The 144,179-nt window shown below is 38.7% G+C and overlaps 1 long non-coding RNA gene across 1 annotated transcript; it reads right to left on the bottom strand.

Moving 5' to 3' along the window:
* Positions 1-49,520: 49,520 nt before the first annotated feature.
* Positions 49,521-137,436, bottom strand: LOC105862740 (uncharacterized). Its single transcript, XR_012923687.1, has 4 exons — positions 137,285-137,436; positions 97,986-98,198; positions 52,024-52,284; positions 49,521-50,178 (listed from the first exon to the last, which is right to left on the bottom strand). It is a non-coding gene; the product is annotated as an uncharacterized LOC105862740 (long non-coding RNA).
* Between the last annotated feature and the right edge of the window lie 6,743 nt (positions 137,437-144,179).

The following is a 144,179-nucleotide window of genomic DNA, read 5'->3' as shown; positions in this document are numbered from 1 at the left end:
AGTAAACAATATTACTCAATACAAGGATATAAAATCAAAAGTGAAATTTACTCCCCAGACCTTCCATGCCCACTACTCAGGTATAATTGTAAAGATAAGTCGGTGTCCTTCCAGACTTTGGTCAATACACATATGTATATTCCAAACTCTCAATGGAAGCAGACTGCATGCTATTCTTTAATATGCATTTTCACTTACTCAGTATATTGTGGGCATCTTTCCACATCATTCTCATTTATTTTCATGGCTGCATTATATACCATGGCTGTTCCATAATTTATTTAACTATTCTCCTTTGATGAACATGAATATTTATGTTTCCTCCAGTTTTTTATAGTACAAATAATGCCATAATGAACATTCTTATACACATTTTCTTAATCATTTGTACAAACATTTTTGCAGAATATTTTTTAAAGGGTGGAATGCTGGTTCAAAATAGATGCATATTTTAAATTTTGATAGATTCTGCCTAATTTTCCTCCAAAAATGGTACCAATTTACACTCTCACCAGTAGAATATGAGAGTGTCCCTTTGCTGCTCTCTTACCAACACAAATGTCATCAATGTATTCTTTTATTCTTCACCATTAGATCTTGATCTTCAACTGCAATAAGAGTAACACCTTGAAATGTAAGAAGAATCCCATAACAAATATGAGAATATTAACCAAATGATTTTTTTAATGAAGTAGGAGAGATGCATTAGTTTCTCTTCCCCACTCCCCTAAGAATTTTGTACAAAATGTCAAGAACATTAATAAAAAATCAGTTCTGGATACTTAAGAATGCTATGGTAAAAATTAGATAAGTAATGTTAAAAGTAGGTCTAACTTTATAATACACATGTGCCATTACCTCTATAGATTGGTGGGTTCTAGACCTTATTGTAAGTCTAAAACCAAAAGGAACATAGTACTAGATGGCCTACCAAGGGCAATTAGGCAAGAGAAAGAAATAAAAGGATTCAAATTAGAAAGGAAAAAGTTAAATTATCTGTTTGCAGACAACATGATCTTATATACAGAAAACCCCTAAGACTCCACCCCAAAACTGTTAGAACTAATAAGCAAATTCAATAAAGTTGCAAAGGATACAAAAATCAATGTATAGTGTTTAGTGTTTCCATACATTAACAACAAACTATCTGTAAAAGAAATTAAGAAAACCATTCCATTTATAATATGATCAGAAAGAACAAAATGTAGGAATAACTTTAACCAAGGAGATAAATGACCTGTACACTAAAAACTATAAAGCATTGGTCAAAGAAATTGAATAAAGACATGAATAAATGGAAAGAATCTCTGTGTTCATGTATATGAAGAATTAATATTGTTAAAATGTCCATACTACCCAAAGTAATCTGTAGATTCAATGCAATCCTTATTAAATTCCAATGTCATTTTTCATAGGAATAGAAAAAAACAATCATAACATTTATATGGAACTGCAGAAGACCCCTAAGAGTCAAAACAATCCTGAGCAAGAAGAACAAAGCTGGAGGCATCACACTACCTGATTTCAAAATCTACTACAAAGCTATAGTAATCAAAACAGCATGGTATTGTCATAAAAGCAGACAGATAGACCAATGGAACAGAACACAGATCCCAGAAATAAATCTACAGGTTTATGGTCAATTGATTTTCAACAAGGCTGCCAAGAACACAATGGGGAAAAGACAGTCTCTTCAATAAATAATGTTGGGAAAACTGGATATACACATGCAGAAGAATAAAATTAGACCGTTATCTCACACCATATATAAAAATCAACTCTAAATGATTAAAGATTTAAAAATAAGACCCCAAAGCGTAAAACTACTAGAAAAAAAAATGGAAAAAGATCTCCATAACATTGATTAGGACAGTACTTTTTTACTATCACTCCAAAAGCACAAGCAACAAAAGCAAGACTTTGGTCAATACACAAATGTATATTCCAAACTCTCAATGGAAGCAGACTGCATGCTATTCTTTAATATGCATTTTCACTTCTCAGTATATTGTGGGCATCTTTCCACATCATTCTCATTTATTTTCATGGCTGCATTATATACCAATGCTAAAATGAGATTATATCAAGCTAAAAAGCTTTTGTACAATCCACAGAGTGAAGGGACAACCTACAGAATGAGAAAAAACATTTGCAAACCATACATCTGATAAAAGATGAGTATCTAAAATATATAAAGAACTCAACTACATAGCATGGAAGTAAATAACATGATTTTAAAATGAGCAAAGGACCTGAATGGACACTTCTCAAAAGAAGAAATAGAAATAGCCAATAGGTATGTTTAAAAACTGCTTAATATCACTAATCATCAGGGAAATGCAAATTAAAACCACAATGAAATATCACCCTCATCTGTTAGAATGACTATCATCAAAACGACAAAAGATAACAAACAAGTGTTGGCAAAAATGTGGAGAAAAGGGAACCCTTCAACACCATTGGTGGGAATGTAAATCAGTACGGCCATTACGGAATACAGTATGAAGGTTTCTCAAAATTTCTTGAGATCTATTGTAGAGTATTATAAATTGCTAAGAGAGTAATTTCAAATGCTCTCACTACAAAAAAATATTAAGTATTCAAGGTGATGTATATATTAACTAACTTGATATAATTATTCCACGTTGTATTCACAGATCACAGCATCACTTTGTATAAGTTGTATATACCATAAGTATATAAAACTATACATTGTCAATTTACAATAAAACATAAAAATTTAAAAAAGTAGAACTATCATATGATTCAGCAATCCTGATACTGGGTATATATACAAAGGAAATAAAATCAGTATGTTGAAGAGATATCTACATTCCCATGTTCAGTACAGCATTATTCACAATAGCCAAGATATGGAATCAACCCAAGCATTCATCAATGGATGAATGGAGAAAGAAAATGTGATATATAAACACAATGGAATACTATTCAACCATAAAAAGGAAGGAAATTCCATCATTTGCAACAACACAGAAGAACCTGAAGGACATTAAGTGAAACAAGTCAGGCACAAAAAGACAAATACTGCATGATCTCACTTATATGTGGGATCTAAAAAAATTAAACTCAAAGAAGCAGACAGTAGAATGGTAGTTAGCAAGGACATGAGTGGGAGGGTGGGTGGGTGATGTTGCTGAAAGGGTTCATTCAACATTTCAGCTAGACAGAAGGAATAAGTTCAAGAAATTTATTGTATGACAGAGTGACTACAGTTAATAATACTGTATTGTATACTTGAAAATTGCCAAGAGAATAAATTTTAAGTGTTCTCACCATGAAAAAATGATAAGCATGTGAGGTTAATGCATATGTTGATTGGCTGGATTTAGCCATTCCACATGTATACATATTTCAAAACATTGTTCTGTACACCATCCATATATACAATTTTTATTGTCTGTTAAAAGTAAGTAAAAATAAAGAAAATAAAGCCAAGGAGATTTATTTTAAGTTCTATTAATAATTCCTTCTCTTGAAAAATTGGGGGTTCCAGTAGAAAAAAAAATTGCATATAAGAGAATTCTTTCAAAAGTAGGTATTCTGCTTATGTAAAAACAATCAGTAACACCCAAATGAAGCAAATATTTATTGAAAGCATTTCAGAAGCACAAAGCACTGTGATAAGTGTTCCAAACTGGGAGCACCCTGTAGTTCACTAATTCTGAGAGCAACAATGAAGATCAGAAAGATAATCAAAAAGATATTATTTTGCCTCTAAGCAAGGATTATGCTAGTTACTCCAGTGCCTTTAGTTTGCAAATAAAATGACTAATTGTGAATACATTCTCTCTTGAAATCTTTGTAAAGTTTGTTCCCCACCCCCAACTCCTAACAACTGAGGAATCCTGGTATTTGGTGGATTGGGCAATTGGGAGGCAGAGGCTTATCTAATGCTGTAATTTGATAAGGTAGCCAGAAGCTACAGCACTAACATACCACTTTCTCTTAGTACCTGCTGAGCTTGTCTTTCTTAATCATCTCTTCCTACTAAAAGGTTTAAAGCCAATCTTCATGTCTTAAGAATACAAATGTCAGAACATCACCAATTTACTTGTCTTCTTTGATGCCCTGGCTAGAAATACCTGACTCCCATCAAATATTGGTCGTTAATTGTAAACACCTGAGTGGTACTATTTCCCATAAACAAAGGAGGCCAGATGCACTGGTGTTTAGAATCCAGAAGAAACACTAAACTAGAAACCACAGGACTCAATCATGGTATAAAAATCTTAGTGAAAGAGCCACCCTGGCAATTCTCTACTTTTGACTTCAAAGGCTCATCTTATCTTTTTTCTCAGAGAATGCAAAATTTTGCAGAGTATGACATGTTAAGGTTCTTTACCTCTGTGCTATCAACTGGCTTATATATGCTGGTGGCAACCCCTGGAGATTTTTTTTGGTGGAATGTGGATGTCTAAAGAGAAAGCCAAAAATAAACTACTCAAATCCTCCTCAGTGACTCTGATTATCTTAAATTTCACTTATAGTGCATTTTAGAGAGGGGCTAATCAGAAATCTTAAGTTTTCTATTTTATGTTTAACTTTACATAGATAAGTGCAAATAAAAATAAACTTAAAGCTCTAGTAATATTAGTTGCATTCTTGTTTCTCAAAATCTTTAAATATCTAAAAAGGGACTGTCCCATTTCATTTGAATCCCAAATACGTTGCTTCATCTTTTCCTCTTTATAAAAGAACAGAATAATATCTACTGTGATAGTACAATCCAAATTAAATTGAGACAGTCATGGCTTCACCATACGGAAAGAAATAAGGAAAGAAAAAGTAAGCGTGATAAACTTGGTTTTGGAATCCATATCTTTTTTAATGACAAAGACCTAGGAATGCTGTTGAAACAATAGCCTTAAAATACCAATGGGGGAAAAAAATCTCTCTGGCTACTCCACTGCCCCCACCCTTGGCCCCAGCCCCAGCCCACTCACACTCCCCACCTGCTCCCACCCCTATCTTCGACACACAGCCAGACTTCTTCCATGGGGAGATAAAGATACATGGTCCAATGGAGGACACTTCACCCTAAAGCCCCCACCCTGAAGAGGTGGGGGCAATGTGAGGCCCATTTAAAAAATGCTATTGGAATAGTTATGAAGGAAAATGAATTAAAACATGTTTCTTTGATCAATTACATTAGTAAGTTCCAGAAATGTGGAATCTCGTCCATGTGTTGGAATACTGTCCTATATACTGCTGAAGAATGTTCATTTCCTAGACAAGCTACCCTCTTGCTATGTGTTGTATATGACAATGCAGTGAAATTTAAAAATAGCTGAAGTTAAAGAAAATGTTAAGTAAAATAAAAAAATAGGATTATTGTCATTGGGAAAACACTATTTTATTAAGGAATTTTAATTATACAGCCTGATTCATCCTTAAGCGACTTCTTCATTGTGTGAACATCATAGAGTGTACTCAGACTTTGCTGCACCTTAGGTCAAGGTGGGGAACCTGCGGCCGTAAGGCCACATATGGCCTTGTAGGTCCTTAAGTGCAGCCTTTTGACTGAATCCAAATTTTACAGAACAAATCCTTTTATTAAAAGGGTTGTGGCAGAGAAAGATGAAGCCTTTCTTGACTTTTTTGGTGCTTAAAAAAGAATAATCTTGAAACCAGAAGACCACAGGTTCCTCACTCTTCATGTAACTATACTGAATAGTGTAGGCAACTGTAACACAATGGTAAGTACTTATGTATCTAATCATAGAAAAGGTACAGTAAATATACCATAATTTTATGGGACCACTGTCATATATGTGGTCCCTCATTGGCTGACATGTCATTATGTGGCACATGACCATATTTTCATATCACATATTCAAAAAATTGGTAGACTTTCCCCACTAACGAGTTATTTGAAAAAAATAAAATAATGATGTTGGGTGTTTTGTTTTTTCTAAGCAATATTTGAAGGCAGCAGAATTTGAATTTGATATGTTTTGGATTTTATATGTTGTGGAGGAATAAAAAAGTTTAGATTCAATATGAAACTGCATCCAAATGTTGAACATTTCCCAAATTTTAGGCAAGGAAATATAACAGTATCCAACTTTCTTATAAGATTCTTGGTATTTTCTGTTTAGGGTGTTGGTTTGGGAGGAAAGAGGGGAGGGAAGAGAATAGATTTATTGCATGGTGACTGAGTAGTAGTAGATTATTTTTTTATTTTTTTAAAATATTATGTTTATGCAACTTATTTGTCTATAGGAAGTGCTGAAGTGAGAGCTGTGGGGAGTGTACGGCTCATAGTAGGTCTGATTCATTTCTTTACCTACCTCATCACACCTTACCCAGAATCCCCAAAACTTAATCACCTGCATGACTGAGATTGCTGGGCTTAAAATAATCTCTTCTTTTGCTCTGTTGTCTCCAAAGAAGCCATTTAGAACAAATATTTGAAGGACTTTAGAACAGATTGTATTCTCCCAAACTTGCCGTCTCCCCAAAAATATAAATTAAAAAAAAAATGTACCAAAAGCAAAGGACAAATGGGATGTGGAGGAGAACAAATGAAACACTTGACATGGAGATTTTATGGAAAGATATTTGTGGTATTTTGCTTTTGAAATGTGTTCAGCACAGACTTTAAGGATTGGCAATTTGTTTAAAGAAATGGGTGAAATATTTAAAACCACCACTTTATTTAAACTATTGTGCCTCCTTCAGTAAACATTCAGTACATGATTGAACCCTGTATGAACTTGTGCTTTTGCTGGTTAAATAGAATCTAAGATTAAAATGAAAGGGGGCTGCTATTGAGAAAGGGACAAAAAACATGTGCATTTTTTTTTTTTGCCCACACACAAGCACTTACCCCCCAAAAATACCATGTGAGTGGGATCCTTTATCAAAATACCCTAAGTTTTTTTTTTGTTGTTGGTTTTTTTTTTTCCCCTTGGCCTCAAAGTGCTAAACTGAAAGCAAGCTGTTAACAGAAATGAGTAATTATTGAAGCTCTAACAGGCAGCTTTCATTGAAGTTGATTACAGCAGCCATATAATCACTTTTACGGATGCTGTAATCACAGTAGCAGGGAATGCTTCACTTGGTTCTTATTGTTTTCGCTCAGGGTGGAGGTAGGGGGCCTGCGAGAAGCCCGTTTTACCAGCTCGGTACAATTTCTGCTGCAAAAGAAATCTACACAGCCCTGAATGGAGTCGAGAATCATTTATTCTTTCTTTATTAGCATTTTTTCCTCCCTCACACAAGAGTCTGTTGGAGTCAGGAAATTGCTGTTATTCAATATGCAAGCCAGAGGTTGTAATGACCACTTGGAAGGGTATGACCAACAATTACAGCCCTTAATGAATTGGGGTAATCTAGTTGAGACTAAACACTAGTAGCAACTCTGGGCTGTCTCTGGTTAAATTAAAAGAACAGCAATGCAAAGGAAGTTAACAAGAATTAATTAGTTAGATCGAACTGAAAACCTACTCATTAGAGATGTTATAGGCAAAGTAAAAGCCTATCTTCAGTGCAATTAGGTAGACAAATGAATTGTACAACTGACTGACTCACACCTGCTAACAGCTAAGGGCTATAGCGCTATGTATGGGATCCACTTTTTCCAGTTCATGCATACTTGCATAGTTTAATGGATCTTACATTCTCGAATTAGCCTCCATTCCTTTGGATTTTTGCTTGGATGTTTGATCTAAATATGGGCAGTTTCACTGCAGCAGTATGTTAACAAGCGCTGGCTGAAGAGGGGCAAAAGATGTTTTGAACTCCCTAGAGAGGGGTTGTCTTATTTAAAAACAGCTCAGAGCAGGTTCTTCTGACCATTTCATCTAGGAAAGGAACTGCCCCTTAAAGGGTATCTATTTTCAGATAGGTCTGTTATCTAATTTTTCAATCTTAAATCATTAAAAGACAGTCCATGGTATCTGCACGTTAGAGGCAAATAAACGTTAAAAATAAAAAGTTAACTCTAGAAAGATTTATAAAGCAGTTGTCTTCTTTAATGGCATGGAGGGTTGGGAGCTGTGTGTGGCTGCAGGCAGGCGTGGGGGCAGAGACATCTGCTTTGCTTTTTTTGGGGGGGGGGTGTACAGTAGATAAGGAAAAGACAATCCCTAGAAATCTTGAGCCGAGACCTTTCTGGGCACTGTTATCATAATTATGCACTCTGATATTTTTTCCAGATGTTTCTCTGGTCTTTTTCTACCTATTAAACTTAGGCTTCCTTGCTTGCTTTCTTGCACAGAGTCCCTGAAAGCTTTCGCAGTCTAGCATGCTGGCTCCTGCACTCCAGTTTGGGATGGACGTGTAGTTAAAAGTGGGAGGAGTAGGCAAAGGAATTCTGGAAGTGGATGCATCTGCTGATATTTATGAGTGGGGTGACAGGCCAGGGGTAAGGCGCTTCTCCTGGAGTGGTGTTGTACAACAGGAATCAGGAGTCAGGAGTTTATTTTCCAGCACTGCCCCAGTGTCTCAGGATGAACTTGGAATAACCTCTCTGTGGCCCATATTTTTGCTTTTTTAATAGGGGTGATCACCAGGGTTTCCAAAATTTATGGGCTAGTCACAGGGGGAAAATTTCTACTAGTCCCCCTTTCACCACCTCTTAATCATTTCCCCACTACCAGTCAGAGTGCTCTTTGCAGTGGCACCAGGAAGTTGTTTTGGCACCAGCCTTCCTTTCAATTTTCTTCCTTGTCATTAGGGGCAGAGGACAGACCAGGCAAGCAGGGGTCCGGAACTGCTCCTCAACTCCACTCCCCTCAACGCTTTTGCCCTTCCAGGACGCCCCCTACTGGTGAGATGGGGGGAAAGGGGCTCTGGACAGGCTCTTAGAGGGCAAGGGTTCAGCAGGAACCAGAAGCACTTGGATGAGTGGGTTTCTGAAGCCCTGGCCTTATCTTCTACTCACCTTCTGAGAAGGGTGGGGCCAGCTAGATTCACTACTTTGAGTCTCCAGAAGGGTGGGGCCAGGCGTGCGTAAGCTGAAGCCTTCCACTCGCACTATGTCGCGTTAAGGGCAGCCACAAAGTCCGGTGCGCCTCCAGCGCCCTCTCCGGCAGCCATGAGCGCTAACCCTCCAGAGTGAAAGCCACGCAGAGAAAGAAAGCTTCTCTGACATTTTAGCCACTTCTGCTAATACACAATAAGCACGCAAGTAATTAGAGAACTAGTTTAGTTTATTTAACACAACTCCTCCTCGCACTGAGCCAAAGAAAGCCTTTATGATGCTGCCCAATTACAGGTCAGAAATGGATGACTAAGGCAACAATGTGAGGGGAAGGCTGCCGAGAGACAAAGAAAAGAAATGCCCTCTTCAACTAGGAGCAAAGAGAACAAACCATGAACATGCTTGGAGGGGCCAGAATACAAAGCAAGGTTGGACGTTTTCCCAGTCGTATTTGAGAGCCAGGCAGCAGGGCCGAGACAGTCGAGAGCACTTAGGGTTCTCACCCCACAGGCAACTTGGCGACCCGTGGGAGAATCCCCACAGGACAGGAGTGGCATTGTTAGGGCCTGACCAGTGGGCCTTTGTCCTATCATGCCTTTCCCTTTAGACAGCTGTTGGACTGCTGATGGCTTTGGCCTTTTCTATAGGGTTCATTCACTTCAACGTGTCTAGGTCTTAAACCTTCTTGTGAGCAACTCCCCATGTCCCCAGAGCGGTTCTAGCAAGGACGGCCACATGTCCATGCACCCGAGGTGGAAGGCATGTCTTGGCTCTGGTTTGCTGATTAGACTTGTATTAGGTTCCTAGGGTGCTGCAACAAATTACCACAAACTCGGTGACTTTTAAGAAAAAAAATTTATTCTCACAGTTCTGGAAGCTGGAAGTCCAAAATCATGCCTAGATTGAAGAACCAGTTCTGTAGGCTGCAAACCCAGGGGCGCTAGTGGAGACCCTTTCCTTGGCTCTCCACCTTCTATTGGCTCCTGGCATTCCACGGCTCATGGCAACATGTCTCCAATTTCTGCTTCTATCTTCCCATGGCCTTCTTACCTATGTGTCTCTGTGTCTCATATCTCTCCTTTCTCTTATAAGGGAATTAGGCAATGGATTTGGGGCTCACCTTACATTTTTTAAATCCAAGATGATCTTATCTTGAAATTATTACCTTAATTACATCAATATTTGGATCCCCATTGCAAATAAAGTCACATTCTGAGGTTCATAGTTGACATATCTCTTGGGGACCACAATTCAACCCACTACAGGACGATAATCAATAATGTTGGTTCTTCAATCCAAAATATCATTTCCCAAAGTGTGTTCTCTGGAGCACTAGACCCTTGAGATTCTTTGGGCAAAAAAATAAAACAATAAAATATGGTAAGATGTTCTGAAGTCAAGTAAGTTTGGAAAAGCTTACTCCCCTTTGGGGAGTCACAAATCACATTGGCTCATTAGAGGTTTGAGATGTCCTGCAGTTAAGAAGCTGTTTAACTTTGTCAAAGTCATTGTTTCCCCAAACTTAATTGACCAAAAAAGCTGCTGCTTCTTTTTATGAGTAACACATTATTAACAACCCGTGGAATGCACCGAGAAATGCAGGGCTCACAATAGTTCAATAAACAAACGTGGGCCTCAAACCTCAAGTCTCTGTCATCTAGTCTTTTCTGACATTTTTCTTAGTATCTAACACTAGTCCATGGCTAGCCCCTTCCACCTCTTTTGTCTACCAAGTTATAAGCAAGCCCAATGATAGCACAACTTCATATCACATGGATTCAGCCAGACCATGGGACAGGTCTCCTGAAGTTTTTATAAAATAAGTTTTATAAAAACATGATATTTTACAGTCTTCGCAGGGACTTTTAATTTTCCCCCATCCCAACATTATGAGAAAACTCATTTCACAATATTTCCTTTATTTCTTGGTCCAAAATGTCCTCCTTTTTGGTATTTAAGCTTTCTGATACCTGGCATCGTTTCACTTAAAACAGGATTAAGTGTCAAGAGAGTGACATTCTGATCCTAGTTCTACCAGTAAAGACCTATAAAAGCTTTACGAAAGTCACTAAACTTTATTGGAGTTGGAGCCTCAATTCTTTAATCTGAAAAATGGGTTTATTGTAGCCTAACCCTCTGATGGGATTATTTTGAAGATATTATTTGAAACTAGACTTGAAAATATTTTACAAGCTCTAGTGTTTGTTGTTATTAAATAGCATTTGGGAAGAAAGTTGGAAATATTAGTATTTTGTAAAAGAATTAAGACAGAATATGTTCAAATAACAGTGCTCATATGTAAATTATACTTGAGTTAATAGTGATCAACAATAGTGCTTTGAAAATAGCAAAATTCTTATACCTTGAGAGCACTATAAAGAAAGGAGGAAGGAGGGAGGGAAGAGGAGAGAGAAAAGGAAGGATGGTGTAAGGGAGAGAGGGAGGAATAAAGGAAGGGAGGGGAAAGGGCCCAGCAAGGGTCAGCTTCATGGGCATTCAACTCGTGCAGTCCAGCCTCACTGGGCTCCACACACAGATGGGCCCTACACTCGGCTTAATGCTCTGCTGTCACCATCTTGAAATTCTTAACAATTTTTGGATAAGGAGCCCCACATTTACACTGTGTACCAGGCCCCCTGAATTATATAGCCTGTCCTAGGCCCAACCATTCTTCCCTTATAACTCTGTGAGGAAGTTACTGAGAGACCCCCCTACCAGCTGAAGCTAGACAACATTCCAACTAAATTGAACCTGCAATTTCATTCTGCAAGTAAAGCTTACCATTAAGGAACTTCATTCCAGTTCAGCAAACACAAAAAAACCAATCTTTGGAACTGTTCCAAGTCCCGAGTCCCTTCATATTTTAAGTTTATGCACTTTGAAAAAGCCCAGGCCACAAAACCAGCTAGAACATTTTAAATTATGGGTGTGGCCCAAGCTATTAAATGAATCCTTTCAAAGTCTGAACTTTTGTGAAGTTACTTCTGTGCCGAAAGCTTTTTAATGATCAGAAAATGGGAATTTGCAGGGAAAATGTTGACATAAGCCCACTGCAGGGGCAGAGTTTCTCTGCTGTAAGCATAGTAGGCAGGCAATATGGTAATAAGGGCAGCCACCTGTAACTGACAAGAAGCAGAGTCTCTGAGCAGGTATGAAGGTCAGAGTTTGGGAGTTTGTGAAGCTGGGATGGATTATGTCATTGAATTTTGCTGAACATTCTTGCCAATTCTGTTGGCCAGTATTGCCTTGTATTTGTAATAATCAGGTATATACAGATTTTACTTATTTCATTATATTTATGTCATGGTTCAAAAGCAAAGAATATTATTGGGCTCTGTAACCTCTGCTTGCTCAGAGAAAGATTCAGTTTAAGAAAGGATACTGAGTGGATAGGCTTTGATGTTCAGAAATTGTCATTATCTTGGCGATAGAGCTTGTTGAGTCATTTTTAAGGACTGCTGAGTTCTCTTTCTTTCTCGCTCTTTCTCTTAAATGTTTTACTTTTATTTTTCTAAATAGCTTGGAAATTTGGAAACACTCTAATATTATTTAATGGTTTTGCTCTTTCAGATTCAGAAAGCAAGTACTGGGTACTTTCCCCCCATCTTCAGTTGTGCGTGAAGCTGGAATGGCATTGGCGCTTTCCTTTAACAGCAATGACAATGGCTTAATTTATGTGGCGCTGCATGTTGCCAAGCCATCTCCGTTTGTAACCCATCCACATCACCAATGATGGCACATCTCACAACAATACTTGTTAGCGGCTGGGACTGATTCAACAGATGGAGTCCAAAACAGTGTTTACACAAGTTCTATAAAAATAGTGGTTTTAAAAAACACATTGGCAATTTTATGGTAGATTGAAGAAGAAAAAAAGAAACTACTTATCATTTAGATTAGTTTTTCCCATAAGATTGTGAAAATGTTAAGGGAGATTAATCTCAGACCAAGAAAAAAAAAGGAAAAAAAAAAGAAATACCTGCTATGGATTAGAAAAAGTGGATATTCAAACGGAAGACAACCTTTCAGATAGATACAGAAAGAAGGTTGAATGTGAGACTTTGGTTTAACCAAACTACATAGCATTTGCAATAAAACCAACACTTCTCAGGCAACAATTGGTATCTATGCCATCCATCGGAGTTAAATAGGAATTATCAACCCCATTCAGATTTAAGAGACAAGTAAAGGACTATTTTATAACTTCGTTACTGTGAAGCCATGCTGTGACTCAGAAGCTAAGCAAGCCTACGCGTAACCACAAAACTCCTGGAATAATTTTAAAATTAAAAAAAGGAAAAAAAACTTAAGAAACCATCTAGTTCAGTACTTATTTGACAAAACTTTCTGCAATGCTGGATATAGTCTTTATCTGTTCTGTCTAATATGATTGCCATTAGCCACATGTGGTTGTTAGGCATTTGAAATGTGGCACATGCAATGATGGCATTAAATTTTTAATTTTATTTAATTTAAATTAATTTAAATTTAAATGGCCCCATGTGGCTAGAGGCTACTGTATTGGACAGCACAGATTCTAGTCTAACCATTATTTTACAAAAGAGGAAGTGGAGCCTAGAGAGGTTGGGGCCTTGTGCAAAGTCTCACGCTGACTTAAGGAAAAACAAATAGTATCACAACAAGGGTGGACTCCCAGTCAGGTGCTCTGTGTACACCAACAGTGGCACCCAGTTCCCGGTCCATAACTAAGTGCAAATTGGCTCAAAGTAAAAGTGAGAAAGATCTGGGCAATATCGTATGTTTCTCATAAAGCTTAAATCTGACAAATTTTAACCTTGTATAGATTGTTATTGATATAGTTTTCTGTGCTATTATATACAAATTCCAAATATAACTTTGAAACTATTGATTCGATAAGTTAAAAATTGACTACTCAATGTCAGTCTCCCAATTTTTTTTTTCTTTTTTAATTTTACTAGTCTGAGAAATTGAGTGCCACAATCTTGGAACCATGTATTAAACCCAAGGTAAGCGACTCACTAGAATCTGGTGTAGCTTCTTCTAATTATGTCATAATTTCTCAGAAATCAGCCACTTCTTATACCTGTTCCAAAACCTCCACAATGTATATGAAATTGCAAGCCACACATGGACCTTTAATAATTCTTCAGTGAATAGAATTAGATTTTTAAAATGATGTCCTCAGTCATAAAGCAAGCATGCAAGTTATCTGAGAATAGTAATATTTTAAATTATTGTCAGTCATTAACTCAAACTGGTTTTACCATAAGAAGTACTCTAAATATATAGCACTTTCTAATTTATAAACCCTTTTCCCACATTCTCTCATTAATCCTAACAATATTATGAGACGTAAAACAGAAGACTGCTGTAATTCCTGTGTTGCAGTCAGGAACTGGACTCAGAGAGGTTAAGCGACCTGCCCAAGGACTCACGTGTGGTAAAGATGGAAGCAGGGCCGCCACCGTGTTCTGATTCTGCAGCCCGTTATCTTTCTAGTGTATTTCGGAGAGACAAAGTGAGAGGATAACAGCTGGAGATAGGACAGCAGTGTAATTTCAATAACCTTTGGTAAATTTCAATTTCCCAAACACGTAAGTATTGAGTACTTTCAGCACCTCAAGTTCCAGGTACTGTAGGGAACACAAAGACAAAAGTTTTGGAACCCAACCCTGAAAAGAATTCAGCTGAAAAAGCAGGAACTGCGGGACGAGGACGCAGACTGAGCCAGGATGAGGGTGGGGAGGCACAGAGGAATGAGTGCGTGTGTCCAGGGCTTCAGGGGCTGTCCCAAGAGGAAGAGCCAAAGTGGTGGGGAGCAAAGTGGGCTTGATATGCCCAAGGAAGCGGGAAGGCACTGGATTCTTGGGATTGGGCAGCGACAGCAGAAGGGCCGGGGGCACTGATGGAGAGTGCACACGCACTGAAAACCCGCATCTCCTGTCGCCCAGGCACCCCCTTCTTCCCGTCATACAACTGCGCACACAAGCAATGGCAGGAGCCTATTTTGCCTCCGGTGGGTGGACCCATTGACTGGATTGTCTGAGCTGGTAGGGTCTTTTCCTGGTGCGTGGCCCGGCGCTGCTGCCTCGCTGGTCTGAGCAGGCTGCCTCGAGCTCTGCCTGCCTCCTCTGGATTGCACCTGCCACAGCGAGCCTGGCATCGCTCTTCCGCCCCAGGCTGAGCCGGCTCTTTGAAGTGCATTCCACAAGCTCTGTCACGGCTGGCTGGTGTCGGGCACAACTAGCCCAGTTGCCATATTCCCCAAAACAGCTGCCAAAGAGGAAGGAGTCTGAAAGGGTCATGATGACAAAGAAACAGGAAGGTCAGGGACACGGCCAATATTGAGAAGAAGGGAAATATGGAAGAGAAAGAGCAGGAGATAAAGGTGAGACCGAGAGGAAGGAAGCCAAGATGAGAAATAGAATGAATCATGGAGTAATCTGAGAGGTCTTGAGAAACCGTCTAGTTCTGGATGGAGTCCTGCCTCCAGGCTAAGAAGACAAAAAAACTCTTCAGAATCAATGAGGTCTTTTCCTTAAAATATTCGTAGATGGTGGGCACCAGCTCTCTCAGTAGCCAATTTCTATTATACGTTTTACCGAACCAATAGTGAAGTAGTGCTTCCTGGTATTAATCAAAAGTTCTCTGCTTTCGTGTTTTGTTTTCTCTGGCATAGTCACCTGGGGCAATTCAGGCCACTGATAGGAGATAAAACTGGCTCCCACCCTGAGATTATTGGGCTCTTCCCAGTAGACACACACAGCCTTTGCCATGATTCATATATTCTTTCCACAAACGCCTAATAATTGCCTATGATATTCAAGTGACTCCTACTCAAAATTAATGAACACTTTTGTCTTAGGTCAGTTGTCTATGATATGCTACAAACAGGATGATCTATAAGAGAACTGGTGTCACACAGGCAAATGACTAACAGGTACACACACTTTGTCTTCAATTAAATGTTGTTTCTAAAGACTTTATGTTCTAGATTCTTTGTGACTGTGCCCCTGAGTCTAGCCTGGCCCTGGCCCAAGGATGTCTTTCCCCAAGCTTCCTTGTGACTCTGCTACCTATTCCTTACTGACACCCAGCTTTCCTGAGAACTCTACAAGTCACCCAAGGAGAAGACGCATGCTACTTTTTCCCCTGCCTACTACTCTGCTGCCTCCCACCAAGTCCCATGTTCTGTCTCAATTGAACCCCACTGCTTTCCAAGGTGTCCTGACACCCCAGCAAGATGCCACTTCTGGACCCAGCTCTTACAGAACAAATTCCTTTCTCAGTTTCTATGGCTGTCTTCTGTCTCCCACAGAAACCCCAGGGTGTCTGTTTCCTTTTCTTTATGGTTTCATCTAGAATTTAAAGCGAGCCGGCTTTGTGATAGAACCAGAGGCGTCTCTTGCTTGTCCCTTGCCCAGGGCTCTTAGCAGCCAGATCTAGTCAGTTTGCAGTTGTTGATTCATTAATTCATTCATCCATTCACTTAAAAACATTTATTGACTATCTCCTTGTACTTTGGATTCCAGGAAAATATAAGAAGGAAGGGAATGAAAGAATCAGGAAATTGTGAGCCCTTGTGCTCTGGAAATTTATAGTCCAGGGGAGGATGAAGACAAATAAACAGATATTTGTAACACAATATAATAAGTACTATGATAAGAAAAAATAGCTTGCCAAACAAACATGAGGACCATCTAACCCACACTCAGACCCCACACAAGAAATACCACAGAGTGGCCTGTGGGGCTGAAATGTCACTGTTAATAGTCCTTTCATCATATAATACTTCTTTTTTAATAGTGCCAATTTTCTTCCTCTTGAGATGGGGCTGTCACGAAGCATATATGTGCCAGATGGTCACCACCCATTGATAAGTCACCACCTCCTTGATCTCCCAGTGCCTCTCCTACTCTGGCCATACTGCCCCTTCCTGAGGCATCACTGATCTTTCTCTCCATAGGCTGATGCCTGGCACAGTGGGGACTCCAGATCCTGTCCCATACTGGCTATTTGACAACACCTTTGTGCTATCATGGTCATTACTCTTCTTTGCATCTTTCTGCACCAGTGACAAAGATAATAATGAGAAAATACTGATGGAGAGATAGATGTAATATTTCCTTATTAATTTTAGGGTTATTTTAAATTGGGATCTTAAACTTTCTACAAAACACAAATTTCATATTGGACTCTAATATTTGAAGGATTGGCGATCTCTAAACAATATATAAAATCTGACTTGCTCTGTCTAATCCAAACATTCCCAGTCCAATTCACATTTGTAATTTTGGTTTCAGTAGCAGCCAGAAAGGGAATTAAGAGGAATTCTCATTAAGGCATTGTTGCCTTAACAAAAAAAAAAAGGTTGCCAGAAACCCTGTTTGTTGTCTTTCCACAGGATACTCTGGGAAGTTGGCTAGGTCTCCTGGCCCACCACCTTTTAACCCCAGAGTATACACTGAGAAAAATAATCAAGGCAAATTTGTGTTTGATTTAAAGGCCTTTTAGAGTTAGCATACCTGGACCTTAGAATCTGCCTGTATCTACAAGTATATTTGATTTGTCCCTCCCATGAGGTCAGGTTACCCCATGGGTCCTGCTGATTCTTATAACAGTGGTTCTCAAACTTTAGCATGGTCAGAATCTCCTGGAAGGTTTGTTAAAGTGAGAATTCCAGGGCTCACACCCAGAGTTCTTTATTCAGCAGGTTTGTAGTGGGGCCCAAGGAATCACGTTTCTAGTAAGTCCCTGGGGGATTGGTACTCTTGGTTCAGGTACCCCACTTTGAGAACCCTGCTTTACAAAAACCACAATACAACTCATTGCCAATTTGTAATCCACATCATTTTTATCATTGCTATATATTGAGCTCCTCTGGATTGTTTAGAATTTTACTGAACAAATCAAAGAGAAAAATATAATTTGGCAATGATGCAATTATTAAAAGGTCTCCAATTCTATACATCATTCCAACAGCTGTGTTTTGTATCCTCTTCCTTCCCAGAGGATTTGAAAAGTCCCATAAACATTCTTAAAAGTCTTACTGGTCCCCAAAGTTTGTATGGGAATCACCACCCCATGCTTCTCATGGTCACCCAGGCCTAAACTGTCACTTCCTCTATCTGCTCTCACAATAAAAGAGCACAGATATCAGCCTTTTAGCAAACTAACTCAGAACTTCTCAGTCAATACAGATTTTTGAACAGGAAGAAAACTAAGAGAAGCAAAGAGTAATATTTCTTTTGGGTGGATTGCCTAATTCTCCTCAAGCCCAGAATAATTTTTTTCAGCCTGGGATCTATGGAAATCTGCTTAATTGCATGATTTTATTGGGCAAGTCTTTAAAAGGACACTTTCCCTTACAAAGCCACTCTTTTGCCTTTCTTTTCTCATCTAATGAGTGATTGCTCTCTCAATAAAGTTTAAAATACTTAGCCAACTTTGTACTTTCACTGGCTTTAAGGGCCACAGGGACATATGAATTTTGCATATGCTTGTTTATTAATTACAGGGTAATTTTTATTTGAGTCACGATCTCTCTATCTGCCTACACAGCAACGAACATGTACAATCATTGTTATCACTGTTTGCATCAGAGAGCTATTAATCAATCATTAAAAGTTGCTTCATATCATGCACTGAAGATTATTAATGTCTTATTGTTGAAAAGCTTACCTAGGCTGATGTTTTCAAAGCCGAAACAGTTCATCACATTTGGCATATTTGGGGTTTTGTTTAATGCACAAGCCTACCTTGTCCAAATGAAAGTATCAAATGACAAAGATCACACTGGGAATATACTGATGGGGAGATAGACGCGCAGAGAATGTGTCTAGTTGAAAGCATCTAAATATGTTTTCACTGGTGAGAATCAGTAATGAAGACGTGTATTTAAAAGAACCTGAGATGGTTTCATTTTCAAATTTAGCATTTAGACCAAGATATTTCTATTTTAAAAAATCCCTATGAATATTTTTCATTTCCTATTTTGTTGTTTGTTAATAGTTTCAGAGCTTTTCAGTGTCTTGAATTGTTCCAGGTGGGAGATATTTCCAAGTTCTAACAATATGCATTATTCGACCTTCTAAGTAAGACTTCTTATTAAATTTTTTTTTCATCCCTCTGTCTGTTCCACAGTCTTTCTGTGCCTGAAAAATAAAATAAAACATCATTTTAAAAAGCGTGAGCCCCATCCACAGCCTCAGAGGAAGAGTTATCTAGTTGTTAGAGCAGGAGCCTGGCTCTCCAGAGCCTGGGTACCATTCTCTGTTCCACCACACACTCTGAATCCACCACTTACATTCTCAGTGCCCCAGTTTTCCCATTAGCAAAATGAGGACAATATTACTTCTTATAAGAATGATGACAGTGAATCTGTGTTGGTAAAGTGTTTTGAAGTTCTCAGATGAAAACAGAATGTGTAACCAGGTATTTGGCCAGATCCCCTTGAACCCAGTGGGAATTAAAAGATATGTCCACTCTCAGAAAATTACACAGGGTGAGGCCCTGGCCTTTATTATGACACTATCCTGCCAAAGGAAACAGCCCTTAAATCTTTGTGTTGTGATGCGTTCTTTTGGTTTTTCCCCATTAACAAAAAGGAAAATGTTTTTAAGGTCGATAGTCCATGATTGTATATTCTTTGGTCAAAAAAATGAAGCACACTAGTGTGTCATCTTCTGCCACTCTGTGGGAGAATTTCCAGGTCTTGTCCTAGGTAAGTTTGTTAACATGGGAACATAGGCTTTTTTAAAGAATTGGGCAGGATAAGGATGATCTGGAGGAATTCAGTTGGAAAAAAGAAACTTATCCATTTCCCTATTGAAAATATCAGAGCTACAAAAATATACTCAAGGGAGAAGAAATTGGAGAGCATGTAGGTTATTTTAAATATACACACACATATTTATACTCATGGAAGTAGAGGAAATAAGAAATTAGAGAAAAGGGAAGAAATCTTACTGTGAAAATCTGTTTCCTATGATGTTTTTGGATACAGAGAAGGGAAGGACCTTCAGGAAATATTTTAATGTTAAACAATATCCCATCTATTGTCTAGAGGCAATTTGACAGCTGGGAATTGAAAAGACCTAAGTTTAATTCCTCACTCACTGTCCTCACAGATGACAGCCAGTTTCACGACCCAGTTTATCCTGCAAACCTAAGATTGTGATGATTTAATGAGTCGATATTGGTAAAAGTGGTATCTTTGTTAACCTTTTTTCCACAAAAACAGGCAGTGTGGAACTTTGGAAGGAGAGCAAACCTTTAAAATCCTTCGTTTACAGAGGGAACAAAAAAGGCAAAAATTTTTATCAAACATTCACAAAAGGCCTATAAATTGAAAGGAAAAAATAATAGCTTTGTTATAGAATATAAGTAGCATTCTAACCATTCTATATTTTTCCAATTATAGATATTTTATTAAAAGGGGAAACAAACAAACTCAGTGAATCAAAGAATCTTATTTGGATGGAATCCTTGCAATCATTTAATTCAGTGTTTTAATTTTACCAATGAGAATAAAACAAAGCCTAGGGAATGACTTGTCCAAGGTCACTCAAGCAATCCGAAGCAGAGGGGGATAAGCAATTTACATTTTATGAATCTGGGCCCAGTGCTCTTTCTACCATACCACACCACCTCCTTAAGGAGCATTCCTTCTAAGAAAGTCAGAAAGCATAACAAGTAGGCTTAGCTCTGGAATTCTGGTGTGACCGCAAATAGAGAAATGTTCACCCTCAGGTTTTCTATTAAAGTTTTCTTTTTATTAAAGAGTTCCAGCTAAGTTATTTAATTGGCTATATTTAACACAGCTATCTTTAATGATGTCCCTGTTCTCCTGAGCACAAAGCTAGATGACATTTCCCATTCCCCGCCTTGCAGTTACAAGTGCCCACATGATTGATTCTAGCAAGTGCAATATGAACAGAAGTGACACATGCCAGCTCCCAGCCAGGCCTCTAAAAATCTTTCACTTGCTGTTTATTATATCCTTTCCACATTTACTAGCCTAATGCAAAGGAGCAAGATGACCTTAACAATCACAGGTTGAGGATGGTAGAGCCACAAGATGGAAGGCGTCTGGGTCCCTGAACTCCAACTTGAAGAAGAGCTGCCACACTCAACATGAACACTCAATTTAGACTTCATATAGGAGAGAAATAAGCTCCCTCTGTGATAAGCCACTGAGATAAGGGGCATATGCATTATGTCAGCCAATGGTACCTTCGCCAATGTCCAAATTCAAGCACAATGTATTTACCCAGTTTTGCAAATGTTGTGTGGCTTTCTTCCATCAGCAATGGACATGTGGCATTCTTCATAAAACCCTGATAAAAGCCATATAGATGTGACATCTTTTAAAAGAGCTCAGCACCACATGAAAATGATTCTCTTGTTGATGGCAATGAAATACATATTTAAATAGAAGACGGATAATTCAAATGAAAAGGAGTAAAAGTTTTAGGATGTGTAGATAGTTTTAACTCAGCTAGAGCTGCCGTATGGTTGCCTCATGCCTTGTATTTCTAATTACATTTAGAAGGAAATTTGGTCATCAAATTAGGCTTTAATCTGACAATTCAAAAATCACATAAATTAGTGGACTAAGCGAAGGCTCGTGTTATCTGGATGATTTGCAGTGATGTATGTTATAAATGAAAACATATCGTTTGCCAATGCCCATTTGAATAAAAAGCTCTATAGCTTCTACAATCAAAGATATTGCAAAGATAAGCCTAAATATAGAAATACAGAGACATATGTGTGACTTCAGACACAGGAGGGTGGATTTTTGTGACATGTGTGAATTGTCTGTTGGAAGATTTTTTGTTTTCTCTTTCTTACTTTTATCTTCTGCCTTCCCTGTGGCAGCTCTGCTGTTGGGATATGAACAGTAGCCATGTTTCTCACTCTTGAGGCAGGTTTTCTTTGGGTCCAAGGTGCATTCTTCGGTCCTAATAACTGGGAGGTGAATTCTTAACTTAAACCATAAAATTATATTATTATCCTACGAGGCTAAGGGCCTTTTATAACTACATGCATATAGTTATAACTTCTGACCTTAAGGAGATTTTACATATGTAAAACTCTCGACAGAGGAGTCTGAAATCATCCTCAAACTAATCTATGTTGTATTGACAAAGTGGAATAGCTATTTGGAAAGTACAGTGGCAAAATTTCAACTCTGTGGTTATTAAATCTAATTTGCCCTAAATCCCTGCTGATGGATTTATGTCCCCTGTCTCTTAGGAATCAAAAGCTTCTCCAGAGAATAAACTAAAAGAAGCTAAACAAACATCGCCAGACTGAATTGGACGGTGTATTGCCATTCTGTTTTTACTGACGCTCCTAGTAACAATGCAGCCTCTGAGAATAAAAAGTGAATCACTGAGTATTACCTCATGGAAGATTATAATAAATTCTCTGTGGTGTGCCCATAGTGCTTTGATGACAATAAGAATCTCATCATACAAATATACCATAGAGAATTAGAGTCTTCTTTGGTATTTAGTGGGACAGTTTATTTGAGGATATAAGGTGCGTTCATCTAAATAGAAAAGTTGACTCAGTAAAATGGATGAGAATCTCAAGGGTTGAATTTTCAGTACTTCTGTTCAGTATCTCCCAGGAAAGTATGGGAGTTTAGTTAGGAAAGCCCCGATGGCTCCTAACTTTGGTTTTCCTTTCCAGTGTTAAGTACCTGATTCTATTTCAGGGAAGAATGTGGCATAAAACAAATTCAAGCTTCTTCGGAATAGACAATTTCATTTTCTCACCCAGAGGTTTATATTCCAAAAGAAAGAGGACTTTTGAAGGTCCAAATGTCTTTGAGGCATACACCACCTGTAAACAATATGTTTTCTTCTAGAAGGGAGTTCCAAAGTTGTCCAAGGTGAGAATATCAGAATTAAGATGACCACAGAGTTAAATATTCCATAAAGAGTTGTTTGGCTATTTTAGAATTTTCTCCTCATTGTAAGTTTATTGGTTATCCAATTTGCATTTAATCCATTAAAAAAATTAAAAAGAGTAGCTGCAAAACCCTGGCTTTACATCCATGCATGTGTACTAGAACAGTTTTAAATGATTGCATGCACTGTGCTTTTTGCTGCTTAAAAAATTGAATTTGTCACAACAACATGCAGCACCACAATAGCACCTTTGGTTAAGGAGCTAGACTACTGGCCTTTCCACATGGACAGTTACATGTCACTGATGAAAATGCAGTCTTCTTTTTGTTCTAAATGTTTATTAGAGACACGATTTCAGATAGGAGGATCCTGAGTGTATATGTCAGAGATGACACTATGCTGAGGAAAAGTGAAAAATGCCTGTTTCACCTAAAAGAAAGTGATCTCCATTTTTTGTATCTGGGATTTATAATGTTAAGAATTGTGTGGCTAATTCAGCCTAATTTTAAAGAGATGACTGTAAAATCAATTGGTTTTTTTTTTCTCATTTGCTAGAAATCACCAAGTTTCTAAGTCAAATTTTCACAACCAAGTCCACTTTCAAAAATGTCCCTTAAGAGAAAAAAATATATAGAAAGTATGTACATATACTAGAAGCAAAAAAACTAGAAAATAAAACTTTAAGATTATATTAAAACCTACATACTTATGAATAAATTTAACAAAAAATATGCAGAGCTACTGTCTTGCAAATTACAGAATATTGATGATAGAAACTAAAAACGACTTAAATGAATGAAGAGATATAACACAGTCTTGAATTTTAAAATTCAATATTATTATCAATACTATCAATATTATTATATTGAATATTCATTTTATGAAGGTGTCAATTCTCCAAAACTGATCTTGAGATTCAGTGGAATCACAGTCAAATATGTTTTCAAAGGCAAGAAAAAGACGTTTTTCCAGAAATTGACAAGTTGATCCTAAAATGTATATAAAAATAGAACCTAGAAGAAACAAAACAATCTTGAAAAAGAAGATAAAGGATTCTACTTGTCTACTAATTTGAAGATTTTCTCTAAAGCTGCGATAATCAATGCAACAGAATGGAGAGCCCAGAAATAGACCCCCACATACCTGACCAACTGTTTTTTGACAAAGAGGCCAAGGCAATTCAATGGAAATGGGAAATTCTCTTCAAAAATTGGTGCTGGGTAATATTCCATTGTAAACAATACCAAATTTTGATTATACACTCATGAATTGACAAGCACTTGGGTTGTTTCCATGTCCTTGCCATAGTGAATTGTGCTGCCATAAACATTCCGGTGCAGATGTCTTTATAATAGAATGTCTTATGCTCTTTGGGGTAGATGCCTAACAGTATTATTGCTGGATCGAATGGTATTTCTATTTCTAGCTGTTTGAGGTATCTCCAAATTCTTTTCCACAAAGGTTGCACTAATTTGCAGTCCCACCAGCAGTGTAGGAGTGTTCCTGTCTCTCCGCATCCTCACCAGCATTTGTTGTTTTGGGATTTCTTGATACATGCCATTCTCACTGGGATTAGGTGGTATCTCGTTGTAGTTTTGATTTGCATTTCTCTAATAATTAGAGATGTTGAGCATTTTTTTATATGTTTGCAGACCATTATTCTGTTTTCTTTGAAGAAGTTTCTGTTCATTTCTGTTGCCCATTTCTTGAGGGGGTTGTTTGATTTATTCTTGTTAATTCTTTTGAGTTCTAGATAGATTCTTGTTATTAGACCTTTATCAGAAGTGTAGAGAGCAAATATTTTCTCCCATTCTGTGAGTTGTCCATTTGGTCTAATGATAGTTTCCTTGGCTGTGCAGAAACTTTTTAATTTGATCAGATTCCATTTGCGAGCTAGCATCACTTATACTATCCTGGATTAAGTTTAAGCCCATTATCCAAAGTGGGGCGACACAAGATCAGGAAAATGGGCTCCACATGTACTCGCCATCAAATTGGTACTGACTGATTAAAACTATGGTGCTCAAATGGTGGTAGTGTTCTGCAGGGATTCGGGAGGGGTAGACCCACATCTTAGGGAAGTGGTGAGCATTTTGGAGGGGAAGGGCATACCTCTAACCCTTCTTAAGGAGAGGCAAAGATATAAAATGTAACCAAAATGTCAAAAAAAAAAAAACCAAAACTTTTATCAGGTGGCAGGTAGGTGGGAGGGGGAAGAGTGGATGGGTGTATACATACATAATGAGTGTGATGTGCACCACCTAGAGGATGGACACGCTTGAAGCTCTGACTCATGGGGGGGGGGATGGCAAGGGCAATATATGTAACCTTAACAATATTTCTACCCCCATAATATGATGAAATAAAAAAAATTGGTGCTGGAACACCTGAATATCCATATGAAAATATAAAATGAACATTGGCCACTATCTCACACCATACACAAATAGCAATTTGTGATTGATCATGGACCTAAACATGAAAGCTAAAACTATAAATTTTCTAGAAGAAAATGTAGGAGAATATCTTCATGAACTTCATGCCCAGAAAATACTTTTTAGAGAGGTTAAAAAAGCACTAATCATAAAAGAAAAAATGATAAATTGGACTTCATCAAAAATAAAAACATCTGTTAACCAAAAGGCACTTTTAAGAAAATGATTCAGTAGTCTTTCTTCCCCACCGTGTGTGTGTGAGTGTGTGTGTGTGTGTGTTTGTGCGTATGTGCCTGGAAAAGGGCTTGTGCCCAGCATATATAAAGAATTCTTACAATTCAATAATAAGACAAATAATTCATTAAAAAAATGGAAAAAAGACTTGAACTGACACCATGAAAGTTCAGTGAGCATCTGAAAAGGTGTTCAACATCACTAGTCATCAAGGAAATACATATTAAACTTCAATGAGATGCCCGTTCACACCCACTACAATGACTACAATTTAAAAAAATTGATAATACTAAATGGTGACAAGAATATAGTCTAACTAAAATTCTCACATATTGCTGATAAGAGTGTAAAATGCTACAATCATTTTAGGAAAATGTTTGGAGTTCTTAGAAAGTTAAACATACACCTACCCAGCAATCCCATTCCTAGAGATTTACCAAAGAGAAATAAAAGCATATGTATGCAAAAGGACTTGCACATGAATGTTTATAGCTGCTTTACTCATAATAACCCAAAAATGTAAGCAACCCAAATGTCATCAAATAGGAGACTAGATAAACAAATTGTGGTATATTTATGCAATGTAAATATTACTTAGCAATTAGAAGAAACAAACTACTGATCCACACAATATGGATGCATCTCATAACCATTATGTTGAGTCACCAGCAAGACACAAATAAATGTATACTGTATAGTTCCATTTATATGAAGTTCAAGAACAGATGAAACTAATCTATGGTATTAGAAATCAGAACAGGGGCTGCTTATGGGGGTTGGGGATTGACTGGAAGAGGGCATGTGGGAAATTTCTGGAGTGTTGGAAATGTTCTATTTCTTGGCAAGGATGTTTGCTGTATGTGTGTACACATTTGTCAAAATTTATAGAATTGTACACTTAAGATCTGGGAATTCCAATGCATGTACATTTTAGCTTAAAAGAAATATTAAAAAAGAAAAGTAGCAAAGGAAAATTATGCTAAACAAGACCTAAGGTGCTACTGACTTTGTAAAATACCTCACTTCTGCCCTCTAAATGTTCTCCAGGCTCACTAAACATTTCTTTTTTCCTTCTCCTCCCCCAACCCCCAATTTCTCAAGTCTGCCTAGTGCACAAAGGGTGAACCTTTGAAACATTAAGTCTATGAAACATTAAGTAAGATTGCAGAGGAAAAGCCACAAAGGCTAAGAAAAGTAGAAATATTTTATTCTAACATTGGTCCAACCCTCATTGCAAATATTTAACATTTTTTAGAATTCGGTTAACTATATCTCTTATTGGGTGATGATGATTAACTACAATGATGGTAAGTCATTAATATTTGTATAGTGGTTTATAGTTGACAGAGTATTTCTAATACGTGGGAGTAGATATGTCTTGGTGCTCTGTTAAAATCCACACCCTCCGTTTGTTGATTTTCTTCTCTAGGAGTTTTAGCCTTGTTGGACTATTTTTATTTTTCAGCTAATGAATGAACCTTAAAGAATGATTTGATTATCTATATACTTGTACCTAAAAATCAGATGAATAACCTCCACTCAGCTTTTATAATCATGAAAATCAATTCTGCTTCATTCCTTGGGTTCTAACGCTTTAGAATCTAGTGAGTTAGAGTTATTACTGGATGGTTAGGTACTTTAGACTTCTTTTTGTTACTTATTTATTCATTAAACAATTATGTGCTCACCAAGTACTATGTACAGGGCATTGTCTAGATGTTGGAGTTTCATAGTAAATAAATCCAGAGTCCTTGCTCTCAAGGACAATCTTATAACAGAAATTCAAATAATACAGTACAAGGAGAACAGTGTGAATAAAGGCATTTCAAAGTGTTAGGAGAGTCCAAATGAAGTAGGTGTTAACTGTGAGGTTCCAACCTTGAATCTCTTTGGAATGAAGTAAGGCTTAAATAAACAAAGACAAGCAAACTGGAATAGGGTGTCATAGAAAGCAACAGAGGGGTTATATTCAAGTCATTATTGAATAAAAGCAGGATTTAGCCAAGAGTAGGAGTATGTAGGATGGAAAGGAGATTGGGGAGAGCAAATCATAGGCAGAAGAAAGAATATGAGCAAAGGCATGGTGGCATGAAGGACTGTGGCGGATCCCTTCTCCAAAAGCACTGGGCAAGCAGTGGCACAGTGCTCAGGGCAAGAGGGGGAAAAGGACTGGGGTCAAATCAGGACTGCCTTATTGCACCAGGCTAAAGAGCCCGGAAGTTATTCTGCGGCTAAGAGGAGCTGCTGCCTGTGTAGGCAGGACCCCGATGTGATCAGATGAACCCTTCAGAAAGACTACACGGGCCTTTAGTGTACAGCAGAGGTGCTCAGCCATGGTGTACACACACAGAGTGGGACTTGCATCGCAAGCAATTGCTTATTAACAGCAGTTAAATGGCCACAGTTTTAAGTGGCACATTATTTTTATATGTATTAGAATAAAGACTATCACTCATTCCTTTTCTTTCATTCATTCACTTTTACAACACACACGCTGAGATCTTCCATGTGCCTCTCCACGTCTGCTCCCATCCTCCTCCACCTTGCCCTGTCTCCTGTGAGGCTGTAGACCACAGTCATGTGCTCCTTTGCTGTCTAGCTTCCAACCGGGTTGGGCCAAATTAGAGACAAGATGACAGTGAGGGCAGGATACTTCCGTTCCACCTTCCCTGAAGGGTGGCTGTGTCTCTCTCCTGCAGGCCACGGCTCCCGTCAGATGCTCCTCTCATCAGCTTTTGCTCCAAGTTCCAGCATTTTTCTAGCATTCTCCATCATTCCCTCCCTTACCCCTTTAGCCAAGGGGTGGTAAGAGCTCCCCTGGCTGTTACCAGCCTGGAAGGCCACACGACCTAAATTCTTTTGCCTAAATTCTGTCCATACCTTTATTAGATCTTCTTTAATTGCCTAGTTTGTGTGCTTTCTGTTTCTGCGGGGTTGCCCACCGATACGCGTACATTTCTCTAGCACCTCCTGCAAGCCAGGAGCTCTTCTTGGGACTGAAACACTGCAGGGAAGATGACAAGGTCCCTCCATTCTCAAAGCTTAAAGTGGAGGCAACGACTAACAAAGAATAAACACATGCATTTAATATAATGCTTAGAGGTGTTATGGGTTGAAAAGAAAGGTAAATAGGATAAGTACTTGTGAACCACAGGAATTGGGTTTAGTAGTGGATTGGGGTTGTGCTTTTGAGAGGAAGGTTTCTCTGTGTAGAGACTTGCGGAAAGCTGATGTTGTTTTTCCCCACTCATGTTAGGCTCCTCAAAGCTCCTGATATGCTGTCTTGATTCAAGATGCAGCTAGTGCTTGGGGACTCAGGCATAACCCGTGACCTCCTTGTGCTTTAATTAGATTGTGTGAATGGGCATGTATTTCAGGGTAACTGATTAAATGGATATTGCAATAATCCAGGCAGAAGTGACCTGAACTAAAGAACCTTCAGTAGGCATAAAGAGGAAGCGACCAGATTTATTTAGAATGCAGAATAAATACAACTCAGTGATCTACCTTTGTTGAAGGTTCATTTCTGGCTAAGGATTATTGGATGGTGGCACTGGTTAACTAAAGTAGGAAGTGGATGTAAAAGTGGATTTGGTGGAGAAGATGATAAGTTTAGTCTGAGATATAACTGAATTTGAGTTGCCTGTTTGATATTCCAATGAATATATCCATTCGGCAGGTGAAACTATATACATGGAGCTAATGGGAGAAATCTAGGCTAGAAGTATACATATACATTCATCTTCAGCAAATATGGGAGGCACTCTTTGGGAGGGAAGAAGATGGTACAAGAAGTATGCTTAAATGAGAAATGGGCCAAAAATGAATTAACATTTAAGTGTACGAAGAAGAAGGGTGCACCAGTGAAAGATAGTGAGAAAGTATGATCTGAGATGTAGAAGGAGAAAGAGGAGAGGAAAGACTGTCTGAAAAGACAGAAGAAATTTCAAGAGGGTATAGTTCTGGGTGCTAAAGCTAGCTAGACCTCAGCTAAGATAAGGATTGGGCAATGCCTTTTGCACTGAATAACTGGGAGAGTTCTGATTGCATTAACCAGAGCAATTTCAACAGAAAAACAGGAATACAAGCTGGGTGAATTTTTAACCTAAGAAAGTAAGAATCTCAAAGGAGTTTGTGCCTATAATGGAAGGAGCTGTGGCTATGGAGTCAGAGGATCTGGGTTTGAGTTTCTGTCCCACCTCTCCTCTTTGTGTGTAGTTTAAGCAAGTCACTGAATCCCTCAGGGTCTAAATTCTTTCCCAGGTGAAAAATAGAAAAAAGACCTTTCCTCCACTCATCCCATGTAGTTGTTCTGAGAGTCAAAAAAATAGGTAGGTAAATACATTGTTAGCTATAAATTGTGTTGTATAAGGTGAGATATTGCTGAACTAATAATAGAGGTGCCTCATGTTATACAGTGAGTAATTTCCTGAAAAATTGCACAAATCAAGTAATGCTTAATTTTAAAATTGTGCTTAAGTACTCAAGTTTAAAATTAGTTTGCTAGTTAAAGAAAACTGTAGTGACTTTTTTGGAAAATGAAAACTTTTTTAACGTGAAGAATCATCCTGCAATTTTTTTCTTGCTTGCTTTCTTCTTTCCTGTCCTTTCATTTCTTCCTTCCTTTCTCTGTTTCTTTCTTTTTTCTTTCATTTTTTTTTGCCTATATGATTTTTTTAAACCATAAATTAGGACAGAACCTACCTTAGGAAATGTAATACAGAAATAGAGCAAAGACTTAGTGCCTTCTTAGAAGTTGTAATAAAGTGAGATGTGATGGGACAAAGAATATACAGACTGAGGCAGGCTTGGAAAAAAAGAGAAAACCTAAAACTAAACAGGGAAAAAAACTGCTCTTCAAATGGCCACGTCTACCAGTGCCACACATGCACAAAGTATCAGCCACCTTTGGAGCCCAAGGGCCATTCATCCTCTACGAAATGCCCATGGCCATCATAGAACACCTCAAACGTGAACAAGGAAAAGCATCAAGATTGAGGAAAGAATCTGAAAAATAAAGTCATATGACAGAAACATAAAAAAGTAGAGCTAAAGAAAGAGAAGGAGAGAGGATACCTAAGGAAAAAAAACAGAGCAAGACTGGAGAAGGAAGCAGTAAACGTTGGCAGTCAACTGAGATAGGAACTGGTACTCTACCATCTCCCAGGTTTTTGACCTTTAAAAGATTGTTCACCCATTCTGAGTCTATTTCCTCATCTATTAATACAGATAATCATATGTACTTCATGTTGTGAGAATTAAATGAGAAAATAAGTACCTAGGAAATTGTCTGGTATACCGTTAGTACTCACAAAGGAATAGATGTTATTTTTTTTGCTAGGGCCCTTTGTTTTCCCAATCTGCTTTTGCCCACTGAACAGACGGGCCAGAATAAAAGAAGTCTTATGGATGCAATCCTGCAAGCAGCATGCCTTGTACTGTGGCTCTAGGGACATTTGCCCAGCCACGAGGGTGGACTCATTCAAATATCCCTGTGTTCATTTTCTTCTAGTGGCTTTCTCTGCCTTTACTAGAAATTAGCAACTCTTTCCATTGCATCTGGTTTAGAGATTCTGAATACTGTGTGCACTAAAAGCTACATTCATAAACTGCTAAAAATTACCACATTATTTATTCAGAATCGTCAGCTTCCCTGCCTCTGATGACCCCATATTATCACACTCTGAAATTAGAAACCCTGCATTTGCAATTTGACTGTGTTGGATCTGGGTTTTCACAACATGTAGTTTGCACAGTAATAATACTTATAGATCTTTCATTTTTCTACAGAAATTAATTGCCTAAACCACAATGATTTATAGTCATACTGAACATGATTATTAATTTTCCTGATGATTATACCTGTGGGCGGCAACAAATCTACTTGTGATAGACCTGGCTTTGAATTGCTGCTAAAACTAAAATGTCCATAAGGTAATAACAACTAATTTTTACCTTAATCAACTTACACTTAAAAGAATTTAATATAGGGCACTTGTGCCTTGTGGGGAAACTTGTTTGAAATATAAGGTGCTGAGTTATTTATGAGAATAATTATATATTTGTTACTCTAGTTTGTACTGGGAAATCAGGATCTGAAATGAGTCTGAGATACATTAAAAAATATAATGAACTCAGTGGAGTTGTACATACTAAAGAACTTTTGCACTAAGGTAAATGTATAACAGAGCATAGCTACTCTGGTTATGAAAAAAAAAAAAGATTATTAAAGCTCACTAAACCATGCTGCTTTTTTTTCCCCTTCCCTTATCCTGCTAGTGCCTCAAAGTGTGATCATTATTAACAAGAAAGTTAAAGCATTGATACCTAAGAGAGCAGTCTTGTCTTTCCTTCCTTATTAGTCACCTTAAAATAATTTTCAAAAGGCCTTGCTCTGTTCTTATATTTTAATGAGTACAGGTCCCTATCAGTTGCACATGATGCAGGAAAGAACTTTGGTTTGGAGAAATTGAGCCCAGATCAGACTGTCTTGTGTTTTACAAGCACTCCCAGCTTCATTTCATGGTGCTGGGGCTGTTCGTTCATTCCTGCAGAAGATCTGTTTCTCCCTATCGAGATATAAGTTACAAAAAAGAGAAGGCTCTGATTATTGGTTGATATGCATACCTTATATAATTCTGTATGTTCATATCCCAGAAATATTTAAGGCTTTTTCCCTGATTAGTGGCATTATGCAGTTATGCAAATAATCTGTTATATCTAGGCACATTATGCCGTTATGTAAATGATCTATTTCATTTATATTTCCCACAGAGTAATGGGGTAAGAAAGAAATGCTCTCCTGCATTTCCCCTGGTTTTTAATGAGTTGTTCAGACATATTCAGCTGGTGATCAGTCTTTGCATTTCTGGGCTGGGTGTGAGTTAGCCTTTCTGTCCTATCGCCACTACCTGTCTCTGACTTTCCTGTTCAATTCAGTAAATATTTATTGAGTGCTTATCATGTGCAAGGTGTTTGTGTAGAGGGCGACCACCCAAAGGGCTCAGGTCTGGCTCAGGTAGACACTGGGAGGGATATTATTTCCCTTGTGCCTCCCCAACCACCTGGGCATATGATGAATGTCAGTTTAGCTACGTCCATTTCTTAGCCATGCAAGAAATGATTTTTAAAATTTAGATAATTTTTTTAAATAAAAAGGAAAATAATTTATAATGGCTAATAGATGTTCAATGATGTATACAGAGTGAGCCAAATAATTTAAATATAGATATGGCCATAGACAGCAGGCCATAATTAATAAACAAATCTAACTACAATATGGATCAGGGATGAACTATTAATAAAGTTTCTTTGCACTTGGAAGCCAAGTTAAATCTCTGCTCATTTGCCTGGTACCTCACTTCTGGTCTCTTGCAATATCACACATGCTAGTCTATAGTCCACAGAAGTTTAGACCAGATTGGTCATGTCCTTCTATCAAGACTGTTATACTATGATAATGTAGAGAATTCTTAGCCTCTGTGTCAGCAACTGCTCAACATTAATTTATTCAGTTAACAAATACTTACTGACCACCTACCCTACCACCAGCCCTCATGGAATCTGGTGAGAGAGAAACACCCGTCCAAGAAGACATGAGCAGACTGTTGTCAGGGCCAGGAAAGAGAGGCACTTGGGCTAGAATGTGTCCTTTCCAGGGAAGTCAGAGAAGGTTCAACTGTCCAGGTCCTGAGTCATTTTCAATCAAGTTTATCTCTAATAATATGTTTTGATTAGCTGCCATGTATATTTGTGCAAAAGCTGGTGCATGTTCCTTGGATAGACAATCTATAAAATCATGTTTTCTCCCCCCTGTGGTAGTTGTAGTGAATGGAATTCCAAAGGACCCATCTAGATGTGGATTAGAACAATACCTGGTCTGAGACCTCCACCAAAAATCTTTCTCTGATTAAACAAAAAAAAAAACAAAAAAATCTCCTAATTTTTTTATTCTTTAGCCATTTTGTGATAATATATATGCATTGAATTAGTGCTAAGTGCTCAGTCAGATAATGTTATTCAACTCCTCTTATATATGGAAGATCTTAAGGAAGAAAGTAAACAAAGAAAAAAATAGTTCATGAAACACTCACATGTCTACAGTTTCTCAATAGAATATATTGGTCATTTAACTGCTTCTGATTATAAATCAATTCAACAGCATTTATTACATGTGGAAATAGTATTATTGTTCCCAGTAATTCATTCCCTTTGCCTTTAAGAATATTCCATGTCCAATCTGCTGACATGTGCTGAACAGCACCTAACCTGGGAGAAGTAAACTCCGCCCACGCAATCTCAGTCCTGGTCATGTGACTTGCTTTAGCCAATGAAATGATGAGAGCAGATGTTAGGTATACCTGTTCTGAATAAAAGCTTTAAGGGCCTTTATGTGTATTTTTCTTCATCTCTCTATTGTTCTTTTTTCTCTGTCAGAAGAATGGCATGTCCCAGATGAGGGTTGTTACTTCCGATTTTGGATTCTGAAAGGAGAATTCATATGGAGCAAAGATTCACATGGAGCAAAGTCATGTGACTCAAAGTCACAGCCAGGTGAGAAACAAACTTTTATGATGAGAGCCTAATCTGGCGAAACTGACTGACATGCTGACTACAGAAGGATTGCACCAGATTCCAAGCTAAGAATATGATGAGGGACTTTGGCCCCTGCCCTCGAAGCATTCACGAGCTAGACCACTCACTAGTTCTTATACAGGGGTTTATAAACCTTGGGGTGTCAGAGGCCACAGTGAGTTTAGTAATTAAAGTAAACTTCATACACACACACACACACACACACACACACACACACACACACACACACACACACACTCACACACACACACGCACACACACGCTCTGTATGAAATAAAGACATATTTCCCAACTCCTTTTGCCCTAAAACAAAGTTTAAAAGGAGTTGGTACAATAGATCTACCAACCCAAATTTAGAAAAAAAAGACAAAAAATTTTCTATAATCCCCTTGATTTAGCAATCTCTGTGACCCTTACTACTTTAGTTCAATTCTAAAACTTAGTCATTAGGATTAATGACTTCTTGATCGTCCTCATCTCTACACTACAAGAAAACAATTTGCTCAATTCCTCTGTTAATGCTTTGAGTGATGCCTGATTTGGGACATTGGGTATTTTCCATGTCCTCTCTTTGGATCTGAGCTAACTGCACAGTTCTAACGCATGGCTGACTTCCATGTGGGCCTATGGTGTCTGAAGGCCAGTAGACCATCAGCAGTCTGAGCAGAAAACCTGCAGAGTCACACAGCACAGCATTCTGTAAGTAAATTTGGTGACTTTAAAATATTTGGTGGGTTCTATTAGCATTCTTAGACAATTATAGATTAAGATAAAATGGCATGTTTATGAGCTAAGAATTCCTGGAAGAAGAATAGTTCCATGGCCCAGTATTCATGTATTTCTAGAAGGTACTTATCAACCCAATTCTAAGCTTTGTTCCACTATTGTATAACAGATTTGTTGCTGATGATATTATTTTCATAAATTATTATCATCTTGTACTTTTCTTGTGTTCTCAGTCTTCCAAAGAAAAAACAATTTATACTTATAGCATTTCCAGGTTAACTTTTACATTTTAAGGGAAAGAAATAGAAAAGGAAGGAGTAGATATAAACTGATAGAAAGGGGAAAAAAACAAAAAAAGGAAAGAAAGGAGGAAGAGAGTCAGGGAGGAACAGAAAGAAAGAATAAGAAGCTAAAGAAGAGGTAGTGAGGAGGAAGCGTAATGAAGAGTGAATAAGATGAAGAGAAGAGATATCAGCTGAGGAAGAAGAAAGGGAAATAGAGAAAGGAAAGGATATGGGGGAGGGAAGAGTAGAGAAGTGGTGCTTTGAAGACATTCTGAAAAGGTACAGAAAAAACTACAAGTAATGGCAAAGAAAATATGGAAAATGGAGTCTTTGAAAATGAAAAATTAATAATTGTAAAGCTTATAAATGTGAGAACAAGAGGATATGTTTGCAGAGTTAGGGACCTAGAGGAATACAATGAGAAACGAGAAAAAAATGGAAGTGAAGGTAAAAAGAGAAAAGATTTAAAACAATCAACTGTTATCCACTAGAGGAAATGTTAGAGAATGAAAAGTTAGAAATAAAAAGCTAGAAAAGCATTGATTTTTTTGTTTACTATTATCATTACATTTTGTCTTTTTAACTTTTTATTGTGGGTGAATAGTACCAACAATACCAGTATTGCATACAGTACATCATTCTCTAGGTTATATTACATGTATAAATCTGGAACAGTATTGGATGAAAATGCACCCAAAAGGAAAAGCACACATAAAAGTCAAAGATAAACTATAACTTGACAATGTGCACAAACAATCATCTATTTCAAATTATATACCCTTAGCTTTCTAATGCCAACTTTAAATTATGTTTGCCTTTCTCGTGCATTTTCAGACCTAATATTTGTTTTACTATTTATTTGGAGGAGAATCATCTCTCATTGTGATTAAGTCAGTGAAGGTGGTGGAATCACACGAGCACACGCTTGCACAGATGGAGATGATCTGCTGCACACACAGACTCATTTCTTCAGATCTCTCCACATGGACTTTCTCCCACATCATCTGAAGGAGGCTCTTCCTGTTTGCACATTATTTCCTTTGGTAGGTGGTAGGTTTTTCACACTCTTGTCTCAGGAAATTAAGTTCTTTCCTTTGGGAATAAATCTTATTTTAGCAGAGAAAAGGATTGAGGCATCAGTATCCTTCATGCAAGAAAGAAAAATAAAATAAAAGATTTCCTTGCTGTATTTGTGCTTGGTATTTGCCTGGCCAGGCTGAAGTTTGCTGTCTTCAAAAGTAGGAAGTCTGTTGCAGAATAGGCTGCTTGCCAGATTTAGTCTAGGCCTCATGGGCCTGAGATTTACTGTTTTTAATCTTTTTTCTGATGGGCATTCTAAATACCTGTTTCATGCAATGTTTAATTTCAGCACAGCAGGTACTAGTGTATCCAAAAATGGGAATAAGCTGCCTGTTTCCTTGTATGATGAAATGCCTAAAACACAGCGAGGTTTTTACTGCATCTAGTCCTTTATCCCTTTAGCAGTCAGTGCCTATTCCTTCAAAAATGGTGCTTTTTATCCATTCCGCTGACCATTTATAAGATAATTTTCTATAGCCCATCTTCCACACCAAGAATGTGAAGCTCCACATCTGTATTCATTTGGACAGTTTTTGAACTGAGACGAACACACAGAAGAAAGATTTGGGGCTACTTCTCTTTAACAAAATGGCAGCCTGAGGACACCAAAGAAAAACAATCTGTCTACATTTTTCTGCACGGATATTGAGGTCATAAAGAGAAATTATCTTCAAAATCATCAGCAACACCATTAACGCAACCTTTCCTAATATTTACATAATCTAATGAAATGTTTGCTCCTGAGTGTTCAACGAAGAATTTACTTCAGTGGGATATAACTTATTAAGTTAATGCAACAATAGCCTAATATGCTCAATACGATTTTTAAAAGAGAAGGCAATTGTTTTTAATTGTTCCAGGAAGGCAGGCCAAAGGGATTGACCATGCAATTGTATGAAATTACCAAACACACACACTCACATGTGTGCACACACTCACATGCTTACACACCACAAAGGGGAAAAAAGAACCAGACATTTTCATATAGGAAAAAAGTAAGTCATCCATGCTTGAAAAGTAAGTCATTCAAGAGTGAGAAGTTCCCTCAAGTTAAAAGAAAAACTATGTCAGTTAGCAAGTATTTATTAAGTATGTGTACCTAACCCACCTAGCCCAGTGTGAAATGCTTTCCACATGAAATAGGTGGTTCTATACAAAGAAAGCTCTTCAACAACACTTCTCCAACTCTCACCCATTTCTAGATTCCCTTGAGTTTCCTCTTGCTTCTTCCCTCTTAGTCCACTTCAGTAATAAATAAATGCATAGGTAAATCTAAGATTAGAGGTGATCTTCAACTTACAATGATTCAAGTTAGGATTTTTCAACTTTATGATAATGCAAACATGATATGCCTTCAGTTTGCTCCTCGACTTATGTTGGGGTTAGAGCCAGATAAACCCATGGTAAATTGAAAATCACATCTTCAGCTTAAGATATTTTCAACTGACAATGGATTTATTGGGACAGAACCCCATCTGAGTCGAGAAGGATTTGTATATAAAAGAGTCTTTAAGAGAGAAAGCACAGAACTAAATAGGCTGACAAAACTCAGGAAGAGAAAAAATTATTAAGAACAAAGGGTTCAGATACAATGTGTTTGTTGTCCCTTCAATCTGTTCTCCAAATTGCAACTGGAAGGATCCCTCTACAAATCAAATCTGTTAATAATAGTGATAACAAATCAAACTTGATAATGATATTGATAATCATGTTAATTAGAGCTTATACTTATTGAGTGCTTAGCATGTGCCAGGCATCAGTAAATACTTTCTGTACTGGACTTTTTCTAATCGTATTCATCCCATATTGAAACGTCTTCGATGGCTTTCCATTGTTCTCAAACTTCAACAGACTGCATAAGACCTTGCTTAATCTAACTGCTCTTTTAACTTTCCAGTCTAATTTCCTATTGCCTTACATTCCACACACCAGCCATCAAGGGCATCCTTCAGTTCTAAAACGCTTTACTCTCTCTCTGTCTTAGGACTAGTCCTACTTAACTCCAATATTACTTCCTCTAGGGAGCTTTCCCTGCCCTTACATGTCCTGGGGTAAACTGTTCCCCCTGTGCCCAGAGCACCTGTGCTTGTGGCCATCAGTGCACCTACTCCCATGTATTATAACTTTCTGCCTACATATTCTCCATTAGACTACAAATTCCACATGGACAGAGACAGTGAATGCCAGGCTTACAGAGTGTTCCCAGTAAATATTTATAGAATTAATGAATGGATAAATTCCTATCTCTATGTATTGCTTAAAGGGAGAGGAAGCAGAAGCCTTCAACTCTCTTTGTCTATAATAGGAGCCTACCTTCCTTTAGATGGGATCACAGCATTCAATCTCTATGGTGTTCCAGTCAGGTGAAATCATCCCAGAGAATGATAGGGTGTTTTCTTTATAGTCTAGCACAGTGGTCTTTAAAATGGGCCGTATAGGATGATCTTTAGTTACACAGAAAAAATATCTGAATGTTCGCTTACGGTTATATAAAAAAAAAAAACCTTGCAAGTATTTACTACATAGATTGACACTCATGCCCACCCCTGGTGTGCATGTCAAACAGTATAGTGGTATAGTAACCATTGAATCTTATGCAGGAAGTGATAGCACACACAACATGGAATTACTACAAGTGACATGTATCAATACAATGAATTTATGGAGTGTGGTACATAACTTGTGTTAAAGTAACTTCACAAAGTAGACACCTTGTCTTAAAATTGCTGCAAAATCTACAGATTGAAATTAATACAGATTATAAAAGCTACACAGATCCATGTAATATAAGCACAGCTGGCTACTCTTCCTAGCATGGGCTCTTCAATAGTCACATCACTAATTAAATAAAGACAATATAATTTTACATGACAATGTCAACCGAATGTAATCAGAATTTTTTTAAAAGACCACTACATTCATCATCATCAATGATAAATTTTGCTTTGGGTGTTGTGCCTTGAGATGTTAACTGATGATAGTAACACATGTATATAATTTGTAAACAAATATGTATAGGTGGATGCTCAAAGAATTTTTTTATTAAGGGTGCTCAGTCAAGAAAACTCAAAGAACATTGATCCAGAAAGAGTGAGTACCTTCCTTCTTTCCTATCTGCCGGCTTTCTACCCTGTCTCCCATCCCCTAACACTCTCAAAGCCTGGAGCTTGCTACTCCTTTCAGTATTGCTTTATGGTTCATTCAGTTCTGTGATGCCTGTCCAGTTTGTATGTCTCTCTTATCCAGGCCAATCGTTTGCTGTTGCAGAAGTCAAGGCACTGTATCAATGGGAAGCTGTGCTTTTAAGTCAAAACTTTAAGATGTTGGAGAAATATCTCTATTGGACATTCCCTTAATATCTTTGTCAGTGGAAAAAATACACTAGCAACTTCTGAATACAATGAATTATAAGCTATGGTCCCTGCCCTTGAGGAACAGGTTAAAAAAGATAGTGTGCGAACTAGCATGAAGTTGTAAAAGATTGACATATGTCACAAGTGTCCAAATCTCCTTTCTTTTTCCTGATCTCAAGACCAGTAAGCAGGGTGCCTTCAATGATCTCATGTTTGGAGGTGAGTGTGGGCCCATAACAGAGCCTTATATTTTATACTGTGATGTTCATTAGTGCCATTGTGAAGGCTATCACCTCTTGTACAAAATGCATTATAAAATTTCACAAAGGCCATAACTATCCATAATTAATGCTTTATATTTTATTGGATCTGGATTGAAATTGCAGGATCTATCAACATACAAGGTTTTGATGATTTTACTGGAAATCTTCGAAACAGACAGTTGTCTTGAAAAATAGGACCATGCGTTCAGAAGTGTCTTCAAGGAGGTTTTTAAAACCCCCCTCCCCTAAAATTTGACATATTAATGACCTACTATTCAACCCAATATTCCTTGCTATGAAAATGTTTAAAGGAATTCACTCACCATTGTCCTCGTTAGTTGGAAATGAATGCTTATTGATCACAGGTATCGATCTACTACTTTAGATAAAAACAATACTTTTCAAAGTACACTCAAAAGAGTTTAAGGACTAAAGTAAAAATGTAACTTATGCTGGTTACTAGGTGATTGATCACAACTGATTTTGCTGCCATAGAACATAACTTACTGTGACACTGCTTATCTGGGCTCCAGAGCCGGCCCTCATTGAACTGTGCATTATGTATGAATGATTGATGTGGGTTGGAATATTTTGTTAGATTCACCTTTCAATTCATTTTACATAGCTGACTTACATAAAAGATGAGTCCTACTAAAAATTCTTCAGGAGGCATGTAACAATTATGAATTTTAGTGATCTCTGGTGATTTTGTTCACCTGATAAGGCTAGTTCTTGCTTTGTTTAGAATCATAGATCTGAAGTCAAGCCCAGCTCATTTGGGGAGTATTTTTCCAAATGAAATATCTTTTTTGTTCATGTCAGAAGTTAAAAAAAAACTGGTTAAAATCCTGTGAAGGTCAGGAAAAGAGAAAAGCAAGGTGTATATGAGTAGAGAGAAAATGCAAAAGATTTATCTCTTGAGAACTGTAACATTTGAACTTTATATCCTGACCCACCTTAATTTGACCTAATTTATTCATTTCATTGTAACTAACTAAAATATATATTTTTAACATTTGCAAGGTATTAGATTAAAGCCTATAGAAATGGCAGTGGACATACAGTGATCTAATGCCTTCTCCACCAAATCATGGCAGGTGAATTCATGATCTCTTTGTCCACATAAGAAGAGGGTTTGACGGTGTAAAATGACAGCTGTTTTCATCTACCTTTTCTTCCCAGTCAGTCTATTTCACACAACAGTCCATCATTAGAGATCATTACTGTATTACCATTGTTAACAAGGAAGAATAAAGCCTACGCCTTCATCTTTTTTAGATATAATAAGTCTTATGGAACAAGAGTACCCTAAAGGCCCTTCGCTTCTAAAAATGATTAAACTTCATTCAAATCACAGCCTGTAACCCACTTCTGGGCATAGTATCAAAGTCAGCTCCATAGGTGTGATCTAAGGCAGTATACTATTCCTGCCTCAGGTTTTGCACAAGAGTAGTTTGCATGCATTATCCTCAAAGAACAGATTGCCTTTTACCAAAATCCTATGCATTTTGGCACTTGGTGAGTGTCTTAGATGGCATTAACTGTAAAACATTTCTTTTTACATAATTATGGCTTTGTTTTGAGTGTGTGCTAAGATGGTTGTAAAAGTTTTAAATGTGAAGGGCTTCGGGAATAATCTTTGAGCAAAAATGAAAGCCTGTTGTTAACAATTAAAGTTAAAAATTTCCTGACAGTGTTTCAAAACTTAAAAAAAAAAAAAGCTCTACATGATTATTTTAATAATTGTTCCTCAAATCATACCATTATGGGAAATGTATAGAAAATACAAGTTGTGATGATTGCAAAACACCTGGAGAATTAGAGCTATTGTTTTCTGGGTGTATTTGTGCAGCAATAAGACAATCTTTGTCAATAACTGTTAAAAATAAATGCAAAGAGACCTAGTGTTCATTCTAATAATGAGAAATCCTTCCCAGTACTCAGAAAAGGTCTTTGCCTCAGGCATTTACTCAGATTCCTGAATCCACCATCCTTGCCATGAATGTGTTAATTGACATGCTTGTATAAATTTTAGTAAAGCCATAATATTTTTGCATGGCAACTATTAAAAATATTTTTTCTCTTAATTTCACCAGGGAGGCTGAGACTCTGAATTTTTCCCCCTTGCAGGAGGGAATAATTTAGATTTTCTTCCATCCCTGTCAGAAGTTGAACAGACGAACAAAACAGATTCTTCAGAGACAATTTTACACAGAGTTACATCCATCCAATTCAATTATAAATTAAATTGACTAACGAACCATAGCTCATTATGGGAATCAATTACTCAGAACTGTCTTTGGACCAAAAATGTGGAAAATAAAAAATAATGGTCATACTTCAATATACCAGATTGTCAACGTTTGAAAGCTCTGTTTTTCTCTAGCTTGGCATAGTCCAACGCCAAAAAGAAATGATAATCATTTGTTTTACTGCTCCTAGAGATGTTCTCGTTTTATGAAGACTAGTTAATTCTTGAGTTTTGATCTCTTTGGGACGAGTACCTCAGGCTTTTCTGAGATGACAGGCCAACCCTGGAGTCATGTAATCGCATGGGGATCTTTCAGATCAACTTATGCAAATGTGTTATTAAAAGGAGGCCCTTTTTAGCCTCTAGTGCCACCCAAGCAATAAGAGTCAAAAAATCTTGGGAGGTCATGTTAGAAGCATTTTATTAATAAAACGATTCTAGTAATGGGGCGGGGGATGGGGGTGCTGAGAGCCGCCACAACTCTCTGGAGTATTTTCTCTCCAATTGTTTGCTAAAAGTAAACCCACGGAGAAGCCAATGGCTGCCTTATTTACCAAGCAGTGGGGGCTAATAAAGGAACAGCATTAAAGCAATAACACTCTGAAAGTCTTTCTCCTTTTGAGGTCCACAGCTCAGAAATTTTCCATCTGTTACAATGAATGAAAAACTGTTCCATCTTGAACATGTATAAATAAAGGTGATACACTCAAACACATACACACACCAATACAGAGGTCATGTTGTTACACAGTGCGACAGTCTGTTGCCCACTTAATATATCATGGTAAGGTGGTCAGAGACCTGTGCTAAGACATTTTTCAGGGAACTGAACTCTAAAGATGCCTTAATTTTACTTTTCCTCTTATACTTCATATCCACTAGTACTTGGAGAATAACAAGAGTAAATATTTCAAACTCAAGTGTTCACCTAAAGCACTGAGATCTCTAAAAAAACTACTGCTGTGTATATTTTTCTCATCCAATGATGCTAAAAGTAAATTGTTTACTCAGGAAAAGCTGTACGATACATGAAAACAAGTTAATCCTCATAAATATATAATTCAGCATCATTTTGCTTAGAACTTCATATTTTAAAAATGTCCATTTCTTAAAATGGATTGAATCTGACTTTGTTTCACAAAAACATTATTTTTTAAAAACATCAGACATAAAAGAGAAGTGACTGGAAAATTGCAAATGTTTTTTGGCTGATAGTGGGGAAAGAGACAGTTCCTTCCTTATTTATTTACTTTTTTACCATTAGAACAAAGGAAAAGAATAATTTCATTTCCCATTATGTTCAAAAGAAAGAGAAAAAGGAAGAATGGACTTGTATTTAGAAATATAAGCATTTAATAAAAGGTCTCTTGAAAAAATAATTTCAATAAATGGAGCCATAGTTCAGGAACTCAGGTTCAGAGTTCAGAACTAAGAGTTCGAAGATTACATAATATATTTTGGATTGAATAATTTAAAAGAGGGGTTGATTGCTTTCTGCCATAAATAAACACACCTCAACTCATTGTTTTAATGGATTTCTCTTTTGTTAACAGCTCAAGACTTGAGTCAGGCCTGGATTCAAATCCTGATGCTGTTCCTTGCTCTCTGGAAGACAATGGGCAAGTCAATTTCTCTAAGCTTCAGTTTCCTGATCCTTAAAACTGAAATAATAATAGTACCTACTTCCTAATGTTGTTATAAGAATTAAATTGCATAATGCATGCGAAATACTTAGCACAATGCCTGGCACGCAAGAAGACTCGATGTGGGCTAGCTGTTATTCCTGCTAAGGCTGTCATTTTTATTTTGTAATTCCAGAATATGCAACAGCACAATTTCCAACCCAAAGGGAAAAGAATATTCTCTCTTTTCACTCTGTTCCCAGGCACTTTGTTAAAATGGTCCCATACCTTATTTCTCAAATTGCCAGCCAATGAGGGCCTTGTGTGGTGTTTAGGGCTGCACACAAATGTTGGAGTTGGTACCCAGGGCCTGCGGTTGGGTGCTCGAGCACTCCCATGGTGCGTACATGCAGCTGTCTTCTTGCAGTCCCCTCACCCTGCAAGTAGCTCCTCTACCACCCTGTTCTGGGCCACATCCCCAAACCAAACAGTGCTCTGGAGGCCACCCCTCAGGCACAGGACTGTCACAGAAGATCACTACTAACAAAGCGATAACCGCCCTGCAAGCTATAAACACTCTGCCTTGAGAAATCAGATACCCAATTATGATAATTTGTCAGAATCTTGAAGGTATTCTTCTTAAAGGTCTCACACACAAACTAATAGTGCATTGCATGAATATTTTGCTCTTGAGTCTACATTTGACAGAATATTAGTGCTATCAAAAGTAAATACTTTTCTCTTTACTCCTTCGTGTAGTGATAGGCAAAGAATCTAAGTTTGAGAGGCTGAAGTCAGACTTGCATTATACTGTAGTACTTCTTGGCAAAGCCTTCTGCTGTTTTAATTTTAACCAATTAGAAGAGCCAATCTTCTTTTATTTCAGAAATGTATTAAAAGATATCACATTCAAAGGCTGGACATGCCTGCAATTAATTACTGGTGTCCGGCTAAAGGTCTACCATTAGCTATTGCCATGACAACCTTTAGAAGGCCTTGGCCCACCTGTTGCAAGATAGAAACAGCATTAGGCAGTTGGTTCTTGCACTTGGCCTCCCTCTGGCCTATGGGGAATTCGTACTAATTAGAATTAGTTGTCCTTCTGTAGTCCAGCTCCTGACACAAATTGCATTCTGTAGCTTTTTGTTCCACTTGAGTTCACAGACAAAATAGCCCATGCCATGTTTGAAACGAAGCAAGGCAATATAAAAGGATTTTATGTAATTGGCTAATATACTTTAACATTTTAACTAATATCTTCAGTGTTGGTTTCTTGGAAGGGACTTGTTTGCTTTCTTCTCCTTTTACTCAACAGTTGTTTATGATCATACAGGATGTAATTTTAATATGGCTTGTTCAGATGTCATTAACCCATTGTCTGGCTCAACTGCATATAGAACAAAACAAGTGACCTTTAAAAATGATAGTTTGAAATGGCCCCATGGTGATGGTGAAGAGAAGTACAAACAACAGAGAAAACGAAAGGACACTTTCTCACGTCTCACTAAAGAAAAACTTTGTTAAAAACAGGAGACCATGGAGGAAGAGCCATAATGAAACAGAAAAGCCTGACAATGAAAGACATTATTCAGATGTTAGCATGGTGCATCTTTGCCAGGAAGAGTAGTCCGTAGATTCTGTGTGATCCAACAGCATTCAGCCACGGACCCACCAAGGCAGACTTGAGAAATACTCATCCACATTTCCTAGGGAGGACTAACTGTTAAGACAAACTGTCAGGATAATACTAGGAACGAAGGGAGGAGATACCATGGGTGCTTAACCTTCTGCTACATCTTACCGTGCAAAGGAGGACAAGATCTTAGGGTATGGAACAATGTTATCTGAGAAGTAAAGTCTACGTGGTCTTTATAATCTCACTGAGGAGTCATTACAGCTATTTCTAGAAATGGTAAAACTGGCAGACACGAAGCAGAATTGATGATCTCAAGAATTCCTATTATATTTTTCACAGAGATGAAGGAACCTGGAAGCCCCAGTTTACCCAGTGCATTTTAGTTACAAACTGGAAAAAGGAATTGATACTGTCTTCACCTCTCCTATCTAGGTCCCTGACTTTTCAAGAATTCATGCAACAAATGGTCTCATGTTTTTTACTGAATTTCTCTCTATACGAGAATATTTCTAAGCCAAGTATCTTAATCTTCCCACAAACAAGTAAGACACAGTTTTATTTTTATTAAAAGAGACCCAGTAAGAGCTAAGAGAATGTTTCTTTCACAATAGATGTGTTCTGAGCTGGGAAAGATTGTTGCAAAACCACCATTTGCTTGTTCATGAAAAAGGAAATGTAAGGAAATGTAAGTAGTTTTAAAATAAAATCTATACACATCCCAAATTCATTCTCTAAGCTTCCATATCAACCTCATATTGTTCAGAATGGGACTGAAGCCAAGAACAAATATCTCTCTTCCTTTCTCTGACTTTGAATCTGAATTCTGAAATGATAAGAGGTACTTTAAAATTCTTAAAATAGATGGATTTAGGAATGTCTGAGCCAAGGTAGAGCCTAGTTACTCATAGATAAGCCAGAACTGCCTTCGCCAGTATATTAAATGTAAAATGTATAAAATGTGCAAAATGTGCAAGAAAAATCACTAAAAAGTCTAAGGAAATTTTAAAGTCTCATTTTAACTGAGAAAATTACCTATCTTTTCAGTCTTTTGTGTAGTATTGTAAAGTATCGTAGAACTACTTGGGAACAACAAGAAAGCCATTCTTTAGAAAACAAGAACCTTCTGGATGAAAATGCCAATGTGTTTATCAAGGAACAGGCCTCTCCACATTTTCTGTGTGTTGGGCAATTTAAAATTTATTTATTTGTTTGTAAAAATCTCTTTTGTCTTGAGCTGCTAGGGAGGAAGCAAGAAAAGTTTTTCACTCAGGCATCCAAAACAGAGAAGCTCGGTAATAATAACATAAATGAAAACTAACCACAAAACACAGCACAAACCACATTACACCCCAGTTGAGTTGGCCAAATTAGTTCATTGACTTGCCAGCATGCATAAATTGAACAATTCAAGGCAAATTCTCCCTTGGCTTGCCAACGTCTAAAATGGGCAACCCTGAAAGATGATTCAGTGGACCTTAGTGTTCTTATAAGTAGAGTTGCTCAGTAAGGACAGAGGTTCGGTGGAGAAGATACAGTGTTGGTCCCTCTGTAATACCCTGTGTACTGCTATATAAATCAATGCACATTTATACCAAGATTTATTCTGGGAGTCACCTCTTCCAGCCAGCCTTTTCTACTTCTCCCTCCCCTACTCCCAAATATGAATGAAATATGCGTTGATGTTCTCCTGCAGCAACATGTGCTCACCTGTAGCCTAACTCTTGGCCTTTTCTTTGGTATTTTCTCCAACCTATGAGTTTACTAAGCAAGGTATCTTCATCTTCCTATGCATACCAAATAAGACCTGGAAATTAGTTTTACTAAAAGGAACCCAATAAAAGCTGAAAAAATGTTTTTACCAATGTTCTATAATCTTCTGTTTACGTGCCTGCCCTCCCTACTGGCCTGAGAGTATTAGAAGGCAAAATGTGGGTCCCCTAATACCTACCAGCAAGCCCAGCACACAATAGGTGGCTAATAACTGTTTGATGAGTGAATAAATGAATGCATGAATGAATTTCATTATGTTTTATTATGATTAAAATAGCAGTTAAGCCTGACATTTACCTTTACTCTACCTACTTTACAAGTTAGGTGGAACAGGCTCATTTCAGATTATTTGCATTTTAGGGAAGGATTTGTTCTTTGGGAAAATGCTACCAACAACCAACTCTTCTGAAAAGCTATGCCTATCCTGACAATAAAATGTTTAAATTAGCAATAATAATAATATAATAATAATATATACTATTTAATATTATATATAATAATGTAATATAATAATATCTTTCCTTTTGGTCCTGACAGAGTTCATGGCTCTTTCTTTTATCCAATCTCTGAAGGTACCAGCAGAAGGAGATGAAAGATGGTTTGTAAAGACCAAAAGAGGAACAATGGTAAAATCAGAAAGGTCTGAGGTCTCTGTAGAAACTGACAGAAATTTGCCTGGACAGCAAAGCACTGACATTCATTCCCAGGCTTCGTTGTTAAATGGTGACATGAGAAGTTCCTTCCACTTCCTTAAGAGTAGATGTCCACTATGATGTAACATCAGGAAAAACCTGATCCTTAGCCCAAAATCACAGGTGTGGTAATCCTGGGCGGAAAACTCTTTAACCAATCACAATGAGACCTCTTAATTTTTGTTTACAGTACTCCAGGGTTCTGGAATAGCCTTGGCGTAAAGAGGAAAGGAAAGATGAGACTCCCTGTGATTGGCAGGTCCAAGGCTGGGTGTCTTTCCATATAGTTAATCTTTTTGATATGACCTTTTTTCCAATTTCTTTACTTTGAAGCCACCACGGCATTTCTCTGAAAAATCATGTGTTGTAAAAGGCCCCAAAGCAAGTGTAAAGGAGAGAATAAAATCATTTATCAAAATTGTATGAATTTGTAATTCGTAATAGGCAAGAGGCAATTTAAGGAGACAGTTTTCTACCACTGACACTGCTGTCAAAATAAATGTGAGGAAGATAATTATAGTAATTAACAAAATAGTTAATTTTACTTTGTCATGAGATAAGGTTCAGTTTGATTTCTGATTAAGAGAAGATCAATACCAAATGCTTTTCCTTCAGAGCGGTTGATGATTATAAATTTAGACTAGGTATACATAATAGTTTCTTAACTGTTGAATTGCATTGGGAAAACAATGTATCAACATTCATCTGCTTCAGCTGCAGCTCTAAGCTCTTTCCTCCTATCTTCCAGTCCACGGTGCTTTTATCTACTCAGGGAAGAAGTTTTACATTATATTTGACTAAGCCAAACACAAAAGTGTTAGGCCCCAGATTATTTTTCAACTGAAGGTCTTAGATTTCTCACTGAAAAATAATGTTCCTTAAACAGTTTCTGAACCTGATCTCTGCTTGGTTTTGGTCATCTAAGAATCACGTGATCCAGCAGCAGATGAAATTCCTGTTGCAAACAAACCTTAGGAGAGATCAGACCCTCCAAGTCAGAGTTTAATAATCATTCAGCCAGTTGAGGAATTGCTTTGTAAGACTAATAAGCTTTGAGACGAAGGAGTATACATGTACATGTATCTGTCTGTTAGGGAACTCTTGGCATCAATTTATCCTGCAGTGAGGGTCCAAAAACATTATAAATGGGGCAGAAGAAAATACACATGCTGCATTTCTTTAGTAATTGAAGCAATTTGATAACCTCCTTCTTGGACGCTTATTGCATTCCTCATTAAGTTTGACTATGTTTATGAATATTTTGTGCCAACTGTACCTTTAAATAAAAGAAGATAAATGAAAGACTTCAGTGATCAAAGCTTGGTGGGGAGGTGAGAAATGTGCTATATCTGTGGAGGTCCACGGTTCTCTTTTGGTACCATTTCAAAATAGGCTGTGATTGAGGCTGCACTTCATAACTGGCTGGGTGACCTTGAGCAAGTAACTGCCATTCTCCTGACTCAGTTTCTTTTTCAAGAAATTGGAGTCTATTGGTAAGATGACCAAGATGTTATTTCCAACTCTAACATTCAGTGAGTTCATGATCTTTACCAGGGCCAAGATTGGCAATGGCTAACTTAAGAAAGACAAAGACTTAACTCATTTTCCCCAAACAAAATGCTAAGCTGTCTAGTCAAGAATACATGCAACTTTTTGTTTGTTTGTTTGTTTGTTTGTTTGGGCAGAAGGAGGAAAAAAAGATTAAAGGATTAAAATATTCCTGTATTAGTTAGCTATTGCTGCATAACAAATCACACCCAAACTCACTGGCTTCAAACAATAAGTATTTATTATTTTTCACTAGTATGTGGATCAGCCAGATAGTTAGCTAATCTGGGCATGCTCAGCATATCTCAGCTGTTTGCATCCAGCTGGTGAGTTGGCTGAAGGTTACTGGCTTAGATTAGCCTTATTCACATATGTAACATTTGGCTGGCTGTTAAGTGGGGAGACAGAGGTGACCAAGCCATGGATGTCTCATCATCCACCAGGCTAGATCAGACTTGCTCATTCTTGAGCTATAGGCTCAGGACTGGCACACTGTCACTCTTGCCATGTTCTATGGGCAAGGAAAAGTCACAAGGCCAGTCCAGATTCCTCTTGTCAGAAGGAGCTACGAGGTTATATGGCAAAGGCTGCAGGGAGGAATGGAGAATCGTGGTCATTTTTGCAATCAATCTATTGTCACAAGTAGGGTTTTTATGGGCTGTTACATGTAGACTTGTCTTCAGCTGTGAGGTTATGGTGATAATCAAGACTCAATCATTGGCGGGGTATGGTGGCTCATGCCTATAATCCCAGCACTTTGAGAGGCTGGGCAGGACAGGAGGATTGCTTGAGGCTAGGAGTTCAAGACCAGCTTGGGCAACACAGTGAGACTCTGTCCCTACAAAAAATAAAAGTAAATAGAAACATAAAGACCTAATCATCACCTTCAAAAAAATCACAGTTTAGAGTAGGGGAAAAATGAAACACAGTTAATTAAAATACAACGTACTAAATATTATAATAGAGGAGATAGTACAGGACCTAGATGTGGGGCATCTCCTGCCCAAGAGGCTGCAGAAAAGCTTCCCAGAGGTGGTGACATTTGAACCAGGTCTTGTCCAGGGCTCTATTCCAGTGCCTCACACAGTCCTTGGCTTACAGTAAGCATTCAATAAATATTTGATGAATAAACGCAGAATGAGAAGGAGGTGGCATAAAAGGGATACAGAGAAGATCATTCTAAGGAGGAGAATTAGCATGAAGTGTGTAAAAGAGGACTTAATATTTAATCTCCAAGAACATTTATGTTTTCAACAAATATTTGCTAAATGCCCACTATGTGCTAGACACTAGGGATGAGGAATATGGACGCTTGAGAGGGGGAGAACATACCTATATTTACATTCTCCCTAGTGGGAAAGAATATCCTTACCTCTTCTAACTCCCTGTGTCTTACTCACGCAAACATCAGCCCAGCTACCACCTTCCACGTGACAAAATCAAGTTTATGATCACAGTGAGGACATGAGCCAACACCATCTACTGGGCTTTCCAGGAGCACAAGCTCAAACTTCAAGAGACACTCATTCAATAGTGGCCAGATCCCTAGGTATCTCATTAGAAGATCTTGTTTTTATTCCACTTTCAAAGTTAAGTGCTTGAAAAGGATATAATGCAAAAGTAATGTTACTGGTTGGGATCTGAGACTGTCTTTGAATATTGTCTGGGTTTTATGGAAACCCTATTTATGTCCTGGGACATATATAGGCTCAGCATAGTATTTGCAAGTCTTGTAAATATGTCAGTGCTTTTCTAAATGATGTGGTCAGGGCCAACCTTCATTCTTTTAGATCTACCCCATATTTTTAAAAGTTAATTGTTAATGGTATAATGCCATGAAACATTTGCAGGGTGTTTGGCTGGTTGAAGGATCTTTGGCCAGCAGGTGCCAAAACTCTATGATTAGGGTCTTCTCCCTATGTGTTATACCCATCCAAAATGGTAGGTTTATGAATCCTTATCAAATACACCCAGAATGTCCCATGAAATACACAGATTAGAAGTATTAAATGTCCTTAACTTTGCTTGCTTGAATTCTATCAGGCTTATCTTGACTTCTTATAAAGGCTATAGACAAAAATTCATTTCTATGGGCTGAAATATATAGCTCTCTGCTCCTTCTACTTGACTTTGTAATACTAAATAGATATCTATGATATTCAAATAATTAATAATAAGTAAGAAAAAGGTAACAACCAATCAGGATGGACACAGGGAGACCCCAGATGTGCTTGTCATTAACCTCTTGTTATTGGGTATCAGAAAGGTCTGGAGGAGGTGTGGGGTACTCTGGTAGCTAGGATCATGTGAATAGGGGGAGTTCTTTGGGAACTCTGGCTTCTGCTCTTGACCAAGCATCACAGTGGGCACTGTGCCACTGAGGCACAGATCTGTGCACCTCTGATGAATACTTACCTTTCTGGTTATGACCAATCATGGTCAAGCTGTAGTTTAAGATTGCTGATTTTTCAAATGTGGGGATAAGGCTGATGGTGGTCACAAAAAAAATTGACAAATATTCTTTGCTGTTATTTCAACTAACACCAACAGCTAATCTTTTTTATTGTAGGGAAGAACTAATACATTTAAGAAGACCAGGATGGGTAACAAATAGTTATATGAAGTCAGTTTGCTAAATGCATCTTTAAAGTGAAACAACTTCCAAGCAAATGTAAAACCAGACCTTGCGTTGGGGTTAACAATATCAACATTTTCTTTTCTCCTCCTTCGGTCTCTCCCCCACATCCTTTGATTCTCTCAGCCCAGCTGTCGTTAGCTTGTATGACTGGAGGGAGATCTGGAGGTTTGAGCTCTAGCATTGCAGGCAAGAATTCATGAAAAACAATCAAGGATCCAGTCTTTGTTTGGTGCGGGCACTGGGCTTCATTTCCATGTTGTTGTTTTTCTAGTCTTTAAAGGCAAATTCTTTACTGATGCAGTAAGACTGGAGATTGATAAACAGAACAAATGTTATTTTAAACACCATAATGATAATAATTTAATCAAATATGATTTGCTTTTAATAACTTCTTTATTGGCCTTTCCATTTTGAAAAGTGGCCATGTGAATGGTTTGCTTTTTCGTTTTTAATGAGAGAGGAGATTAATGATCTTACTTGTAGGAGCAGAAGACTAATGGTGCTTATTCCTACACTCTTTGTTTCACGGAACAAAGTCAGCCCACCCTGCTATTACAACCGACTGGCCTGAAGCTCCAACGTTCTCGAGAAAGCCAATGGCAACTTTGGGCCAGGTGTTTCCTCTGAACCTTGGATATGGTTTGTTTGTCCCCACTGAAACTTACGTTGAATGTGATCCCCAGTGTGTGGATGTTGAGAGGTGGGGCCTAGTGGGAGGCATTTGTGTCATAGGGGAAGATTCTTCATAAATGGCTTGGTGCCCTACTCCAGGTAGTGAGCAAGTTCTCACCCTGGTGAGACTGGATCAGCGCCTGTGGCAATAGTTTAGTTCCCCTGAGACTGGGTTGTTAGAAAGCCAGGAGGCCCCTTCGGTTTTCTCTCTTTGTCCACATACACTCCCCCTTTGACCCCTGCCATGCTTTGACCTAGCAGGCAGCGCTCAACAGAAACCAAGCAGATGCCAGCACCATGCTCCTCACACTTCCCAGCCTGCAGAACTGTGTTCTAAATAAATCTCCTCTCTTTATAAATTATCAGGCTCAGGTATTCTGTTTTAGTAACACAAAACCAGCTAAGACAGTATTCACCAGTCAGATCAATACTCACTAGCATTTGCACTGTGCCTGATTGTTTACCAAGCACTTTCACTGACATGCATTCCTTCAAGCTGTGTTACTCCTATTACACAGATGAGATATTGAGAGTAAAACTAACTTCCTACAGGTAAGTGACAGCACTGAGACTTTGACTTTGCCCTCACCTCCACATTCAAGTCCCTCCTGTGCACCGTGGTGGGCAGTGTGTTACTATGACTAGCTTAGGCAGTCCATGCCGCAATTGTGAAAAGAACTGAATCTTATTCATTCCTAAACCCTACCCTCTCATACCACAAACCATCTGAAAAAGAAACATAAATAAATAAACAAGTCACTATTGAACCTGCAAACCTGCTCGGTGAGTAGAATTGGCCGGGATATTGAGTTGAAATAATTTGAATTAGAAAACCTCATTTACTCATACCTAAGGGTCTCTATAATTTAAGAGGTTCATGATGGAGGAGGTGCCTATTGCTACCTCCTCCAACAAGGAGAATATTGTTTCCAAACAATGTACAAATAGAGGACTGGGCCATCATGAAAGCATTTATGGGTTGTTGAAGAACTTTCTTTCTGCTGGGACCCAGGGTTCATGGATCTAAATGTCCATATTTTATACCTACCCTTGTCTGTAAGACTTGCTTTCCCCAAAACAAATGCTTTATTCTAACTTGAATTCCAGACATTCAAGCCATGTACCAAATCAAGAGAGCCACAGATTGGTGACATATGATAATAATGCTGGAACAGTCTTGGTTCCTTAAAATTGGTTACTAAACAAAGAACAGTAGCAAGGAAGAGGCTGAGGTAGGGGTAGGCATAAGTTATTATTACAACTATTGATTCCCGCCCCCAGTCCCACAGCCCCTCAAAAATTGCTTTGAAAATGGAAAAGGTGACTAGTAAGTTTATTTACGCTTTTTAAAAAGCACTGCCAATCCCAATTTATCAGTTACTGTCTTGTGACAATTTATTCATTGTTCACTGTTAGAAGCCAGAAGTTACATAGAAATGCATGATTGGTGATAGCTTCTCTATTTCAATATGGTATAATAGAGATAACACGGTGCCCAAAAGCTCCGCAGCCGACTTTTTGTCTGCTTTGTCTCTTTTCATTAATCTATCAGGATCTTCATTTAATATAATCCAAAAAAGCAAGGTAATTGCTTCACTTATCAGTTATCATCGCTCTCGCATACTTATCGTGTCAAAATTATTTATGTGGATAGGCCAGGTTGATCTTGCTGCATTCAGAAGCTTAAAATTTGAATAACTGTTCTGCCAGTTAGGTTATCAAAATTGCAGCATAAGCAATGAGCTTCTCTCTTCTGGATATTGGAGTAGGAAAAAGGAATAGCCTCCTGGATGTGCTGGTGGGAAGGGCAGGACCGGGCCAGGGCGGCACTCAGACCAGGTCTTTGGTGCAAGGAGAGAAGAAATGGCCACAGAATTAAGAGAGTGACTGGAAGATACATTGTGTAGGTCTCTGACAAAGTAAAAGAGAAATGAAGCCAATTGGACCCTGCCTTTCAGCGCTTTTCCTCAACAATAGCCCACAGAATAACTAATACAATTATTCTGAAAAGCAAAACAAACAAACATTTCCACCTGGGTCTTCCTCCATCCAGCCCTCCCCTTGTCCCCCCCCACACACACAGATGGGTGTTTCAGTGTGCTTTTTTTCTACTTGTTAATCACTTGCCAATTGTCAAGTATTTCGTCACTTTGAAGACATATTAGGCCAACATGAATTGTGGCAGGTTTTCAATCTAGAAGCAAACATTTATTTCTATAAAATGATTTTTGTTAGATAAGTCTTATTTTGAAGCATCCAAGTCTCTCTCCCTTTTTTTCCTTTTACAAATGTTGATGGTAAAAATAAATTACTTCAGTGTTTGTTTTCCAGCTCAACATCGGGGATTATAGGCTCTATTAGCAGAGAATGGTTAAGTAAATGTAACTAGTAGCTTGGCTCTAACATCAATAAGAAAAATTTCTCTGGACTAATTGTCAGTTTATTTCTTAATGTACAGATGATCATTTAGTACAGCTTTAAGTCCTCACTTATGGTAGTTTGCCATGGAGATGGAACCATGTGAAAGAGAGAGCCTGAGTCATACTTGTGTTTTTCTCTTATTGCTGTTTCAGTAAATGTTCTGAAAATAAAGTGAAAAATACATGCATAAAATCTAGTATTTATATTAATCCTCTGATAGTTACTACTATTGCAGAAGTTAGAACTGAAGACCAGGTGGATCTTACAGCCTACAAATTTATTTTCCAACCCTGAGATTTGATTCTTCCTTAAGAATAAAACACAATGTAAATGTATTTGAAGAAACGTTCACACCTATGATAATGGCCAATATCTCGGTACCTAGAAGAGTGTCCAGTATCTAATGTATCCTTAGTACATCAACAATTAATAATAATGTATTAATACATCCAAATATGTGTTAAGTAAATGAATATATGAAAAAGTGAATAGACTTTCGCCCTTAGTTCATTTTCTGTTGCTATAACAGAGTACCTGAGACTAGGTAATTTACAAAGAAAAGAAATTTATTTCTTATTGTCTGGAGTTTGGGAAGTCTCAGATGAGGGACCCTCATCTGGTAAGTTCCTTCTTACTGCAATATTGTGGAGGCATCATGTGGAAAGAGAGCAACAGCCTTCCAGCTCAGGTCTCTCTTCCTCTTTCCATAAAACCACTGGTCCTATCATGGGGCCCCCCTCCAATGACATTATCTAATCCTATTTCTCTCCCAAAGGTTCCACCTCCAAATGCCATCAACATATGAATTTGGTGATTAAGTTTCCAACACATAATATTTGGGGACATATTCAAACCATAGCATTCTACCTGTGGCCCCCAAAATTCATGCCCTTCTCACATGCAAAGTACATTTATTCCATCCCAATAGCCCTAAAGCCTTAACTCATTCCAGCACCAACTCAAAAGTTCAGAGTCTCATCTAAATCAGATATGGGTGAGATTGAAGGCATGATTCATTCTGGGCAAATTTCTTACAGCTGTGAGCCTGTGAAATCAAATCAGTTATCTACTCCCAAGATATAATGATGGGACAGGCATAAGACAAACCTTTCCATTCCAATAGGGAAAAATAGGCAAGATGCAAGTAATAACAGGCCCCAAGCAAGTCCAAAACTCAACAGAGCAGACATTAAATCTTAAGACTCTAGAATAATTTCTCACCTCCTAGACACACTTGTGTGGGGCTGGGGCCCCCAAGGCCTCAGGCAACCCCACCTCTATGGCTTTACTGGGCTCAGACCATCCTTCAGCTCTCCTAGGCTCATGTTGCAGGTAGCTCTATGGTTCTAGGGCCTCAGTGGCAGTCCCACTCCCATGGCTCCACTAGGCAGTCCTCTGGTGGAAACTTTCTGGGGCAGTTCCAACCCCATATTTTCAGTTGGCATTTTTCTAATCAGGGTTCTGTGCAGTGGCTCCTCCCCTGTGACAAATCTGCCTGGGCCCCCAGGCTGTCTGATACATCCTTTGAAATCTGGGGAAGGCTGCCATGCCTCCATAGCTCTTGCTCTCTGTGAGCCTGCAGAATTAGCACCACATGGATGCCACCAAGGTTTATTGCTTGTATCTTCTGGAGCATTAGGTTAAGCCACAAGAGGGGGCCACTTGAGCCACAGCTTGCACAGCTGAGAAGTGCCACCAAAGTGAGAAGTGTCAGAATGTGGTAAGCAGAGACCCAACATGGCCCTGGGCAGCAGCCTGTCCCCTGAAACCTTTAGAAACCTCTGCCCTACTAGAGCTGTGGGCTTGTGATGGGAAAGGCAGCCTCAGAGATCTCTGAAATGTGTGTGGGGTTTTTCTCTCATTGTCTGAATAGTCCCTTCTATCCATATTAATCTCCTTAGCAAACAGTCACTGGACCACACCCTTGGTTTCCTCTTCTGAAAAAGCCTTTTCATTCTCTACCACACAGCCAAGCCGATAATTTTCCAAATCTTTTTTAATTATAAATTTTGTCTTTAAGCAATCCCTTTGCTCACTTATTTCACTGTAAGCAGTTAAAAGTAGCCATAAAGCAGCCTGAATGTTTTGCTGCTTAGGTATTTTTTCCAACAGATATCTTAGTTCATAGTTCTTAAGTTCTGCATTCCATAAAATTCTATAACATAGACACAATGCAGCCATATTCTTTGCAATTTTATAACAAGGTCTTTACTCTAGTTTCCAATACCTTGAGACCTCATCATAATTACCCTTACTGTCACAACCACTTAGGTAATCTCTGAGAAGCTCCAGACTTTCCCCCATTACTTCTTCTTCTAAGCCCTTGCCAGAATCACCCTTAAGTCTCCATTTATGACAATACAGGTTTTTTTCTAGAATTCAATTCAAAAATATTCCAGCCTCTACCCATTATTCAGGTCTAAAGCTGCTCCCACATTTTCAGGTATTCATTTTCAGGTAGTCCCACTTCTTAGTACCAACTTTCTGTCTTAGTCCATTTTCTGTTGCTATAAGTAGGTATTAATACTTTATAAAGAATGGGGATTTATTTAGCTCACAGTTCTGGAGGCTTGGAAATCCAAAATCAAGCACTGGCATCTTCTGAGAGCCTTCTGCTACATCATAACATGGCGGAGGGCATCACTGGGCAGGAGAGTAAGGCTATGCCAGCTCAAGCACTCTTCCTCTTCTTATAAAGTCACCAGTCCCATCAAGGAGACTCCACCCTAATGATATTATCCAGTCCTAACTAAGGCCCTACCTCCAAATGCCATCAATGCATGAATTTGGCAATTTTTTTAAGTTTCTAACACATGAAATTTGGAGGTCACATTCAAACCATAATATCTCCTAAACTTTGACTTTTAAAATGACACTCAACATTCAACAAACTGTAAGAACCTATCACCTAACAGAACAGGCCTTGTCGAAGGTCTAGCAAACATCTCAATCCTTTATAGAATCTTCCCTCATTATTTGTCACATTATTTTATGACTCTAGTAGGCATGACACATATTACCCTGTGTTGTTATTATGAACATGTATCTCTTAAATTCTTTCTTATGCTGAAGTCAGAAACTTGAAGTCAAAGACTATGCCTTTATACGTTATTACTCCCATAATGACTGATAAAGTGCCTTATACACATTAAATATAAATAAATATCTAATTAGAAGTGAACTGATTATTTTGTAACATTATATGAGGCTAAACCAAACCATCAGCATGTTGCTTCTACCTTAAGCACACTTAGTTCCTTTAACTGTTTTTACTGTCCTTATTATCATCACCACTCATTATAATGCTTGAACCTAAACCAAAGTCTGAGTAAAGAATGGAGGTGGGAATGTTAATGAATATCTACTGAATGCTGACTTTCAAGAGATGAGAAAAGTAAATTATTTACACTTTAAGTACAGCCTGTCTTTAATGCAAGTTCACTACATTGTTTATTCATTAATTTATTTGTTCAGCAAATATGTTTTGACCATGTGCCAGGCACTGTGCAGCTGCTAGGATAAAGGGATGAATAAAATATTTTTTCTGCCTTTGAAGAGTTTAAAGGCCAGTGATAGAGAAAGAACTGTAAATAAAGAATTATATAGTTTAAATCTGTATTTGCTGCTTGCTAATTATGTAACCTTGGGCAATTCATGTACCTTCTCAGGACTTGAGCTTCCTCAATTAGTTAAATAAGGATAATCATAATGAGTTTGTGCCCCTGTGATATAGTTATTATTTCATAGTGCAGTGCTTGATAGGTAATAGGCACTCAACAAATGTACAACAGTATTTTCAACAAATGAATGTACAAAATACAAGGGAACAAGATGGAGAAATTAACCCAAAATATGAGGCAAGAAAGTCTTCACAAAGTTTAGACTTGAAAGATGAAAGGATAATTTGCAAGATAAAGAAGGAAAAGAAGTAGTTCCTAGCAGTGGAAACATATACAAAGGTCAGAGGTGTGAAAGCTCTCATCAAATTTTAGAATCAATGGATAGTAATGCTTGTGGTCTCTGAGGGACTTTTGATCTTTTCTTTCACCCAATCATTGCCTAATAGTTCTCCCTCCCTTCAAATTTGTGGGGATTCTTTTTCCCTTCTTAATTAAAATACCTGATATCAGCACTTGTCTCCTTTTATTTGGTTTGATTTTAGAACAATAACTTAGTCTATTGAAATCATTTTTTATTTAATTTAAAATTCAAGAGTAAGGTGGCCACTATCAGGTTTCAGTCATATATGCAAATTTTAACATATATCCTACATACATATCAAGAAAGAAATTGGCATCTGAACAATAACTGTTAAAATTTTAAATTTAATATCATACTTGTGGTTATTGGAAGCATCTAAATGACAAAATATATTTGGACAAAAATGGAGAAATGTAGCAAAATACAGATATCTTGAATTATCTAGATGCTTAATAAGATATGGATGAAAATCCTAATAAAATGGTAATAATAAATGAAATAAATAAAAATCCAATTTTTTCTGGTAAAAACTTTTATTCAATTTTGGATACTTAATGTTATGTTGATATAATATATGAATACATTTTTCGTCTACTCATTACTACCATTACTGTATAAGACCATCTAAAACTTATTTGGGTTAAGATAATCAGTATGCACTACTTTTTCTCTATATAAAAGGTCATGCATTCTCAAACAACTGTTTATTGCCTTTTAAAAATAGGTACTTCATTGGCTTCTTCCCAGTGATCTGGGGTCCTGCCAATCCTCCACAGATCTTCACATGTTATCATTCTTGGCTCTGTGATTACATCAATTATTTTCTTGGCAAAGCCAAGGTAGAGTTGGTCAAGCCCAACTAACATAAAAATATGTACACCCCAAAGTAAATTCTAAGCCAGTTCAAATTCTACTTTATCTTTAAATTTTATTTTAGCCGTCTTCAGTTATATACATCTCTATAGCTACTTTGTTTTGTGATCATGCTCTTTTCTATACACATATGAAACTGCCAAGAGGCTCAGGGAACAATTTAGAATCATCTAAAGCCTTTAACACTGTTAAATCCTACTTGATCCATGAAGAATAATTACCAAGGTCTGGGGAACTTGTATGGGAATTTACCTATTTACAGTTAGGTCTGTCTATTTGTGAACAGCCAGCTGAGTTTTAGCCAAGTTCAGATAACTATTTAGAGGGATTCTGAGACAGCTATATAGTTTCCTAGTTTGAGATGATGGAAAGACCTACATTTGCCTTTACTCCATTCAAAATTCCCATTGAAATGACAATATATGTATGAAAATAAATAAATTTTGGGCAGGGCTTGACGCAAACCCCCAAAAAAGAAGGAAGAGGAGGAGAAAGGAGGATGACATTAGCAGATCAGAAAGTTTGAGGAAGTCCCAGAAGACAAGAGGCAGACTGAATTATATTGTGAGATAAACTCTAACAGAGTAAATCACAACCTAAAATAGACACATAGGAAAAAGATGTAGTGGAAGTGGAAATCATTTTCCTTGAAAGATCCCTACCCAGTCTCCAAGTACATAGTTAGAAATCACCAAGGGGCATAATAAGGGCTTGTGACTGGAAGACCATCCTCAGAAATCCGGGTGAGTTAAAACCCCTCTTATTCCTCCATATATGGAGAATTTTACTTATTTGGCAGCTGTTGTGCCTCCAGCCTATTCATATACTAGAAAAAAAAGTCACTTGTCAATAAGGTTCACTCTGACACAGGGCCTGAAGGCAGCCCTTCCATTCAGGACAGTGGCCTTTTGGGTAACATGGATGGTTATCCATGCCATCTAGTTATACTATTAAATGTAGTCCTCTGTGCAAAAAAAAAAAAATTATTGATCAGCCAAGGATTACCAGACATTTAAGGGAAATCAAATAGCAGAAAAATAAAGACAAAAATGAATAAACAGAAAAACTGACCCCCAAACAGTAATAATGCAAGGAATAAAAGAGAACATTAAAAATTTCTAACCAGTATTCTAAAAATTCAAGAATATATCTCATTTTTAATATAAAAATGAGGCTGCCATGAGTGCTTAGAAATAAAAAATGTTTTTATTTTTTAATGTACTAAAATTTGAAAAGCAATGATATGGAGCATAGATCCAGAAGCTTCTATACCTATCTGTATAGGTATTTTAGAAGGAGTCACTATAAATAATGAATGAGTTGAAATAATCAAAGAAATAACAAAAGAAAATAGATAAAATTTCCTTCAGCTAGAAAAAATACCAGCTCAACAATTAACAAATCCCACCAAATGTCAAGTAGAAAACATATGCACTAAATATATCTTTGCAAAATATCAGAACACCAAGCATGAAGAAAAAATTGCAAAAACATTCAGAAAGGAAAAAAATGATTACTCAAAAAGAAATGAGCATCAGATTAACATCAATGTCTTATCAACAACACAAGATACTAAGACTATAAAGCAATTTTAAACATTGAATTCTATATCAAGTGCAATTGTAGACAAAATTTAAGCAAAAAATAAAGATATTTTTAGACATGAAAGAACTCAAAAGATTATTTCTATCTTTCCTAAAGCAAATATTTTGTGGATATACTATAGTAGTATGAAAAATAATCCAAGAAAGAGGAAGAAAAGGAATCCAAGAACAGAATAACCTGACCTAAAAGTACTACAAAAGAAATCTCAGAATGAGCAATAGACCAAGAAAGTAATGAGTACAGTAGAAGGAAACTATAGAACTTTATGAAAAAAATTGATTTATATTAATTGGACATGGGTTGAGGATGGTAATGTGCATGAGAAAACAGATGCAAAAGAAATTTGTAGTAAATGTGAAGCAAAGTGAAACACGGCATTTTGAGCATTTGTTGATAAACACGCACAAATGTATTATACATATGTAATATATGGATAATGTGTGTGTGTATCCGTTTGACTTTGGCATTTGAAGCAATATGAAATTATACTGCTTTATCCATGTGTCTAATTATACTATCTGGTTCTAAAGAGAGTGATAGTCATATAATCATAATGTTTAAATATTATTTCAGATTTTTATATTTTTTAAATCAAACTATAGACAATGCATATTTATGGTTACAAAACCAAAATGTAAATGGTACAAATGTAAAAATATCAATGTGTATGTGAAAATTATTATACTCACGTTTACATGTAAACTATGTTAAACTCTAAAAGTAAAATGTAATGATTCAGATGATAGAAGTCAGCAAGGAGGAAGGAAAGGGGAAAGAAAGTGTAGGTGAGTTGATATTCTCATCTCATCTAGTGTAGGGAAAATAGAGCCAATCTAAAGCTGGGGATTGGAAAATGTAAGTATAATGCTAAGTAATAAAGAGAACCAATTGAATAACTAAAACATCAACAAACCAACAAAAAATCAGAACTTAAAAGAGGGGTATACAGAAGAGGGAAAAAGTATAAATCTATGAAACGCCCGTAGATCAATATATACTCTCTAAAGTCTTAAGAAAATCAAGAATACAATATTATTTAGAGATAGGATGGTAAATGTCAGAATACCAAAAACAGAAGCAGTTAAAATCATTCCCTTTAGAAATCTTTGGAGATCAGTAGGAGGCAGTGAGGATAAATTTTACTTTTCATTCAATTCCCTTCTATACAAGTTTGAATATTTTAACCAATATGTATGTAAAGTTTAAAAGTAACATTTTTTAAATAAAAAAGAATTTCATATGACTTCTATGATATACATATTCAATTACAATGAAGCAGAATAAGCACAGAAAATTTACTAGTATCTGTTTGCTTATTCAACAGGTTTTTGGACCACCTACTATGTGTGTGATCCTGTGCTAACTTCCGAGTCTATAATGAATCAAAAAAACATGCTTTTATAGTAAAAGAACTTACTGTCTATCCATAAAGACAGACAGTAAGCAAATAATTGCACAAATAAATTGCTCAATTATACCGGCATTAAGTGTAGTGAGGAATAAGTATATAGTGAGAAAATACAACAGGGAACATAAGCTTGGGAGACCAAATTGCTTTGGGAGAAACTGGGTTATAAGCAAGTTTAACAAAATTTGATTTCTTGGTACTACCCCATAACAAGTTAATGGACACACAGGGAATACCCAGCAAGAGATCATTGTTTAAGCAAAGGCAACTAAAGGAACTCCCACTTCAGAGAAGTTTTGTTCCTTATTCCAAATAACTCAAGTCAGAAATAAAAGCATTTACATATTTTCGTGATTTTAAGTTTCCTGAACTTGAGAAATTTCTCCCAAAAATGAATCAAATCACTTAAATTTTTTTTTTCAAAAACATAATATATTGAAAGCTGACAATTTGGCAGTCTGCTGTGAGGCTAGGGAAAGATCAACCCACTTTAACATTTGAAAAAAGCATAGTATTTCCAAAGCTGTCAAGAACTTCAAGTTGTGAAGGAAGTAATTTGATCCCCTGCACTTAGAAACTATTTACTTACCCATTTCCATCAGCGTTCACTCACATAAACTAAGTGTGAGGAGCAGAAAGCATATTTTTATTCAACCTGTATCCAACCAAGATATGGGATAGAGTGTGAGAGAGGAGAGGATCTTATGACATGACCAGAGGGCTGGCCAGACAGGGAAACCTGTTCTGAGTAGAAGAGCAGTTTCAGGGGCATAAAATGAGAAAACATTAAATAATTAGGAGATCATTTTATAATTTAATAAAAGAATCATTCCTTGCCCTTAGAACAGTCCGGGCTTTCCCGTGTCCCATGTCAGGACTGCCATGGTGTAGACTGCAGGGTCTCAGCACAGGCTACCTCAACTGCAATGAGCCTGTGTTCTTCCTGCATCTTCCTCAGTCTCAGATTCACAGTGCCATACTATCTGCACACACACCCCAACTTTCATGCCCATTTTTGTTGTTTCTGGCTTGGCAACCTGTTTATCTCAACCATTTAGTCAGACTAGGAGAACAAATTTGGATACCTTGCTACTGGTTGTGCCTTTGGAAAGCACAACTTTGAATGGTGTCCATTCAAAGATGGAAACTCTACATAAGCAGACGCACTGCATAGAATACACAGGGCAAGCTCATTTTTGTGTGAACCAAGCAAAGTCAACAAAGCAAGACAATTTCTCTCCCACAAATAAGAAAGTTATATTTCCATCTGTGTACTATTGTACTTTCAGTGAAAAATGTAGTAATAGGTGAATCAAAGCCTTTTAACATAGAAAAATCAATAGATATGACATTTCTGACTCCTCTATGTACTTGCCAAATGTACGAATTTCTCCAAACCCCTACAAAACTAAAGTTAGAACAATGATTTCAAACACGGTTAAATTTCAGATTGACTTCCTTGGAAAATCCAAAGAGAAAATAGTATTCATTTCTCAATGTTTTCAGTTTGTTTTTTTCATTTTGGAGCTAGAAGAGTAGTTTGTTTTTGTGAAATCATTTCCAGTTCTCATGATCATGCTAATCATCTCTGCTTTGGAGAATACCTGATGTTTTGTAACGCCTTTTCCAGAGTCATCTTAGAAACATGTATACAGCATATACTCTGTGTCAGGCCACTGTTCAAATGCTTTATATATATTAACTCACGTAACTCTTATACAACCCTAGAAGAGTGATATTCAGAGAAGTTGTGTCACCTCTCCAAAATCACACAGCTCAACCGGTGGCAGAGCGAACATTTGAACCCAAGTAGTCTGCCTCCAAAAGCTCTTGTGTAGAAAGCATATCTTGTAACTGAATATGACAGTTTGGCTTTGATTTTCATTATTGTTTTATCAATGCTTTCCTTGAGATTGGTGGTCCTCAGGTGTCAGTGATTCTCCTACTACTTGCACATCCCCTCCCACCTCCGTGTTTCTCTCTACCTGCATTTCCAGCTTGCCTGTCAAATAGTTAATGATCTGCATACAAACACTTACATGAACTAGTGGAGCTCGGCCTTGAAAAGAATCCTAGGGGAATTGTTTAAAGACTCTTTTACAATATGAATAATCATCCCCTAATTTATTCGTCTGTAAAGTTTTGGTTTCATATAGTAGATTTTCTTCAGGCAGGGCCAAGCACGTGTTTTTGCCAGCTCAAATGTATCACCTTTGCTTTGCCATTTTGGGATCCAAGAAACCCAATTATGTTCATAACAACCATTCTCCTTTTAAAATAATAATGAAAGATACATAGCACAAAAACTCTTTGTTAGGGAATATTTCTCACGAAATGAAAATTTTAGCCCTTCAGTTACTTGGAATATTTATTTGTTCAGACACAGGACAATGAAAATAAAATTTAGGTGCCAAGAATATTATTTCTATCCATTTTAGTTTTGTCAAACCAGACCCAGTTTTCACAGCAGATCAAATTATATTTTTATATCAATTCACTTCTCACTTTTTTGTCAAGAAATTTATTATTTTTTAGCCTTAGATCTTTGAGTACCTATCAACTAGCCCTGATTGCTGCAATCCCCTCTTGCGCTGATCTACCGGCCCTGAGAGGTCCATCTTCTAGCAGATTCAGTTTTCAGAAATGAGGACATAAACCAGACTAAAACATATTTTTAAGTACTTTGAGCAAAAATTAAAGAGACCCAAGAAGGGCAGACATCCCATAGTTGCCACCAAGTCAATCATTGCTATGAATGCATAACTTCATATTGGGAGCATGTAACAGTTTTTGTCTCAGTTGCCGAACCCCACATTTTGATTTGGAGTCCTCACTTCAGGAAGGTTTGAGGTTCAAATTTAGCTCTTTTGTTGTAATACAGTATCTTTCCCAATTAATGGCAAGTAGTGGAAAGAAACATTAATGGGGATATCCTATTCAGTTTTCTCTGAGCTCTCTGAAGCACGTCTTCTAAACCCTTCCATGTGATCCAGATCATGTTATGGATTTGTTAACTTTGCAATACATTCGATTGAAACATCATAATTCTTTCCATGACAACAGTGTCTGATGTTACAGATGCACAACCAGCAAGGTCAATAGTTGACAGATGGAAGTTGGAGCCCTGCAATTACATCTCCCAAACCATTACAAAGAATGTAACTGAAGAAAGGTGGAACCTAGTCTAAAAAAAAACCACACACACCATACAATAAAAAGCACAAGAATAATTGCATCATGTTTAATGAATCTTTCTTTGATATGACAACCAATCCAAGAATCTTTGATTTCCCTTTCCCTGGTAAAAGTCAAAACATTTTGAGGCGGTGGCAGTTTATCTAAATTATTGTTTTCCCTCCATCAGTCTTTAGGCTTAATCTCATTTGCTTTTATGGATATGGTAACCCTTTTGAATAGCTTTTAACCTTTTAAAAGTCGCCTTGACCTGAAGAGCCTAAAATTTTTTTAATATAATATGGAATGATAAAAATTGAACAATTGAGTGCTTTTCTTACTAGCAGTCTGCCTGCAGTGCTCCGGGTCCTACAGCAGAGTTTCTGTCTGAATGAAAAAAATTAAAATACCTGTGTATAGCTTGCTTCTAGCAGAAACCTTCAGCTCTGACCTCCGTTTCATCGGCTTCATTGTTCCTGGTGCCCCCACAATATCTTGGCTTTCTCTTTTCTGAAGGAAGAATGTGCTTTATCCCACAGCACATCAGTTTCAAAGGGCTCTTACTTCAAGTGTCCAGACCATCATTCTGGTAAATTTAAGAAATCCTCGGCTTAAGATCATCTCTTTCAATCGCATTTAATGTAGGTAACTTCATGACTAAATATTATAAACCAAGCCTTTTGTTTGCTTTTTTTTTTTTTCTCACCACAGTCTCTGGGGCATTTTCCATCTTGTGTTTAGTAACATGTAGAACAAGAAGATGATCCACAAATACAGCTCACCTTTTTTTATTTTTTTAAATCTTCTTGTTTGTGGGATTTAATTACAAAATTAAAAGGAGAAAGAACAAGATGGCATTCCTGCTGGCCTGGGAGAAGGGACAGGACGCCCCAGCCGAATGCTACCCCATGGTAAGAGCTGAGAGAGGGGAGCCCCCTCTAGGAAGAGCCGCCTCCGTCCGACCAGGCAGCCCAGGCTGGGAGCCTCACTCCAGCATCCTGAGCGAGGAAGATCTATTGTTGGGAATGTCAGTCAGCTGACGTTTTGCCTCCTACTCTCTCTATCTGAGCGGGGAATCTGCATTTTCTAAGCCAGTTGGCAGCATGCACCACAAACAGCAGCGCACTGCAGGCCCCCGGTGTAGACTGTCACCCTGTGATAAGTGTGCCAGCTCAGTGGTGCAAAGGTTTTCAGATACCCTCCCTTGGGCTATCATTCCAGTAGGCAGCTCCTCCTCCCCTTACTCCGCCCCTCTCCCTCGCACACACCGAGCATCAGGCTTTCCAAGCTCAGTTCTCCACACAGTTACAATAACCCATCCCGGTCAGTGATGCTTAAAATTGCACCATGGTTCATGGGAGCAGTAGGCTCTCCCCGCAAGCACCCTAATGTGTTAAACAGCCATGCCAGGTAGCTGTCTCCTTTCTCAGAGTCAACTACTTATAGAGACCATCTGTCAATGGAAGTTAGATTTTATGCACGTCCTCTATCCTAGCGTTTGAAGGATAAACAAACTTGTACTTATATATAATTTTCTTTAAGAGCGGTATCTCCCTAAATGTTCTCTCTAGCTGCCTGCTTCGTGCAGGCCTAAAAATGGAAAAGCAGCGCAGGTTTGGAGCCCCTCCGGTGACCGAGTACGTACCTCCAACAGGACTGCGTTTGTACAGCTGAGACTCGACATGTAGGGCCCTTTAGGTGGTTGGAATTATTTCGTTTGGCACCGTGAGTGCCTCAAATAATACATATTTTCAGAGAGAAACATTGCAAAAGTAAACTCGAACCAATAGGGACATTTATTCTTCAGGTTTCAAATTAATTTCCTGTATTTCTCCGGCTTAAAACAAATTCTATTGGAAGTGCAACATTATGAGGAGAAAAATCAGAAACTCTTTCTTTTACACTGAGCCTAGTATCAGATGAAATGGAAATGGGAGGGCTTCCTCAGGGTTAACCCACTGGAACTTTCCAGCTGAGAATTGAGATCTGCAGACTGTTTTAGGTTAAGATCCTGCTCCACTCCATGTTAGGTAATCAGATGTCATTTAGGCAAAATAAATGGGAAATACTCAAGGAATCAGAAGAGGTGAAAGAGCAGAATCTGGTTTGGATAAAAGTTTAATTCTTCAGTTCCAAGAAGCACAGCCCTTCGAAGATGCTGCGCGAAGTGAGACAGGAGTGGCCAAGTAATGAAGATGGATGCATCTTGTTATCAGCAAGCCGTTTACTAGGGCTTGACGTAACCTTAAACATTGCAGATAGCTCAGTGGCACTTGCCACTAACCCCCTAATTAATGAATAGCAGGCCCTAAATTAACAATGTGCATTTACAGATGAATTCTGGGCACTCATTAAATGATGTTCAAATACCAAGCAGCAACTGTTGGCTTATTCCTGCTGGGTTACTCTATCCGCCGGGCGCTTGGAAGGCATTTCCACCAGGGCTTTCCTGTCTTCCAGGGCTGGAGCCTAGCTGTGGAACAGAAAGGGACACTGTTCTCAGAGGGGATGGGGCAGAGATGTGAGTTCAGCTTTGAGTGCTGACACCTGTGCTGTCACTTAAAGGGGATCAGAAACAATTCCATATTTAGCTGGTGCTGCCAATAAAGGTGTAAAAAAAAAAGTTTGAATCCCAACCAACTCTGCCAAGGATGGAATGAGACATTTCAGAGAGCAGCCCCGCACTGCACATTCGTGGGCGGGCTGGAATGTACTCTGGGGGTGGAGGGTTTAGACAATGTGTAGATTTGTTTGGCAAAAGCTTAATTCATAAACAATTAAGGGCTTGTGGTGGGGGAGCTGGGGTCTGGCTGCAGCGAGGCCGTTGTTCTGACTGCTCCCTCCACTGAGGCCAGAACCAACCAAAAAATGTGTTCTGCAGCAAACAGTAGCCAAGCTAATTATCTAGCATGTTCTGTTGAGGGTTTTCCTCTTGATTTCGAGGAATAAATGGGGAGCTGCGGACTTGTAATGTAACAAGGATGCAGCCCCCCTGTGGGAAGGTGTATATGTGGCTATTAAATCATATTATTACCTTCAACTCTCGCAGAAGTAAAATAAAGGAAGAAGCCAAGTATGAGTAAGACATTGGAAAGTAAATTAAGTGGAAAAGAAAAATTTTTTTGAACTTCTGCAAGAGGCGGTCATGAAAGAGGTTCTTGCAAAGCTGTGGTGAGGAGTAGAAATGGATTGCATGGGAGAGGATGTCCAGAAACCTCTCCCTTTGGGTCGTTTCTGCTCTGGCTGAGATCCTGGTGCAGGGCCCTTCTGTGAGGGGAAAGCATGTGAGGTTTTTAGCGGTCACTCTCCAAAATCCTCCATGCTAAAGAAAGCACAGCTGCCTGCCCACCAAGGGCACAGGGCAGAGGCTGTGTAACAGCCAGAGAAAATTCCCCATGCACAGTGCCAAGACCCATGTATGGTCAAAAGCAAAGGCATTCCCTTGTTTCTACAGATCGTTCCCACATCAGGCTTTTTTCAAGCTTAGGTCTGTGTGCACTCAGGGACAGGGTACTCCCATGGACTCACAGAGGCAGTATAAAGGCAAACCAGTATGCCAAAGGAAAAAAACAATTCTTAATTTTAAATGCCAAAGGGACCTGTGTTGGGTAGGGAGCTAAGGGAGAGGGGGTGCTATATTCTTGATGTCTGCCATCTAAACATTCCTGAAGAATTAATTGGTAGGAATTGAGCCGAGTGGGGAAAAACAGGTGTTTCCCTCTTCCCAAGGGCATTTCTCATTTATTATATATCCTAGTCAAAAGTTTCTTTTTAAGCAGCCTTTATCACCTACAGATAGACAGAGGCTGTGTGAAAAAAGCACCCTAAGCAATCATTTTAAGAGCTGCCCTCATTCCACATTGTGTGACTGAATACAAATCCTTTATTCTTCCCAGTTTGATGATGAGGTGGGGATTTAACCTCCGCTTGCCATCATTATCAGTTCACTGAGTTTCTGAGTATAAACCACAAAGCTCCTGGAAATGGAAGTTACTGGATGTTTGCCCTTGCCCCATTCCCCCCACATCCAAAGCAATCCAAATACGGAGCTTACTGGGAGGGGAGAAGATCAATAGGACACAGTTTCTTATTAAAACATTCCCCTGGATTTCTCAGAACTCCATCTGTGGGATCTCTAGTCCCAGTGGTCATACGATTAGGGAAAAAAAGTGGACTTCAGACAATGAAAGAGAATGAGCAAAGGACAGACGCAAATCACAGCATCTTTTTCTGCCTCCATTGTAAGCTGCATAGCCCAGCTCATCATAGCATATGTATAGGCTGCATTTCAGGTTTCAAAAGCCTGATGGTTCAATCAGGAATGTATGCAATAATAAAACAACAAAAGAGCTGTCCCTTACATAACCCTCACTGGCAGAATCCCTCCAGAATCCCTAGCCCATATCCCTCTGATTCAAGGGGTTCCTGGTGTGTCTCACATGTGTCCCAAATCACTGCAAGTGTCCTCTGCTCCCACCTCATGGCATTTTCTCAACTTTCTCTTGACATTTCTGACTCCCAGAATGACTCTCCAGATGTGAAAACTGACATCAATCCACCAGCCAGATATTTCCACCCTGACATAATCTCTTTTAAGAGTCTGACCTTGGCCTAGGGAAGCTTTCCTGGACCTACATGAAAGGAACCCATTCTTCCTCAGTCTAACGTATTATCTAGGAAGTTAAAGGCTAGCCATTCATTCTTGGGAGACTCTTCTTTCTAGGGCACAAGTCATCAACCCCAGCCTGGTGGCTATGAATTCTTCTCTCTGTCCAAAAAGAGTTTTACCAGCTCATTATACCAGCCCAGATAGACATGTCTAGGTCTGCCCAGATTGGCTGACTACATAGTAGATAGAGGTCCTCACTATGAGATCCTCAAATACGCATGATTAGGGGAAATAATTTTACCAAGTGCCACTACTACATACAGGATCATGTAGTAACCAGATACACACCTTCTCCTGTTAACAGCAGTGTCTTTATAGGACTGCTTCTTGTATTAGGGTAATTCTATCTAAATACCCTAATACATTAATTTGTAATTCTAACAAAACAATACAAAAAGCATTAATAGATCAAACACAAGAAAAATTTATTTATCACTCAAAAAAACCCAAAATGAGTATTCTTCCAAGCATGATACAGGGTCCCAGACTCCTTTCATCTTGTAGCTCCACTACCTTCAACACATTGCCCCCAGGGTCAGCATGCTCTTTTGCATCAAACTGAGAGAAAGGAAAAGAGAAGTGCACTTGTTTTTGAACCTTTTTGACTCAGCACCAATACACTACTTACAATGCATTGATGAAAAACAATTACATGATCCCTTAGATATAAGGGATATGAAGTTAAAAATATAGTCTATGGCTAGGAAATCATTTCCCTGCAACAGTTCTACATTTCGGAGGAGGAAGCACAAATGTTGAGGAGAGCCAGGCTTTTCTGCCAGAGCACTAGACTGATAGGTATCCTAACAAAAGTATTATAACAGTGTATATTCAATTTCAACTTGCTCTTATTTTGAACTCTTTATGTGTCAAATGTATTAACCTATTTAGTTCTTACCACAAACCCCTGGTAAGGTTAGGTCCGTTATTATTACCCTACCTTACAAAAACAAGAAGTGAGGAATGTTAAGAAATGTCTTGAAGGATAAACATGAGTTAGGCACAATGACATCAGTGGGAATGGCAGAATAAGGACCTCTAAAAATCTGCTCCTTCATAGAAACAAAGAGAACACTGGCAAAAACTGTCAAAATTAAAACATTCAGATCTCTGAAAATTAACCAAAGGTTTGTAATAAGCTGAGGAGTATTTATTGAAAAAAAAAAAAAACCAGCTGAATCTCTGTAAGCAAAACAAGCTTCATAATATTATAACTTGCCCCATCCCCATCCATTTCTCCATAGTGTTGATTCAGCCTTGAAACCCAATAGTCCCACAGTTAGAGGGAAAACCAGCAGTTTATCAGCCACTGGGGTATTCCCAGACAATTGACATTATTTGACCAGTCTACCAGTTCCCTGGAAACCCCCAGTTAAAGATTTGTCTTTATTTGACCCGACCCAGATCTCACTCAGCGTGCACAGCATTTTCCCTAAGGACATTTACCAAAAACAATCAGTGGCAAATGTACAACAATGCAGTTTCGTGAGACATCCATAACAGTTGGGATAAACAAAAGCTAACCAAAAATATCAAAAGAAATGGCTGTGGAATGAAATATTTAGTAGGGCTTTGAAAATCTCTGACAATCCTGGGAATTTAGAAAGCCAAGTGCATACATAGGGCCATACATACACTCATGTAAGACCTAAAAAGGTTCTCACTTCTGGCTAGCTTTGAAGCTCTACAGAAGCAAGAAGTGACTTATCCCATATAAAGGGTCATCATGAAGATTAACAGCAGATTGGTTGTCAGAAACCATGAGGGCCAGAAGGCAGTGGAATGGCATATTCAAAGAGCTGACAGAAAGACTTACCAAACAATTGTATATCCAGCAAAATTATCCTTTAAAAATGAAGGAGAAGTAAAAACATTCCCCAATGAACAAAAACAAAGAATTTGTTGCTAGCTGATCTTCCCTACAAGAGATGCTAAAGGAATTTCTTCCTGATGAAATTATAAAAAGCAGTAGATATTAAATCAATCCATCTGAAGAAATGGAGAGTACCAGTAAAGATAATGGTGTAAGTATATAAAAGACAGTATAAATATCTTTTCTGTGTGCAATTTGTTTCTTCTCCTTTAAGATTTAAAATAACAATTGCTTAAAGCAATAATTATAACTCTGTTGATAGGCAAACAATGTATAAAGATATCATATGTATGACAGTAATATGGCAAAGGAGGGGAGATAGGGAGTTATATAGGAGTAAAGTTTTTGTGTATTATTGAAGTTAGGTTGGTATTAATACAAACTAAATTGTGATAAATTAAATGTTAATTTTAAACTCTATGTCAATTATTAAGAAAATAACAAAAATATAGTAAAACAAACAACAAGGGGATTAAGATGCTACATTAGATTCTAAGATGAAAATAGGTTAAAAATAAATTATGGAAAAAAGATATACCATTCAAGTAGTAATCAGAAGAGAGCTGGGGTGGCTATGCTAATAACAGACAAATTGACTTTAAGATAAAAGTTGTTACCATAGACAATGAAAGACATTTTAGAATGATAAAAGTGTCAACCCATCAAGATGATATAATAGTTATAAACTTATATACACCTAAAAACAGAAAGACAAAATCCATAAATCATTCCTTTGTATAGCTGAATTATATTCATAGAATGGATATAATACATTTTATTTATTATATAATAGATGAATCTTGAAAATATTAGACTAAGTGAAAAAAATCAGACACAAAAAGCCACATATTGTATGATTTCATTTATTTTGAAATGTCCAGAACAGGCAAATCCACAGAAATACAAGTAGATAAGTGGTTGCAGGAGTTAGGGAGAAGGAGAAATGGAGAATGATTGCTAAAGGGTTGTGAGTTTCTTTTGGGGATGATAAAATATTCTTGAATTTAATACTGATAATGAGTGCACAGCCTTGTGAATATAGTAAAAGTTAGTGAACTGTATACTTTGGAATAATGAATTTTGTGATATATGAATTATATCTCAATTTTTAAAACTATAATACATTTTAGCTTATCCATATTTCATATACACACACACACACACACAAATATCCCAAATGTGGGTTAGAAATGAGTAGAGATTTGGATACAAGTATATCTGACCTTGAGACTTTTTTTCCACTATGTGGTTCTTCTTTTTTTACTTAGAATAAATAATAAACAAAAGCATTGAAACAGTCCCAAGATTTTAAAACTTTTATTAGCCATTATCTTAGAAAAATCTTTATTTTTGACTTTGGTAGTGTAATAATTTTTTTTTAATTGCTGTGTAACAAATTACCACAAACTTAGAGGCTTGAGAAAACACAGTTCCCATGGATCAGGGGTCCAGGCACTGGTTAGTTGGATCATCTGCTCAGTGTCTCACCAGGCTGACATCAAGATGTCGTCCGGAGCTACCATTGTCATCTAGAGCTCAGGGTCCTCTTCCACGTTCACTAGCTCTTGGCAAAATTCAGTGTCTTGAGGTTGTAGGACTGAAGACCTCAGCTTTAGAGACAATTTCCCCTCCCCTACCGTGTGGCCATATCTAAAACATGGCAATTTCTTTCTTCACAACTCACAGGATAGCATCTCTGTTGCTTCTTCTGACCCTGACTTCTAGATGCTTTTTTAAATGTCTTATCATATTAGGTCAGCCCCCCCAAGACAATTTTTCTTTTGATTAATTTAAGTCATTGATGGGGGACCTTAGTCACATCTGCAAAATCCATCTACCTTTGTCATTCATGTAGCCTAATCAAGAGAGTGAATTTTGTCTTATCATATCCACAGGTCTAACTCACACTCAAAAGTAGAGGAATATACCAGACATAGGTCATTGGAGTTCGTTACAGAATTTTGTCTACAAGAGGTAGGTTGTTCCATAGACACCAATCAAGTAAGGGCCTTGCTAAGCTAAGAGCATATATACAAGCATGGTCACTGTTTGGACACCATTTGTGGAGACCCAGTCAAGTCATACATCAGAGCTAAACTCTGCTTAAACACCAGACCTAACAGTAGTTTCCAAACCTGGTTGTCCATCAGTATCCTGGGAATTCCTGTATTCCATCTCTTAGAAAGTCTGACTCAATATAGAAGATATAGTTAACTCTATCCATGCATACCCATGAAACTCCCTACAGATACACACACTCACACACACACTTGCATATGCACACACACCCCTACGGTTTTGAGAAGTTCCAGATGGGCAGCAAGGTTGAGAACCGTTACCCTAAGACTTTGCAAGTCACAATTAGTTGAGAAAAACTAAAATAGCCCTGTGAGTAAATTTTATTCTAGCTTGCAAATAACTCAATTTACGCACATATATAACTAGCAAACATGTTTAACTTAACCACCAATTCCTCCTCACTTTTTATACATAGAAGGGAAAAAAACGTAGCATAGAAAAGAAAACCTGTGGTTTAAATGTTAGACATAGTTGAATTCAAATCTCCACTCCGCTTGTAACTCATTTGTGATCTCTATAGATTACTTCAGATCTGGGTCTCAGGTTTCTCATCTGTAAAGTGGGGACAGCAGTACCTGTCTCCCCACCCCACCTCTAAGGATGATGGTGAGGATAAAGGGGACCGGCAAGCTCCTGTGAACACATGTTGCTGGAGGAAATTGTTCGGCAGTTTCTCTGACGTGGGACTGCAGTGATCGCTTGGGTCTGTCATGTGAGCAGCCCAGGAGGGCTGGTCCTCCTGCCCCCACATTGTGGGAAACACAGGAAGAACTTCTGGAAAGAGGACTGCAAGAAAGCCTGCCCCCTTTCCTTCTGGCCACCTTCCATTCTCACTGTTTGGCTTCCTTTTTGTAGAATCTACTTGACAGGAAAAAGCCATACATCTGTGCACATTAAAGGCTGGCCGTAGGTGGAGGGGGGAAAATGTTCCCTAGAAATTTTTAATATCCTATAACACTCCTCCCCCACATTGCATTACACATAAATTGGGCCTGCATGGCCAATTACAGCACGAAATACCACTCCCGCACCCACCACGCCATACTTCTGTTTGCACCCACTTGGTTAGCCGTGATTAGCATCCCGAGCCAGCTCACTGCCACTGCTTATCCAGCCTCTTGCACTCAATACTTCCCTTCTCCCACTAGTGGGGAAAGATTAGAAAAGTCAGGACATGTGGTCTGACATGAGATGGAAATGAAAATACAGAATTCTGCATAAAAACTGTACCATTCACATTTGAGCATTTATCTTCTCAAATTTGCAAATAGTAATACCTGTTTTATCTAACTGAAAGGATTGCTCAGAGCACGTGGTGAAATAATAGATGTCAAATGCAGTTTGTGACCTCTCAGTCACTATATAATCACACGGTTTAAGGGCAGGATCTCAAAGGGGGTCAAACAAGATGGGGGGGGGGTAATTCCCATTTTCTCAAATCCTTTTCCACGAATTATATTGTCTGTTTATCATTAATAGTGCATTTGTAAATTATCCTATTGGATTATAAGTTTGTTTAGCATTTTGGCTTTGAGTAGAGTAGGAGCTGTGACCTGAAGTACGGGAGGGTAGATGCTTGTTTATCTGTGATGGGTACCCCAGTGCCGTGGCATGTCACAGAATTAGAAGACCCAGGAGGGCAGGGAGTTTTGCCTGCTTGGTTTACTGCTATATCCCCAACACCTTAGAGCACTATCTGGCACATAGTACGTACTCAGTAAATATTTGTTGAATAAATGGATGAATAAATGTTTGTGGCTTGTGTTAAAATAAGGTAAAATTTGATTTGACCTAGTGAAATGGCAGCTGTTTCAATTTCTAGCAGGAAAACAAGTGGGGTTCACTCAGGCAAAATCAGAGTCTTGGAATGCTCTGTCTGTCCTCCTCTTACCCTCCCAGCATGGCTGTCCCTCACCCTCTCTGCCTCTCTACTTTGCTCTTGTTTCCCCACCCCGGCTCATTTCATATTGTTCTATGACTACTCAAAACCCTTGCCTTGGAATCTGGCCTAGGCCTCCTAATTCCTGCTCCCAAAGTGCCTTTACTGCCCAGCTCCTCCCTCTCACAGCCTCCCTGCCCGGACGCGCCATGGCAAAGTAGAGAAATGGCACCCATATGCTGTGTAGACAGTATGGGTGTTTTCATGTCCTATTTTTGAATGACCCCTCTGCCAAGTCCCCTACTCCCTTCCCCAAAACCACCACAGTATACCCATCACTACCACATGTGCCTTCTTGGATGCCACTTACCAGCTGTGTTATTGGAGGGACGTCATATCAGTCAGAGGGGTTCATAGAGCACATATATGAGAGAGAGAGAGAGAGATTTTTTTTTAATAAGGGATTTGCTCATGTGAGCCAATGGTGTAGTTCCAGTCCAAAAGCCAGCAGGTATGAGACCCAAGAAGAGCCAACATTTCAGTTCAGTTTTTCAGGGAAATATCAGTGCTCTAGCTCAAGCAGTGAGGCAGACAGACGGAGTTCCCTCTTACTCTGGGGGAGGTCAGATTATTTTGGTCTATCCACGTCTTCAGCTGATTAGATGAGGCTCATCCACTGGGGAGGGCCATCTGGTTTGCTCAGTCTACTGACTCGAATGTTAATCTCATCCAAAAACACCTTCACAGAAATAGCCACAATAATGTTTGACCAAATATCTGGGTACCCCAGGGCCCAGGGCCCAGTCAAATTGACACATAAAATTAGCCATCACAGATATAAACTTGTCACCTTAGTTATCTATTAACCCCTAAAATAAGCTTCTCTGTTGCATCTACTTTCTTCTTGTCACCTAGAATTGAAGGATGCCCCCCCCAAAAGTAAGTGCTGTGAAAAGTAAAAGGTCCAACACCCCCAGCCTCTGCCTTGCCCCACTTCCTAAGCCTTGGGGCCTCGGAACTGGCTTGAAGTAGGACAGCAGCCTCCCCAAGACTTCCCCCCTGATGTCTACAAGAAAGAACTACTTGAAGTCACAATCTCTTTTTTCTCCTTCTCTGCTCACTCCCCATGCAACCCTACAAATGTTGAATTTGTGCCTAAAACACACTCACCCTATTCATCTACGTAACTTATCATGGATGCCTAATGACAAGACAGCCAATAACCATTATGCATGTCATTAAATGTGTGTCAAATAAACATCATTGTAAGTTTTATTTAGTGCTAAACACTGTGATCGAGTTGAAAAGACATAGGATGAATAATCAGAGCACTTGAGTTTCAATATCAATACCGTGACTTTCCAGAAATATGAAAATGAAAAAAAACACCTAAATTCATTGAGCTTCAGTTTTTTGATCTTTCCCCTTATCAACCTCACAGCATTGTTATGAGCATAAATGAAATAAGGGCTGATCTTGGTAATGGAAGTACTTTGTAAATGAGAAGGTGCTATTCCAAATGTTATATATGGTTACATTATTTTCATTCTTCACAATTGGTTTATATATGCTTTCACTTATTACTTAAAGATCTTTTTTAAAAGTCTCTGAAAGATGGGAGCCTCAAACAAACTTTGCTGTAATGCCCTAGGGATCCAATAGAAAATGAGGGAAAGAAATATACCCAAAGTTTGGGTAGGGCAAAATCTTAAAGAGCAGAAAGGACTGTGTAATAGCTGCAACTAATAGGAACTGCATTGTCCTTGGAGGAGGCATTTCGTTCACCATAGCAGAGCAGAGATACTGTACTTGAAGAAAGGTCTTCATTTATCATAAAAATGATACTGGGTATCATGCAGACCAGCTGTGAGGCTCTCCAAGGGTGAAAGAGACAGGACAAATTGTGTCCAAGTATCGAGGGAGAGAGGGTCACAACTCTTCCAGTGCAGCAGCATAGCCCATTGGGCAGCCACGACAAAACAGCCCCAACTCAAATGCCAGCAAAGCAAGGGTGGGTCATGTCAGACAGTATATCCAGGGAAAATTCATATCTCTGCTTTATAATGGATGTTCTCTTGTACTCAAAAAGCTTCAGTGAATTATGAAAGACATTTATCAGACATTAGAAAAATTCCAATGTTAAAAAAATTGACCATCATTTATCAAAGGCTTGGAGCTACAATGTATTTTTCATTATGTGATGTGGAAACACATGTGCACTGAGTGGGTGGGTTTCTGGTTCAACAGCAAACCCACACTATCTTACTAGTAATTGGATTCAGCCGAATACAGGATGGTGCACTCCAGGTCACAGAGCATCTTAAAGCTAGAAACAAAAATCATTCCAAATGGTACTTAAACCTAACAATGACAATTGAAACAGCCATACCACATCACTTAAGCTGTGGCATCACACTGTGATAAGGACAATAGGCTTGAACATGACCGAGTCAAACGCACCTAATGTCCAAGCTTAACCGTGGTAGACTCCATCTTATACGTGTTCCCTCAATCTGAAAGCGCTGAGGCTTTTCACTCTTAATCACTCTGCTTCTCCTAGGTCTGATCAGTCCTTAATTGTATCTAATTGATCTCAATTTGTACCCTTGAATTGGTAAATCACAACCTAATTTAGAAATGCAATGGTGCTCTACACATCACTGTCTCCTTTGATCCTCCCAATAGTCTCGTGGGGGTGTTAAGAGAAATACTTTTATTCTCATCTTACAAATGAAAAAAACTAAGTCAAAGAATGGCTCCCCTAACGTCTGACTGCTACTGAGTATCAGAACTGATGGGAAAGCCCAGGTTTCATGACTCCCTAGTCCAGTGCTCTTCAAATATGGAAAAGAACTTCTTGGCACTTGAGGCTGTGAGACCCTCACGATGTGCCCCTCTGGGACATCTCGTAATTTCCTCTTCAGGAGCTCCTTAAGAATAGCATAAAGGCATATCCAGCTGGAACCGTTTACACAAACTGTACAGCCTGGAGGCAGGGGATGGACTTAATGACCCTGGGCTAATCAATTCCTGCTTCCTAACACAAGGAGTGATTGCAAAGTAATGATCCACCAGCGCCAGACAAACATCACAGTTATACATTAAATGAAGTTTCTGATTCCTCATTCCATGATAAATGTATGGTTAATCCTAATTCCTGATCCATCATAAATTGCTCTTCTCTTCGGGGTCACTAAGTGACATTTGACTGTGAATTGTAGAGGAAGTTGAGCCGGAGAGCTTCAGCTGGAGTGGGCGCAATATTGTAGGTATTGTAAGTGTTCGCATTAATCTGTTGCCATCTGTCTTTATTTTGCTAACCCACTCAATCGGACACCATAAATGTTAACAGACATAAAAATGCTTTTCTTCAACATTAGGCACACATATCTTCTTGCTTCACCTCCTGAATCTCTGACAGCCCTTGATTATCGTAGCCAATGCCACCATGATCCCCTAACTCCTCAAAGTGGTTCTAAACAGTGATGCCATATAAGGCATTGTTCCAAATCCACAACCAGTATTTGGATTCCATTTCAAGGCTCCAATGCTACCATACTTGGCAGTGGATTTTGTTTCCTTCTTACACAGAAAGATCCAGAATGCAGCCTTTAGCTCATCCTCTAAGAATGTGGACTCAAGCTGGAGTAGTGATGGTTAAGCCAACCACTTTTTATTCCTCCAAGCCAGACATCCTCAAACTACGGCCCGCGGGCCACATGCTGGTGTTTTTGCCCATTTGTGTTTTTTTACTTCAAAATAAGATATGTGCAGTGTGCATAGGAATTTGTTCGTAGTTTTTCTTAAACTATAGTCCAGCGCTCCAATGGTCTGAGGGACAGTGAACTGGCCTCCTGTTTAAAAAGATTGAAGACCCCTGCTCCAAGCAGATTGTGATGGAGGCAGCCACACTCCCACCCCATCCCCTACCAGCCTACAGATTGAAAACCAGAACAACCCCTGTGTTCTTACTAAATTTATGTTTTGGAAAAGCCATTGATTTAATGGCTTGAGTAGAAAGGTTCCAAACAAGAGCCTCACATGATAATTTCTAAGATATCTGCCATCTCTCTGGGCCATTGAGGACTTTTTTGGAGTCTTTATCATCCTGAGTTTACTTTGGTAATATTTGAAAGGGTTGAAAAATCTTAGAGTTTGAAATAATCTTAGGTAATTTTGAATAATCTTAGAATTTTGCTGAGATTCTTTATCTTCACTAGAGTGGATGCTGTGGTTCGCTGCCCAAATCCCCCCTCTGGGACCAAGACTCAGTCACTCAACTGTCAAAAGGGTTGATTACTTACAGTTCTCAGCTGAGTCAGTCTCTAGGACTTGCCTTAGAGAGCCACCACACCTAGGATCACACCCCAACCCCTAGGGACACGCACATCCCATTACTGGTCAATGTACTCCCCTAGCCCCAATTCAGGAAAATTCTGCAGGGCTGTCCCAGCTCCAGAGATCCCCAAAGGATCGGGATCACAGGACCCTGGAGCCTTTGTTGTAACTGCATTGCTATTTGACTTCTCTCTCTCCCCAATCTATTCCCCCTCCTACCTGCAATGGCCGGGCACCACCCCATATAGATTTTCTCAGAATCTACCTCCTGAGGAACCTGACTTACAAATGGACATTTGAAAGACAACGGATTTATAAACCAGAATCCAATGCACAGCAGTGTTGGCTTGTTTTTATTATTCTTTTCAATATAACCGATAATTTTGAGCTCTGAGCTAGAAAGAGACCACATCCTAAAAAATGGTTTTCACAGGTGACAAGGGAACATTGTTGAGCCAGGTAAAGAATATATAAGCTTCACTCTCTCAACGCAATTAATTTTATAGTATTAAACGCTATATCATTCCGAGCCAACTGCCAATTCTGTATCAGTTGAAATGTAGGTCCCTGTGTGAAAGAAGGGAAAGAGACTGCCAACGGTCCCCAACGACTCATCGTCACTCCGCTGAGCTTCCTGTCTCCTTTGCAGGTCAGCCGTGGGGGTTTCATTCTCCCACCCTCCTCTCCAGACCTTTAGAGACCAAATCCTGACTGTCAGGGTCAAGGCTTATGATTTTTTTTATAGTAATAGAACCCAGAGGCAGAGTAAGTGCATGTTTGAGAGGCCCACATGTAGCTTCTTCCTCCCCACCTCCTGGTTGGCACAGTAATGTCTCAGCAACCAGCCCTCCTGCCAGTGGGTGTGAGATCAGAATGCCACGTTCTCTTCCCGAGTCTTCATGCCTCTAAACCTGTGATTCTTGTTCTGGTTTTGCAATACCTGGGATTGTCTCCATTTACCTCCCCCCAGGGATGTTAAGAAAAACAAAAATGATTGAAATAAAAAGGGCTTTAATTTATTAACTGAATAATGTATTATGTATTTCCTATAACACCCTTAGAAGGGAGGGAAAGTGATACAAAATCCAGATAACAGCCCTAAGTTTCACAACTCCCAAGCTATTATGAGTCATTTTATCAATCTGACCCACAATTACTGCCTGTGTCTATCTGATTCCATTTAAGCACCCAATGGGGAGAAGGGAAGACTGCAGGCCAGTTCCAGAGTGGTACACTTTTGAAATCATTAACTATATCAATTCCCTTTTCTAGATAAAGTGAAAAATACCCAAATAAAATCATCACCCTTTAGCCAAAACACTTACATGTCTCTTTGGTGGCTACAGTATGTTACTTCAATTTTTGCAAATGGTTGCTTAGTTATAAGCCTGTAATTTTAATATCCATCCATAATGACAAGGTAAAGTACATAATCTGACATAAATGTTGATCCAAAAGGTAAGAGTATAGTTAAAAGGGAAAGAGGACCGAGGTGTGAGGAAAGTAATCATGTAATGGCTGGATGTTCTCTATTTTCCGAAGGCTTTTATTGAAGCATTTCTCTCAGTAACGCTGCTTTTGCAATTACATAGCAACAAAGCGTTTGAAATAACTTTTTTGACACTCTAAGCATAAAAACTTAAACTGAGGTGAGGGGGTTTATAGAAAGCAACTTCCTTCAAATGCTAAATGCTGCTACAAATAGCACGAAAAGTACATTCCCAAAGTTAGGAGAGGGAATGTCTCAGCTGGGAAAGGGTTAAGTAACAGGAACCAGATTCCAGCCTGTCAGGGACTGGACATCCAATGAGAATTTCTTTAGATGATGTAACTCTTGAATCCTGATATCCTTTTAAAAAGAGCTTGTGGTTGAAGTTTCTATAAACCAGACTGAACTGGAATTTCCTCCCATTCCAACAGCCTTCTCTGCCTTCTACACCATTTTCTTAGGTAGGTTTCAAATGTAGTATATTTTCTTTTCTAATGTTTGACAAAAAGCACTTTCATAACTGTGATTTGCACTTGGATCCTTTAAATGATATTAGCCGTTTGCTCTCTGAGGGCCCCTTTAATCCTTCCTTAGTAATGACATGGGACTAAGTACTTAATATAAAATTCTGAAAGACACCATCTCTTCTCTATCACCTTACTGAGTAAACGCTGGCCCTTTCCATTTATGTCCTTTTCACAGATATCCGGAGTGAGGAGGCTCATGACAAATTAGACAGAGACCAACACTCTCAGCTACACAGCAAGACAGAAAGTTGTTGAGGTCTGTGTGGCAGCTATCATTGCATTATTCTCTTTTTCACTAGGATGCTGTTGACAACCAAATAAATAGGACAGTTCCAGGTGACAGCAAGTCTGGTGAACTTGGGAAACCTACTCATGAAAGCTCTGAAACTCTGTTCACTCTCTAAGAGCCTTCACAACTATCAGTCACTGACCTAGGGACATATATACTACACAGGAAAAGACAAGGGCAATGTGCTCTGGATTTTGTTTCAAGGCACCTTTCTAACTTAAATCCTGGAGCTATCAAAAGAGTGAGGTTCACGAAAGGAAAGTTGGTGAGGATTCTTAGAGCATGGCAAAAATTGACACATCTTCCAACTCCAACTTGGCTGAGAAGCAATGTCCTTTATACAAACTATTTTTAGATTTAAAGGAATCTTGTTCTGTAAAAATTAATTCATCATTTATAATCCCATGAAATCAAACTGTAAAATCTTAACCAACACGCTCTTCCAGTTTGTTTCATTTGGAATAGCCATTAGTTTTCAAAAGTAAGTGTAAAAAATACCCATTAGTTTTCAAAAGTAAGTGTATGCCAAATATCATAGCATTATATAAGTTAATATATGTGAACACTCTTGGGAAAGAAAAAGCCTATAAAATTGGAAGCCATTGCTATTGCTAAGATCACCAGCTGTTATCATCAGTGTCGTACACCTGTAGCACAGTCTCCAAGAGAACAGGAATCACATTTCTTCTGCTCCCTGTGGTATCTCTACCCATTAGCACACAGCCTGGAATGTTATAAACACTTGATAAAGACTGGATAAAGTGAAATTAAGTTTGAATTCACAAATATTTATTAGGTACCTATTAATAGTATATAAAGCACAGTGCTAATAGGTATTGGCAAAAAGGAGTATAGAAACAAGTTTCTACCTTCTTCAGGAGAGGACTCAGTGTAATAATCTCCAAGAGCTGGTCAGCTCAGATCACAGGGACAATTGTCACAGCCACAAATGCCTTCTGAGTTGAGCAGACAACATTAATAAGTGCAAGCAGGTGACTGATTTTAAGACAATGGTGTATCATAGGGATAGTGGAAAACTAGAGAGGGCAGTGTTTGTTTAAAATTATAGTTATTCAACTTCAAACATTTTGTAATCACCGTACTAACAAAAATAGTTTTGCCAAATTTCTGGCAGATTATTCAACCATGAGAAGGAATGAAGTTCTCATGCATGCTACAACGTGGACGAACCTTCAAAACATTATGCTAAGTGAAATAAGCCAAACAGAAAGGAACAAATGTATGATTCCACTTATTAACACAATATCTCTAATAGGCAAATTCATGAAAATAGAAAGTAAATTAGAGGTTACTAGGAGCTACAGGGAGAAGGAATGGGGAGTTATTGCTTAATGGTTACAGAGTTTATTTAGGGTAATGCAAAACTTTTGGAAATAGATGGTGGTTATGGTTGCACAACATTGTAAATGTTATTAATGCCACTTAATTGTACACTTAAAAATTGTTAAAATGGCAAATTTTATGTTATATATATTTTACAACAATAATAATTTTTAAAATTCTGCCGATTCTACCCAATTTGGCTGTCCAGTTGAGACTTTGGGTCCCGGCACAAGACTTTGTTCAATAATTATTTGCCCTTCCTATCCACAGGTTCAGCATCAGGGGACTCAGCCAAACTCGAAGCTCAAAATATTTTGGGGAAAAAAACCCAATACAAAATAACAATACAATAATAAAAAAATAAAACAAATAAAAAATACAGTATAACAGCTATTTACATAGGATTTACATTGTATTAGGTATTTTAAATAATCTAGCGATGGTTTAAAGTATATGGGAGGATGTATGTAGCTTATATGCAAATACTACACAATTTCATGTGAAGGACTTGAGGATTCAAGGATTTTGGTATTTGAGGGGGTCCTGGAATCAGTCCCCTGAGCATACTGAGGGACAACTGTAAATAAAAACACAGTTTTCCCCACTGCTGTGATATCCCAGAGTTTAGTGGAAATAACACAACGTTTTGATCCACACAGCTATTGTCTTACTATTTACTGGGCATGTCATCTTGGGTCAATTATTAATACTTAATCTCTCCAGCTTCCCCATCACTTCCTAGAATTATAGTGAAGACCGTATGAGGTAACCCTGTAAAGCTCTTGATATAGTGACTAGCTCCTTACTATTATTAGCTGTTACTAACATCAGATAGGCTACAATTAGGAAAACTAGAAAAATAAATGATTTACATTTTTGTTTCTAACTTAATGATTTGTTTATTTACCTGACAATGGTCTTCTTGGGAACTATAGACACATCAAGGTGGAGTTGATAATGGTGGTTTTGAGTAACCAATCTAATGACATTACTGACCTACTGAAAACACTCTAGTGACTCCTTGTTGTTTTAAGAAGTCCCAAATTCTAGAGCACAGACCTGTTGTCACCTTTACAGCCTTGTAGTTAACACTGTGACCTCCCCACGATCCATTCTGTACTTCCCAGCAGCCCTGCTTTCTGTTTTGTAATCTCTGTGCTTCTAGGGAAGCTGACTATTCCCTAGGCTCCAGAGATAGACCATCTGGCCTAGACCCAGCTAAGCAGGCCATTCCTGCCTCCTAAACACAGAACATAGTTCCAGAAAGGGCATGTGACCCCCCTCTGCTGCATTGAATCCCAGACCTCCGAGTAGGAATGTTGTAATGAGTTTCTTTCTCTTCTGGAAAGGCAGGTATGAGGCTGGAGCTGCTGCAGCTACATTGTTACCTTAAAAGACACAAGTCAGAATGTGGGGAAGGTTAGGACCAGGAAAACCAGGAAGAAATAAAGAGCTTTAATGAAGTTATGAGTGGAGCCAACCTACCTCTGGATTTTCGGTTTACTGAGCCAATAAATTCCCTTTATTTTTGGAACCAAAAATTCCCAACTGGTTTTAACACACACACACACACACACACACACACACACACACACACATTCAGCTTGCTGTACTGTTCTCCACCCTGCCTTCTAGGCAAACTAGTCCAGTTTCTGCCTAAGAACACTACTGAGCACCTTCTAATCAAGCCGTTCTCACCACTGCACCTTTTTTCCCTGGATTACCTGTTCCTCATCCTCCCTCTTGCCATCTTCCCATCTGCTTGCCCAGGTTCACCCTCATTCAGCCTTAATAGTTCAGCTCCAGCATCCTTTTTCCAAGAAGACCTTCCTAGATTTCTCTCAATCTAGGTCAAGTTCTCCTATTATGGGCACCCATAACATTTTATACTTCTTTGTAATACTTATCACCATAATTAGGTAATCATCTAATGAGTTGGCTGATGTCTACTTCCCACACTTGTCTATCCTGCTCGCTACTGCTTTATCCCTAGTGCCTAACACAGGCATAAAGCTTAGCCATAAAAATAATACTAAATGAATAATACTTCAATGAATGACTAGCTTTTAGTTCCCAAGGCTAATTGTTGAGGCTGTGGTGTAGACTCCTCCCATGGGAAAACAAAAACACTTTATAAGCAAAGCAATAGTTGAGAAAAGAGGGGTTAAGAGAAGAACAAACTGCTGATCTCTGGCTGTGGATGAACAAACACATTCAACAAATGCTGGTTGGGTACCCTCTCTGCACAAAACGGGGACTGAGGGACAGAAGACATCAGCCCTGCCTGCCAGGAGCTCTTCTCTGAACTTTAATTAGCTGGGCATAGAGAATACTGCTGCTGTGTGGGATTCCAAATCCCATCCATTACTCATTGCTCTGATGCTTACTTCAAGCAGGGTCAAACCTACATTTAGCCTTTTTAAAAAAATCTGGCTTCGCCTGTGTCCTAAATAGCAGAAAAAGCAGAGCTCTCAAGTCTTCCTTTCTTGTGATTTCTTCTGAATCTGCCTTTACTCTCTAATCCTTAGACAAAGAGAAGAGCGTTGGTTGCCTTCAAGCCTATCCTCTCCAGGCATATGCAAGCATTTTGTAAAACCCAACCCATTGTCCACATTCTAACCCTACTGCAGCATCATCCAGCAGTAAGAGGTGGCCAGGGCCTAGGGATAAGGCAGGATTCTGGGTGGAAAGTCAGGATGATCCAGAAGCCAGAATCCATTTTAGTTCCAAACCATTCAGAATAGTGATGGGTTTTGGTGTCTGAGAATAGAGCCTCGCACTGAATTGTGGGACCCTCATTCCAACCTGGGCTTTGCCAAATTAAAGCACCTCACTTCTTAGGAAGAAATGAGATAAAAATGTATGAGACACTTTGCACAGATCTGGCACACAAAAAGCACTCCACGCATTTTAGCTCTTATTATTTTTGAATCCTTTGGGAGAAAAGGTAACAGATTAGAGTGAGGACTTCTTTCCTCAGCTTTTGTTTTGAGCTCAGGCTGCTTTATTCAGCGATGACCTGTATTGACTCTATAAGCAGATGCTTCCTTAGGGATTTTAGCTATATTTTCCCCCTGGGCCCACTTTACCCTGAAACAGTGGCACGGACGGTGAGACAGTTTAATGCCATTGCCTTACCTCCCGATAACAGTGTAGTTGACATGTCAGCTCTCCATGTCAAAATATTATGACAACCATAATAAGTAAAATAAATTAAAAACATTTATTGATTTTAAGTGTTATCATTTCCCTCTACTATCAGTGACATATAATGTCAAACGTGATATATTTGAAGTGTATTTTAAGCAAGATAATTAATGAATTGGATTTAGGAGTTGAATATTTAACATATTTTATGATGCCACTGAATGAAAAATCCCCACATGTAGAAACTGATCAACAAAAGCTCCCGGCCATGAGTCTGGTACACAATCCCAGTGACATTCTTCCCACCAGGGCTTCATGCCCACACACAGGAGATGAGAGAAGAGACAGAAATATGCCCTTGAAATTGCTCACACCATTCTGGGAGAACTCAATAGCCAACCCGGCATTCGTAAAAAAGTTAGGAGGATTGGGCTAATGGTAATTTGCTCTTCATTTTATCCCAACTTCATTATCATAACGGGTCTACTCTCAGCTGATGGTTTCTTAGGCTAGATTAGAGATTGGGCTGGGGCAGAGGCACGTTCAACCGACCATCACCCTCTGGACCCCATCGGGGGTGACATCATGTCTTCATGAGCACAAAGGCTTTGACAGTGACAAAACCCAGGTGCTACAGAAGGTAAAAGGCCCCCTGCCATTCTGCACTAGAGAGTGGCCTTCAGGACAACAACAATGTGGTAAAAGAAGGAGGAGGAAAAAGGAGAACAGGGACGTCAATGACAATTAGAGATTTCCTGACAGGGCCTATGCTAAAGGAGTTATAGAGGCAATTATCCTAAAAATTTTGAGGCGGCCATTTGCTCAGTAACCTAGACCGACCTGACACCCAAGCAGAGATTGCCATAAGCAGGGAATTTATGGTGTTAGAATACTGGGTTAGCATAAATTACCTCAGGGAACAGATTTAAACCAGTTGCGTTTTTGAAAATTATGCAACAGCAACAACAACAAAATGAGTTTATGCGAACTCAATACCAATTGCAGAACGGGGCCCTCTAAGTCTTTATCTCCGAAGACGAGGCATTCCTCCTCGCCTGTTTGCTTTCTCCCTCTGGATGAAGATTCACAGCATTAATACATAATAACTGTATCTCACTCCATTACAGGTAGTTCAAGGCTGCTCTGCATAAACTATATGCATGGCTTTGTGTCTTCATCTTTAAAACCACCAAATATCTTGGTCGTAGACATATGTTAGGTTTAATGCATCCCCTGCCATAAAAGTGTTGCTTAAGACTAATGAACAAACGAATGTTTGTTTAAACCTCTTTGTGAAAATCAAACAAGCTTTCAACAGCTATTCATGTATTTATTGTCAGATGTGAATCATCACTTAGGTGCTTTGCCCTGAACTATTACCGGTTAATGCCCATAGTTTCATGGCACTAATTCACTTGCTGTGGGTGTTTTTTTTTTTTTTTTCTTTTTTCTCTCTTCTTCCTTTCTGTCAGTACCGTCTTCAGAAAGGCTCTGTATGAAAAGTCGCATGTGGTCTCTGGCAGAGCTGACAAGGCTGGTGCCTAGCATAGCCGTGATGTTGTCTGCAGAAGGGTCGTGGCCTTCAGGGACAGTCCCGCCAGCGCTGTATTTCGCCCTGCAACCCATCTGCCTTGGCTTTTGAGCTGAGACCCTCCTGAGCAAGTGAACGCGAGCAAGACACTCTCCTGCCTCTGCCCCCGCCCCTCCTCACAAAGTCGCTGTTTTTTCAGACTCAGCAGCACCTGAAAAGCTCCCACAAGATTTACCCATTATATTAAATAACAGGTTTTAGAAGCTGGGAACTGTTATTCCAGTGTTGCTGGGTGTCATTAAGGTTGCACGTCTATGCTTGTTTAATTTTTCTTCTGCCATTAAGCAAACTAAATGCTCAGAGGTTTTTTTCTGTCTCAGTGGGGTCCACCCAGAATAGAAAAGAGAATAAGTGTTCCAGGGTTGTGTAACTGGGTTTTTTTGCTGCTTTCATTATGAGGAAGGAATTAAAAATCCCTCCTAGTCAGTACTTAAAATATCAAAGTCATTGTTTAATGCCTTTGAGTCACTGTACAACTAATTCAATTGCACAGTGTAGCGCCGTTTCACGGTGTGTGAAACACAGATAGTACATAGAAGTGATTGCAAAGTTGAATAAACACCAAATTAGTTTTAAAAGTCTGCAACTTCCCGGTGGAGTCTTTCAAACTGAATGGCACTATTGTCTGACAAAGTCGATGGTCGCTGAAAGGTTGCATTACCTTCCACTTGTGCTGATGTGAGAGAGGGTGCCCTGACACTGTGTGTGGTATCTGGAGGAGACACGTGCGGGCGACTCAGGGCGACCTGCCTGCTTGCCACTCAGGGAGACGCCGCGGCCTAGTGCAGGCCATAAGGGAAAAGCAGGCCGGTGACAGGTCATGGCCAAACCAGAGACGCCAGGACTGTTTTTAAAGCAGTTTGGTATAGATGAAATATGGTAATTTAAGAATTAGAAAACCAAAGTTAAGCCCCTAGCTCGATTGCTTCCTGGCCATAAGATCATTTTCAAGTCATTTAACATATCTGAGCCTCAGTCTCCTTATCTGAGCCTATGTGGTCAATAACAATTATTGACTAACTATTATGTATGTTCTAGGCACTGTGCTAAGTGCTGGAGTTCCACGGGCACAATGTCAAACAAAAGAAGTCAGTCCATGTTCTCAGTGAAGTTTACTGTATATTATAAACAATCACGGAAATCAAAGACAAACTATCATACAACCAACACATTTGATTGCTTAGGAGGTGCCAGGCACTGCGCTAAGGACAAGGGACCCTACTGGACACAAACCACAGTCCCCATTCCCAATCAGTCACTCATTCACTTCACCCAACAAACATTTGTGAGGACCTACTATGCTCCAGGCACTAGGAACTAACAGGTAAAAAATTCAGTCTCTGGGTTCATAACGCTTTCATTCTGATGGAGGAAGATGGACAATAAGCGAATAAATGACTTATTCTCTTACCTCCTTCAAGTCTTCGCTCAAGTGTTCCTTTCTCAACAAGGCTATATGACCACCCTGCATGCATCCATTCCTTTTCATCTTGCTGAGATTGTTAATTTTTTTTTTTTTTGAGACAGAGTCTGGCTCTGTCACCTGGGCTACAGTGCAGTGGTGCCATCATAGCTCACAGCAACCTCGAACTCCTGTACCCCTCCCACAACCCTCCCAACCCTGGGCAGTCACTAATCTGCCCTCCATTTCTATACTATTTGCACACTGGGACACTTTTGAGAGCATAGAAGGCACTGTTAATAATTATGGCAGGACAACTGGCAGGTGAGCACTGTCCCTGGTAGAACATGACACGTGGCCATCTATTTATTAAAGAATAATAGCAACCACACTTAGTAGTCACGGAGTGTGAATAGCCAGGCCAAGCACCACACTGATTCCTGTCCACGTTATCACTTGTAAAACTCAAAACAATCAGATGAGGCCAATACTGTTGTTGTTCACATTTTACAGATGAAGAAACTGAGGCAGAGAGATGTTAAGACACCTGCCCAGGGTCACAGGGAGCAGTTTTCAGAGTCAGGAATCATAACCATGTCTGTCTGGTTCCAAAGCTTGCCTTTTTAAACTTCTGCATATTAAACAAATAATTACAACAACTAATTTATTAAATAATTATGAGTGAGCAAAGTGTTTTGATGGAGAAGTAGCAAGGGCTCCTGGAGCATGGAACGGGAACTGGAAAAACACCTACCTCGCCCAGAATTATTGTAAGAAGTAAAAAACACTAGTTGGAGTGCTTTGTATACCAAAAAAGACCTTTAAAAATGTTCAGCATTTCCGACTTGTACACCAGGAGAAATGGTCTTATGCGGACATTCATCATCTTGAATTTCCAAGATTTTAAGAGCAATCTCCTTAAAAGTGCAGTAGCTTCCCAGACATACTTTGGAATACTGACAAAGAACACTGGCTTTTAAATTTTTAAAAATCTACTCTTTCCAACTGCAACCCAAAGGAAGCACTCAGCCTGATGCCATAAACTGTAGCAGACTTCAACCCACAGAAGAAATTGTCTCTGAGTTCCCCCAGATGTTAGAGGATCCATCACTGAGAGAAGGAGTCTTGTAGATTAAGAATCAAGTGGAATGTCCTGCAGTAAAAAAAATAAAAAGGTCCACTAGGTGGAGTGGAATAGACCAGGAGCAACCATGTCAAATTTCTCCTCAAGTTTTCTCAAAAGGAGGAGTATTAAGGATCAGCTATCTTAGCACATATGTAAAGATCAATATCACATTTAAGAAAACTCTTGATATCTTAATGTGGCAGTGAGAAAATCCAATCAAGGGAACAGCACTTGAGCTGAGTTAGAATTTTAAAGATAGAATCTCTCAACAGAGTTGTCCTCAGACTTTCCAGTTCTAAACTTCTGGATTTACTGAAATCTGATCCAGTACCCACTGACGAAAGGTCAGAATGGCAGGATCCTGTAGGAGAAGAGCATCAGCCCACAGAAGCCAGCTGCCAGCAGTGGAGGGAGTAGGCAGGGGGTGAAGCAGAGTTATGGGCCAGTGGACTCAGCATTGAAATGAGCAGGGACCGGAAGCCAAAAGACTGAGTTGGAGTCCTGGCTCTACTCACAGAGGTAGGCAGCCTCAAGCAAAGTCCCCAAGTTCTGGTTTCCTTACCTATAAAATAGGGATAAAAGTACTTAAAGGACAGGTTTATAGGAATTAAATGAGGTAAAGTATGCTCTCTATATACCCTAAAGTATTATATAAATCAGGGCATTCTTTTTATTTGAGAAATGGAAGAAAAAGACACCTTGAACAACAGGAGAAAGGAGAAGAGGATGGAGCCCCCACAGGTATTCCTCCAGGAAGGCCTGACACAGGAGCTGCGGGCAAAGGTCAGGTCCCAGGGGCCATTTTGGAGCAGCCCAGTACTCGGCCCAGAAGACAGCATCCTGAGAAATCTCTGCATCCCATTTTTCCAACCAGCAGGAATTTGCTCCTGTCTTATTACCCCATCCTCAGGCTAGCATACAGAATCTTTTCTGCCTTTACTCTAGAAGAAGATGGACAAAAGGTGAGTCATTCTTACACTGGCCAAGTCTCTGTTTTAACATCACCTTCCCAGACAGGCCTTCAGTCACTCTAAATAGATGACACCATCTAAAATAGTGCCCTTTCCTGCACACAATCTATCTCTTACCCTGACGTTTGTGCATTCAAAGTTCCTGTCACTCTCTGACATGATTTTGTATGTTGATTTGTTTGCTTATTGTGTGTTTCTTCACTACAGTGTAAATGTCATAGGGGCAGAAAGACCTTCTCTTGTTTTATTTTGGGATATGAGTCAACATATCCCCAAGGCCTAAGAATGTGCAGTACTTATTAGATGCACAATAAATATCTTTTTAATAAATAAATGAGTTACCTTCTTAGCTTCATTCTATTGACTGCTTCCCATCTTAGCTGGCTTGGACAACTCTGAAAGTTCTTCCACTATTTTGCACACAAGTATTGTCTTTTTCTGTCATTCAAATCTTTTCCTTACTTAGTTTGGGCTCCCTCAAAAGTATAGCCTGAGATAAGGGCTTGGGTGCCAGTAGTTTATTTGGAAGGTGATCCCAAGAGCGGAGAGAACAGGGAAAGTGAAACAAGCAGTGGGGAAGAACCAACAAGAGAGTGCCTTGCCTGGGTTGCACTCGACTCTGCCTGGAGTACCTAAGAGATGCACAAAATACCTCCCAGAATAGGGAGGGTGGAACATGAATGCATACAAATTGAACAGTTTGGGGTAAAAATGTAGTCCTTGCCTTTGAGAAAACTTTACTCTGTGTGAAAATGAAATAAAGAAATGCTTATGATCTATATATTGTACCAAAGGGAATTAAATTTTATTGAGTGCCAAACATGAGCCAGGCACTGTACTAAGCAATTTATGTGTGTGTGTGTGTGTGTATATATATATATATATATATATATATATATATATATATATATATATATTCATATTTGATTATGGCAACAGGAGCTGCCATATATTGGGCTCCTACCATTTACTAGGTTCTTCACATACATGATCTCACCAATTCTTATTTATCTCCCTTGAAGAGAGGAGAAAAGTGAGACTTAGGGAAAACAAATAACTTGCCATAGATCACACCACCAATACATTGTAGGTCTTTCTGACTCTATAGCTTGTCCTATAGAGAGACAACTATAAGGCAAATGCAGTTTACATTTGTGTGAGTGACTCTGTGACACAAATGTGAAGAGCTATATGAATTCAGAGAAGGGAACATACAGCTTGAAGCCTATGGGTCACAATATTGTATAGTGTACTGGAAATTTGCCAAGAGCATAGATTTAAGGTACTCTTACCACAAAAGAAAGAAAGAAAGAAAGAAAGAAAGAAAGAAAGAAAGAAAGAAAGAAAGAAAGAAAGAAAGAAAGAAAGAAAGAAAGAAAGAGAGAGAGAGAGAGAGAGAGAGAGAGAGAGAGAGAGAGAGAGAAAGAAAGAAAGAAAGAAAGAAAGAAAGAAAGAAAGAAAGAAAGAGAGAAAGAAAGAAAGGAAGATAACTATGTGAGAGGGTGAATATGTTAATTTTCTTGACAATAGTAATTGCTGTACTATGTATATGTATATCAAAACATCATGTTGTACACTTCAAGTGTATATAATAAAATAAATTAATTAATAGGCAAAAATAAATAAATAAATAAATAGAATTAAGAGACGTGAACAATTGTGGTGGTGGTGGTGAGCTTGACTTAAATTTAATAAGATTTTATTAAGAAGGTGAACCTTAAGTTAGTCTTTAAAAAGTTGTAAGAGGAAACTGGGGAAAAGAAAAAAGACAACTGTAGGCCAAGAAAGCAACCGCAGAGGCATGAAGATGGGGTAACTGGCTTTGGAGCCTGAGTCCTTTCTCATCAGTGTTCACCCCATGCTATCTTTCATAAGCAGGTCGTATGCCATGGAATTATGAAACATGAAAGGTATGGACTTAGAACACGATCCAGGTCAAACAAAAAAGAAGGAAAAAGTAAAACAAAGAAAAAGATTCAGATTGTTGGGGTGATTGTTAGGCCCTACAATCTCAGAAAGTGTAAATTTTTTCAAAGTGTATTTGAAAAGACATATATTCAGTTTATGCAGCCTGACAACAGTGGAATGCTAATAACATTTAATTTCCTTGACTTCTAACCTTCTTAACCTGCTGTGCTGCTGGAATGGGACTGTAAATCAAAATACACCACATTGTATGGGGAATATGTGTATTGAGTCATTTCAAACTGCCTGGTGATTTTTAAAAACACAACTCACAATAGTATTTATGCAGTTTTTGTTTTTCATAAGTCTTTCTTCTCAACCATGCCACAACTGGTTGATATAGGCATCAAAACCAGCACAAAATAAAGAATGCAGAAAAGAAATTCAGAAATTGATGAGAGAGGCCAAAATATCCCTGACATCCCTCCCCCCCCCGCAACTGTTCTAAATGTTCTTTCATTTTCAATAAAAAAAAAAAAAATTGGAATATTGCCTTGGGTCTACTAAATCATTAGCAAATTAAGAACCTGTTTTTAATAACATTTAACTTGTAAATAATGCATTAATTGACTAGCCTGAATGTTAGCTTGAGCATTCGAAACTCTGCTACTAAATTTGTAATGAAAGAAATGTGCTGTAACAGTAGGCTATATGGTGAATATAACAGATTAAATATGACAGTTGATATTTGTGAAAATGGGGTTATAATTAGAGGACACCTGCAGCTGTTTTCCAACCAAAACAACAGAAATTAAACTTGCATAAACTCTGTGTGTGCATGTGCGTGTGCGTGTGCGTGTGCGTGTGCGTGTGCGTGTGTGTGTGTGTGTGTGTGTGTGTGTGACATTTTCTACTGGAGCATTTCTTTTGTTCTCCTTGAGTCTCGTGTTGGCTTTTTTTCCCCTCTTTGTCAGGTCGTATGTCTAAGCAAGCAACAAGTGGCTGTTTGCTGGGTGCACTTTATTGGATCTCTAAGTGATACATCCTGGGGAGGAAAAAAAGAAAAAGGACATGAATCTTTTTTCTAAGAGTCGGAATTACTAAAAATCATGACTGATGACCCAGCCTATTTGTAACATCTCAGCATTAGAGGAAGCCATGTGAGAAGGACCAGCAGGTACCTCAGTCTTACCTGCCTTGCCCCTAATTATATGGCAGGATTTCTGAGACACAGACATGAAGATTGTGGCACCCTGCCAGCTATACATTATTAAAAATGTGTATGGCAGTGAGGCAGGTAGAGAAGTTGTTGAAAGTGGGAATTAAACCAATGAGAAACTAAATATTTTCAATGACTAATAATTAATAAAGTGCTATAATTTCACTAATTCTTTCTTTCATACATACAATAAATGTAGATAAGTACCTTCCAGTGCCTATGCTAAGCTGGGCCCTGGGATATACAACTGAATAAGACACACAGCCTGTGGCCCCAAGAGGCTAAAAATCTGGTTTGGGGAGCATATCTATAAATCAAAAAAAAGAGAGATCATTCAAGTCAAGGAAAGAGATAAAATATTAAGAAGCAAAACTTAGCCCAGTCTGTCCAATGAAACAAGGAAGTTAAGTAAGATAATGACAGAAAAGCTTCCACTGAATTTGTCAATCAAAGTTCCTTAGTGACCCTGGCAGAAACAGTTTCAGTGGAGTGTTGGGGGACAGAAACCAGATTACAGTGTGCTACACAATGAATAAGAGAGAAAATGTGGAAAAAGTGAGTATAGTCTGCTCTTTTAAGAAGTCTGATCATGAAAGGCTAGGGAGGGAGGAAATGAGGGAAAGAGAGAGAGACTGAAAGAGAGAGAAGTGTGTAAATAGCTGGTTTTTCAAAGACTTGAGTGAGTTGCACATGCCAAGTAGCAGTCATGGCCATTGTACAGAGAGAATCTTGGCACATTAACAGACACGTGTGCATCTCAGTTACACATTTTTTTTTCCTATCAGAAGTTGAAATTCTCTTCCAATATTCCAAAATATTAAATTCTCGTTTAATATGCTAATTATCCTCCATTTTATAAAGGATTGTAGGAAAGCCTGGATACACATTCAGTTTGATTTCATATTATCAAGTTGTAATTGACTTGGTCAATAATTTGCATTTTTCTGCAAAAAAAATTTCACAATTCACTACCTCATTCTAACAGGGTTACCTTGAACTATATGAAAGCATAACTTTGTGGGCCAAAAATATCTGAATATTGGCAATTTCATGTGGTTCAACCTAATAGAGGACTAGAGAGATTATAGCATTTCGATAAAATGTTGGATGACATAATGTAGGAAGAAAGGAACAAACAAGATAGCTGGGACAAAGGGTATTGAGTGAGTTGAAAAAAAAATAGCAATCTTTTTGTCTGGGTTAGATGTGTGTTCCCAAGGGAAATAATCTTTGAGCATGTAGCTTGATAGTAATAATAACACTTTTAGGGAGTATGAATGGCTCAGGGGAACAATTGGGATGTAGGGAGTGGGACTTTTACCTGCAATCTGTCCAATTTAGTCAGACTAACTTGCAATTTTACACTGTTAAACATCTTACAGATCTGAGACCAACAGGCCAAAGAAAAACACTCTTACAATTGGGTATTTGGGTAGCTCTAGGCAAATCTTTTATCCTCATTATAATGTGGCTCCTCCACCTTTATGATGAAGGTATGGATTCCCCACTCATTCCCAACTCAATGTGAGAAGTACAGAATTCTAAGTCAGAGTTAAGACAGTCCTGGTGCAGTCAGCAAGGGAAAGTAATTTTTCCAAACTGCCTGCACTAAAAATAAACCAAGAGTAGTCTCAGGGGATAGCTACCCAGTCCCCTTCACGGACATTAAATTCACTGTGGTGGGAGGTTAAGATGGACTGGAAAAAAATCCTTGAAGAAAGAAAAACACCCTAATGAAGGCACCAGTGGTGAGTTGTTGGGAACTGAGTCACCACTGGGAATGCATTACCTGAGAGTTTTCTCCAGAGCAGGGTCATTGGGCAAATCTATGAGGATAAATTCCCACAGCAGTGCATCATTTGGGCTCTGCCTAAGTTGCCGGAATGTCCTTTGTCAGCTGTCAGAATCACATTTTCATAAACAAAGAGGAAAAGACTCACGAAAATGGAACTAAAGAACAAGCAGCAGCAACCCCAGTTCCTTCTGTGTTAACAGAGGAAACATGGAAACATTAAGCCAACATACCTGGCATTTGTGTCAGCCATGATACCTTCATTGCTGGTCTTGAGATTCTCATCTATACCAGACCGTGACTAGGCAGTCACTCAGGACAACCCATTGCTTCCTGCAGGGCACCATATTTTGTATACAGATTCATGCATCATAGGCCCAAAACGTGGTGACACGGTGCCTTGGAGAAATATCTCAGCTCCTTCTCAAGCTATAAAATTCCTCCTGCTGGACAAAGAGTAGATATGGAATTCTCTCTCATATATAGATTTTTGTTTTACTGAGTTGCAAAGCAAAGCTCTTTCCCCTGTTATTTTTATGTTATAAAATTAGTCTTGAGTAGGTAGAACTTAAGAAGGTCTCCAAAGACAGGTCTGGATGGGGTCTCTCTTCCAGCTTATAAGGCATAATAAATTAGGCATGGTTGCCTTTACTATTATAATATAATACCCATAATGTATGTGCTAAACTATATAACCTGCCTCCCTGAAGGTAAAGTATTTTCCAAATTCTAAAGTGAAATAATCTAACCCACAGGGTCAGACATAAAATTGCACCCAGAAATTTATACCAAGTGCCTAATCATCTTGAGTTTACTCCTGAGGGCTCAAATGTCAATCATGATTGGGAAGAGGTAATTTATCCCATTGTATTGCTTGAGGATGATTTTTCCTGCCACACATGGAAAAGGTTGTGACTAATTACATGATTGTTCCAAATTATTTGTTCTCCCTAAAAATGTATACTTCCTCATCCCATTGACATAAAGCTTGGCCAAGTGACCTGCTTTATCCACTGAGATGTTAGAAAAAGTAGCAATTACTACTTCCAAGCAGAAGCTTTGAGAGCCATCCTGTGGTTCCACCATTGCTCTTTTCTCTCTCCCCAGAGACTGGCATGACCTAAATATTGACTCTTCCTTCAGCCTCAATTCCAGAAGGAAGATATGTGGAACAGAGGTGCAACTGACCTACAGCCAACATATAATAAGAGAGAAATAAATCCAGATTGTAGTAAGCCCCTGAGAATTGATGGTCATTTGTCACCAGAGAACAACATAGAAAAAACTGACCAATACAAAAGTGAAACAGGCAGTTTCATACATGACCAATCTAGCTGTATCTCAGCACAAATAAGGAAGGGGACCAGAAAAGAAAGGAAAGAAGAAGGGAGATAGGGAAAGAAATCCCAGGGAGATATTGGTGGCGTTCTAGAAAGTGGTTATGTTCTGTCAGCTGCATCTTAGGACATGTACTCATTTCCAGGCTTTCCTCTCCTCTTAGTTGGTGCTGCAAGAAATATTTTGCTCTGAGAACACCAACTGACAAAGGAAGAGCCATGAGTAACTTCAGGAAACCAAAGAGCTCTATGTTCACCTCAGGTGTGTCCTGAATATCCCCCAGGAATGACACTATATTTCTCTAGCCTATTCACTCTCCTACTCCCCTGGAGAACCGATGCCTGTTCCTCCCTCATTACAACCGCCAAGCACCTCGGCCTGGGCTGATGACTCTGCTTCCTAGTTCACTGAGAATGACAGCAGTCAAAAGCGAACTCCACTCAGCCTCCAGCCCCAGCCTTCCTTCCCTCCCTGCATCTGTGCCCACTGCTCAAACCTCTCTCCTTCCCCTGCTCCCAGGCAGGACCAAGCCCTTCACTTGCCACATCTTATTCCACTCCGCGCCCGAAGGATTTTGCTCCAGCAATTTTCTCTTCTTTCTTCTGCATTATAATTTTGTTTCTTTATTTGGATCACTTTTCTCAACATTCAAACATATTCTTTTTCCTATTTTTTTAAAAAGCTCTCTTTGCTCCAGTCCCCTCTGGCTATTCCTCTTTCTCACATTTCCTTTACAGCAACACTTTAAACAAGTGTCTATACTCTCTGTTTCTAGTTTCTCTCCTCCCGTTCTTTCTGGACCTCACTTGAATCAGGTTTCCACCAGCACCTCTCTGCAGGCACTCCTCTTATCAAGGTACCAAAGACCTCTACTTTGCTAAGCCAGTGGTCATTTTTCAGTCCTCATCTTGTTCAGTCCTCAACCAATCAGTAGTATTGGATATGATTACTCTCTCCTCTTTGAAACATTCATTTTTCCCACTGGGCTTCTAAGACTCTGCTTGTTTGGTTTTATTACTTGTTTGGTCACTCCTCTTTGTTTTCCTTGATGTTTCTTCTTATCTCTTTACTTGAGTTCCCCAGGCCCAGTCCTGGAGTGTGTCCTTTCTATCTACACTTACTTACTCCATCGGGAAGATCATCCAATCTCATGGCTCTAATACATTGATACCACCAGCCCGGCTCTCTCCCCTGAAATCCACACTTTTGATCTGTGACACACAATACATGCATGGGTTGGATATGTAACAAGCGTCTAATAGTTGACATGTCTAAATTAAACTATTAGCCAATACCACCACCATCAAAACTGCTCTTCCCATGGTCTTTCCCATCTCAGCAATTGGCAACTCATAGTTCAAGTTAAAATCCCTTGGAGTTTCCTTGACTCCTCTTTTCTCATATGCCCGTCCTAACCAGCCAACAAATCCTCTTGCTCAGGGGTCCTCAAACTATGGCCCACAGGCCACATGCGGCCCACCGAGGACATTTATCCAGCCCACCAGGTATTTTTGCCACTGCTGCCTGTCTTGCTTAGCAGCCGACTGGTCCTGGGCCCAGAGTGCGCATGTGTGGAATGTGCGCCGCACTCTCCAACGGCCCTCCAACGGTCTGAGGGACAGTGAACTGGGCCCCTTGTTTAAAACGTTTGGGGACCCCTGTCTTGGTTCTACATTCAAAACATATGCAAAATCCCGTCACTTCTCACTGCTTCTACCACACCATTCTAGTCTGAGCCACCATCATCTCTCGCCTGGACCAGTGGAGTAGCCTCTTAACTATTCCTCCTTTTTCTGCCATTGCCCCTGTTTAGTCAATTATGTAGCAATAAAGTTATGTCATTAAAACATTCTAAAACATTCTAGATGGCACTCTCTGCTCAAAATCTTCCCAGAATTTTCCCTTGATTTCCCCTCTTTTGCTACTCATTTATTCCATCCACTCCAGCTACACTGGCCTCCTTGTTATACCTTGACCATCGGAGACATGCTTCTTTGTTGGTATCTTTGCACTTGCTGTTTCCTCTCCCTGGAAAGACTTCGATTTTCTCCATGAAATAGGAAGCAAAGTCATTACAGCTCATTTGCTTACTTCCTTCAGACCTTTCCTCAGTGAAGTCTTCCCAAGCCAGCTTATCTGTGGTTGCAAACCCCACCCAGCATGCTCTACCTATCTTCCCCACTCTATCTTCTGCTAAGCACTTACAATCATCTAACACACACCCCAACCTAAATTGTAAGTTTCATGAGAGAAGGAGTTTTCATTAACTACTGAAACTTAAATACCTAGAATAAGGCCTGGCATGTAGAAGACTCAAGAAATACTTGTTGAAAGAATGAATGAGACTTTGTTTCAAATTACCTTTATAATGTCTGGACTTAGTATTATTTTTTATCTTGATTATTTTTCTGTTTGTCAGCTGTTTGGATTTTGGTCTTTATGGTCATTCTACTAACTATAATTTTCCAGGTGAAAATTCCATACATCCTGTCTTTTTTGCCCTCATTTCTAATCCTGCCCTCCAGTCTGCATCTTCTCTTCCTTAAAAGATGGATTTATTTATGTGTATATTTACTTGGAGTGATCAGAGAACATTAATATCGAAATGGGCTTTAGAGTTCATCTAGTTCTACCTTCTCATATGACACAAAAGAAAACTTTGGTCTAGAGGAGGAAAAGAACTTTCCAAGGTTGCATGCCTGGTTCCTAGCTGATAGCACAGCCATGCCAGGTGCCCTGGCTTCCAGGCCACCTCTCCTCCCACAATACCAGCCACCCCATCTTCCTTCTGGCTTCTGTAAGTGAAACTAGTTTCTGCTAATGACTCTGCTTCTTTTACCTTTTATCTCCTCTTGGTTATGTCATTTTGATATCTTCATAAATCTGCTTTTATGTCATTTTTCAAGAATATTTGTATAAAATAAAAAGGGAAGATCTCCATAGAATTTAAACACAACCCCTACAGACTCTACTAAAGTTTTCATTAGATTTTTTTAAGATGTATTATGTATAGACATGCAAAAAATGTGTTAGAATTTAAACTCCAGAACAAAAACATTTCAGAAAGCATGTTCAAGATATTAATAATGGCACTTACCTCTCATAAGGGTATTGCAAAGATTCAGTGAGAAAACGTACATTGACTGGCACATGATAAAGACAGAGGAAGTATATACTATGGTGCAAATTTATGTGTTTGAAGTGTGAGTCTCGTGTGTGTACCAGAGTCTTTTGCTGCCCCATTGATTCTATACAATATTAAGACCCATTTTCTCTCTTAATAGAAAAATGTAGTGAATCTGTAATGGTCCAATTAGTTATGGTAATTTATTATTCTACTTCCTAAAGCACTTTGAAAAGTGCTTTGTGAATACTAATTTTTAAAAAAGAGGCACAACATCCTCCTGAGCCAGTGGGAGCCAGCATTAATCATCACATCCATTTTGTCTATGATATAAACTAAAATCCAAAAATTATTTACCTCAGTTCAAGCACAACCAAGCAATGAGAGAAATGGAACCAGAACCTTAAATGTCTAATTCCTAAACCTGAGTTAGTCCATTGAGTCAGATAGCTCTGTAAGTAATAATAAATAATTCAAGACAAAAAATGAAACATTTTTCTACTAAAAATTTTTTATACTTTTCCCACAGAGAGATGGGCTCTATATTCCATCCCATTAAATCTGGGTGGGTTCTGTGACTGTTTAGCCAATAGAATATAGCTGGGCCAAATTCCAGTTCTAGGCCTTAAGAAACTGGCAGTTCCTGCTTCTTGTCTCTTGGAACACTCTCTCTGGGACCCCTGGATCATTATGTAAGAAGTCCTACTACCGTAAAGCCACCCTATACAGAGGCCATGTGTAGGCACTCCAGTCAACAGTCCCAGCTGAACTCCACATTCCAGACAGTGGTAGTCACATACAAGAAGCCACATTGACCCTCCTGACAAGCCCATTATGACAGCTGAAGCCCACTGAGTGTCCTTAGTCAATATGGCTTAGAGCAGAAGAATCGCCCAGCTAAGCCATGCCTGAATTTCTAAGCAATAAAATCCTGACATAATAAAATGATTATTATTAGCCATTACATTTTAGAGCAATTTGTTATATAGCAATAGACAATAAGAGCAGAATTTGATACCTGGAAGTGGAGTATTGTCATGACAAAAACCTAAAATATGTGACACTGGTTTTGAAATAAGACAATGGGCAGAAGCTGCAAAGAACTTAAGGACACTGTTAATGAAAACTGAAGGACCTGAAGGAGACTCTTTGTGTACTTAGAAAATAGTACAGTAATTACTACCTGAGACTGGAGAAAAAGTGACCCTGGTTAGGAAGTAGCAAAAGCTTTGACAATACTGTTGCTTGTTGTAATCTAGGTAATAGAAAATATACTTTATGAACTGATAGATTCAGCTGGATTTAGATTTCTGATAGGAATGTCAAAAGTGTCAAATGATTTATTTTAGGTATGTATGATATGATATAGAGAAAAGTGAGATTAAAAACAAAATGTTTAATTATTTAGCTAAACAGTTATTTATATTATTTTATTATATTACTGCATAATTCCTAAGATACAGCACTAAGACTAGTCAAAAAATGTTGACAAGTGGCCAGCAAGATTAAAGAAATATTATAGACTTGGAGCTGCTCTGTGCTTTCCATTCTCTCTATTTTTGAATAAGAATGTCAGTTGCATTTATCCAACCTCTGTCTCAACATTGCATGTTTGGGAGAGAGGAACAGATAACTTGCATCTTTGGTTTACAAGGTGAGAGCAGGTAAACTTGAAGAAACATACCAGAAGAGCCTCAGTCCTACCTGGCCCTGATTTGAATGACAAGATCCTGGATCTTGAGCCTGATCCTGATGTTGCCTGGATCCCAACGTTGTCATGAGATGAGAATTTTGGGGTTCTTCAGAGAGGGTGAATGTATTTTTGCATGAGGAAAGAATACAAATAATTAATAGCCAAAGAGTGGGCTGTGACAGATTAAAGATTACCATAAATTTTGTGATAATCCTTCTATGGAGGGGTATGGTATATATCCTCTCTCCTCAAATCTGGGTGGGCTCCATGATGTGCTTTGATCAACAGAATATAGCAGAAGTGATACTTGGCCAGTCAGTGGGTCCAGGTCCTAAGAACCAACAACTTCCATTTAAGTTCTCTTGAAACATTGAGTCCTTGACCACCCTAATACCATATTATAAAGGCTACACATGTTGGTACTTTTGTTGATAGTCCTAGCCAGGACCAGCCTTCCAACCATCCCTGTCAAAGCACTACATTTAGAAATGAAGCCATCTTGGAATCTCTAGACCAGCTCATTTGGCAGCTGGGGCTCACCAAGTGGTCTCAGCTATCCATATGGAACAGAGGAATCACCCAGCTGAGCCTTATCCAAACTGTTGACCAAAAAATAGTGAGATCTAATAAAATGATGTATTAGGCCACTAAGTTTTGGGGTAATTTGTTACATAGCAATAGATAACCAGACACTAACCATACATACATATGAGTAAACACAGGTAGACATATTTTTCACAATGTACTTTCACCAAAAAGGTGATAAGTTAACTTTTTATAAAGATAATTATATTTCAAACATGCTAAGGATGCTTTCTCTTTTTCTAGCCCATAATGCATGCAGATAATAGTCACAACCCTACTTAGTTCATAGGAATGTTGAGAGAAACGAATGAGATAGTGTGTGTAAAAAGCATTACAAAGCCTTTCCCACTATGCAAATGTAAAACATTATTATTACTTTTACTGAAATTTAAATAAAGTGAAGAGTTAGTTTTTTTCTGCATTTTAAATATTCATTTAGTTTTTATCAACTTTGTAAGTCAGCTAATCACATATTTGATTCTTCTGTATTACTCTGGTATTTATAGGCATGTAAAATTGCTGTCCTATAAATGTACTTTCTTCAGTACTGCATTAAAGCAATGCTTGTTAATAACATTGCAATGATACCTTTTAGCACAATGTTGACATGTAGCAGATGTATTTTAACTCAGATAAGTAAAATACAACTGGTATTAGTTAATTCAATCAAGCAATTCTTGGGGGAGGTAGGAGAATGGATGCAAGAAATAGCTATCTTAAGATAGAGACTCTATCCCTGGGCTGTGGTTCTGCCTCATCTTGGTTCCTGATGGGGAACACAATGTGCACAAAGGAGAGAGATAAAAGGGTGTTAAAGTACTTTCTTCTGTGCCAAAGAATAAGGTGTTATGAAGGCCCAGAATTAGACCTGTGTATTACTTCTGTTAGGAAAGCTGAGACTATGGAAAACTTGTCAAACTTCAGGTTACTAAACTGAAATGTAATAAGTGATGTTTCATGTTTTTAATGACAGTTCTTCTCCCTCAGAAAGCGACAATATATAAAGAAGGTCTTTGATAGGCCTTTTCTTATATTTAGTATCTGAAAGAAAACTAAAAGCATGTAAACACAGAAGCACAATGCACACGAACGCATACACAATTATGCCTTGGTAGCACTGACAGTGTCTGCCCTTACTCTAAATGGGCAGTACTCAATAAATGGTCCGATGTCTCAGCTATACGTCACAGTGGTTGCCTCTGCATTGGCTTCTGCTACCAATGTCTTGTTGGCTCCATTCTGCAGAGTAATAAGAACTCCAAAAATCCTGAACCCCTCTCTCTGTAAGCATGTTTGCCAAGCACTTTGCAAGGGGGGTGGTAAGATGCTTTTCAGATGTTGGCCCACCTTCCCTTTCAACATAGGGAGCTTCAGAGGTTTTCAGAGAAGTTCCACTACCCGCTAGAGGAAAGACCAAACTCTGACTGAAGAAATCTTAAAGGTGTAGCTAACCTTTGATTCCATGGCCCTTCAGCAAACACCTTTCCCGCAATAACACCTTAGATTCAGGGAAAGTGCACAAACAAAACAAAAGAAACAAGACTTTAGTACAAGCTTCCAAAACATGGCCAAGACAAGACCCAGAATTCACTCTCATTTAGCATGCTGGACTGACTAGTGTGTTAAAAGCTATAGAATGTTGACAGCTTACTGGATCTCCTCACAACAACCTTATAAACTTTTACAAATAAGGAAACCAAAGAATAGAGAAAGTAAGTAGCTCATTCGAGGTCCCATAGCTGTCATTTATTGAAAGGAAAGGAATATCTAGCTCTTCGGACCTACAGCCTGAATCTGGCTTCTGAACCATGTGCTTGACCACTGAATTTTACAGCTTCTGAGCAAGGATGAGGACAATAGTAATAGCTGTCATTTATGAAAGACAGTATATTTATTTCCCCACAGGGAAATCTGTAGGATTTAAGAGAGGCAGAACTTCAGTCTCAACTTCTAATATCTCCATGACCTCAGACAGGTTAGTGAACATCTCTGAGTCTCAAGTTCTCATCTTTAAGGTGGGAGTAATTACAATGCTCACTTGTGGTGTTCATGTGAGTTTTGATAATCTATCAAGTGGCAGGCATTTAATAAGCACTCAGTGAACTACAGAGTAATTATTACTAGTTACTATGAAGCAAGCACCATTTATGTATTAATTTATGTAACCAATAACAACCATAAAAGGAAGGTAGTATACCCATTTGATAGAGGCAGAAACCAAGGTGTAGGATTGCTTATGATCACACAGTTGAGTCAGAATTTTAGCCTTGACCTATATGATTTCAAAACCTGTGCAAGTTCCACCCTGTTCCTCTGCCTCTGTCAGCACACCCGCTTATGTTCACCTGTGGCACAATGACTTTTCAAGTAATCAGTTAACACTTGCAGATATTGCGGTGGTAAGACTACATTGTTGAGTTAACCCATTGCTTTTCAAATTCTACTGTGTGCTCTAATGCTCAGGGGAGAACGATATTTAATTTATCTCTCCTGGGGAAAATGCTGAACTTATAAATGGTAGCATTTTATGAAAGTACCAAAGAAAGCTTATTTAGACAAAATGAGTCTAGACTAAGAAATTAGAACTAACAAAAACCAGGACACTTGGTTTTTGTTTTCTTTTGCTTTTCATAATTCTCCACTGACTAGCTGTGTGCACTTAGACATGCACCTTGGTCTGTGAAGACCTCTACATCCTACATAAAGTAAAAGAGAAGCTAGGAGGATTCCTTCTAAGGTGCTACTATTTAGTGCTTCAGACACATATACACATATACACCTGCCGAATTGAAGAGCCTCTGGGCCAGTGGCTCTTCCCAGGAGATATCCAACAACATTGTTATTGCTTAAAGAGCTGTTTCCAAACTCATGTTCTAGAACCCTTGAGATTCTGATTTAGCTAATTAGGTTGAAGCTGGAGGATCTGTAGTTTGTGAATAATCCCCAGCTTTCTCCAGGTAAGCAGTCAGGCTTGGAAATCCCTGTTTCTGACCACTTTGCAGGGTTGGCAACGTCACCGTGCCCTGAGGCTGCATGGGTGAACAAAGCCTGTATCAAGGCCTCTATCTTACAGAGCAAGTTCATTGATGAGGCAGAGCTGTAATGCACCAAGTTTGACTTTCTTGACCATATGTTATATTATCACATGGTGTGTAGATGGGGAAAAATATGTACAAATGATTTTCCTGTAGAAAAAGGCACGCTGTCATTATGGCATCCATTTCAAAACTGAAGTAAAAGTCTAGAAAGCAATAGAATTGACCCACCTAGAATGTGGCATTCCTAATATGGATAATCACATTCAACTTGAGAATCACCCAAAGTCAAGAAAAAGCATGGTCACTAAGACCCAAATATATCATTAGTAAATGAGCACCAAACCTGTACCCCAGTAGCTAAGCTTACTGAGCTAGGATTATGACATAATTCCTAAACAGTTAATAAAATTGAACATGAAGGGCAAAATATACTAAAGAGATTCCAAAGACAAATGCAGGAACACCCAAAATGAAGAAATGAGTTATAACTATTTACTATTGTCAAACCCACCTGCAGTTATACTGAAAAAGACACCACCAGCCAGAAAGGGATTGTTTACATTGTAAAGCATGAATATTACCCAGACCATCACAGTAAATACATAAGTATCAAAGGACCAGTGGCACTGTATATAAAGGGCTAAACTTTAGGTAGGCACAATCCAGTGTCACCATTTCTAAAATTTAAGGACCATGCCAGCCAGCAGATACATGGACACAGATCATTTGCCAACTTAAGAGATATTTTGTATATGACCCTGAGTAATGCTTTTTTGAGTATTATCTTCAAAATGGGCTTGATAACACTGTCTACAGAATGTTTGACAATTATTTAATTATAATCTGCAGCCACACTAAACTCCTTGGCAGAAAGAGGCATGTGAGGAGAGGAGTGAAATGGATACGCACTTGGACATTGTCCCGTAAAATCTTTATGAATTACAAGAATCAGGCACGTCTGTCTTCTAGATCTTCTAATCTAAATAGTTCATGAGATATTCATTGTACACTATAAAAAAGAAAAAAGGTTTAATGATAAACTGGGTCCTGCATAGATGACCAACTGCCTCATTGCTCTGCCCAGAGGGTCATATGAAAACAGAGGGATCAAAGAGTGTACCCATCTTCACGGAAGCTGAACTCTAGTTTCATTGCCCTCCACGTCCCTTAGGACACGTTTTATTAAGTCTACTGGGTTGAGTTTGGAAACCCTTGATGTTGAAAAGAAAAGCTGGCCTATTTCCTTATTCCAGAGTTTTTCTGAGTCGACAGCCCCAAAAAATAACATTCCTGGACTAAAAAATAATTGACCACCACCTTCATGTCTTCAAACATTAAAGTGTGATGCTATTTGGGTTATAATTATGTCCTTTATTTTTTATTTTATTTGGTGGCTGGATAGCCACTCTTGAAACCAGACTGCTCTACATGTTAAATATCAATCCAAACTCCAAAATATTTCACCAGATGATTTCTAATTAAAACTTAATAAAAATGAACAGAAGGAAAATCTAGAGCACAGGAGTGGCCAAATAACCCAAAGAGACTTGATTTAAGTTCTTTTCTAAGGCTTACCATCACATTGAAACATCTCTTCACCAGCTCCAAACCTCTTCTGAGGGGACTGAGGCAGGCAAGGAAAGCCCATACTTTTGTTTTGTATTTCTTTAAAGTCATAAGCCTTACATTATCTCCTTTTCTAAATCAAATATGCCTCTGTTCCTCCATCATTCCTTCCTGTAAGCTTCAGAGCTCTCTTCCTCTACCCACTTCTCCCCTGACCCTAAATAACTTCGAGCTTGCTCACTGTCTCAACTGCTACTCATAAAATATACAATATACTAGAAACAGTACTAGTTTTGGCAAGAGACCTGAGTTCTAGGTCTAATACTGCCACTAATCAGCTTGGGGACATAGAGCAAGTCATTTAAACTCTCCAAGGCTTCAGTGGTTTCATTACTATAATAATGCGTTTGGAATGGATCATACTGAAGATCTAAAATTCTCTATCAACAATTTCTATAATTTTAGTGATATCGGCTAGCTCCTGAGATTAAGCAAAGACCTCAGAGCTGTCCTATAGTAAATATCTGAAAACAAAATTATTTTTTCATGAACACGGATAGTAAGAAAATGGTTCATGTATGCTAATTTCATCATGTAACAAAGTAATAGGTCAAGAGATTGTTTCATTCTTGGCATAATTAGAGAAATATGGGATTACACATATTAATTAAAATTTCAGGTAAACATAGGCAAACACTCCAATCATAAGAGGAAAAAGAACAAAGTAAACCTAGTCCATATACCAAAAGAAAGAAAAGAGGTAGCAGCAAAGAAGTAGAGAGAGACAGAGAAAGCATAAAACCAGCTGAAAAAAAAGCAAAAATATTAATTATGAAAATAAATATAAATATAGTAAAGTTCCTTATTAAAAGATCAAGATTCAAATTGGGTTAAGAAACAAAATCCAACTATATATTGGATTAAAAATTATACATAAAAATTAAAAGTAAAAAGATAGGCAAAGATCTACCAGGACTATGCAAATAAACAGGTTAATAGCACGAAGTGTAGGCAAAATACAGTAGATGAAACAAGGAATGTAAATTTGAAGTGCTAAAAAATTTAGACTTCACAATAAAAGTAAACCATTATGTACTTAGTGACTAGTATTAAACTATATAAAGTAGATAGCTCTTCAATATTAGAAGGAGGTATGCACACAATTAAGATGTTCAAACAGTGTTTTCATTCCTTCATAAATCAAGTAGGCTTCAAATAAAGCAAATTTAACTAATAATTCCAGCTGATAGAATTGTTATAATTTAAAGTTTTTATCCTTCCATCAGCACAGATACTTTTCAAACATCTCTAAAATATTTTTAGAAATTAATCATGTAATAAAACAAAATGATATTTTGATAAAATTTCATACAGGAAAAGTATACAGCCCACATTCTATAACTATAACAAAATAAACTAGAAAATAGAAACAAGAGTTTAAAAATAGGAAACTATCTGTAAATTAGAAAACATATACATAAATAACTATTGGATCAAAGAAAAGATAAAAAATTGTGATTATAAATTATTTAGAAAATAATAATTATAAGAACATTACATATGAAATCCTATAAGATAGAGCTAAAACTATTCAGTGGAAGAAGCAGATTTATATTTTTGCTTTATTAGAGCAGAAGTAACATAAATAAAATAATTAAGCTTAATTAAAATGAAGAAGTTAGAAGATGAAAATACATTTTAAAAGCAGAAGGAAAAAAATAACAAAAATAAAAGCAAAGAGAAAAGCAAACACTAAAAAATATGTTTCTGACATATTCTGGCAAGTCCAGGGAAAAAAAGCTAGAGAGAGAGAGAGAGAGATAAAGAATTTAAAACAACAAATACATAAATAAGAAATGAGATATAACTAGACCTATGAGAGACACTCTTAAAATTATATGACAATATTATCTACTGTTAAATTTCTTAAATTCATTGATTGTCTAAGAAAATATAAATGATTAAAATTCACCCAATAAGAAGTAGTAAACCTGAACAGATTTTTGTCACTAGAAAAACATTGAACAAAGAATTCAATAAAGTGTCTAAGTCATAGCTATTTCACCAGTCTTTGCAAGTTTTAAAGGAATAGTTTACACATCACATAAAATGAAAAAGATAGAAAACTTCCAAATTCCTTTTAGAGTTAACATAGCCATAATAACCTAATAAAGATAGCATGGAGGGAAAATTACAAACCAATACTACTTATGTGTATAGATGTAAACCCATAAGCAAATTTCTAGAGAACTATTTAAAACTATGACAACTGTACAGGATCTGAGATTTTACCCTGCTTGCAAGCTAACAGGTCAGCCCACCACAGTTTCATGTGGCAGAAGAAATGAGACTTTGAGGTCAGAGACACAGGATTTTTATTACTCACAGCACAGGAAACAGCATGAGCATCAGTATGTATGTCAGTGCCCCTGACCCACCCCAACGCACTCTCAGGGGTGCCATGTGATAATGGGCCCAGATGGACACCTGCACATTCAGTGGTTGCATTACAGGAGAGAAGGCCTGAGCTTAAGAGACTTGAATCTTTTAAAGTGGGCAATAGCATGTGCCCATTGCTCCATAGGGAGCCAGTACCTTTTATTATACTAGACAGTAAGCATGCCTGCTGTTTGCTCCAGGGAGAGACACTTATCTTCAAGGCTTTAAGCAAACCTGTCCTTTGTTATGCAGGAAAAGACTATGTCTATCCTTGAAAAGATATCTCCAAAGAGCAGTCAAACATCTGCTCACAAGAAATACAGAAATGTGAAAGACTCACACACAGAAAATTCTCCTAACACATCATTAAATAAGTATTATTCTAAAAATGCAAGGATGGTTTAATACTTGGAAATATAAATAAAGCAAAGAAAAATAATATAAAATTCAACAGTTAGTCCTGGTTGTTAAAAAGAAAACATTTTTATTAATAGAAATATTACTTCTTTAAATATCTAATTTAAATTTATCTAATTTAAATATCTATCCTAAAGCAACAAGAATCATCATATTTTACAGTGAAACCCTGTAGGCGTTTCCATTAAAATCAGAAACAAAATAAGGATGTTCATTCCAATTCTTATTATTTAACATTATTCTGGGAGTTCTAATCAATAAAATAAAAAATGAAACATATGTAAGAATTGTAAGCAATGGAAATCATTATTTTAAATGACATATTTATACATAGACAACTCAGGAAGATCAAAGGGAAAATTTTGAAAATAATGAGTTCAATAAAGAAGCTACAAACAGAATAAATATATTTTTAATTGCCCATATGCCAGTAATAATCAGTTATTTTAAACAATGTTTAATCATAACAATCTATATAAGAAACCATTCCCAATAGCCAAAATATAAAATCATGAAGATAACACAAACAAGAAAGAGTGCCATGTTCATGAGGATAAATATAGCACCTTACTAAGACACTCAAAAGAAAGTATTTAAAAATAAATAAAACACATGTTCCTAGATGGAAAAAAATTTTTATGAAGATATTAAATATTTCTAAATTGAATTGCAAATGGAACTAAATTTTAATTAAATTCTCACTAAGATTTTAGGGCAAAGACTTGAATTAAATGTATATGGAAGACTATCACATGATAACAAACAAGTTTCTAAAAATAAGAGTAACAAGGAAGGAATTATCCTTCTAAATATTAAAATATATCATAAAGCTATAGTAAACACTTCAACAAGCAAATAAAAATAGAGTGGGATGACAGAAAAATCAGCATATAGTGCAATGGAGAAAAACAGAGACCAGAAACAAGTATGTGCATCATATATTAGTGGAGAAATGATGGTATTGAGCCAAGTGATTTTTTTTTTCTTTAAAACAAAGCAAAACAATATACACTGGCTCTCCTATACCAAATAATTTCTAGATGATAAGAGTTATACTTTTAAAATAAAATCATGGGAATCTAGAGTAAAATGTAGGTGAAAATCTATAGAGTAGACAAGTGCTTTTTAAGCACAAAAGCTAAAATGGAATATATCTAACTGCATAAAAAGAGAAGTTTTCTATATACTCAAAAAGTCACTATAAATGCTATTAAAAAGACATTCAATAACAACAATAAAATATCACAAAAGAAATGACAGACGTATTCATTCAATAATGGAAGACAGCATCAGGTACAGTTTAAAGCTCAAGCTACAATTGATGCACAAAAAGTTCATGTATTATAATATGGAATAGATGAAAGGTGACGAAGTGAAGTGGTTAGGAACATGGGAACAAATCTCAGCTCATCACTTGCTGGAGATTCGTAGCATGCCTCAGTTCCATCATCTGTAAAATGGTAATAATAATACCACCACCTCACAGGGGTGTTGGGGGAACGATACAAGAAAATGCAGCCTGACAGAGAACAAACACTAAATAAATGTTAACTATAGTAATATCAGGTGAGGTACAGGGATATAACTAATTACACTTTTTCTCTTAACTCATTGTCTGCCCCTATCTGTGTTATGAACAAGTTCAAAGGCAAACACAGGAATCCAGTTGCTGAGCATCTATTAATATATATAATCCTGAAGTTTTCTTAAACTGGATTAGAGAAGCAGCTCAACCTGTGGCCATAAGCCTACCACACTCTTCCTTCAGAACTAAACACCTCTGCCCCCAACTGGGGGCCTGCCCACCGCAGGAGCAATAACATGCCAGAATAAGTGCATCTTGCCAAACAGAGAAGCTGATCGTGTACTGAGGACCAACAGGCAACTCCAAGGAGATGAGCCACAGGGTGTCGGGGTCCACAGGATGCTCGTGAGGAATGACTAGTTAATACCTCACCCATCTCAGCAGCTGGAGGAGTCATTCTGCCTCAGGAGGGGAGGAAGGGAGGATCCAGTGAGGTAACAAACAAGTGCTCCCCTTACATGTCTCCCCCCTGGTCATGGAAGTGGAGCCCCTCACTCACCATGGACACATGACATGAGAGGGCTAAGTATTTCCCACCTCACTCCATCTTATTATCTGGAAATAATTTAGTATGAAGCATTTGCCATGGAATATTTACACTCATTCAAAATTATGTTTCTTGGAAAAGTGTTTCTTGGCATTAGAAAATTGTCACAATATGATGTGGAGAGGGTGGGGGGACTAGGGTACCATTGTATATTCATATTGACAGAGGAAAATTCTGGAAGAAATACACCAAAATGTTAAACATTGGTTACCTTTTGGTAGTGGACTTAGGGTGATTTTAATTTCTTATAGTTTTCTGTATTTTTGAAATCTTTTACAATTTTTATTACTTTAATATTCAGAAATAAAACAGAGAAACATAACTAGTTACTAGCTTCTTAAGACAATTTCAGACTACCAGGGCCCTAATTTAAAAGGATTTAAAGTGCATGGCTTACTTCTTGGCACCGGGACTTTAGAAATGGGTCAGGAAGAAGTGACTTTTCCTTCATTTCTATATCCACATCAGTATAGTTTTACAAGCAGGCATTACTTTTGAAATTAAAATATAAGCTATTAAAATTTACATCTTAAAAAGTATTTCAAATATAAACTTCTGCATCAATAAACAGGAGAAACAAAGCAAAGTCAAATATATATACACGTATAAACTTTACAGTTTATGGTTGAGTTTAGGTATATACTACAATCCACTTAGAAGATAGGTGTTTATATCAGGGCTCTATTTCTCTGAGGTTCAAGGGCACCAAAAGGGCATGATAAATATTAATAAAAACTTCAAAAGCTAAACCACATTTTTATGGAGTTAGGAGCATAAACTGAAAGAATTAATTTGGGAAAGAGAAGGTGGTATTTTTCTATGGTTGTTTTGTTTTGCTTTTGCCGAGAAATTCAACAGTTCCAATTCTGTCACAAAAAGGAAAATCATATAGCTTGTTGTTTTGAAAATGGGCGATGCTTTATTGTGTATCAGGCCACACATGAACGTGCCGAGGGTCGAGAATACAGTTTTCAGCACAGAGTTTATGCCTAAATGTCTAGTTACTGATCTAGTCCTCAGGCCCTCCAGGAGTTGGGTCATCCGTTAGGGGGCACATGTACATCTGTACATATGTGTTTTCCAAAACCTGACCCCCAAATCTGAAGAATGTGAAGGGCAAAAACATAACCATATGAACTGGCCTCTTGAAAATAGAAACCAAATTGAATGAGCAGAAAGGATGGGCCTTTCTTAGAGGTGGCTGCTGGATGGTGAATCCACCAGGACAGTGATTATAGGGGACAACTCAGCTCGCCCACCTTCCAGCCAGACTACACTCCCTTTGCAGGCCTGAGAGCCACTGCATTAAAGTTTAATCATAATGGGACTCTTTAATCATAATGGCCCTTTATCCCAAGAATTCAGAGGGCTTTGTAGACCTTATCGCATTTTTTGTTCACATCACACCCTGAAAAGCAAGTTGGAGCAAGTTGTTATCTTCCTCTCACCAGGAAAACGCTGGGAAACCAAGGCACATAACAGGCTTCCCACATCCCCTGGTGAGCCCGGGAGGTAAAGGAGAGAGGAGACTGCATGCTTTTGTCACTCAGAAGGAGCCAGTCCAGCACACATTCAGGGGTGAACTTTGCCTTCCAATTCAGGAGGAATCCTAGGGATGATTAGATAGAGCATCAGCTTCAGTAGGTAGAGTGAGCAAATGGCTAGATGTATGATACAAGGGGCTCAGGAAAAATCCCATTGCAGCGCATGGAGAGATGGTTTCCTTGATCACCAGATGCTTGAAATTCCCCTAAAGAGAATCCTTTCCTTAAGTCGAGGCACTGCAATATCAAAGGCCCCCTGTAAAGTGTAAATACCTGTAGAGTCATACTACATTTTGCCACTTTCAGACAACAGCATTGCAGTATTAATTAATTTATTAAATTTCTCTCTAATTATATTGTTAGCTGAATCTTGAGTCTCCGTGGAATGAGACATAGGACAAATGTGTCTGATAGCTGGAGGGAGTATAAAGTTATGCTCTAAAAGGGTAAGTCCTTTTTGAGAAAAAAAAAGCTAAATATTAATTAATTTAATTAACTAGAAAAATAGGCTTAGAACAATTCTGATGGCAGCAGAATGATGTAACGATGAGAGATGGTCCTGGTGCATGTTCTGCCAGCTGTTCACCGGCTACACATCAAGAGAGTCAACCTCGCTAAGCTCTGTTTCTCTTCTGGTCTGTGAGAAAAATCCCACAGTGTCTTGGTTTGGATTCCCACATGGGCAGATCCTGAGACAAGGACTGGGAACAAGCTTGAGCCACAATCCCAAGGATCAATGAGAGGGAAGAGGTGAGTGAGGTAGGGGAGGCAGGAAAACCAAAGTGGCTTTGATGAGGGGTTACCACTGTGGGCAATGGCTTCCACTCCCTTGGAGGGCCCTCTGGGAGACTGCAGGAGCCCACCTCGGAATTGTCCCACCCAGAGGAAAAGTCAGGAAATTTTTCCAGAAATTTCTATCCCTCAAAGTTTGAGGATCGCTCCTGAGCTGAGGACTCCCCAGCATGTCTAGCTTAGCCTGTGACTTTGCATTGTCCCATGAGGCCAGGGCACACTCAGGCAGAGGGACGTGGCTATCGTGTCAGCTGGCTTGAGGGAGACCCCCTGGGGGAGTCAAGGAGATGATGAGATGGTGCCAACAGTATTCACTACACATATAGCTGTTGGGCTCATGTAGTCACGGAGATTAAGGTGAATTAAATGCTCGGCATCATGCCAGGCACATAATAAAGAGCCGATAAATGGTAGTTGTTGTGCAAGGTGGGCCTAGGTTTAGTGACAGTGGAGGGCCCGAGCAGCCGGGAGACGTAGCGAGAAGCCCCTGGGTAGGTCTGGGAAGCGCTAGGAACAGAGAAGAGTGAAAACAGTGCAAGTGCGAGGGTGTGGAAGGCAAGCTCCACGTCCTCCCGAGTTCTGCCTGCGGCTGCTCCTGCAGAGCATGGGTGGGCCGGCTTCGCCAGATCTCCAAAGAGAACCACAGCAAAGAAAAAGAGGGCTGTGGTCCTCGCCACCAGCCTCCTAAGATACAAGCGCACACTTTCAGTGGAAAATCCCAGCCTCTCTCTAGGACAGGATCTACGTGACTGAAAAGGGAAGCTGCAGGAAATATTTCTGGTTTAACCTGGGCTATCTCACAGCTTCTCTGAAGCTTTGCTGCAACGTTAGGCCCAATTCAACCAGCAGGAATCCCCACAAATTAGCTCCCAGGGAAAACAGGGCCGTTTGAGAAGAGAACTGACACCTTTTGCCAGGCAGCGGAGCCCGCAGTCCAGTGGTTGCAGGACGACTCTCTTTCACGGAGGCGGAATATAATGGAGTGCGGTGAACTCCTGTGGGCTGGCACAGCGGCTGGCGCCTGCTGAATACATCACAACTCCCTTTGTGCGGCCTTGGGCTTTTACCACCCTCCTGTATGGAACACGGCTTACAAAAGAAAGCTGTTTTGTTTGGCAGGTGGGAAATCATTTCAATTGTGCTATTTTTCTGTTTACTCAAATAAAATATAAAGATGCTTTTATTTTCCACAAAGAATTGTTATCCCTATTTGAATCTATGTTGCTTCAAAAACAAACATCTTACTTTTAGTATCAGAAGCAGAGCATTCGATTCCTCAGAGAAGTGATATTCCTCAGTAGACTGGTGGGAAACTTGTAGAATATTGAAAGGATAAGACAAATTCCTGAACAAACAACATGGCAACTCTGCTTACTGAACTCTAATAACTATGATGAGTTGTTACAGTCAAAGGGGCATTCAGTAACTGGCACATGAAGGACTGGCCTACAGGGTATGTCCACGGTGGTCCAGAACCGCTCTAAACCCCCAGCTGAGCTCACACAACTACTCTCTGAGTTCTCCATCTCTCTTTCTGTCTGCACCGAGCTCTGTCTTCCCCTACGAGCCCCTTCTGCTTCCAACCATGTGCTGTGGAAACCTCACTTCCTCTCTGCTGAGCAGGTGCTTACTAAGGCCTTGTCCAAATCTCAAATTACACTAAACCTCATGCAAAATTACTGGATTCACTTGTGGTTTCCTTCTACATCCCCACCATTTAGGTCCCAGCTCCTGCAGGGAGCCTTATCTACCAGCTGTCTGTATGCCTGCCTGGCCAAATCTCTCTAGGACTCCTTCTCGCCTGCTTGTGTTTTGATCCTTCCAATCCATAAAAGTGATGCTAACTTATATAATAAGAGCATATAAGTAAATATGCTTTTATTATTGGCTCACTTGTCTCCTTTGTGTCTTTTCTGTCTGAGTCAACACCACCATCATCATTATCCTCATCAAAATAAGTGACATTTAATGAGTGCTTATGAGTCCTCATAAGAGAATTCTGTGTCATTCTCAAAACACAATGAGGGAGATGACGTTATCCCCATTTTATAAAAGGGGAATCTGGAGCTTAGTAAGTTTAGGTAATTTGACCAAACTATTGCACAGCTAGCAAGGGCAACACTAGAATGTTAGCCCCAGACTCAGCCTCCATCACCTGTGTTCCAAACCACTTCTACTTTGCCCCATCTTATCACATCATGGGCCTTTGGGGGACTGTCTAACCCAGCACCAGGTGCAGATTTTCTACTAATAAAGGCTAAAATCATATCTTTCACTCGTGGTGCACCATACACTTGCGAAGCCCCTTCCACATGCATTCTCTTGTTGAATTTGAATAAGAACAATCATGATAGTGATCAGTCAGGCAAAACTCTGCATTCTCTGCTTAAAAAAGAAAACTTGAAATTCAACATTCCCTATCCACAAGAACAACCAATAAACTACATCTACTTAGTTTCTTTTTTTCCCCCTCTCCCTTCAGGGTGCATTGTGTCCACCTCTTTCCTTGTTTTGCCTCTATAGAAACGGAATATTTTTTCCTCTAAGAAAAGCGTTCCCCTGATGGGAGTTACACGCATGTATCAATGGAGGAATAAATGTCCCACGGTTGAAACCTAGTTATAACTTCCTCATCTGCAGAATTTATAACTCAGCAGTAAGAATTTTCTCTTTGCAGAAAACTGGGGCATAATCAAGGCTTTCAATGGAGGGCAGAAAAGGGAAATCACAGAAAATCAATTCCATATTTTTTAGGTGTGGAATGGAGATAAAGGAAATTCTCTCAACTATTTTGTGGGCAGAGAAATATGATAATTTTTTTCCTCTTTAAGGCCAGGACTTTTCCTCAGTTCATGATGTGACCTTGCTGTGGCATTCCATGGTCACATCGTTTCCCCTGAGTAACTATGAGAATAGAATTGCACAATGGAATGGCGCAGAGCTCAGTATGAACACTGAGTGACTTGGATCACCATCACAACACCATTGCTCATCAGCAGTATGACTTAAGCAAGTTCTCTAACAAACTTTCTAAGTCTATTTCCTCATCTGTAAAATGGGGATAATAAATCTACCTTGAAAGATTGTTACAAAGATTAAATAAGAATGTAAACTACTTAAAGTGTCTGATAGAAAATCCTTAGCAAACTAAAGCTGCTGATATCATATGTGGAATATGATATATATAATATTCTATATATCATACATATAATACTCTATATATCATACATATATATAATACATAATATGATATACAAAATATTCTTTTTTAAAAAAATAATTTTAAAGTCCTGTTTTGCCTAAAACATTTAAATACCTTGCAATTTAGTGAAGACAAACATCAATGTAGATGGTAAGTTATAGTAGTCAAGGTAAATAATACTCCATGACATAATAAAAGACCCCCAAACTTCTGTGGCTTAGCACAGTAAAGCTTTGTTTTTCACTAATGCCAAGCCTAACGTAGGTGTTCCTGGTCAAACACACTATGGTCTGAACGTGTCCCCCCAAATTCATATGTTGAAACTTAATGTACAATGTGATGGCATTAAGAGGTAGAGCCTGTAAGAGATAATCAAGTCATGAAGGCAGAGCCTCATAGATGGGATCATGGCCCTTTCTCTAAAAGTGGGTTCATCCCCTTCCATCTCTTCTGCCACATAGGACAGATTCTATCCCCCTGAGGATGCAGCAACAAGGCATCATCTTGGAAGCAGAGAACAGCACTCACCAAACACCCATCCTGGCAGCGTCTTGCTCTTGGACTTTCTAGATTCCAAAATTGTGAAAAGTAAATTTCTTTTCTTTATAAATTACCCACTCTGTGATATTTTGTTATAGCAGCACACTCCTGGGCGATTCCTCTCTACGTGGTGACTCAGGGATCTAAGCTTCTATTGCCAAGGGGTTGTTCCATCTTTCTGTGTCTTGCAGTCATTGGCTTCCAGCCATCCGGGGAAGGAGAGAGGGAGGCTAGAAGTCCATGTCAAATAGCTTACAGCCACATTCTGGTGTCCGGCCCTCAGTCCCTTGGTGCTATTTATTAGACACAGAGGGCTGGGAAATGCTACTTAGTTGTGTGCCCAGGACAGGAGAACCAGACAGTGATGAACATTGCCAAAAGGAATGGCCAGAGGAGTCATTTCGCTTTTAATTTTGATACAAGCAGAACCTGTTTTTGGAGGCATGGGCCAAAGATCCTATCAGTCACTTGTATATTAAAAATATTTAAACTGAGAACAAGACTGGATGACACAAGGCAAAATTGTGAAGAGAATAGAAGTTTGATTTTGATGTTGCCCTCACCTCTCTCTCCTCTGCTCCTCCGTCTTAATCAGTGTCTTCTCTGTCTTCTGGCCTCCAAGACCCCCAGCTTAGGGCCCCAAGCAAGCCAGTCCCTCACAGAACTGCTTCATATTTCAGACAATGATGCCCATTAAAATATGCCTTATTTCCTCAGAGCCATATTGTCTGATAGGTGACAGCTAATTAATCTGATAAAGTAATTCATGCAGCTAGAATAATGGTTATTGTGGGAATTGTGTTACTAGGCCCAAGTAACCTGTATTTTTAATAGGTTCCTTCTAGAGACAATGCCTTAACCCAAATAAATTGCTCTAATGGTAAGAATTGTTCAAATGGTGAGAATCTTAGTCCACTCCACCAGATCAAAGAGGACATATGTGTAGGAGCAGCTCTGATAGAAAGGTTGAGCATCTTAACTTTGTTTCCTTTTACTTAACATTTGCTTTAATCGGGGTGACAAATTATATATCTATAAAACATTTTGATATTAGGTTGAATCATTTAGTCAGAAAGGGTTCTTAGGAAAGCACTACATATTTAGAAAATAATTTTATGTAGCTACACAAGATTCCTGATATTATTTGCTTTCCTTTCTAAATATGGGAATACAGTTCACATGGAAAGCAAAAATGCAATGTCTCTATAGGGGTCATAGTAATCATTTTAACTGTGTTCATGAATTAAAATCTTTCATTGACTATTGATTGAGAAGAATCACCTTGGGTCCACTTCTTCCTGAAACCAGGATATTGTTTTTTCTGGGTTTTGTTTTGTTTTATAGATGTCTGAAAAGCAAAGGTTTTTGCGGTGAGTGTCAGAGCAGTAACCCAGACCCCTTTGGCATGAATTGTTTTCTTGTGCATAGGTTCATAAAGGAGCGATTTCTGGCTTCTGCATCCTGAAGGTGAGGAATACAGCTTCTCTTTCTGATGTCATAGGTGGGAGACAGACCTCTGGGGGCTCCTCCACAGTATGAGGGCCACCTAGAGAAGCTCTACTTCTTTAGGAAATCAGAAACAAGGAGCAGGAGGAAAAGCAAAGCCCTGTAGTGGGGGCTGTACACAGACCTTGCCCTCAGGGAGTGTGTAAGGACCCCCAGCTCCTGGAACTGCACCTGAGGCCAGATTCACACGCATTGCCCTTTTCCCTTCTTGATACTTCTTTAACCCCGCTAGACGGTTGAACTCCTCAGTTAGCCGGTGAGTTAGGGACAATCACCTCCATTTTAGAAGCTGGTATGCTGGGATGCAAAGACAAACAGCTTTCTGACTGTGCATCAGGACATAGTCCTCCCTCTCTCTGCCCAGCCGGCCTCCTCCTCCCAGCGCCCTTACGTGATGTGCTGTCAGCAGGCAGCAAAGGGAAGACTCTTTCCCGTAACCGTAGTAACGTCACAGCACAGACAGCGCAGACCATCTGAGTTCAAATCTGGCCTGGCCCTGCACTTCACCAAGTCCCCTGTGGTCTCTGAGCCTTGGTCTCCTCTCAGGATGGGGACAACAGGAACCGCACAGGGTACTTGTGGAGATCACGTGAGGTGATGTGTGAAACGCCCAGCATCCGGAAAGCACCAGCACACAGAACCATTAGCGATGGACGATGATACGAAATATTGTTTTTCAAGTGTGTTGGGCCCCCTTCTGGAGCAGTGCCCTGGGCTGGAGGCTGCATAGCAAACAGGATAAGTGTTTGCCCTCAATGGAAAGAATATGTGAAATAGAATTGTCCCTCAGTATCCTCAAGGGATTGGTACCAGGACAACACCCACCAGACCCAAAATCCCTGGTCACTCAAGTCCCTTGTATAAAATGATGTATAGTACAGTTAGCCTTCCACATCCATGAATTCAACCAATTGCAAATCAAAAAAAGTATTTTCTGGCTGGGCATGGTGGCTCACATCTGTAATCCTAGCACTTTGGGAGTCTGAGGTGGGAGGGTTGCTTGAGGCCAGGAGTTCGAGACCAGCCGGAGCAAGAATAAGACCCCATGTCTAAAAACAAATATAGAAAAATCAGCCAGGCTTGGTGGCACACACCTGTAGTCCCAGCTACTCAGGAGTCTGAGGCAGCAGAATCGCTTGAGCCCAGGAGTTCAAGGCTGCAGTGAGCTATGATGATGTCATTGCACTCTAGCCTGGGTGACAGAGTGAGACCCTGTCTCCCCCCAAAATATATATATATATATATATATATATATATATATATATATTCTGCTGATGAGGAACTTGCAGATAGGGAGGGTCAACTGTAGTAAGATAAGAATATATTTTCAGTGCCAAATGGATAGAATATAAAATTAACACAATTAGAAATAAGAAGTGGTATTAAGTAGAAAGTGTCAGGGCAATTGGGCTGGCCCTGGAAGAGAGTTTGAGGAGAACCCAGAAGAGAAAAACAGGAAAGCACTTCACTCAAGCTAGAGAAGGGGTTTGAGCAGCAATAGCAGATTCAGTATTTAACAAAAAGCCCCAAGTGAACCCAAATGACCAACTCTTTGATAGTGGAATTCAGACTCAACAAGCCACTCGGCTTGTACTTTGAGAGTCACTTCCTGATGCCCTGCAGGTTATGTTTTGCAAAGATCTAGCCCAGCTACCTGTGAGCCAGTCCTGCCACATAAGATCAGTCGTGTCACAAAGAACATTCTGGGGAGAGGTGGCCTAAGGGGTCAGATGACGTGGTTTGCTCTTCAGGGGACATGTATCATCCAGGTAAAGCTCACTACGATAATTACCCACGGCAGCTCTCGCATCCTTTCATAGGTGTCCGCAAGACGGACCAGAACCCACTACAGTGGTAGTTTCCGTCCTTTCCTTCTGAGAGCCACAGCCGACTCTCGCCCCCAGCAGTGGTTTCCCATGGGAGCGCTGGCCCCCGCGGGCGCCCACACGCGTGCATGCACTTACTGGCGCAGGAGGGATCTTGAGCAAGCAGCGCTTCTTCGATTTAAACGGGCATACACATCACTGGGGCATCTCGTTGCATGCAGACTCTAGCTCAGTAAGGCTAGGCTGAGGCCCGGGGTTCCACATTTTTGACAGGCTCCTGGGTGACACAGAAGCTGCTGCTCCACAGACCACATTGAGAGGTACAACTGGATAACTCCCAGGTGATTTGAGGGTCATGTCCTTGGGACTGGTTGAGAATCACTGCTTTCCAGTGACCAGACGACCCCCCAATCCCCATGAGGTGAAGTCCTGCTCAGATGCACGGGTGTGTAGGCACTGCACCCTGTATTCCCCGGGGAGAATCGCCATGACCTGGAGTGTCCTTTAGGGGTCTATTAGGAGCTTTGGACTAGAACACCTGAGACCAAATGGACACCTTTTCCCAGAGCTCTTAGCATGAAGTTGTGGAACCCTCTGCAATGTCTACAGAACACTTTATATGTGGAAGTCACAGGATTCTCCCAATTCCCATAAATCTTAAAACCAGGCATGGCTCTCCATGGAAACTTCTGCTGAAGGATAGAGCAGTTCAGGGCAGAGTGACAGAAGGCAAGAGAGACAGCAGGAGCTCAGAATTCCCTCACCTGTGTGATTTTAAGTAATGCTTTGAGTGCTGCTCTTGGAAGCAGGAGTCATCTGCTGTTTGGGAGTATGGGGGTGGTGGTGCAGATAATCTTATGGTCTGCATGTAGGCAGAACAGAGCTCTGGAAGTGAAATGTTCCCATGGCTTTCAAGGCTCTCGGGGAGCAGAGCCTGGCTCTCCCCACTGACACGGTGACACACTGATCCGCAAGCTGCCTGCTGCCCACAGTTGGCTTGGGTCACACACAGTCACAGGGCCCGGAGGTAGCCCTGCTTTTATCCTGGACCCCCTCCTATACCCATAACTCTGAAACTACATGACATCTTAACCTTTATAAGAATTTCTTCAAGACAGCATTTAAAAACACCCAAATCTTTCTTGACCTTTACATTTTAGCAGAGTTTTTTTTCTTTAAATTGATGTTACAATAATTTTTTTAAGCTGTGGCATTTTTAAAGCTACTTCAAGAGGAACTTCACTTTCCCTTACCCATCCTATTTGAGACCAATCATTAATCACAAAGGGAAGGCATCGAGGCCTCAAACCCAACTTTATTATGTTTTTGTGTTTGTGACATTTTCTATCAACCAGTGGGAAGTTCCTACCCTTTTTGTTTATTATCTACAGGTTGTAGAATTTGTTTTTCAGGTTCTAGCCCTCCTCCATCACCTTCCAAACTCCCCTCTGTCATGGTCCAGGCCTCTGAGAGCTTTTCAGACTAGTGTCTTCAGAGAGTGGTTTAGGGGTATCATCTTTAACTTTACAAAATACAAGTCCATTTTGTCTTGGGCAAAACAGACTTTTCTGCCTGTTAAGGGACAACTCATCTGTCACACTCCAATCTTTTCCTTCCCATAGGGCAACTCTTAAAAGAAGGATGATGAACCCATACTTTCATAGGGGCTTGGGTCCAAGGTCATAAACCTCTGAGGACCTGTAGGCCACTGGGCTCCCAGTTATGCATGGCTATAGTCAGAGAGCGTTGAGTAGCAACTATGCCTTCTAACCAGAATTCTTATCCTGCAGTCTGCTGATGGATGGGGTGAGTGGATAGAATTCAGAAGGCTATGAACTTAGATGGGGAAAAATTGCGTCTTTATTTTTACTAATGTCTAACTGAAAATTAGCATTTTATTCAATTATGAATATAGACAAGAAACTACTACAGTATTAGCAGTGCCTTAACTGTGTCATCAACAGAAATCACAAATATTTTCAGATTACATTACAGTGGTTGCAGATATCTTGAAAAATTTCTTTTATCCACCATTACTTGAAAATATGGTAGTCATTAGTCTGGCTGCTAGATCTTGTTATTTAATGCATTAATAAAGAAGCACATATATTACTACATCATACATTTGTGTGTTTTTTTAATACTTTGATAATTATATTTCAATGTAATAGGTTTCCTTTGTAATTATATGTATTGTACATTATGCATTTTAGAGCATTATTCTGAGAAGGGTCCCAAGGCTTCACCAGTTGTAGAACAAAAAATGGGGAAGAAGAATCCTCCTTAACATTCCCCAGTTTGCCAACGTTCCTGAGTGGCCACATTGGTAGCATTCCTAATGCTTATGGGATTTGGAGTTGGCTTGTTTAAGTTCAGTGATCTTTCAGACCACTTTTTATTTTTCTTTTCTGCAAGTAATAACATAGTCATTCATTCAGTTTATCATTTGTTTGATTAAAATATTCTTAATGCCCTTTATTAGGCTTTCTGCCGAGTATTGTAAAAGATTATCAAGTGGATAAGACTAGTACCTGCCTCCAAGATCTTGGACTTTAATAAGAAATTTATTATTTCTATAAACTCCTTATTAAATTATAAGCATTCTGTGCTATTTCCACCAGTAGCAAGATCTACACCTGAGTGGCAAAGAATACCCTAGTCACAGCGTTATGGCAGGTGATGGCAAGGACAGATATTTTGTTTCTTTTTCGTGTTCCAGAAAGCATGAGAACCTTCATCCACTAGCCATTTACTAAGTACCAATTAGTTGCATGGGTGAGGGAGATAGAGGATTCTAGATGACACCCAGAATTCTGACTTGAGTCCCTGAGAGGAGAGTGCTGCTTGTCAGTAGGAAACAGAACGTGTGAGGGGAAAGTGCAGACCAGGCTTGTGGGAGAGAAGGAAATTGTTGAGTTTTGAACTTTGTGAGTTTGCGATTGTATGATTATAGTTGGATATGTGAACCTGAGGCTCAGAAAAAAGTCTGGCTTCAAAATCTGTCTATGGGAGCCACCAGCTAGTCGTATAGGCTGTAAGTAGAACCATTGGCAAGGATGAGACTGCTCTTCTACCATGCCAACAAGCATTCTTGAAGGCAATGACAGTAGATAACCTCCCAAGTCCCCACAGCACCCCACCAGACAGTACAAAGTAACTTCAGAACTATGAAATTTCCATGCAAATCACACTCTCAACATTGCTTGAAGACAATGCCAAGAGTGATTTTTTAGAAAGTGCATAAACAGACACGAATCCCACGCGGTTCTATCCCTCTCTTCCCCCACCAAAGGCCCAGCAATACAAATTGCTAGGGCTACAGAAGAGCGACACAGGCCAGGGGACCTTGGGGAGAGCTGGAGAGGGTACCAGAAGCTTAAATAGAGCAGGACTTCAGGAGTGGTATTGCAAAGCACATGCCTTTTTAAGGCCAGGCAGCTACTTAAAGGGCCAGGCACACAGTTTAAAAGGCCAGGCAGAGTTGAAATCAGCAAGCACAATTTAAAGGGACAGCCTTCCAAACACACAGTTCCTGGGAGATGAAGAAGGAAAATACGAGGTCAAAAAACAAACAAAAAATAAGAAAAAGGAAGAGTTCTTTACTTTTTTTAAATAATTTTTTGAGCATATTTGAGGTTTACAACATGATGTTATAGGATACATATAGATAGTACAACAGTTACTATAGTGAAGTAGATTAACATATCCATCATCTCCAATAGTTACTTTTTTGTGTGACAGGAGCAGCTAAAATCTACTTACTTAACAAAAATCCTTAATACAATACAATTTTATTACCTTTAGTCCTCATGGGAGTGCAAATATCTTTACAAGGCGGTAATTTCATCTCCTTTGGGTATATACTCAGAAGAGAGTTCACTGTGTCAAACTGCAGTTCTGTTTTTAATTTCTTAAAAAACCTCCATACTGTTTTTCATAGTGTCTGTATCAATCTACATTCCCACCTACAGTGTACTAAGGTTCTCTTTTCTCTACATCCTCACAGACATTTTCCTTTAGTCTTTTTGATGGTAGTCCTCCCTCCACCCACCCGTGGGTGTGAGGTGACATTCCATGGTGGTTTTAATTTGTATTTCCCTTTTGACTAGTGATGTTGAGCACCTTTACATATACTTTTTGGGCATTTATGTGGAAGAGGGGTCCTTAAGCAATTCAATGGTAAAGTAGAAAGAAAAGAAAAATGTAGGTTCTGGCAAGGAAAACATAAATCAACAAAATTAGAGGACAACGTGTAAGTCCTCCTCCCCCCCAAAGAAAAACAAAACAAAAAAACAAACAAGTATTGCCCTAGGCCATGCCCTTCCCACTATTGGAAGAGTATTTGCTTTTTACTAGACTAACAGAAAGGGGTGTCAATTAACTAAGGCCATGTAAAACACTCTAATATGATAATATGTTTTTGAACAACAGAAAAGTAAAATCCTAAAAGGACAATTGCACAATGAATTTTCACAGAAATCAACTATGGAGACTCTAACCTCCTTCCCTCACAAAATGAACATGGAAGCAGAAAAAAAGTGTGTTAATACTCAAAACTGAATTGGATATATTCTAACAAGCATTTGAGAATATGAAAAAACACTTCAAATTAGAAATTCAAATGCTAAGAACAGAAATGGACAAAAAAATAGGAAGAAATGAAAAAACTAGTTGATTGAACTCTGAAAAGTAGTGGAAGGAAAATTCAAGATTACCTCAGAAATAAAGAAGAAATTACAGTGTGCCCACAGGAATACAGACTCATATGAAAATGTAATAAGGGACATTGAAGAAAGACAGGAAAACAACCAAGAGAATGAAAATGACACAAAAGAAGATATAAAGTGGATCTGAGAAAATACAGTGAAAATAGAAGACAGGCAAAACAGAAATATTATTTATATTATTGTATTCCCTGAAGAAGAAAAAAATGAAACACAACTACTCTTTAAAATTGTAATCCAAGAAATTGAAAAGAACTGAAGAAAAGGCTCATCAGCTACCTAGGAATATTAACCTAGAATGATCAAAACTGATACATATCCTAGTAAAACTATTGTATTTCAAAAAACAAAGAGAAAATACTCAAGACCTCCAGAAAAAAAAGAACAAATAATTTATGTTGGCAAAAAAATTCAACTGGCATCAGTTTTAAAAACCAACATACAAAGAAGGCAACAAGGGAATAACATTTTTTAAAAGCTCAATGAAAGAAGTTGTGAAAAAATGATATTTATATAGCCAAGCTTTCCATCAAATATGAAATAACACTTTTCAATATATAAGTATTTATGAAATTCTATGTTCTTGAAGCTGTTCTTGAAGAATCTACTAAATAAGCTGTTCTTGAAGAATCTACTAAATAATGAGTGTCATCCAACCAAATGATGACTGGGAAAACATCAACAAAAGGACTTACTGTGAGCATTTAAAAATATATAAATGTATATACAATACTAAAACAAAAATGGGAATGAGGATGAAAGACTAACGTACAACTGTTGTGTGATGTGATGAAGTAGAAATTTTGCAACTAAAAAATAGGAGGAGAAGGGAGAGAGCTGAATATGCCTACCTTGCTGTACAGGCATTAAGTGGATACTAAAGGATCGAAATCCTGATTTTAGGAAAAAGTTAATAAAATGGGTAAAAAACTAGCTAACTTGATCCTCAAAAAAGGAAAAATGTACAAATACACAAAATAAGACATAAAAATAGAGGAAAATACCATTGAAACAGAAGAAATTATTAAAACCATGAGAGTCTAAGTCATAGACTTCTATGCAAATAAATTCAAAAACCTAAAGTAGATAATTTTCTAGAGGAATACATATTGACCTCACTAAAGTTAGGTATCAAACCATATATCAACTTCCATATAAGAAATGAAGAAAGTTATTCAGAAACTCCTCCACAAAAAAAAAAAAAAAATCACCATGTATGGATGATTTCACAGAGAAATTCTAACAAAGCTTTAAATACCAGCTAGTCTCACTGCTCTATAAATTGCTCCAGAGCATTCAAAATGAAAGAAAACTTCCTAATCCCTTTTATGAAACAAATATAATATATCTAAACAGATAAAGACAACAGCAAGAAGTAAAACTACAGAGCAATATCACTCAAGAATATCAATGCAATTATTAGCAAATATAATCCAACACACATTAAGGTAAAAATATACATGATTAAGTGAGATTTATGCCAGGAATGCAAGTCTGGCTAGGCGATCCATTATTAGGTGATCTATTAATATCATATCCCATAATGTATTAGTTGCCTTTGGGCAATAACAAATTACCACAAACTGGGTGGCTTAAAGCAACAGAAATGTATTATTTCACAGTTCTGGAGGCCAGAAATACAAAATCAAGGTGCCAGCAAGGCCATGCTCCCTCTATAGGCTATGGGACAGAATCTATTCCTTGCTTCTTCTGCTTCTGGTGTCTAGCATATTACTTCACATTCTGCAAGGGTTTGGATGTGGTTTGTCCCCACCAAAACTCATCTGGGAGTTTAATTGCCGGCACCATAGTATTGGGAGGTGGGGCCTAGTGAGAGGTGTTTGGGACATGGGGGAAGATCTCTCATGAATAGATTAATGCCATCTTGTAGGAATGGGTGAGTTCTCACTCTCATGGGAACAGATTAGTTCCCCAGAGCTCAGACTGTTATAAAGTGAGGTTCTTCTTCCTGTTTGGCCTCTCTCTGCACACGTCTGCCACCTTTCTGCTTCTCCACATGTGTTGACACCGCACATTACCTGTACCAGAAAGCTGAGAAGATGTCAATGTCATGCTCTTGGACTTTCTGGCCACCAGAATCATGAACTAAATAAACCTCTTTCCTTTATAAATTACTCAGTCTCAGATATTCTGTAATAGAAACACATTCCTTGGTTCATGGCCATTTCACTCCAATATCTGCCTCCATCTTCATATTGCCTTCTCCTATATGTGTGTGTCTAATCTCTCTCTGCTCTCTCTTACAAACACATTTATGATGGCACTCAGGGCCCACCCAGATAATCCAGGATAATTTTCTCATCTTAAAATCTATAACTCAATCTCATTTTCATGAACCTTTTTGTCCAAATAAGCTAATAATCATGGGTTCCAAGGATTAGTACATGGACATATCTTTGGGAACCACTATCAGGCTACCACATTCCACCCTCTGGCACTAAAAGTTCACATCCACCCCATATGCGAAATACATTTCCTAAAATCCACAAAGTTCTCCACATATTACAGCATCAACTCAAGTTCAAAATGTCAACTGCTCAGAAGTCCTAAATCCCATAATCTAAATTCTAAATCATTTAAATCAGATATATGTGAGATTCTGGGTATAATCTATCCTGGGCCAAAATTTCTCTCCATCTGTAGACCTGTGGCACTAGAAAACAAGTTATCTGCTTCCAAAATACAATGACGGGCAAGCATAGGATAATAGTTATAGACATTCTCATTTCAAAAGAGAAAAAAGGAGAAAGAAAGTGGTAACAAGTCCAAAGCAATTTCAAAGTCCAACAGGAATATGCTATTAGGTTCCAAGATTTGGAATCCTCTGTGGCCCAAGGACCTACCCTCTGCACCCAGTGCTATCTGCCTTATATACCTATGGATCCAGCCACTATGCCTGTGGATCTACCTCCATAATCGGTTACTCATTATTGAAAGTTAGCATATGCTTACAGGTGAGTAGTTTCATCAATCTGGTTCTTGCCTATCGAATATTTGGAGTCCAACAGCCTTCTTGTATTTTATTCTGTCTCTGTTGCCTTTCAGTCTAAGCCAGGAGTGATTCTACTGCTAGAATATTCTCAAAAACCTAGTGGATCTCCTCTGTATGTTATAGGCATCCACACCATGAGACAAGAAGTCCTCCGTAGAACTTTCCTGGATAATACTGTCTCTATTCCTGGATTCTGGTGAGATGATTGATTGAGTGAACTCACAAGCTACACAGCTACTCTTTTCAACACTAGCAAAAGTTTGTCCAGCCACATCCTTGACCTTCCTTCCAGGGCACACTTTTCTAACAATGAACGTCCCCATTTTAGCATCATTTGCAATCTGGATGTGCTGAGAATTTCCCAAATCATCAAGTGCTGGCTCCTTTTTGGCTTAATAATACATTCCTCAATTTATCTCTCTCCTCTGACATTTTACAATAAGCAGCAAGAAAAAAACCAGGCTGCACCTTCAATACCTAGTTTGGAAATCTCTGCAACATGTCTAAGCTCATCTCCTATAAGTTCCATTTTACACACAGCCATGAGTCAAAATTCAGCTAACTTTTCTTCCACTATTTGACAAAAATCACCCTTCCTCCAGTATCCACAAACATACTCCTCATTTTCTTCTGAGTCCTCAGCACAAGTGCTTTTAACATTTCCATTTATACCAACAATCTCTTTAAGACAATCTAGGCTTTTTCTAGAATATACCTTAAAACTCTAACATTCACTATTATCCAATTTCAAAGCCACTTCCACGGTTTTAGGTATTTGTTATGGGAACATCCCACATCCCAGTATCAAATCTGTCTTAGTTTTCTATGGCCACTATGACAAATTACCATAACATATGTCTTAAAACAACAGGAATTTATTTTGTTACAGTTCTAGAGGTGAGAAGAATGAAATCAGGTGTTGACAGGGCCATGCTTTCTCCATAGACTCTGGGAAAGAATCCATTTCTTTCCTCCTTCAGCATCTGGTGGCTTCCAGCATTTCTTGGCTTGTGGCTATAGCACTTCAATCTGTCTCTATCATCATATCACCTGTTTTTCTACATATTCATCTAATCTCACTCTACCTCTCTCCTATAAGAACACTTGTGATGGGATTTAGGGCCCACGTAGATAATACAGGATCATCTTCTCATCTCAAGATCCTTAATCACATCTACAAAAACTTTATCATATAAGGTATCATTTACAGCTTCCCAGGAGTAGAACTGGTTATTGTTGGGTGGTCATTATTCAGCTTACTACACATAATAATGTTTAAAGGGAAAAAAATTATATCACCATCTCCATAGACCAAGAAAAAAATGCTGAGAAAGCATTTACAAAATTTAACACACATTTGTGTAATAATGTAGTAAAACTACTCCCATGTGTCATTATCTTACTTAATGGAGAAACACTAGAGCCATTTTCCCTAGGATCAGGAACAAGACATGAATGGTCACTATTTCAGCTACTATTAGTGATATTAGCCAATGCAATTAGACAAGAGAAATCAATGGAGGGCATAAGAATTATTAAAGAAGAAGTAGAACTATCTATATTGTCTATATTGTCTATATATCTATATCTAAGAAGTAAAACTATCTATTTGCAGATGATATGATAATATACCTGGAAAATTCCAGAGAAACAATAATAAAACTAACTCAAACAATAAAAAAATTTTTATTGAAGAAGCAGGATATAAAATTAACACATAACCATCAATAGCCTTCATATAAAAAACAATAAATAGGAGATATAATGATGGAGAAAACTCTACTTAAAATCATCAAAATGTACTTAATACTTATGAATAAATTTAATATGAGGTATAAAAACATGTACATGAAAAATGTTAAAACACTCTTAATAGACACTAATAAAGACTTGAAAAAATGTAAAGACATCCCTGTTGTTGGATAGGATTACAGCATTATAAAAATATCAGTTCTCCCTCAGCTAATTTATAAATGTAATGCAATTCCAATAAAATACCAACAGGCTATTTTCTGAAGCTAGACAATTTGATACTAAAAGTTCATATTTAAAAAAATTTAAGAATAAGGTATAAAAACACTGAAAAAGGAAAACTATCTGTAGTGATTTGCTTTATTATAAATTAAAACCTTTTATAAAGTCTGGATAATTGAAACAATGAATATAAAGACTTTTATAAAGTCTGGATAAATGAAACAATTGAAATACTGGAACATGAATAGAGAAATAGGCAAATAGACAAATAAACCAGTAGTAAGAACAGTCCAGAATTAGACTCAAATACATATAAATATTTAGTATATGACAAAAGTTGCATCTCAAATCACTAGAGTAATGATGAACTTTTTAATAAATAGGAGCAACTAGGAAGTCATTTGGCAAAAAGATAAACTTAGATACATATCTCACTCCATATAGTAGAATAAACTCCAAGTAGATTAGGGATCTAAATATAAAAACTGAAACCATACAGTATAGAAGAAAACATGGCTAAATTATTCTTTAACTTTGGCATGGAAACTTTCTAACTATGATTTAAAATCCAGAGGCAATTTTTAAAAGCTTAACAAATTTGACTGTATTTTTCTGCATCACAAAAAAATCATAAACAAAATTTTTAAATGATTAACATACTGAGAGAAAATATTTGTAGCATTACAAGAGAAAAGGGGCTGATATTTCTCACATATAAAGAAATGTATAAAATTGAGGAACAAAGAACCAAAATTCTGACAGAAAAATGAGGGAAAGACATAAACAGATAATTCATCAAAAAAGAGAGATCAAAAATTACCTTCACACAGGAAACAAATGCTCAAGCTCACTCATAATTGAAGAAATTCATTCCTTACCTATTGACTTTGTAAAAATAAAGTAAATATGAGAATACATTCCATTAGTAAGGCTTTCTGGTGAAACATGAGAAAATAGGCACTTTCATAAATCCCTGATGGGTATGCAAATTGGCACAACCCTTTTGGAGAGACATTAGGCAATGTGTAACCAAATTGCATATGTATTTTCTTTTTGACCTAGCAATCCCACTTCTAGAGTATATATCTGATAATACAAAACTACACATGCATGAAGTTACTCATTGCCATGTTGCTTGTAATTAATTGCAAAACACTGGAAACAACTTAAGTGCCCATCATACCTGGGAGGGTGCCCATACATAGTTCATCCACACAATGGAATACTATGCAACTGTAAAAAAGAATGAGGATAATCTCTAGAACAAATATAGAGTATTTTCCATGGCACATATTAAGTGGGGAAAAAAGTAGAACTCAAAAAAGAATCTACAGTATGTGATTCTTTGTTTAAGAAATCAGATATAAAAAAGATGCACAGATGCCTGTTCCTTTATGAAAAAGAAATTCAAGAAAGATAAACAGGATTTGAATAAATTCAAAGCATATCCCTCAAAATACTTATCAGCAACAAAAGAAAAGATAGTAACTGTATAGTGGAGAAACCAGCAGGCACTGATCTAATGAAGCAATCAAGGTAAATATCATCAATAATAAGACAGATAAACATCATGAAGTCTTTGATATGATGCCCTGAAAGGGGACACATTTCTTTAGTATTATTGTCAGAATAGCGTAACCTCCCTCCAATCATGAAAAAACATCACACAAACCCTAAATTAAAGAATATTCTACCAAATAACTGATCAGTATCCTTTAAAAAGTGCCAAAATTATGAAGGACAAGGAAAGACTGAGGAACTGTAACAGTTTGGAGGCAACTAGGAAGAAATAACAACTAAATGCAATGTGGGGTGTCCTGGGTAGGCTCTGAAAGGCAGAAAAATGACATTTGCTGGAAAATCAGTGAGCTTCATATGAAGTCTGCAGCTTAGTTAATAATATTGTACCAGTGTTAATTTCCTATTCTTTATAATCATATTATGATGACGAGAGAGATTAAACATAAATGGAAGCAGAGTGAGAGATATAAAGGAATTCTTTCTAGTATTTTTCTAGGAACTTTTTGTAAGTCCAAAAGGAGTTCAAAACAGAATGTCATTTTAAAACCAAAAATAAATAAATAAGTAAAATGGATCTCTTAACTTCTATTAAGGGTTTTCTGGAAACCTCCACCTTTCCACAACTCTCCTATAAAAATTTCAAAAACATTTCTAAAAACCACTTACCACTATTCTTAACTCACAGTGATCAGAAGGGCAGCCTCGCAGGTTGCCAAATTAGTGAAGAAGAGAAGAGGCTAGCAGGAAGAGGAAGTGGAGCATCTGAGGCAAAGATTTTTTAAATGACCTGTTTTGTGTTGCTAAATTTATTCATAACCTGGAATGGGCTACAACCATCACAAGGACACAAAAATCATCAGGTAAATTCAAGGACTTTTAAAAAATGCACTCCAACCACCTCCTGTCCAAAACATTCAAGCTTAACCTTTCTCCTGAAAATGCAATCTGCTGTTTACACCCTGCCCGCATACCAGACTCTGAGACCTAGATTGCCACGCGAGCAGAACCATCACCTTGTCCTCATTCAATAGGTTCTCATTGTTACATTACCAGCTTAAGATCCTAGGGGTATGTGGAGATGTGCCTATCCATTGCTGAAAGATTTCATGCACAATTTATGTCCTTCACATAACTTTGTCCTTAAAAGCTATCTTTGGAATCCATTCCAATTATGTTTTTCCAGCAATCACAGAAGGGGGTGCCTATTGTTTTTGCATATTCAAAGTAAAAGAAATAAGACAAAGATCTCAAAATGATCAAGGTGCTCGCAATAAAAAGGCATTGGTAAGCATTGCACCAGATATAATATCTCCAGGCTCTGTACCTCTTTTATGGTCCAGAAAACAGAGCTATGCTAACAAAACGTGTATGTGAGAACTAGTAGCTACAGTTAAGCCAGCTGACATGGCACCAGCCACTATATTCAGGTGTAGTGATGTGCTTGCCATTCTGCTTAGCTCTTTCTACTTTCAAAACCCTGTTCATATATTTTAGTTAATTTGATCCTCAAACTACATTGTAACATAGGTAAGATAGATATTCCCTTTTAATAATCATAACACCATTCCATTTGCTTAAAACTATAGAAAGCCTTTTATTTACATTACCTTATTTAGGTCTCATGAAGGGAAAAAATAAAAAGTAGTAGTACCTCCATTTTTTAGATAACTGAGGTTCAGAGATTGACTGGTCCAAAAACACCTAAGCAATGGGAGCTGGAGAGGAGCTTGAACCTAAGAACAAGTCTTCTGACTTATAATCCAGACATCTTTCCCCCACTGTGCCATAGCTGCACACCAAAAAGAGGAGAAATTATAAGGTTCTGACTATAACTCCAAAAATGAGTCTACACATGACTTCACACTAGAAGGGACTTGAACAGGGTAATTCTGTTCAGCTGCTTGGCCACCACTGCTATCCCAATGAGACCAGGTAGGAACAGAGCATTGAAGTAAGTTGTGCAAGTAAAAGCCACTAGATCAGAGCTGGTATGGGATCCAGGCAGTTATCTGTACTGATATCTGTGGTTTGCTTAGGAAAACATTCCAAGGACTTTGGAAGAACCAGATAGTATAAACATTAATTCATTGATTAAAGCTCAGAAAGAATCACTAGTTATTTGAGAGAGGAGACAACTAGGCATAGGATGGCTCCTATTATACAAAAAAAAAAAAAAAAAAAAAAAAAAATCATTGAGCCAGCTCTCTACCCTTTACTTCTTGCCCCAGTAGATCTTAAAGATATGGTGTTCACCTTGCCTAACCAAAGAGGACTGGGTCTCATAATTAACAGGACTCTAGACTTATGCTCACCCTTCAGCATGCTGCTGGGTTCCATGATGTCCCAGAGCCTGACTATGAGCTTATAATGGAATAAAAGAACTAAGAAACTGAGGAGGGACCAGAAGCTGCAGGAGTGGGATGGGTACGCTGGGAATCACATGATTCCTGGCCATGCTGAGGATGACACCCCCGGGGAACCTTTCCAGCCACCCCTGTCTCCGCCCCCTAGCTTAGATGGACAAAGCTCACTAATCTGGCAGCTGTCATTTTACTTACAGTGACGTTAGCAATGTGATTGATTTTATCACCAGCAGCCTGGACTCCAGGAGGCCCCCCAGGTGTCGCTGGCCTGCACAGGTAGAGCACAGCCTCCGTGCATGCAGCCTCTGCAATGGAAGCAGAGCTTCAAGGCCTTTTCCTCCAGGGCAAAGGGGATTTGTGTTTCGCCTCTGCTTGTTTTTATGTATGGGTATTTCGGGAAACTTTCACGTGTGCAAAGCAACATTCTGATAAATAGTGGAGTGTGGCGCTGCCTGGCTTCCTGGAGCTGAAGGTCACAAGGAAGAGACCAAAACTGGTAAACTCGGGGAGGTTTTGGCCCGAACTTGTAAATCCAAACAATCTCACAGTTATGAAATGGAAAGTTTGTGGGGAAAAACAAATGCTTTGGTTATTACAGTGTTACTACATTCATAAAATATATTTCATTGGGGGGGAGTTTACACAGGGGGTAATGAGATTTTTGCTTTATACATTATTTATAACCGCTTAATCCAGGTACTGTGGGTTATTTTTTTATTCCTTCGTTTTCACAGCTACAAAACACTTCAGTATTTCTAATTTATTTCTGCTTACAATACAGATGTTCTCAATTGTGTTTCTAACTACATTTCAACCGTTATGATCGTGTTTATTTGTTTGTGTCAGCACACAAGCAGGGGTTGAATGTGCAGCACACAATAGTAAGGCTTCACGAAGCCTGTAAAAAAGCCTCTTGTGCTTTCGTTATCAACAAATTAAAGTATGCCGCGTGGCACTATCTTTATCATCAGTGGTTTTAATCTTCGAATAATTCCCCCGCAGTTGAGTAGGCAGAGCAACAGCCTTCTCCTAGTACAGAAAGGTTGCATGCCTTAAAACAGCACTTTTCAAGATGACCATTTGGAAGCAACATTTGGAGAACATTTGGGTTATGTCCTCTAACTGAATTTCCAAGCTGTTGGTAACGGACTAAAGAAAATGCAGTCTGTACTGAATACTAAGAATGCAAGAGTGTAAGAACCTTGAAGGTCATGTGTAAATATTGACATTTTAATTTTATTTAGTGTACCAAATTGGGGCCCTCACATTGCTTATCTTGCCATAAAGCTCCATACCCACTCGCACGGCCCTGCAGATTGTCGGGGAAAGATCCGATCTGAGCGGCTGTGGGTGCTCTTCCTGCCTTTGCTAACAAGGCTGAGTTTTGTTTGTGCAAAATCTGAGTCAGAGGGGCGTTCCTCCCCTCTCATCTCCACCACGGACTGATGCACCTAATTAGATAGCAGAAATTTGCGGGCTGAATGTTCATGTAGTGACATGAAAGCCAAGATGCAAAAACAGCCATGGAAAACAGCCTCTCACTCACTTACAGAGTCAAGTCAGGTGTCTAAAACCAAAGTTATTTGGGGAACCAATAACTCGCTAATTTGGCCGGAACACCCTCTGTGCGTCCTCAGCAGCAGTGCGAGGAAGAAATGCCAGCATGTCCTCAGGCTCTGTACCCTTCTCACAAACCAGGACTCCTCCTGCAGAGCTTATGTTAATCAAGGCCAAATTCTGAAGGTGAGTTACAGGCAACAGTCAGGTCTCCCCGCCAACAGCAGTGGTTAGGACTCCCCACGCACTTAACAACTTCTCCGAGACATTTGACTGTTGACCTACAACAGCATTGCTTTCCTATGCCAAAGCAAGGAGCCGTGCTTGTGTAGAACAGCCTGGCAGTTTGGTAACTTGCCAGAGGCTCCTGTCTCCCCACGGTGAGGTCACTAGAATCATTTCCCTCCTGGAATACAGTCGATTGAAATGCAGGTCCAGCAGAAATTAGGGGCCAGTGAGTTAAACATGGAGGAACTGGGGCCACCTCAAATGGTCTTTGGCCTAAAAGGTTTTCTCTAAGTGAAAAGAAGGAAATTGAATGTGGGAACAAAATGATCTTTTAATGCTTCATAACTCAAATTCTCTGACTTACCTCAAAACGAGGGAAATGGTATAAAAGACCGACACCGTTTTTTCACCCACTGCATTCGAGTTTGAAAGGTGCTCCTCAAACATTAATGATCTGGCCTCTGTGCCCAAATAAATGTCATGATTTACAACTCACGCTTTCGGTTGCAATGCTAATCATGCTTCCCTACTCCAGCCTTCTACGTCTTATCCAGTTCAACTACTGAAATAGTGCATTAGATTAAAGCAACTAGAAAAGATCCATTGTTTTCTTTTGTTTTGTTTTTAAGTAGTACTGAGTAGGCAGGGTCAGTCCCATTCAGAATTCCCAAGTGGACAAATGTCTGGGGCCCCTCCCCTGTTCCTCTGTACCCCAGCCCCACCCCACACCTCCTTGGCGTGGCCCCTCCATCCCCACTAATGAACTTTCAAGGTTCTTCTACCTCTGCTAATCTCTTTCAACCATTGGAAAATAAAGTCGATACCTACCTTAGGGTACCTGTCTTCATGAATTAGTTTTTTGTTTTGCACAGACCAAGAGAATTTCCATTTTAAGAGAAGGAAATAAAGCAAAGGAATGAAATGTTACAGTTGGAATGTCACACACCATGGCATCTGGATAAAATATAATTTGGGGCAGGGGAGTCTACACTCGGCATTCCTAAAGCAGACAAACCAGTCAAGTCAGTACCTATAAGGCAGGTTCCTGTAATTTCAGGACCAGGCACTGCCCACCCACGCTCCACACCCCTTCCCACTGTGATGTTTCAGGCGCAGTATAGAACTGCTCTGACTGCCTACTCAGAACCTGAAACTAAACTAACAGAGTCTAGCTGCCCTGTTTATTCTCAAGACCCTATTGCCTCCCCATGTCCCCAGAAAGAAAGGAGCAGTGATTTAAAAAACATTCCAGAAATGGATGAAAAGCATGTTAGGGTTTACTCTGAAATATCTAAGTTAAAGGAGCACAGTTCACTGTTTTTATAACGATTTTGATTACTCTGCCTGGCCCCAAATCATTTCGGTCTGAAGCCTACGATGCCTCTTTGCCAGTGTGGTCTCCTCCAGTCGCTCATACTTGAGCCTACAGAGGTGGGAGTGGAGATAGAGAAGACTTGTTTCATTTGACATTGTGAAAATGATGGCTTTTATCAAGTTCAATGTCATAAGTTTTCTTCTGTGGGAAGGAAGAGTGTACTTTCCAGTGAGCAATAGTTCTTTATTATATAGAAATGGCTCCTAATTCTCAGCAGATAGAGCATTTGAGAAAACAGGGGTGTTCTCCCAAGGCACAAAGAGTAATGTGATGGTCAATGTGATTGACTGTTGCAAGCTTCAATAGCTAGTTGCAGAGTGCTGTCTTGAAACATGGGAGAGAAAAGCGCCTGCTGGCCCAGGGAGGCCACCGCTGGGAGAAGCATAAACATCCCAAAAGGCTACCAGATCAACTGTCATTTTCAAAATTATCATTAAAAGCAGTAAGAATAGAAAACTTAGGCTGTGTTTACTGGGTTCGCAAAACATCCTCCCAAAACGGGGAAAAATTCAATTTTCCATGAAGTTTGAAATCTGTAATTGTCTGGCATCACTTCCAGGCATGTAGAAAAAAAGATCGTTTTTCTTTTCATGTGGATCAGTGCATCTCCATCAGTGTGCACTCAGAGGCACCGGGGGAGTTATGAGGGTTTGGGGGTCTTTTTTGTTTGCTTGTTTGTTTGTTTTCAAAATATGTGGTCATCTGCCGGGTGTGGTGGCTCACGCCTGTAATCCTAGCACTTTGGGAGGCTGAGGTGGGCAGATTGCTCTAGGTCGGGAGTTCGAAACCAGCCTGAGCAAGAGCGAGACCTCATCTCTACTAGAAAAAAATAGAAAGAAATTAATTGACCAACTAAAAATATATATACAAAAAATTAGCTGGACATGGTGGCACATGCCTGTAGTCCCAGCTACTCGGGAAGTTGAGGCAGGAGGATTGCTTGAGCCCAGGAGTTTGAGGTTGCTGTGAGCTAGGCTGACACCATGGCACTCACTCTAGCCTGGGCAACAAAGTGAGACTCTGTCTCAAAAAAAAAAAAAACGAAAAAAAAAACACAAAAATATGTGGTCGTACCACACCACAAATCTATACTGAAATCAAATTGCACAGTTTATGTCAAATAAATGTATACATTAAAAAATTCCCCAAGTAAATTCTGAGATTGACCCCTGATTCAGTGACACTAATACAAACACTTTAACTTACCTCTGAATGTTGTGATGACCAACCTTCAGATTTGAAACCCACAACTTCTTACCTGGGTCCATGAAGGCATGAAAAGAGTGAGAGCATAAATGCTGAAGACAACCTTGACAAAAGTGAACACATGATTAAGGGATTTAGGATGCAAAATAAAAGAAGCAAAGCGCTCTGCCTTCCTTGTCTTCTTAACGCTGCTCTGGTCTTGGCTCTCAGTGGTGCTGAGGCCCTTCATCCTGCGCCTACTCTCTAAAGAATGACTTTATCCCACGGCCCTCTCCCTCTCCCCTTGAATACCTGCCTAGACCATCTCACCTGCTTCCTTCGCTTCAACCCCCTGTGCATTTAACTCCCAGATTAGTCTATTGGGGCAGCCATGGCAAAGTCCCACAGAACTGCAGACCCACTGGGTGTCTTAAAACAACATAAATGTATTTTCTCACAGTTCTGGAGGCTAGAAGTCCAAGATCAAGATGTCTGTAGGTTTGCCTTCTTCTGAGGCCTTTCTCCCTGGCTTCTGGATGGCTACTTTCTTACTGTGTCCTCATGGGACCTTTCCTCTGTGCTGGCACCCCTGCTATCCCTTCTCCTTCTTATGAGGACACCAGTCCTATAGAATTGGGGCCCACCCTAATAATGTCAACTTAAGACCTCTTTAAAGACCCCATCCCCCCAATACAGTCACATTCTAAGGTACTGAGGTTTAGGACTTCAACATACAAATTTAGGGGGACACAATTTAACACACAAAAACTCTAAGTTTTATAACCCTAATGCGACATATTGATTGGCTCATATATTTGAAGAATTTTCACATGGAAAAGGGACAAGATATCTATGTTGCAAAACAAGGACGAATGTGTAGAAGATAGAGGCTGCAGTGTTTATCAAACCTGGATTCTATGGATGGTACCCAGTGACTTGGGGTATCCTTAGGGTATCTCCCCATAATCTCCATCTAACTCCAAATTGTGTCAAAATAAGCATGCAAGCTAAGTAAAAACTCGGTGCTCATTAGACAAAGTAGCTTCAAGACAACACCCTTGATTCTCCCTCCTCTCCAGATTGCCATCCCTCTACCTAGGAATTTTGGATTTGCCAACTGCCCAGAAAGATGAAAGCTATGCAGTGTGATCATTGTCAAGTCCTGCTGAGCGATGAGAGAGCTGGCATATGTAGAACCGCCTTGGCTTCTTGGGGTCTCCTCTGGTACATCTAGCTCAGATGAAATGGAGGGTCTGCAAAGCCCACCCACCGCACCACCACTTCTACCAGTTCACAGGAGAACAAGGGAAACAACAAAAGACCAAATCTGGAAGATATTGCTATAGACCTTGAAGCCTTATGTAAGAAACTGAGAGATTTGTGGGAACCTTTAGAATGTTGATCTCTTCTTACACCCTACTAATCACTTTCACTGAGGAAGTAGCAGGACCAGCTTTCTCAGGTCATTATCACCTGCCCTTGACAACTGCACTCACCTACTGCCTCTCCAGATCATTCCAGTCAATGATGTGGTCATGGCCATATGCAGCCTGGGTTTCTCCCCTGACAGCCAGACCCACCTGAATCAAGAAAAATACTTGAATCAGTGAAGGACAACTAGCATCAAGTGATATTTTAAGGCAAATTCTTGAATGCCTACACTATTTCAGTCTTTACTAAGAAGCATACTTGTAATCTGATCAGTAGAGTATATGCAGCACTCGCTTTCATAATATTTTTGTAGGAATCAATACAGTGTGACCAAATTGGTGTCAATAGGTTAGATTCTTATTTGTCATTATTGAGGGTTTTCACTCCTTCATTGAAAAACTATTGGTTTACATCATGCCATTTGACTTCTGGTTCAAGTGCTTTCAAAGAAACTGATTTCTTAAAATGTATTCTTGAAAGCCTGACAGTGTAACAGTTGGGAAATCTAAGTCAGGACTGTACAGCAGACTAAAGATGGGTGAGATGGGAAGGGATGGAGGTGACCAAGGACAATAATATCACATATACAAATAGATGTTTGCCAACCCAATCGAGAAGAGCAAATGGAACAACCATCAATATCTAATCTTTGATAAAGCAGACAAAAATATACGCTGGGGAAAAGAATCCCTTTTCAATAAATGGTGCTGGGAAAACTGGATAGCCACCTGTAGAAGGCTAAAACAGGACCCACACCTTTCACCTCTCACAAAAACCAACTCACGCTGGATAACAGACTTAAACCTAAGGTATGAAACTATTAGAACTCTAGAGGAAAAAGTTGGAAACACTCTCCTAGACATCGGCCTGGGCAAAGAGTTTATGAAGAAGTCCCCAAAGGCAATCACAGCAGCAACAAAAATAAATAAATGGGACATGACCAAACTACAAAGCTTCTGCACAGCCAAAGAAATAGTCATGAAAGTAAACAGACAACCTACAGAATGGGAGAAAATTTTTGTATCCTATGCATCCGATAAGGGACTGATAACTAGAATATACTTAGAACTCATGAAAATCAGGAAGAAAAAATCAAATAACCCCATTAAAAAGTGGGCAAAGGACTTGAACAGAAACTTTTCTAAAGAAGACAGAAGAATGGCCAACAAACATATGAAAAAATGCTCAACATCTCTAATCATCAGGGAAATGCAAATCAAAACCACAATGAGATATCACTTAACCCCAGTGAGAATGGCCTTTATCAAAAAATCTCCAAACAATAAATGCTGACGTGGTTGCGGAGAGAGAGGA

This window comes from Microcebus murinus, chromosome 2 (assembly GCF_040939455.1).
Source record: "Microcebus murinus isolate Inina chromosome 2, M.murinus_Inina_mat1.0, whole genome shotgun sequence".
NCBI classification, from domain to species: domain Eukaryota; kingdom Metazoa; phylum Chordata; class Mammalia; order Primates; family Cheirogaleidae; genus Microcebus; species Microcebus murinus.
This window is presented reverse-complemented; position numbering and strand designations above follow the sequence as displayed.